Here is a 131,234-nt window from a genome sequence, read left to right as displayed (position 1 = left end):
TGGATTTATGAAGATTCCTAAATCTCGGAATTCTCGGAATTTTTTTATTAGAGTTTTAATAGTTCCGAGTTTTAGGTCTTGATTCGGAAATATCGTGGAACAAAATTCTGAGTTTTCGGCACAGACGAAAATTCGGAACAAAGAATGCCGATAAATCCGACTTTTCGTGTTTTGCATAGTCGATTTGTGTGGGATCGGGGAGTTTCTTTTCAAGTTTGAGCGTTTTAACCGTTCCTAAAGGAACAAGGCACACAGCTGAGTCCGGTTTTCGAAAATGTGTTCGAGAAGCTGCTGTGCTGCCCGTAATCTTTGCACGAAAGTATAGCTAGGTGATGTGAATCCGATACACTTTTAGATGTTTCACCAAAAGCGAAGTCACTCAAATTTTGTGTAGGGGTGGGGTTATATATTTTCTGAACGTCACTTTAATGGTTGTTTGTAGTCAACTATATGCGGGGGAGTTATTTATAAATTATAAACCTGTAACGGTAAATCTCTTTGATCTTTGGGGTATATTCTATGCCCGGAATAACTTGCGGTCTGAAAGTCGAGGGCGGTTATGGATATATACAGGGAGATTTGGGGTTATTCTTCTGAAAGTTTCTCTTTAAACCTGTAACGGGTTATTCTTCCAGGGTAGGTTTTTTTCCCCCATAAGAAAACATGATATAAGGTTTTTCTTGTGGGAATTCGGGGATATTCTCATTTTGCGTACATGTAAACATAGACGGTTTATAAACAAGATAAAGTCCTCGACTTCAGTTGTGCTGGAGAAGAAAAACTACAGAAAAAACCCTCGACAGAAAAGCCTCGGCCTACCGGCCTCGGGTTTTCTTTCTCTCGGGTTATTTTCTTCAGTCTTTCTTTCCCCAGCATAACCTCAGTCTCGTGCTTTATCCTACACATAAAATATGACTGGTCGCAGCAATGTAATACTAGTGACATTATTGTGTATTTTTAAAGCGTGATCTTCTTGCTATCAAGGGGGGGGGGGGTGTCACGGTGGCTAATTAAGTGGGTAAGACGCTGGCTCGCTAGCCTGGAGTTCGGGTGTTCGATCCCTGCATCGGCCGAGAAAGTTCATCCAGATTTTCCGGCGTGGTTCCCCCTTGTCAGTGATGCAAAACGGAGGGTCTGACAAGGACAACTGTCTAGTCGTTCGGATGGGACGAAAAACCGAGGTTCCGTGTACACATTGGCGTGCACGTAAAAGATCCCTTGACAGTTGGAATTCGATATAAGAGTAGACCGTAGTGCCGCTGTCCGGGTAAAATTTCCGTCATAGCACACTATATGGCGTATGCCCGTCTTCATAAGCCCATTTCGGAGCAGAACAGTAGGACGTTAAACCCCATTTCATTTCATGCTATCAAATTTACGGACCAAGAATATATCACAGACAATACAAAACGTGCGTCAACCCACCACAATTAAACATTACTCTATTAAACTATACTATGAATTAACTAACACTTGAGTTTGGAATTAAATGAAACATAATATTCGAAAGAAGCTTATATGCTAAAGTGTTTATGAATTAATCTACGGCATCGATAATATCGATTTAATTGCTTATGCAGAATAAATAAAAACATGCAAAACTATAGCAACATTCGAACGGGAATGTAATAATAAATCTTATCTAAAACAATATAAAGGCAAATAATTAGAGATCAGTGAACACATAAAAGTCAGTAGTTTAAATCAGTTCATACAAAATTAAATTTTTTTTAAATAATACAACATAACACTTTAATGAATAATTCCCTGGGGGTAATGCGTGTTTGATACTCCGAACGAATACTGGGTCTCTTTAGCAATAATGTCCCAGTCCTCTAGGTCAAATCGACTATAAACGTCTCACTCATTCGCACCTGGACTCTGCCTTTCCACATTTAACTGTAATTTTCCAGATTTTTTTATTAATTTCCATTCGGGTAAATCCCGCTAATGTCAAACTTGATTTAGCTGGATATGTCCACATGCCTCTCGGGAAGACCTTAAGCTCTTCCTGATTCCGTTTATGTTGATTTATCAACGTTTCTACAAACCACTGCTCTGGGCCACCAATTTTATTCGGATAGTTACATGTAGCTATAAAGGAAACAGCTTTGTGGTCCAACTATTGTAGTAGAGTAAAATATCTACGAACCTACAACTTACTTTTAATTATAAAAATACTATTTTAGACGTTTAATTAGAAACGTATCGTTTTAATTCCTAGCCAGATAACTATGAGCACAGAAAAAGGATTAGGAGATTAAGAGATTTAAGCTTTACCCGCGAAGCAACAAAGGTTGGATAATACCATCGCCGGCGTACGACAAAATCATGACGCTATATTGTTCGCTACAAATAATATGCAGTCAACGATTAGGGGTGTTGAAGAAACATTTATCACTATGTCTCACCTCGTGACTGATCAAATTGAACAGTCAATTTTAATTGTGTCTTTTTTAGATGATCTCAAATTGTCACCTTTAATTGTATCACCGCAAATTTTAGAACGGACAATTCACAAAATGCAAGCAATTTTAAATAAGCAGTACCATAACTTTCAGGTGCTCCAAACAGACACGCAATTTTATTACGCCCACGCAAATTTGTTTGCTCCCATCGTGAGTCATGCAAATCATTGGTCACATAAAAAGCACTTCTGATTGTGTATGGTCTTTTATTTTATATTTAAAGATACAGATACACGACAAGACACGGTTAAGTTTTTCAAATCTAAACAGAAAACGTTTTTTATAGGCCAAATACTGTTGCCGTCCTTTTCACTCACGTCTGGTATGATATGCTACATGGAATTTGGACTCGGTACAAATTTTTGACTTGATATATTATTATGTTTACATGACTATGTGACAACCCAGTGTCATCAAACATAATGAGTAGAATTAAATGTTGGTCTATCATGGACAAAGTTGGTAATGATTCAATAGGAAAATGAGATTTCCGCAATAAGGTTATTGAGAGAAATGATTTAATAAGAAGAAAAGAGCCAAATGATATTTTTTTTATATATTCTTATTTGCCAAACAAGTGCAAATATTTTATATATAAAACGTTCGGTATGGAGACAAGCGCCGTTATTATTATACACTGTAAAAAATATCCATTTTTGATGTGGCCGAATTCCGTAGTTAAACACCTTTTTTCTGTTAATCGAAGGATTTTTTGGTAAAATTGTGTTAAAAGCATGAATTATTTCTTCAAATTACGTGTTTTATATATTTCTGTGGAATATTCAGTATTTAACAGGAACTTTCCGTGAAATTTAGGGATAAAATGTTTTATTTCCTTCTATAATTGACTTAATCCTGTTATTTTACGGAATATACGGTGGAATGACAAAGAAGTTCCGTGAAATTTAGGGATAAAATGTTTTATTCCGTTCTGTAATGGACTTAATTCTGTTATTTTATGGGATAAGCGGTACAACGATAAGTAATCGTATACATATATAATCATTTATAATAATGAGCATGTTATAGTATTCATTTCAATGGATTAACCATAATATGAAGAATCATATATTGTAACGTTTGGTATATTAATTGAAATGTATATCTAATTTCCATTATTTATAAGATCTATAAAGTGTATTGTTATTCATCATACGGAAATCAGATTGTAAGTATTTTCATAAATATGTAAAAATATGTTTTAATACCTCGTGTGGAAATGTTGTAATATCTGGTAATCAAGCAGGCTTAAATCTAGATAGTACAACCCGTTGGCCAGTGTAAGTCAGTTTGTCTCTATAGCAGAGTCAACCACTGAAATCCTCCAACCACTGACGAGTGGCGGGTTGTGATACCTTGCTCTCGATTCATATATTAGCGAAAAGAGGTTATGTTTAAAGATTATCTGCGATATCACTTCGGTGGAAGCGGACGTTAGATAAAGCTATTTGACGCACGGGTATAAAGTCAATGGTTAATTCAATGAAATTTTTATCATCTTCATGCTCAGGAAAGAAAATTTACCAGGATTTTTTTTTCTGAATTTGAAAATGGAATTTATGTTAATTGAAGGAATTTCTGTAAATTACAGGAAAAACAAATACGGATAAAAGTTTCCTGGTAATTTTTGTTTCCGGAATTTTTTACGTTTTTTCACGGAAATTTTTGTTACAGTGTAGACATCAATTAAAGGGGCTGTTAAAGTCGAGCGGTTGAGGAACTCTTGATTAGAATGTCAAGGATGTAAATCACGGCGTGTTCCGAAATGAGCCTACGGGATTCTTCAAAACCGATCCACATTTGACAGAAGTAACGTCTGTGGCACTGACAACGAAAGTGTGACTAGTCGTTCAGATGGGAACAACAATCGACGTTCACCGGTGTACACATTGGCGTGCACGTAGATGAACCCTTGAAAATTGGAATCGGAAGATGAATAGATGTCCGGGCTTAATTCCGCACCCCCGCATGCACGTGCTACCATAGCAAATAAATATAACCATGTGTTAGTCTCAAAATAACCCGTTGAAAGTGACGACGATATGTTTAACAACCCATTTGTAACAATAGATATACATTGACTTGTAACAATAGATATGATTTGATTCAGATGTACATTGTTACAACAGATATGGGTTGATTCAGATATACATTGTTACAATAGATAACGGGTTGATTCAGATATGCATTGACTTTAAATAAAGATTTATGTTTAGACTACAATGTTTTGTAATGTGTAAGGATACTAGAAGGAGCAAATCTCAGTATTTATCTCCATCGAATTTACTCCGTGTCAGTCAACTTTCCCGGTGAAAGACATCACGGCTGATATACCACACAGGACAGTCATCAAGGTTTTAACTCAGATATACCATACGGAACAACCATCAAGGTTTTAACTCTGATATATCACACAGTCTACAGATACATGACAACCATCAAGGTTTTAATATACCATACAGATACAGAACAACCATCGGGGTTTTAACTCAGATATACCATACGGAACAACCATCAAGGTTTTAACTATGATATTCCATACAGTCTACTGATACACGATAACCATCAAGTTTTTAATATACCATACAGATACATGACAACCATCAAGACTTTAACTCTGATATACCATACAGATATATGACAACCATAAGGTTAATTTACTCGAGTTAATAAACTTTCTTGGTGAAAGTCATCACAGCCAAAAACAATCCATGTTCCTACTTCGGTATGCTTCCATCGTCCTTAGTGAGTTGACTTCATTCTTGCACTGAATGCAATGTGCTATCTTCTGGTGTGCCTTCTCTCTGATCATCTGATTCTATAGCTTGGTTATTAAGGTTATAACAACTTACAGGTAATAGTTAAAACACACAAGACGATAATTCTATCATAGAACTAGCTAGTTCTATGATTCTACAAACCTTCCTTCTATGAGATAAACTAGTGACAAGGTAATATTTGATGTATGCTGTTCAGCTATTGGCTGCCAACTGCCAGTCATAATATATATCTTGCCAGGTACTGAAGAGTCAGGAATCGGCCTAGTGTGCAATAACAAGGAACCGACTTGTATAGTAGACAAGAAACATATACGATGTGCGCACATCTGGCGAAGAAAGGTCACTAGTTCATCTCTTAGACGTAAACTAAACATACATTTGTTAAAATAATCAAATTGGATACATTTTAGCGCTAGTTTAAGCTGTAAATAATTTGATATTGTCCCAAAAATGCAAACGACTTTTGGCTGTCAATACATATCTGAATAAAATCATACCTACTGCGTTAAGTGGCATGATTAACGTCCAGCTTAAATTTTACCAGATAATTTTGAAACTAACACAAGGTTACTTTTATATTTATTATGGTTAAGTGTGAAATGTAGAGAATTGAAATTTGGCCCAAGAGACGGTGTTTCCTCTCCTCGTCTTTGAATAGTAATCTTCAAGGGTTTTTTACGTACCTGTCCATGTGACATTGATGGACCTTGGTTTTCATCCCACCCAAACGACTAGAAACAGAGGTTACTTTAAACAAGTGGGGACCGGGCGTGAGAAACCCAGAAGTTTCTAATTCTTGGCTCCCACGAAGATTCGAAACCGGGACATTCTAATCCAGAGTAGGCCTACTGTTCCCTGAAATGAAATGAAATGGAGTTTAACGTCCTACTGTTCTGCTCCTAACCTGGGCTAATGAAGACGGGTATACGCCATACAGTGTGCTGTGAGGGAAATTTTGCCCGGACAGCGGCACTACGGCCTACTCTTATATCGAATTCCAACTGCCAAGGGATCTTTTACGTGCACGCCAATTTGTACACGGGACCTCGGTTTTTCGTCCCATCCGAACGACTAGACAGCTTTCCTTGTCAGCCCCTCCGTCCTGCATCACTGACAAGGGAGAACCACGCCGGAAAATCTGGAATAACTTAGAAAATAATCGGCAATCTCCGTACTCCTTCGTTGAGTCGGCCAATTGGCCAATCAAATCCCTCGTTACATATAGCGGTGTTTTACCTTTCATGGCGGCTATTGTAAACATAAAATGACGAGAATAAGTTTTATGCATGTTTTAGTTATCCTAGCGTCAATTTACTTTGCTAAGGTCACCGCTCCCCCTCCACCCACCGACCGGGGTAGTTCTTTTCACAATTTTTTGCGAGTTTGCCGAAATATCGTGTCGGATGTTGTGCGGCACGCGTGGGCCCAAGCCCTTGAAGACAACATACCCTCATCCTGACCATGGTCATCTTCTGCAGGAAGATTAGTGCGTCCGAATTCCATTAAAGGAAAAAATGCACGAATAAAATGATGTAGGCCCTATGACACCGACGCACACAACTCGAAAACCGCGGACGGGAGTGGGAGGGGCTTGCCATTCAGTAAGACGACCTGTGATTGGCTGGCCGAAGCATCATCGGGAATTTCCGGGCAGATGTACGAACTTTCCCGAATATTTAGTTCGTTAGATAATTCATTTATAAGACTTAGAAAATAGATTTATATAGCTACCATATTATTTACAAGACTTTATAAATCATTTATCAAGCTATGAAAATAATATTCAATTCAGTCACACGCTTCGAGGGGTTTCAGCGTTCGCACGTGCCTAAGTAAGTAATTAATTATAAAGCTTTATAAATGGAATTAGTAAGTCATATAAATGGAATTAGTAAGTCATATAAATGGCCCATTGTGACCGCATCCGCCCGTCATAGTGGGCCTTGTATAGTTTGCAAACTCACTAAAAAGTGGATTTGTGGTTTACTAAAAAAAACAATGAACTGACCAGTCCCTGATTGGAAATAGCTCGGTTTGATAAGCTCGCTCACGGTGATCTTTCGTCATAAAAGGTTAGATCTAATTATTAAGGCCACCTGCAGATTTGGTCAAGGTCGCCGAGAGTTAGGGCACGTGCTTCTTGACGAGACTGTGGGGAAGGGTTAGGGTAAGGATTAGAGCTGTAGGTAAAGGGGTAAGGTTAGGTTTAAGAATCGTTAGAGCTATAGCCCTGTTTACATCTCGTGACCTTTGACCAAATCTGCGGGGGGTTAGATGGCTGAATGGTTAGCACGTGCGCGCTGTATCATAAAGTCTGTCATTGAGTCAACTGGCGTGGCTTCGATTCCCCGGTTGTACGTGACAAGGAGTAGGGTCGCCTGTCCAACCTCGTTAGTTTTCTCCGGGTCCCCCGGTTTCCTCCCACTGCTAAAGACCCCTATAACGCGCAAGCGAATCATGGAAATAAAATTGAACCATATATTAGTCCCGAAATGACCTAGTTTGTGTCGAATGGACGTTAAACCCCAACTCTCTCTCTCTCTCTCTCTCTCTCTCTCTCTTTGACCAAATCTGCAGGTGGTCTTAATAAAACACTTCGGACGAGTGTGTTATTTGATTAACCTTCTTTTTATTTCCGTAGTTGTGGTGTAGGGGACAAAACCCTAATAAGCCACAGACTTCTATGAATTAGGGGCTCCAATTTAATCGATTGTAAAAGTATAAAAACTTTATTTTTGAAAAGAGGGGTTACAAATCTAAAAGGCAGGCCGTGGAACATAAAAGTGATGTCCAAAAATAATGGACACCAGTAACATTTATTGGAACATCTACTTCAATAACTAGCATTTTTCTTCGCGTGTGACATGGGAGACTACTCTTGGTGGAAACTTCTGTAACTGATCATGTGAACGCATAAACACCTACCTGCTGAAAGACCAGTTAAGCCATAGAGGGAATACATTTTGTGAATTCGCAGAATTTTCACTGGGTAATACGACTAGAATACTTCGACGACTCTAAATTTGGATATAGTTCCCACCAGACCTGATATTTCTTATAAAAAAAGAGCTGTAATCGGCCAGGGCTGGTGGAAGCAATTCTTGATTGGGGGGGGGGGGCTACCATTCTAAGTCCTTAGGCGAGGGTCCAGGGGCCGCCTAGGCCCCGGAAGCCCCCCGGGGTCTAGATCGTTGGAGACGCTTTCTGAGCGATTTCTGGCTAATAAAATTACTCAGCAATGAAGTGAAATTTTATTTCTTTTTCTAACTACCTTACCATGATCTATGGTGGTTTAATCCCTGCGATACTGAACTTGACATATATATGCATAATAATACCAAGGTTGTGAACACTCTAGAGGTCACGGTTTTTATCCGATTTTGATGAAACTTACAATGTATGTTTATTGCCAAAAGATCTCGGTTCCTTTCGATATTGACACATATGGGACCGTCACTTCCTGGGATGTGGCCCCTGATTGTACGAACAAATCCCATTTTAGTTTATGGTCCTTGTAGAAGTAACAGTTTTCATTTGATTGTAAAAGCCGTTCAATTATATCAGGACACAATTTTTATCCGATCTATCTCCCAAAGGTCTCGTTTCCTTTCGAAACTTGCATGTATCAAATCTATACGAAAATCAGGTTTTTAGCTTATGGACACTCTAGAGGTCACAATTTTCATCAAACTTTGATGAAACTCGAAATGTATGTTTGGTTCCTTTCCATATTCGTGCATATCGGATTGTAACTTCCTGGATTATAGCCCCTGATAGTACGAAAAATCTCGTTTAGCTTGTGGTTCCTCTAGAGGTTACAATTTTTTTCACGAGATGTAAGCAGGGCTAGCGCCAACCCTAACTCAAGGTCTAACCCTTACCCTAACCCACAATCTTCGGCAAGTTCACGAGATGTAAGCAGGGCTAGCGCCAACCCTAACTCAAGATCTAGCCCTTACCCTAACCCACAATCTTCGGCAACAATCACGTGCCCTAACCCTGTTTACATCTCGTGGCCTTGACGAAATCTGCCTGTGGCTTTAATATTTAAATCTGATCGTAATACCCAGGTTGTAGACCATCCAGCGGTTTGAATTTTTTTATCCAATTTTGATGAAACTTAAAATATATATTTATATCCGAAAAATCTAGGTTCCTTTCGATATTGGCGTGTATTGGACCGTAACTTTCTGGATTATGACCCCCTGATTGTACGAAATATCACGTTTTTAGCTAATGGGCCCTCTATAGGTGACAATTTGTATCTTATTTTCAAAACTGTTCAAATATACCACCGTTACGCCATAATTATTTCCTAAAAGTCAGACCAAAACTTCCCCGTCAAATAGCCACTCCCCTTTACGAAAATATTATAATAAAAGCATGTAATACCCAGGTTGTGGACCATCTAGAGATCACAGTTTTATCCGATTTAGATGAAACTTAAAACGAGTACCACCAGTTCTTGGGTGAGTTCAATTTTCTTACGCATCTGCCCCTGCCTTTTACACAAAATGTGAATCATGAATGAAGTTCTTGGATGAGTTCGACTTTGGTAGCATCAGACCTCACATTCTAGAGCTATAGCCCCTGCTTTTCACGCAAAATTTGAAATAGGTACGGATTTTGAGGCCCTCCAGGGGTGCTAACATTGTTGTCAAAATCTGATGAAACTTAAAGTAGCTAAGTCCGTAACTCAAAATCATCCAAAATTTTCGACATTGAAATCACGAATTTTTTTGCAATTTAAATCAGCGTTGGTGTTGTGGTTTTACCTGGAAAAGTTGGGCTTCTTATATCCAATATTTAAGACAAAATAAACATTTTACCATTGGTACACGAATCGTGTACCATAATGCATTTCAGCGCCATTTGTAACAAGGTGCTCAAAGAATGAGGCTAGACATATTCCATAAGTCATGTCAAACGGTGATATCATATTCTTATTTGGAGAGCATGCGCAATAAATAATATCGGTGTTGACTGGAATAACCAGACGCTAGAAACTGACTTGCGGTTGAGACTTCTGGTGTATTTCGCCGAACATAACTGATGACAATTCACAGTAAAACGGACACGATTGAATGTAAAACAGTTTATATAAATTCATAGTACATTATTATATGTGTTGCGACCCATTTGTACCAATTTCTAGGTCCAAAATATTAGCGATTTAGCTCCTTTAAATATATTACGGATCAAATTAAGGTCTTGGATGTGAGGATAACCCGTATTGATTTTACCTCTTCCCCATCCATTTCTTGTAAAATGTGGGCATATCTTGCATGGCAACCGCTTGTTTTAACTGATCATAACTGATAGCAGTGAATTATTTGATGGATTCGGGACACAAGGAAAGAGTATAAAAAAAAACTCTATCCCGTCGTTTTTCTAATTACTTATAAACATGTGACGGTAAATCTCTTTGATCTTTGGGGTATGTTCTATGCCCGGAATTACTTGAGGTCTGAAAGTCGGGGGCAGTTTTGGATACATACAGGGGAATTTGGGGTTATTCTTCTGAAAGTTTTTCTTTAAACCTGTAACAGGTTATTCTTCCAGGGTAGGGGGTTTTTTTCCATGAGAAAACATAATCTAAGGTTATTCTTATGGGAATTCTGGGATATTCTCATCTTGCGTACATGTAAACATAGACGGTTTATAAGCAAGATAAAGTCCTCGACTTTGGTTATGCTGGGGAAGAAAAACTTCAGAAAAAAACCCTCGACAGAAAAACATGGGCTTGTCGGCCTCGATTTTTCTTTTTCTCGGGTTATTTTTTTCAGTCTTTCTTTCCCCAGCATAACCTCAGTCTAGTGCTTTATCCTACACCTAATATGTCAATATGTCATAGATACAATGGGCGGGAGATGGACTTGAAATACAGATCGGCTGTTCAGTTATCTAATCGCGACTCTCGCAACCATGGATCGGTAAAGAGCATAGCAGGGTTTTCTTCTTTTTGAAAGTCTACGTTGTAGAGGTCTTACTTCTACTCACTTCTATATCTTAAAATCAAGCCTCTTTGTTTTTAATAGAATATAGTTACTTGCGTGTAATAACCTGGAGTACTTACGGTCAAATTATTGGGTAATAACCTGGAGAAAAGAGTACTTGCTGTCGAATTATTGGGTAAGTCCCCCCCCCCCCCAACCACTCCGCCAGGCCTGGTAATCGTTTATGTATTTTACATGGTAGAGACTAAAATTATCTGACCGCAAGACCATTTATAGGATTTCGGAGAATTGGGTAATAACTTCAAATAAAATCAATGCGGGGATCTGAATTTTGACGGGGTTAGTTTTTGTACTGTTACAACTCGTTTTATATTCATTGTCCATTCGTCCCAAACTATTTGTTTTAGAGAGTTTATGAAGTTTTTCGCTAATTTTCCGGACCTATGGAATTCAGTGGGTATATTTCCCCCAATAAGCTTCAGAAATAGTCTATTCGATTGTATGTTTGCACATATGGGAATGAGTGATCGTCGAAACACATTATGTAAGATACGATACCACGAAAATAATCAACAGACAGAGGGAAGTAATCACCTCGCACGCATCTGCGTTTATACAGGCGCGGGGTGATTGTTACTGTTAGTTAAGAAGCTCGTTTTTAACTTTACCTGATCGCTTGAGGAAAACTTCAGATAGTTTTACCACTTTAATTCACTGACATAGGCCCTATATGAGATTTACACTTCTAAAACGATTCCATCGTCTTAAAATAATTTTAAATTCTGAGCTGAGCTATGAAGAGAAATAACAGATATAAGCTAAAATTGTTTTGCTTTTTCTATTTGTTGAGGCAAGAAAATAAACCGACGACTGGCTTTTAATTCCATTATTATATATATACCAACCTTTGTTATCCTTTAGTTGAATACAAGGCATGTATAGGCTGGTAAGATTTCGAGCTGGAGACCTTTTATCAAACATAACAAGATGACATTACTCAATAGCTTTTACCCTAAACAGCCAGAGACGTGTTCGTGTAGAAAAGCACAAATCTTTAATACGCTTCTTTTTCTATGATAATCTGTTACCAGACACCGTCAACTGATATCCAAATGTCGACAAATTACAGGCGTCGTTGGTCATGATTCATTTACCCTATGCGGACGTTAACGATTCTAACGAAGGCTGTAAAAGACCACTGAGATACAAGAATTCCCCCTCGATAATTACCATCAATTTCAGATCATCACTAATTAATATCACGAAATCATTCGGGGTTCGTTCCAACACAGCGGACGGAACAACAAGCGAGAGCAATCGAAGTCACGACATGCTAGACTATGTCGAAGTGTGTAAAACAAAATTAAAGCCATATACGGTATAATAAACATAACCAAATCAGGCTCGTTTCTTAAGAGACCAATTCTGTAAAAATCAATGCAATTATAATTATTGAAATTTTTAACTGAGATTGGGTGTAGTATAATAATAACATAATTATAGTATTGGTAAATAATATCGAAAACATTCGCCAAAACAATTTGGTTATACAAATTAATTGTTTTTAAGAAAACCAAAACCCAATCACGATAGATAATTTGAAAATTGAACCTATGGGAATGTTTCTGGTGCATACATCGTTTTCTTAACGATATAGTTAGTTTTTGTTTGCACAAGTGTATATACATTATTTGATAAATACTCCTGCAAATTGATTATATTAAGTCTTGCCAATCACCTTGCGAACCCTGTTTTAACAGACATTAGACAGTTAATTTAAGATACGACGAAGATTTGTGAAAGATTTCGAGACGGGCTGAAGATAGGATACCCGACCATTGCTGCGTGTCTCTTGTTTTGAGTTGATTAGAAGAGGTCTTGGAGAAATCTATAAAGATTGAGACTTTAATTGACCGTTTCTCCAACCAGAAATAGAAAATATCCAATCCCGTTAAAATACTTAAGCTACAAGCATACGGTTAAGCTTCCGCCGGAAGTCAAGGGACGTCTGTTCTTTGATGGTTAATAGATTGTGTGCCATTCACTTTCACAAAAACTCGATGGAAGAATTCTTCTCGATTTATGTACGCCAAGAACGGCTTTAAAACAAAGCACATTGAGTTACTCTTCAAGATTGCGAAAAAAAGTAGGGGAAAAATCTATACGGATTCGAATGGGGTCCCAAACTTAGAAGTTGCAGCTGAGAGATTGTTTCAGAAAGTTTTATCCAAGATAAATATTAATAAATCGAAAAGACAATACCCAGCTTCTAATAGTCCGTAAAACCCAACCTTCTTAAACATGACTATTAAAAGGAAAGAAGAAAATTGCATTTGACTTAAACCCTACTGCAAGATGTTTTCCGAAATAAACATCGTTGATAGTGATCATCGCACAGTGTGCAGTTCTCTCTTCATTGGTTTTATATAGATTTATAAGATAAAATAGTTAGAAAAAAATCCGTCTGTTTTACGAAGATTACTGTAGAAGTGATCATCGCACAGTGTGCAGTTCTCTCTTCATTGGTTTTATATAGATTTATAAGATAAAATAGTTAGAAAAAAATCCGTCTGTTTTACGAAGATTACTGTAGAAGTCTTTGTTTAAACCACCATCTTATCAATATCACTTTTCCATTTCTTCGTTTCCTTCACCCGCCAAATAAAATATTTTTCTCAGTATTAAGTCAGGGATGGACTACTGACCCTCTATATAATTATTCCATTACCTACAGTTTTATAAGCTATGGTACAGAATGACATCCAGGAGATTCAGATTATTTCGAGTTAATCAGATTTGGAAGGAAAGTGATAGAACTGGAATTAAGATAAGAGAAAATGGCGTAAAACAGTGATTAAGATATTACTGATTAAATATCAATATCAATTCCCCAATCTCTATCTTGGCTGTAGAACACCAGAATAACACAGGCTAAAACCAATAAGCTAGTTACTAGTGCAGGCCTTGGTTTTTCTTTTTTAAATATACATTTTATAAGATCATCACTAAAGGGGCATTAGGTAAGATTAGATAAAGAGCTGACAGTTCTGGCTATAATAGTTAAAATAGATAATCAAAACAAAATATGCTGAACTTTTCTGTCAAATTTGCTTCACTCTGAACCGAGACATTAGCCATTGAATTTTGTGCTAGTCTCTGTCGTCATTACTGACGTTGGTATGATAACAAAGTCTCGATATTAACGTTAAATTATCCATCACAAAATATATTCAAATCCAGTAAATTTCGCAGGCAAACGATGGCACCGAGAATTGATTATGGTCTGAATATGTTAATTAATGTCAAATTAATAATTTAGATAACATTTCAGGTCCAAAGAAAGATCTGCAATAGGCAGATTTAGCTCTACTTGCATAATGTATGTTTAATATTTTATTTAAACCCGCATTTAATTGAAAATAAATTAAAACTCGAAGGTCTAGTTTATTTAGAATGCCGTAGACAGAGTTAAGAAGATGAATTAAAACATATAGAATATTTAGTTAAGAAGAAAATTATAACATACATGTATTATAGCTTACATATAATGTAGAGCCCAGAACATGAATTAAAAAAACGTCTATCGTATAGCATGTAGAATTTTGTTGTTTTAGATACATATACGAGCGTACTTCAGTTATAGGTCTTGTAGGTGAAAAAAAGACAAACGAAACGAACCGCAAATGGCGAACGAACTCTTTTGTCGCCTTGATGAATGTCAGATACATTTTCTTTTGATCTGTCTGGCTTGAACAAAACGAAATGAACAAACAATAACATTTATTTGACAAACAACTTAAACATACATTATGCAAGAGCTAAATCTACCTATTGAAAGTCTTACTTTAGACCTGAAATGTTATCTAAATTATTAATTAGACATTAATTAACTTATCCAGACCATAAGCACCTCGTTAGCCTGCGATGTTTAGTGGATTTGAATACATTTTGTGATGGATTTTAACGTAAAAATGGATAATCGAGACTTTGTATATTATAATACCAATGTTAGTAAAGACGATCGAGGCTAGCCTAAACTTAAATCGCTAATATCTCGGTTCAAAGTGAAGCAATTTGACTGTAATTGTCAGCATATTCTTTTTTCATTATCTATTTTATAACTATTATATCGAGAACTGTCAGCTCTTTATCTAATTTTACCCAATGCCCATTTAAGTTTCAATACTGTTTTATACGATACCTAACCGCAACGGTTTAGCTTAGAAAAACACATTTGAATTGAATCTATTAATGTCCGGTACAGTAATTAACATCGGTAAGTTGCCTGTAAATCTATTGCAATGTTTATCAAACGTATCCTGTAACATTAGCAAGGTGTGACAATAATTGAAATGGCTGTTTAAAAGGTGTGAATCAATGTATCATATTATACACATAAAAATAATTATTACCATAATAATCATCATTGTGTTATATGTCTTCCTTGTCGTTTGTGCTGTAGTCATCGACAGTTCCACTGCGCATTGTCGATTAAGTTCGTCATGCAACTCAACGTTGGTTTTGGGATTTTTATTATTAATTCCGTTGAACACAGTTAGTGCAGAAATTTGCTATATTTTGCAATAGAAAAATGCCATTGAGACAATCGCAAAATGTTGAATCTAACACTTTATTTTACTTTGCAGCGTTGAATAATACTATTTGTGGCGTCTGGTTTCTGACTTGGCTTGCGTGTAGAATAATTATAACACTACGTAACTGTGAAAACATTTGTGATAAGATTTCATGGCAATTAGCATAATGGCGAATTGTATGATTTGTGTATGTCAGACGAAACAGCTCTTTATTCAATGTTCTTAAAGGACAATATTGGTGCCAGTCATTATCACATATGTGATAGAACTGGTTAAACACGTTCCAAATATTATTTTATCACAGAGATCATTTCTACGATAGATGAGTAATCAATGTTTCAACAATACGAAGTGACGAAGGCAAAAGGAAAACACGAGTTATCCCTTTATATAACTGAATGAAGTGACGGGTGATAACAGATACATGGGCGAATTTCTGCTCACTAATAATTCCTTCGAAGACCAAAAATTGTTGTATGGGACTGTGAAAGGATATCTGATAATTCATAAACAAAATTGACTCTCACTAGATAAGAGAACATGAAAGAAAAATAGAAAAAGTCCGTGAATTACCATGTTTTTATAAGTATAGAATGAATAAACACCCGTGAATGTACGGACTGTTTCTATTTTTCTCGTGTTCTCTTATCTAATGACATGCAATTACTTTTTTGAATTGTCAGATATACTCTTACAGTCCCATGTATCTGTTATCACCCGTCACTTCAGCCAGTTATATTGAGGGATAGCTCGTGTTTTCCTTTTGTGTTCGTCACTTCCTATTGTTGAAACATTGATTAATCATCTATCGTAGCAATGATCTGTGTGATAAAATAATATTTGGAACGTGTTTAACCAGTTCTATCACATATGTGATAATGATTGGCACCAATATTGTCCTTTAAACATACATTATGCAAAACCTCAATCTGCCTATTGCAAGTCTTTCTTAAAGTTCTGAAATGTTAACTAAATTATTAATTAGACATTAGTTAACTTATCCAGACCATAATCAACTCTCGGTGTCATCGCTAGTCTGCGATGTTTATTGGATTAGGTTCCGATTTGCTGTTCGACATCCATTCATGATTTAATCATGAAATGGATAATCCAGACTGTTTATTATCGTACCGACTTTAGTAATGATGATTGAGGCCAGGCCGAAAATTCAATCGCTAAAAGATCGGTTCAGAGTTCATCAATTAGACTGAAATTTTCAGCAAATCAACTTTACATTATCTAGTTTTCAATTATTATAGTGAAAAATGCTAGCTCTTTATCTAATCTCCCACAATGTATCTTTAAAATACAGTTAAATTAAACAAAAATACAATTTACAAATCTGACATGAAAGTTGTCTAACTTAAAAAAAATAATATTGATTTTAAAAAAATTAGTCGGTCGCAAAATAAATGCAGTCGATCTCAAAATAAGTACTTACTGAATTCATGAGGTGAACAAACACTGCCAAAATAGAAGGAAAAATCACAAATTTTATGTGTTTGCGTGAATCCGTGCACCTAAATTGCATACGTCACGCTACTCACCCAAGACTTTAGTATAAAATAACCTTGTCAACTTATCATGTTTGAAATTAGTCGGTCTCAAAATAAGTGCAGTCACTGCAGTCGGTCTCAATATTATGCATCGGTGACTGACGAAATGAATTAATGACGTAAACAAACAATGCCAGAATAGAAGAGAAAAATCTCAAATACTTAATATACGTGCACCTAAATTTCTTACGTCACATAGTCGGTCTCAAAAAAAGTGCTCACTGCAATCGGTCTCAGACTAAATGAATTAATGAGGTAAACAATGCCAAAATAGAAGGGAAACATTTTGTGTGAATCCGTGCACCTAAATTACGACGGTATGGTATACAATATTATAGTCAACTTGTCATGTTTGAAAACAAAAATCCCTGTTTTGAGTATGTTGGTCTAAGAAATTGAGAGAGCTTGTTACGTAGATTTTGATAACATTAGTCGAACAGTTGGTAAGAAGTTATCGGAAGCATAGTTTGTTTCAGAAATACGTAAAAAATCTTTAAATTATGAAATGTTAAGGCGATCTATTGAAAAAAAATTTTTTACTTGTTGCATATTTAATCCATGTAGAAATTAAAACGTATTTTACTCATGTTGTAAGTATTTTCTGACCATCAGAATTCTACAAAACCTTTTCCCACACCCCAAAATCCAGTAAATGGCATTTCAGAGACAAAGTATAAGCGCCCTCGTGAGACAAGTCCCCTCAGGCCCAGTCCCAAAAATTAAAAGCTCAGTTACATAATTTAATTTTTTTCGCGCCTACGGCGCCCATGTCTATCATGTCATTATTCTTCAACTCCCGTGTCTTATACAATCTCATCACTATTATATTCACAGCTACAATGAATCGCACAGTTAGTAGTACCACTAGTGAGTGAGGTGACAGACTGTAGAATTGTTATTTCTACTCTCAAAAAACAGGCGAAATTGACGGACGGGCCTAAAAATTCAGTACCATTTCTTATCCCCTCGTTAAAGAGAATTTGATCCCATTTGTCATGACATTGACTAAAACTTTTCAGGCCCAGTCCCCAAAAATTAAAAGGTCAGTTACATATCTGAAATATTTTCGCGCCTGCGCCGGTAGATTTCATTATGACATCATTCTTCAACTCCTCTGTGGTCTTATACTGCCTCAGCACTATCATACTCACGGTTATAGTGAACTGCCCAGTTAGTAGTACCGCTGGTGCGTGGGTCGTGCGGCGTCAGACTGTACAAATGTTCTGACAACTCTTGCAAAACAGGCGGAATTGACAGGGACAGATTTCGAGATTCTGTCCCATTGACTCCTATTTCTGGTTCTCTTGTTCACAAGAATTTGCTCCCAGCAATGACCTCAAATGCCAGGATATTGATTCAAGTTTTCAAAATTTTCTCAGGTTGCTCAGTGTTATAGCCACTGCCCCTAAGGTTTACATAAATTTAATAATAAAATCAATAACAATCATCATATATGACAAACTTTATGCCAACTTGAATAAAACTGCTTTCCGACGAGATAACGATCGTCGAACAGCTATATAGGCAATACGATCTATGTTCTACCTGGACGCCCAGTGTTATAGCCAATATTTTGTTGACATTCATTGTGGGGTGTGATTGTGGATGGCGCCATAAATTTGGAACCACCTCACCCCCTATTCCCAGCTTCCAGATCAGCTACTGGCCCCTAGAAAACTATCATTCATGTTACATTATTATATACGTTGCGACCCATTTGTGTTCATTTCTAGGTGCCAAAGAATAGAGATTTAGCTCCTTTAATTTAGGTTATAGTCAAGTCAGTAAAATGAAGAATATATTGAAATATATATTGAGACATTAATCAAGCATTGCAAAACATCCACTCGGGCTGTTTGTATCTATAGGCCCCCTCCATCAAGAACAAACAAACTGACATGTGGTCAATTCCATGACGATTTATCTACATTTCTAGGTTCCTTAAGTGTCAAAAAGGGGAAACTGCTCCTTCTGGGTGATTTGAATACCCACTATGATGAACAGCATCAACCATATGACAAAAAGATTCTTAGTCTTTTAAATACTCATAAGCTTATCCAGCACGTAAACACAGCCACTCATAAAAATGGACACATCATTGACTGGGTTGTTTCTCGACAATCTGATTCAGTAGTTCAGTCAGTCTCTGTTAAAGATCATCAAATGTCTGATCATTTTATGATCAAAATATCCTTGAACTGTTCTAAACCACCAAACCCAAAGCAGGTGATAGATTGCAGAAACATTAAGTGTATCTCAAAGACAGATTTTGAAAAGGATTTGTTAGATTCAAGCCTCTTTAAAAATACACCTGAAAAGGTTGACTAACTCGTTGACCTGTACAATTCAACCCTTACCTCCCTTTTGGACAAACACGATCCATGTAAATCCAAAGTTGTTCGTGTCAAATCCCATGCCCCGTGGTACACTGATGAAATTGCTGTATTGAAAGGTAAGCGTCGGGTAGCTGAGCGAAGATGGCGGAAGACAAGACTTGAAGTACACAGACAAATTTTCTGTCAAGCCAGATCAGATGTGAACAATAAACTCCGACAGGTGAAAACTCATTATTACAATAACCAAATCTTAACAAATTCCGGAAATTCTAAGGCTTTATTCACTCATCTGTTTGATTTATTAGGACAAAGAATATCGTCCCCACTTCCAGCAGCTCAGGATTATACCACCCTGGCAAATGACTTTGCAAGTTTTTTCAAAGGGAAGATTGATAAAATCCGAGATGACTTGATTAAATCAGTAAGGAATGAAACTACATATACATCACAACACACATCCAGGCCTTCTCCACCATCTCTTTGTTTCTTCAAACCTTCTACGGAAGATCAAGTATTGAAAATAATAAAAGATTCTAAGCTTACAAGTTGTGAGTTAGACCCTGTTCCAACTAAATTCCTCTTGGATTATGTGAGTGTGCTTCTCCCAGTCATTACGTGTATCATTAATAAAAGATTAGAATGTGGCGTTGTTCCCCAAAGTCTCAAAGAAGCAGTGGTTAAGCCCCTGTTAAAGAAACCTCATCTTGAAGTTTCCTCCCTATCAAACTACCGCCCTGTCTCCAATTTATCCTTTCTTTCCAAGATACTAGAGAAGGCTGTCAAATCTCAACTTATGGACCATCTGATTCATCATGATCTTATGGATGAATTCCAATCTACATATCGTGTTGGACACAGCACTGAAACTGGACTGTTAAGAGTGGCAAATGATATTCGAATGTCTGTGGATGCTGGAAGTATCTCCCTATTGGTCCTCTTGGACTTATCCGCAGCTTTCGACATAATCAATCACGACAGGCTGCTTGGGTGTCTTAAACATGACTTTGGTCTAGATGGTGTCATATTAAATTGGTTTGATTCATACCTTACTAATAGACGCCAATCTGTTCTAGTAGATAAAGTGAAATCAGACAAGATTCCGTTAAACTGTGGAGTTCCACAAGGATCAGTCCTAGGACCTATCCTTTTTGTGATGTATACTAAGAATTTAGGACAACTAATCGATAAACATGGTCTAGGACGACATTCTTATGCAGATGACACACAGCTGACTGCAAATTACTCCATTTCAAAAACTGTTCCATCTCAAACTTTTTTTGACATCAAATTGTGTACACGTGACATTAAAGACTGGATGACAAGAAACATGTTGAAATTGAATGACAGTAAAACAGAATGTATCTTCTTTGGTCCAAATACTCGTCTGAAAAATCCAGGTTCAAATGGTGTGGTTGTAGGAGATGCAATAATTGCACCATCAGACACTGTGAAGAACTTAGGTGTCCTCTTAGAGCCTAATCTAAGCATGGACAGTCACATTCGCGAAATTTGTCGAAAATGCTATTTTCAGCTCAGAAACATTAGCCATATAAGACACCTGATTAGCCAGGAAGCAGCTGCCACACTTGTGTGTTCTCTGGTTTTCTCAAGGATTGACTACTGTAACAGCTTGTTAGCAGAAACATCTATTGCCAATATTAAAAAACTTCAACTTGTACAAAATACTGCAGCTCCAATTGTTAACAGATCATCAAAATACTCTCATATAACTCCTGTTCTGAAATCACTCCATTGGCTGCCAATAAATGAAAGAATCATCTTCAAAATCCTGTCCTTGACTTATCAGTGTGTAAATGGCTTAGCTCCAAAATACTTATCCGACCTTATGCAAATACATGTTCCCTCACGTAACCTCCGATCAAACAGACTTCATCAGTTGTGTTGCCCAAGGTGGAAGCTAAAATCATTCGGATACATATCATTCGCAGTTAATGCACCTAAAGAGTGGAACAATCTACCAGAAAACATTAAATCATCTTCAACTCTCTCTTGTTTTAAATCAAGACTTAAAACCCATCTTTTCGAGAAATGTTATCATGATTAATCGAATTAATTAACTGTATGCGCTGTGAGCATGCCTCTGTGCATGGAGTACTAGCGCCATATAAATGTACATATTATTATTATTATTAAATAAATATACTCTTCAAAAAAAGTAGGGGACATTCAGAAACAATACAAAACTGCGGAAATGCACTGCTGTTTTTTTTATTAGAGGTGACCAGTGTATGTTAAAGGACAACAATGGTGCCAGTCATTATCACACGTGATAGAGCTGGTTAAACACATTCCAAATATAATTTTAACACAGAGATCATTGCTACGATAGCTGAGTAATACAGGTTTCCTGAGTCGGAAGTGACGATCGCCAAAGGAAAACACGAGGCATCTCTCTATATAACTGACTGATGTGACGAGTGATAACGGATACACGGCCGAATTTCTGCTCACTAATAATTCCTTCGAAGACCAAAAGTTGATATATGGGACTGTAAGAGAATACCCGACAATTCAATAAAGTAATTGAATTTCATTGTAGCACATTTTATATGTGTATAGGGGTCATGTCAAATGCATCTAAATCGACCATTTGCCGGGAAGCAACCGACCAATTTATAACGTACTTCGCATACCAACATTGTTTTTATGACGCTAGAGAGCATCGTACTCTCAGTTTACCAGTCACAATATGCTTACGTAAGGACGGTCTTGAGAAATTTCTAGAGGCGGTATTTTATAAAGTTTCTTACATAAGAAAAAGTGAAGCATGATTTTGTGCTTACTTTAAGTATTTTCTAGGAACCGGGCCTGCAGAACTTCCGATATCCAACAGAAGCTAACTTGCTCCGAGACAACATCGAATATTCCACGAATTACTAAGGGTTATCCGTGTCCGAATTCTGAAGTTTTAGGAAAATACAGGTTTTGGTATTATAATCCCTTTCATTTGAAGTAAATGTAACTTGGTTTAAAGGAGCTAAATCGCTAACATTTGGGACCTAGAAATTGACAAGAGTAGGTCGCAACACATATAATACTGTAGTATGAATGTATATAAACTGATTTACATTCAATGGTTTCCGTTTTTACTCCAATTTCAAATCAGTTATGTTCGGCGAAATAAGCCAGCAGTGTCAAGCGAGTGCAAATTTCTAGCGTCTGGTTATTCCAGTCTACATACGCCGTTTGATTTGGTGCAATATGTCTAGCCTCGTTCCTCGAGTCTCTTGCTAAAATGTTTATTTTGTCTTAAATATTGGATATCAAAAGCCCATCTTTTTCCGGTAAGATCACAACATGAATGTTGATTTAATTTGACAAATAAATCGTGTTTTCAATGTTGAAGATTTTGAATGCTTTGAGAGTATGTTCACAGAAGAAGAACTTATCGCCCCAATAGAACACCTGAGCTGCACATGCGACACGCAATAGCGCCATACACGTGGGAAGGGTTCATTGTCAAATTTGACACTTCAACGAAGGTATGATGAAAACTGCCGCATGCTGCTGGTTTATCTATCCATGTTTGCTTTCCTATCGGTTCTTGCATAAGATTTACTGTTTATCGTATCATTGCTTTAGTATGTTACGTTTAATTTGATTGGGAGACGTGTTCGTCGACGTCAACGTCAACCGACAACACTGCAAGAATTGACCGTGGCACTGCAAGAGGAGTGCGTCAGGATGCCACGACGAATTGCTGAATGTCTGAGAATTGGTGGAGCAATTAATCATTATTAAAGGAGCTAAGTCTCTAACTCAATATCATCAAAAATCTTCAACATTGAAAACACGATTTATTTGTCAAATTAAATCAACATTGATGTTGTGATCTTACCGGAAACAGATGGGCTTTTGATATCCAATATTTAAGACAAAATAAACATTTTACCATTGGTACACGAATCGTGTACCATAATGCGCTTCAGTCCCAGTTGTATCAAAAGACTCGAGGGACGAGGCTAGACACATTGCACCAAATCAAACGGCCTATGTAGACTGGAATAACCAGACGCTAGAAATTTTCACTCGCTTCTATTTTTCTCGTGTTCTCTTATCTAATGACATTCAATTACTTTTTTGAATTGTCAGATATACTCTTACAGTCTCATATAACAACTTTTGGTCTTCGAAGGAATTTTTAGTGAGCAAAAATTCGCCCATGTATCTATTATCACCCGTCACTTCAGCCAGTTATATAGAGGGATAACTCGTGTTTTCCTTTTGCGTTCGTCACTTCCTGTTGTTGAAACATTGATTATTCATCTATCGTAGCAATGATCTCTATGATGAAATAATATTTGGAACGTGTTTAACCAGTTCTATCACATATGCGATAATGACTGGCACCAATATTGTCCTTTAAGGTTGGTAAGCAAGTCGCATAGCCTACCTTGCTTGGGACTTGTGCTTAGATTGACAATGTTTAAGAACGAATTTGTGCTTAAGTTTTTTCTTGGAACACATTATAACGTGCTTGTGCTTACACTGAAGTCTACTTAAAACCTTAGCACAAAAACGTTCCTAAGAATTTTCTGGGAACACAAAATAAGATGTTTACTTAAATGTAAAGTCTACTTAAAATCTAAGCACAAGAACGTGCTTAAGAATTTTCTAGGAATTGGGTCCACTGCTTTACAACCATGTATGTCCTCACTGAAAATCCATAATATGTTGTCAGTTTTAAAATATTTAAAACAAGACAATCTCAGTTGAAAGATTTTTAGGCTTTTTTGGTTGTAGATACCATCGATACGGCGGACCCCTGCCAATCATCATAGTCTTTTTAGAACCCCCATAAATTCATGTATCCTGCATTATAGATCAATGTGGTTTTAAATATTGCATCTTCTTTGCAGTATCTTTTTTTCTATTTTCCAGTAAACTTGTGAACAGACATCCAGACTGTCTTGTGATATTCTATTTGATGATGATCCGTGTTACCCACACCATTTCAACTAACACAACATGGAATCATTCCAATACCATTATTTATAATTGATTAAAGTTTTCAATCCCACAAAACGGTCTGTTTAGTGAAATGAAACAGTATCAATTTCAATACCGATGGAAGAAGTGGTAGTATACACTGGTTAGATATGGGTTGAGTCGCAGACGATCTCGACCATTTGATAATATAACGTCTGCTCTCCCGGGTTTGTTTGTCTCTTTCCATTGATGTAGTTTAAATGGAATTTATACAAACTATATAAAAACCAAAATTACATGGAGGTCATCTATGGTATTACTGAATATTGTTTTAAATTTAAAATCCATTCCTGTTTTGCTTATTTGCTTTCCTGCTCCAAAGGGGGATTTCTTGAAGAACCAATTTTAGATTTTTTTCAACGGTTGTAAGTGAAACTGAGAAATTGATTATTTGATTTTCTGCCAGTTTATGAAATATATGACATGATCATCATCCGTGTCTTTCTCTTAAAACAATTCATTTACATGACGTATAGTTACTTCAAAGAACTCGCGCATTTCTAAGGCGGAACTGCGGCGCTGAAAAGGGGTCAAAATTAGTTGTCAGAGGGAGCAATTATTGTAATACATATCACGGAATGCATATTTTTTATATTTTATCATACAAATTATGTTTTACCGTTATTATTATGTAATATAAATTATGTTTTACCGTTATTATTATACAATAAATTGCTTAAGTTAATAAAGGTGGGGAATTATTTTACATTTTGATTATGTTATGAACGATTTTATGATTGAAGAGTGTCTAAAATACAGCCTTATTATCAATATAAGTAATTTATAAAACATTGTGCCTAGATCTCACAACTCCTTTTGGAAATCATGCCAACGCCACTGGTGTGTTTGGGCGATATATCCCGTTGGCTCTCAGGAGCCCTTTGGAAAACCATGACGGGCACCTATAGTAAATGAAAAGTATTTGGGCCGTTACATTCCAGATTTCTAACCTATTTTTTTTTCGATTGCGACAAGAAATTATGACATTAAGAGTAAAACGGTTGTAAATAGTTGTATTCGGATTCTCGATATAGATTTATATCCACCTTTGCTACTTTTCCTGCAGATATGTTCCAAACGGCTGATTCGGTGATGCTTAAGCTAGATCGTGGCGCACGAAGATCTCAACTTTACTATTTTTCAGGCCTTTATAAATAAGGGAATGAAATTGTCCCCAATTACCAAGTCGTCCCTATAAAAGAATAACCTCGAGCCTAGAGAAGTGTAAAATCTCAATAAATGGTTTTCAGGGACCATTTTACAGGATAAAACAAATGACCACCAGTCAAGCTATGAAGTTGTGTGTATTTGTAAGGCTATTTCTTCCCGTGTAAGAAAAATGTATTTTAATAAATTCTCTCCACGAAAATCGAACACGAATGAGTGAATATATTGTAGAATCATTGGTATCCCATGCTTAACCCTGGCCACCATATAAAGTGAAGAATGTTGTTTGTTTATTGATTGTTTCAATGGTGATCGGTTTGCCTGATGAGTTAATCACACTCAATCCATCGAGACGAATCATCAAAACTGCTCACTCGAGACATGAGTCTTCGTTTACTTTCTCCTTATATTTTTGAGATATGTAATATTTATCACTGCATGGATAAGACATAGATACTTATAGTGAATGCATAAACATCCGATTATGCTTTCTTAATTTATATTCTCTTTCAAAAATAAGTTAAATTTTGAGATGTAGAATAAATCTTTTAAAGGGGAATTATACCTTACTTTACTTGCACAATTTGAGATAGAGCTGTAAATCAATTTGAGATACGGCTGTGTTACCATTGCGTACGAGTTGGACGTTTAAGAACCCGTAGCAGTGATTCTCAACCAGTGATCCGCGAAATTTTTACGGCACACTAAGAAAATGCGAAAAACCACGTGATCCCAATTGAGTATTCACTGGTGTCTACTGGTAACTTCATAGCTGTGTTTTTCTTTATTTAGTTCGAGTCGAGTCGTTCTATGTGTCTGTGACTAGTCTTTCTTCTCTGTCTACGGTTGTATGACGCCTTACTTACCATATTTTTATTTTGCAAAATTCAAATATTGTTCATATATATTTAGGTGTGCCGCTATTTTTTCATGTGTTCCACGATGTGCCGTTTGCAAAAGAAAAGGTTGAGAAACACTGGCCCATAGTAATTTTCAAAATTTCAGTGGGCGCTCGTGGAAAGTGCTTGATAAAAGTTGCCATTTCTTGGATATTCGATAATTAGCCGAGTATATACCCTTCAAAAAAGTAGGGGATATTGAAATGCAAATACCTATGCAGGTCGTGATATGATAAATAGTCATGGATACTTGACATGCTTTGAGAGTATGTTCACAGATAGAGAACTTATCGCCCCAACAGAACCACTGAGCTGCACATGCAACACGCAATAGCGCCATACACGTGGGAGGGGTTCATTGTCAAATTTGACACTTCATGGAAGGGTTGATGAAAACTACCGCGTGCTGGTTTATCCTATCCATGTTTGCTTTCCTATCGGTTCTTGCATAAGATATACTGTTTAGCGTATCTTTGCTTTAGTGTGTTACGTTTAATTTGCAATGAGACGTCTTTAACATGATGAACGTCTACGTGCTTTTGACATGCTTGCTTGAAATGGGTTCTACACACGCCTAATGTATCACAGTCTGTGATCAGCAGACTGTGGAACCGGTACCAACAAACACACAATGCTGATGATAGACCTCGTTCAGGTCGTCCTAGAGTCACTACACAAGCCGAGGATCGATACATTCGTATACAGGTCCTGCGAAATCGAGGACAAACGGCCAATCAGCTTTTTGTAAACTTGGACTAAGTTACAGGAATTCGAGTTACACCCCAAACGATTAGAAATCAGCTACATGCAGCCCATTTGCATGCGTGACGACCGCTGGTTGTCCCTCCATTAATTCGCCAGCACATGGCAAACAAGCGTCAATGGTGTAGGCAGCGTAGAAAATGGGGTAATCGTCGATGGGCGCGTGTAATGTTCTCAGATGAGTCCAGATTCTCTCTGGATTTTATCGATAGGCGTTCTCGCGTTTGGGGGCGTGTAAATAAGCGTCATGCTAACGTTAACGTCTGACAGCATGACAGATTCGGGCGTGGGTCTGTTATCGTGTGGGGAGGAAGCACCATGACTAGCAGAACGGACTTGCATATTGTTCATGCAAGGGTCACTGGAGTGTACTACCGTGACCACATCCTGGCACCGATAGTCCTGACCTTTGTTCAACGTGCAGGTCGACTTTTCATCTTTCAAGATGATAATGCCCGTGCCCACCGCGTTTGTGTCCTGAATGACTACCTCCAGCGTCACCATATTGTCCACATGCCTTAGCCAGCCATGAGTCCTGACCTTTCCCCTATAGAGCATGTCAGGGACATGATCGGGAGACGTGTTCGTCGACGTCAACGCCAACCGATAACACTGCAAGAATTGGCCGTGGCACTGCAAGAGAAGTGGGTCAGATTGCCCCAAATCGTGATTGGACGGTTGATTAGGAGCATGCCACGACGAATTGTTGAATGTCTGAGGATTGGTGGAGCAATTACTCATATTAAGACAAAAATCAAAAACGTCCATTTTCACTTTTGATAGTGCATCTCTTTGCGAGTGAAATGGGGCAGTCAGATAAACCGCCAATATGAACTGTTTATGTTCATGTGTAGGCAATTGGCCTGTTTATTAACATACACTGGTTACCTCTAATAAAAACAGCAGTGCATTTCCGCAGTTTTGTATTGTTTCTGAATATCCCCTACTTTTTTTGAAGAGTATATTATATTATATGTGTTCTTGGATATTCGATAATTAGCCGAGTTCGATTGGGTTATTTTGAACACGACATTATATGAATTTAATTACATCTATTTTCTGGTTAAATTCCCCTTTAAATCTTTTTCCTTAGATAAATAGAATTCTGAAAAGAATAGTATGGATTTAAAAAAAAGAGTTAATCTTAATGCTCTAAAATCAGTAAAAAGTTCCGAATGATAAACTGTTTCGATACCATCAAGCCGTTTCCAAACACGTGGCCAGGCTCAAAACATTAACTTGCTTTGATCTTTAGATAATGTTTCGGTTCTTCGTGCAACCCACAAAAATTAGAATACTCTGTTTCTATACGATTAACAAGATCGAAGCCAGATATATATCAAGTAATCAGTGGATTGCAGTTTGTGGAAAACATAAGTGGTCAATTTAATATATAGCCGGTCTATGGAGAAAACACGACGGGAATCTTTTATCTCACTTAGCGTACTGTTTCTCAAAGAATAGTGACCATGTTTTGACCCCCTTCTTATATAAGTTGCTTTATTTGGACAATGGAAGTATCGGGCCCCGCAAAAGGGGCAACTGTCCACTAATGACTAGCCATTATTTTATTATGTACATATGTAATTCCACTACGTTGAAGCGGCGTTGGAAATGCAGAAGAAGGGTTATGTGTAGTGCTCACTCGGAGTTCCATTTTTTCCACCAACTTTTTTTTTCTGTATACATGTACATGTACATGTATATACATATTTTTTTTATCGAAATTGGCGGAACTGCTGACCTACGTTATAGATCGAGTTTTAGATATTTGTATTTTTGCTTCGCGGCAAAACTTGTCCTGAACTTGTCATGTCGATTTTGGCGTCCCGAACTTATACCGAATTTGGTAATATAAAAATCAACAAATACACATGTACGTAAACACAATCCATATATAACAACAGGTATAGACTAGATGTTGGCTGGCTCTGGCCTGGCTACTATTGCATCTTTCTTCTTGTAGGACTTCACCATTGTGTTTTTTTACGATACCGACTCAAATAAGTAACAGGAACAACGATGGTTTATTTTTTGCTATACGTTATGTCACAACAGTTACACAATAGCCCGCATTACAATATTTAAAATTAACATCTCCTTCTCTCAACCCCACTCCTGTAAAAGTCTAACCAGCGTGGCTGGACTCAGGAATCCACTACATCGTGAAATGTTCGTCTAAAGAACCCAATGCGTGTCTGTCTGTTCCAGCCCTCACCCCTCTTATTTATAGGTGCCTATTCTTTTGTCTGTGGTGTAGGCTAATTCGAAATGTTCCACTCACGTGTATTTCAAACAATAACAATTTATCCTTGAAAAATGCAAATGACCAACATGTTTACTAAACTATAGCTGTGTTAACGTATCTAAATGACCAGCATACTTTCTATATTTTTGGTTATGGACTTAGAATCATCATAAATCATCATATAATCATCATAAATAACCTTTTTGGAACGGCCTACATTTTATCCAGTAGGCCTACCAACAGTAACCCCTAGAAAATAATAAAATGTACAGTGCCACTAAAGACTAAAAAACGGTTAAAATGTATTTACGACAAGTAGAATTATAATTGTTATAATACAAACCATACAATACAGATCGTATCTTTACAGTAAATATCGTATCTATACAATACAGATCGTATCTTTACATAACAGATCGTATCTATACAATACACATCGCATCTATACAATACACATCGTACCTATATACACATCGTTACAGTAAACATCACATCTATACAATACACATCACATCTATACAATACACATAGTATCTATACATTACAAATAGTATCTATACATTACAAATAGTATCTATATACAAATAGTATCTATACAATACAGGTCCTACCTATACAGTACACATCGTATCTATATAACATACGTCGTACCGATACAGTACACAATACACACTGTGTCTATACAATAGACATATGATCTATACAATACATACCTTAGCTACACAATACACGTCGTATACATAAGATCTATACAATACACGTTGTATCTATTCAGTACACGTCGTACCTATACAATACACATTATACCTATACAATACACACCGTAGCTATACCGTACACATATACCATACACATCGCATATATACAGTAAACATCCTATCTATAGGCCTACAAAACAGATCGTATACATGTAATACACATCATATCTATACAATACACACAATAGAGTACACATCGTATTTATCCAGTAAAAATTGTATTTATACAGTAAACATCGTATCTATACAGCAAATATCGTATCTATACAGTAAACATTGTATTTATACACTATACACCGTATCTATACAGTATAGTACGCATCGTATCTATACAATACACATCCCATATATACAATACACACTCCATCTCTATAATATACAGGTTAGTAAATATCGTAATCTATACAATACACATCATATATTGTGCAGTACACATCGTATCTATACAATAGACATTGTATGTACTAAACGTCACCATGGAAACAATAATCTAAAAAATGCTGAATGTACATTTAAATACTAATCCCAAAATTTTGTAAGAGAAGAGTACCTTTGCCTCGAATATTGTTTTTCTACACATCTGTTAATATTTCCCCAGTTAGATTCTCGTGGATCTTTGTGTGGGTTTATTATCTTTTCCATTCCAATTTTTTCGCATATAAAGTGTAACTATTTTGTAGTTTGTGTAATTGACATTTACCAACTCTCAGAAATAATGGTATACCATAAAGTATTTCAGGTCCAACTATTGGATTAATGTTGTGGATCTGTGACCTCCTCTATTCCTAGGGGGTTGGATGGCCGAATGGTTAGCATGCGCGCGCTGTATCATAAGGTCTGCCATTGAGTCAACTGGCGTGGTTTCGATTCTCCGGTTGTACGTGACAAGGATTAGGGTCGTCTGTCCAAACTCGTGGGTTTTCTCCGGGTCCTCCGGTTTCCTTCCACTGTTAAAGACCCCTACGCGCAAGCGAATTGTTGGAATATAATTGAACCATATGTTAGTCCCGAAATGACCTAGTTTGTGTTGAGTGGACGTTAAACCCCATTTCTCTCTCTCTCTCTCTCCCCTTCTCTCTCCCTCTATTCCTAATATTAAGCCGATTGCTATTGCTTTTAAAGGTTATAAGGTGAAGAGAACTAACAACGCATCTATCTTTCTGCACCTTATAAACCCGCTATATGGCACATCATAGTGGCCTGGGTAAATAGAATTAATAGATAGTAGTTTTAGAATAATCTATTCTACCCCCTCTATTTACTGTAAATATAAACTTCATTAATGCCGCCAAACGGTAAGTATTGACGCTTTAATTTCAGTTATAACTTCTGACTTTCCCTGCAGGACTGGCGATTTACGTGGAATGAATCGTTTCAACTTGGGGCTTAATTTGTCTGATCGTTTTGCGAGGATCTTTTTATACGTTACTGGCAATGTTTAAGTGATTTACGCCCCAATAAACTCACAAGAGACTTCCGTAAATTGATAGAATTGATTGTGTGTAGTACTGAACACGTCCAATGATGTTCGACCGCCAGTTGCGGTTAAAATCTTCACCGTCCCTTCAGCCACTTTGATGCTCTTATTTTCAAATTTGAAGGGATAAAAGCATATTGTCAACCAAATTACGTCTTTTCTTTTGATTGATTTGTGGATGTGATTTGCAAATATTTAGCTTTCTCTAATTAGTAACTATTGTCTCGTAATAATATCTAATTCAGTTAAGTCGAGGGCCCACAAAAAAGCAATAACGACGATCGAAAATTTAAGTTTTTCCCCTGTCCTTATTTCTTTAGGAAGTTCTTTAATTAATTCTAGTTCCAATAAAAACTGCACTGAAATAGCATGTACAGACGCCATTAATATGTAAAGCACCTCTTATTACGCACTGCAATCCTTTTTGCAGATGCAAAAATATGAATAAAACGCGTGAATAAAACTTGATTCTTGTCAGTTATAGATATACCATTTATAATTATTCTAAAGAAAAAAACGAATAAAACTTTTCTGTATTTCGTTTCTTTTCATTTTGTTGGAAATTGTTTTGTAGAAGCCAGGAAAAATAGAATGTCTTTCAAGTATTTGAGCAGAATTTGACTTTAAAATCATGGAAACTTAAAATTTAATATGTAGTCTCCAAAGGCCCTATACTCGATTATCCAGTAGACCGTTTGTCAAGAATGTTTATATTAAACATGATGTATCTTTAACCTTTGAAATTTGTGTAGCTATACCCAAATCATTGTATCCGTCAATTATAATTGATTGATATGAAAATCTTTTGTTATTGATGAAAAAGGGATGAAAGATGCGACATGGCTATAGTCTTCTTCCATAAATGATCACTTACTCTGACAAAACAATTTATCGTTGATGTTTTTTTCAGTCACTGATTTACATTTACCTGTAGTCCGATTGCCGACCTGGTCTGGTTGTTCACAAATATTGGTTAAAACGAGTGTCTCCTGTAACCTGTAAACACTCCACAAAAAGACTTTGTGGTGTTCTTGTTAATGCTTGTATCTCAATTCACTGGGACAACGTGGCCATCCAAACTGCTGGTGCGAGATAATTTTCGTTTTTTTTTATTTCTCAGAAGAGTAAAAATAAAAACAAATTATAAATCATTCATATTTATTTCGTAGTAAGTGTCACAAATAACTGGTGTATATTGTTATTATTTCCACAATAACCGATTCTTACTTTTGGCATAGTTTGGCAACAGCTAATTATGTCTTCTTTGAGCGGCATTTAGCAATTGCACACGTAATAATAAACACAAAAATATAATATGGAATCCGGTTACTATTTTAATTAAAGCGACGTTTCGTTGAGGGTTCTCTCAACGTTTGCAAGCAAATGATGATGAAAATAGTGTTGTTGTTCTCAGTGTTTAAGGTGATATCGCAGACAAGTGTTATTATCTTAGCGCACGCGCAGGGGTCTTTCCTGTTCCTGTGGGAGGAAACCGGAGTACCTGGAGTAAACCCACGAGGTTGAGAATGCGCCCCTATCTCCAAGCCACATACGCTCACATATGCCGAAAGGCATAGGTAACCGGCCAGCTAGAGATCGAAGGGCGGCACTCTAGACCCCCCCCCCCTTTATGAAAATAATATACAGATGGTTTATATACAAAAACAAGTAATATCTAATTATCCATAATCAAGGAAACCATTTAAATATATTAAGTAAAAGCACCAACCAAAGAAATAAAATCCGTCCAAACTGCTGGTGCTAGAGATTTTTCGTTTTTTTATTTCTCAGAAGAGTAAAAATAAAAAACAAAATATAAATCATTGATGTTTATTCGTATTAAGTAATGTCACAAATAATTGGTGTGGCATTAGTTTGGCCACAGCTAATTATGTCCTCTTTCAGCGGCATTTGGCAATTAACACAGCGATTTTATAAGTGTGCTTTAAATTGACTTTTTAATATACAGGGGCTTTTTATTTTGTGTTTTTACCAATTTTAAGGAGACTTTTGATATACACGGACCTTTGTATTGTATGTTTTTACCAGACTGGAATAGAAATACCTATTCTTCTTCTATTAGTTTTCAACGTCTACTTCCATCGAGGGTGATACCGCGGGCAAGTTGTCTTATGTTTAGCGCACGCAGTTGTCTTTTTTTTGGGGGGGGGGGGCAAAAGCGGAAAACCCGGGATTGAAACCATGACAGCAAACCAGAGGTGACCGGCTAGCTAGAGTTCGATCCGCAGGAGCGTACATAAAGATTTTGTTGTTTTGTTTGGGGGGGGGGGGTGTTTAGCAAAAATGCGACCGACTGATGCACATGTTCTTAATACGAGTGACGCAGTCAGGGGCCGAGCACCACAGATGATAGTTTTCTAGGGGCCAGTAGCTGATCTGGAAGCTGGGAATAGGGGGTGGGGGGGCGGTTCCAAATCTAGGACGCCATTTACAATCACACCCCACAATGAATGTCAACAAAATACTGGCTATAACACTGGGCGTCCCGGTAGAACATAGATCGTATTGCCTTGATTTTGATTGATTTTGTCATTAAATTTATGTGAACCTTAGGGGCAGTGACTATAACACTGGGCAACCTGAGAAAATTTGAAAAATTGAATCAATATCCTGGCATTTAAGGTCATTGGTGGGAGCAAATGCTTGTGAACAAAAGAACCAGAAATAGGAGTCAATGGGACAGAATCTCGAAATCTTCCTCTGACAATTCCGCCTGTTTTGCAAGAGTTGTCAGAACATTTGTACAGTCTGACGCCGCACGACCCACGCACCAGCGGTACTACTAACTGGGCAATTCACTATAACCGTGAATATGATAGTGCTGAGGCAGTATAAGACCACAGAGGAGTGGAAGAATGATGTCATAATGAAATCTAGCGGCGCAGGCGTGAACAAATTTCAGATATGTAACTGACCTTTTAATTTTTGGGGACTGGGTCTGAAAAGTTTGATTCAATGTCATTACAAATGGGATCAAATTTTCCTTAACAAGGGGATAAAAAATGGGACTGAATCTTTAGGCCCGTCCGTCAATTTCTCCTGTTTTGTGAGAGTAGAAATAACAATTCTACAGTCACCCACTCAACTGCGCGATGCACTGTAGCTGTGAATATGATAGTGATGAGATTGTATAAAACAGAGAAGTTGAAGAATAATGACATGATAGAATTGAGCGCTGTAGGCGCGAAAAAAATTAAATTAGGTAACTGAGATTTTAATTTTTGGGACTGGGTCTGAGGGGACTTTGTCTCACGAGGGCGGTTACTTGGTCTCTGAAATGCCATTTACTGGACTTTGGGGTCTGGGAAAAGGTTTTGCAGAATTCTGATGGTCAGAAAATACTTATAACATGAGTAAAATACGTTTTAATTTCTACTGGGATTAAATATGCAACAAGTAAAAATTCTTAAGCTCAATAGATCGCCTTAACATTTCATAATTTAAAGATTTTTTACGTATTTCTGAAACAAACTATGCTTCCGATAACTTCTTACCAACTGTTCGACTAATGTTATTCGTATGACAATTAATAATATAATTTAAGTTATCAAAATCTTCGTAACAAGCTCTCTCAATTTCTTAGACCAACATACTCAAAACAGGGATTTTTTTTTAAAACATGATAAGTTGACTATATTTTATACTATACCGTTGTAATGTAGGTGCACGGATTCACACAAAATTTTTCCCTTCTATTTTGGCATTGTTTACCTCATTAATTCATTTAGTGTGAGACCGACTGCAGTGAGCACTTATTTTGAGACCGACTATGTGACGTAAGAAATTTAGGTGCACGTATATTAAAGTTGGGTTCCCAGAAAAGTATTTATCGGGTGGTTATTTCCGATAAAAGTATGGTATATATGGAAAGTAGAGATACCCAATCTTACTAGAAAAATACTGGATTCTCAGAAAAACACTCATGGGGTGTATACAGGACAAAAATGTAAGGTTCCCCTAATCAACAGCCAGACTATTAGGAATTTCTGCACGCGTGATGTCAAAGGTCACATGCGAACATTGAGCGCTTGATGTACAAGTTGATAAATTTTATGAAGAGTTAGACGTACAACACTTTCTGAGATAAAAATGACGGAAAAAGACTCGGGTAGTGGATAATACGTGAATTTAATCAGGATTCGATATTTGTAATAAATAGTAAGCGATTAAAGACAACATCGTCTTATTTATGCAATGAATTCTCCTCTGACTTCCAAGAGAGGTAAGTCACGTGACGTAAACATGACCTGGTTTGATCGAATTTTTATAGCAGGACATTCCTTCGCAATTACAATGTTTGAGAAGGATTTGAAGTTAAGTTATGACAAATTAATTAGTTTGAATATGTTTTTAGTCCATATATACCATTAAATCACCCAGTTTGTACGCGGGAACCCATCTTTAAGTATTTGAGATTTTTCCCTTCTATTCTGGCATTGTTTGTTTACGTCATTAACTCATTTCGTCAGTACCACCCACCTCCCCCACATTTATGCCCCTGTCAAAGGGCGACACTCTAGATCACTATAGGCCATTTCAACCCTGGATCGTCCTAGAGTAATTGGTCTATAGATTCAGATTATTTAAAATCATCACATTAAATATTTTATTTTTTACTTTTCTATTAGTGTTTGAATGCTTTCTGATCGTTGTAAATATTTCAAGCTGTTTCGGGGATCATACGGTGGCTAAGTGGGTAAGACGCTGGCTCGCTAGCCCCAGTGTTGCAGGCGTTCACGTAAAATATCCCTTGTCAGTTGGAATTCGATATAAGAGTAGGCCGTAGTGCCGCTGTCCGGGCAAAATTTCCCTTATAGCACACTGTATGGCGTATGCCCGTCTTCATTAGCCCAGTTCATTTCAAGCTGTTTCATTTTGTTTTATGTTCCAACATTTCAGTCAACCTAACGGTATTTTGAATGTGCCCCATCTCTGAAAGTAAGAAGTCGCTGATTGGATGACATTATGAAGTTGACAGTGACCACCCTTATTATAGCGTTCGTTCTTCATTCCTGGTAGTTCTTTGCTCCTCCGTTTTATAATATCTACATGTATACCCACCCTAAATGTGGGAACATGAGTCATTATCACTGTACAGTGAAACACATCTTGATTGAGTGCAAACATCTCAAGAACATTAGATCTAAATATTACCGTTGCCAGTCAGTACGTCAGCTATTTGCTCAACCGGAGCTATATGACAAAGTGCTAACATTTTTAAAAGAGACAAACTTTTATAATCAATTTTAATTGTATATATTTAATCATGTATATCGTTTTAAATATTTATATATGTAAAAGATTTGTTATATTTATTTTTAATTAATATATTTTCTGTGATATTTGTTTTTATTTACATATATAAATTCATTTATGTGATATTGTTTTAATTTGTCTCAGATTCACCATGTGTTTGGCGCAATATAGCCCGGTTGGAGCTGACGTGCCATAAAACCATATTTCATTCATTCATTCATTATCACTGTCCACCCGCCCGTTCACAAACTGCTGGAAGTTATATACTGATTTGGATCAAATTTGTTGTTTTCTAGTATTACGTTATATTTTGAAATCTTAAAATATTTTCGAGGTTATCGCCTATGCCTTAAATACCCCGTTCAAATATTCTATAGACAACCAAGTGACAAGGAGTGTTTGGCTGAATTGAACAAAACTTGCAAATTTTAGAATATTGACAGTAGCGGATCTAGAAGCTGTGAATAGGGGGATCCAAATCTAGGGCGCTATCCAAAATCCCACCCCACCATGAATGTCAACAAAATACGTAATAAAATCTATAAAATAAGACTGAGCGGCCCGGTAGAATATAGATCGTATTGCCGATCGTTGTCTCACCGTAAAGCAGTTTTATTCAAGATAACATAAAGTTCATGTAATATTATAATTGTTATTGATTCTATCTGTATAAAACCTGTACATATCCCAATATGCATACGGCAACCGGGCCCGTATCAACAGGGGGGCGCGGGGGGGGGGGGGAATGCCCCCCCCCCCTCAGAAATTGCTAACAATCATTAAAGTATACACAGTTCCTTATATTAACCTAAAAAAACTACGCTTCCCTAAGCAGGAGGAGGTATAATTCAGGCGACTATGCGCATGTACGGTATCTCATTACTTTTTAAACCATTTTTTTGTACTAATCTAAAATAGTTTTAAATAAATTTTAAAAATCACGATTTTTTTTGGTTTGAATACTTATTTTAAAATGCTTATTAGACGCCTAGGTAACTACATAGCATGAAGATTACAACAGTCTGTTCGCCCCCCTACCGAAAGGTAATGCCCCCCCGCTTAATGGTGTCTAGATACGGGCCCGACGGCAACCCCTGACTTAAACATGATAAACATTGTATTGGTTTTGTGATGTTTTAGTTTAACCCCGTCACAGATTGTCAACATTTTATATAATTTCATTTGCGGACCCCCCCCCCCCCCCATATATATTTCACGGCTACGCCTCTGGCTTTCTGGTCTATTTCTTTATTCGTACAAGCTAAATCTAGTAAATACACGATTTATTATCCCAAAATGAAACTAGATTAAAGGAATTTTATATATCCCACAACAAGACTGTGGTAAGCTGTGCGTGGGACAAGTAACTTTATCGCAGTGTATACAGCATATTGTTACAGAAAATTGTTTACACTCACTGATTGGTTTAAACAGGAATTAATTTAAATGAACCTAGATTCTGTGATTATACAGATCTATATATCCCCTTGAGTTGGTGATTATAGATACAACGGTTAACGCCAATTCGGGGGATCCTATTTCGATTTCTAAAAATAATTGACCTGAACCAGATACTAAATGTGGAACAGCACAACAAATAAAACGGATTTAGTGTTTATGTTGTTAATTTCCCGTTTAAATGCAGTAAGATAATATATAAATATCCAAATCACCAGTTTACATCTCTCAGGGAAACCTCTAAGCTAGAGGTCGGAAGGACGGAAGAACAGTCAGAAGACAGGAAATACAATACATGTATTAACATCAGTTTGACCTACATAACCAAATTATCAATGTCTCTAAAATTACATAATTATTTATAATTCACGGCACGGTCTAATATCACGAGCTTTTATTTAGAATTTTCTCCATTCAATATAAAAGGGAATTAAGTGTAATTTTGGTCATTGAGATATTGACAACGGTGCTTTTGGAAACATCAGACCATTCTGTTTTCTCACAATCCTCAAGCAATGGTTACGAACGGCATCAGCTTATTTAACACCATTACGAATTAAAAACACAGCAGGGTCTGTACGAATTAAAAACACAAAGGGGTTATCAACTATTTGATTAGTCGCAAACCAAATGTGGCAGACCATTGAAAACAGTCGCCCATAATAATGAACTGTTTACTGATGTAGCAATAGTGAATATGATGGTGTGGCTTGTAGTCATTGCTTCGCTATTTTCCCATATCGGCAGTAATATACTCTAAACACATTTTATGGGGATTTTCTTATCTCCGAAAGACTATATATAAGTTTGAATGACGTCGTGGATCGGTAATCGGTTGGTACTACATTTTATTTATACTGTGCTATAATATGTTATGTAAAATGTCTCTTTTTTTATAAAATGGGCCAGTGTCAACATATTTGTTTTCTAGACGGTAGCGTCCTTTGCTTATACGTACACATTGTTCAGACGTAAAGAGATAAGAAAGCAGCCAGCTATTTGTGGACTCACATCAGTTCCGTCCTGGTGTCTAAATGGCTTAGTTACGCCATTTAGTGGGAAACAATAAAGTGAGACGGCAAGGTGAGGAAAACTTTACAATAAAGAACAGTCTCAGCTGGATAAACGAGGACCTTTACAACTTAATGAGCAATTATTACTGTTGTGTATTCTCTTCACATACACAAGTTCTCTAAATAACCAGTCTAATTATGTTTATCTGTACAGGTTTACAGACAAATTCATTTGTTACCTTTTTACACCATTAAAATAAAAATTACCTATGCGTCATAATATTATAAGAAATGGCACTAGCCATTATTTCCTGCTTTAGAGATGCTTAATTATAGAAGGCACTGGTACAAATTATACGCAGTCCATAGTGCGTTTCATATAGAGCGAAGCCGCCAGAAGAATATTCCATCTGGAATAGAAACAGAAATTCACTTTTTAATCGAATGTCAAAAAGATGACTCCACGGGACTAGGTACTCTTCTTCCCGTTTTCACTACAAATAGTCTATTGTTAACATGATTTGAAAACTTGTTCAATCTAAAGCTCAGTCTGTAGCCATGTGCTAGAGATGTTTCTATGCACAGGATGCTTTTAAATCGGGAAGCCGGATATAATAGCGTGCAGTGGTGGATTACGATCCGATGCACCCGGAGAGGGACCCTCCACTGGTAAATGCAGGAGAACCACACCACACGATAACAGCCAAACATAAACCCATAAAACGAACCCGCAACCAGAGCAAGATTGTCAGCCTATGTAGTGGTATTAAGAATAAGAAGAATGTAAGAAACAACAATGGACACAAACACACACACACACCGCACTGCTGACATATTGTTGACCTGACTCTTCTGGTCTAACAGATATGGAATATATTTTACAATCACAAACACGGAATCTGTAATTAATAAATAATAAAAGACCATCAAATCAAGTGAATGAATGGGTCCGATGTCTGGTCTTTATATCTGCGATGTAAATTAACGGATCTGTAGTGATACAGAACATGAAACCAACTTACCCCAGGGGAGGCAACCCAAAAAACGCAGACTACAAAAGGGGGAGCATTTGTTGTTGGTACCCCCTTCCCGCATGTCTGCAAAATATAACAAATCAACCCGAAAGATTTATAGCACTTTGTCTCATTTTCGAGATTATTTAAAAGACAGGTGGGGCACGAGGGCCAGTGATTTCAAATTCACTAGACGGTTTAAAAAGATTCTATAAAGTAAAAGCATTTACGAAATATCTGGTCAGCTAGAAGGGGGTATAGTCCCCATTGCACATCCCTGATTTGTGCGCTACCCAGCTTGTTCTTGTTCTTGAGGCGACCAAAGGCTTCACTAAATACGAACGACATGAAAATTGGCATACGTGTCCCTTGGACAATTTTTTGATATGCCAATTCCAAGGTGGCGGTGATGACGCCATGTTCGTTTCCTGGTTCATATAGTACGCACGCATATAGTACGCACGTACTTGTTCATTTCTAATTTAGACAAATTGTCTCATCCGTTTATCCGCCTCCTATTTACTTAAACTTAACTATATCCAAACTACAGTGACAATTATAATTTTTGGTGAAAAATACATATCTCGTCTTAAAACTTTAAAGTAACTAAGTCTCTAACTCAATATCATCCAAAGTCTTACACGTTGAAAATACGAATTATTTGTCAATTCAAATCAACATTGATGTTGTGATCTTAGCAAGAAAAGGCAGGCTTCTGATATCCAATATTTAAGACAAAATAAACATTTTACCATTGGTACACGAATCGTGTACCATAGTGCGTTTTAGCGTCATTTTCGACAAGTGACCAAAAAGAACGAGGCTAGACATATTCAACTGGAGAGCCTGCTTAATAGACTGGAATAACCAGACGCTAGAAATTGCTATAGGGTTGAGACACATGCTGTATTTCGCTGGACATAACTGATTTGAAATTAGAGTAAAAAAGGAAACAATTGAATGTAAATCAGTTTATATACAATCAGATTACATTATTATATGCGTTTCGACCCATTTTGGTCAATTTCTAGGTCCCAAATATTAGCGATTTAGCTCCTTTAAGATAGACATCTTCAAAATAAACCTTAAATTGGGGGGAACCACGGTGACTCGGTGGGCGCTTACTCACTAACCAGAAGATTCGGGATTCGATCCCAATGTTGGCTGAGAAAGTTACCCGGGATTTTCCAGCGTAGTTTCCCCTCGGAGTGCTGCAGGGTGGGGGGCCTATTCGTACGGATGCCCTGTGTTCACTTAAAAATGTCCCTCATACAGTGGCGGCGCCAGGGGTGGGACGGCAAGGGGGGGGGGCATGGTCTGCCTCCTGTTTCCCCCCCCCCCCAATTATTTTAGAAAATAAAAAAAAGTATTTGTGATACGTTTCGGTAATCAATACCTTCTACGGTGAATAAATGGCTGAATGGTTAGCGTGCGCGCGCTGTATCATAAATCTGTCATTGAGTCGACTGACGTGGTTTCGAATCCCCGGTTGTACGTGGCAAGGAGTAGGGTCGCCTGTCCAACCTCGTGGGTTTTCTCCGGGAACCTCCGGTTTCCTCCCACTGCTAAAGACCCCTATACGCGCAAGCGAATTATGTAAATTAAATTAAACCATATGTTAGTCCCGAAATGACCTAGTTTGTGTCGAGTGGACGTTAAACCCCATTTCTCTCTCTCCCTCTCTCTCTCTCTCTCTCTCACATCCCCACTCAGTCATAAACTTGCATGTTGTAGAGCATTTCTATTTTTCAAAATTTTCTTGGCGAGGTCCCAAATGGACTCGCCACTTTGGCGCTCACAAGGGGAATTCGTTAATTCGTTGAGGTTCGCAAGTCCATTCGTTTGACATTTTGTTCTCTAGTCGGATATAAACTAGTGATCAGGCGACGAACAGTATCTGGGAAGATCTATTTATCTCGACGATCGGTGCCTGACAGAATACTGTAAGACAACATTTCCGGCAGTCTATTTTTCAAAATTTTCTGGGGGATGACTCCCTACTTTGACGCTCGTGAGTGGGCTTCGTCGTGATTCGCAAGTCCGTTCGTTTGACACTTTACCTCATCGATCAGTGCCTGAAATACTGCCAGGCTGCATTTCCGGCAATCTGTTTTTCAAAATTTTCTGGGGGAGGCCCCCTACCCCTAGTTGAAGCTCGTGCCTTTGCCCCCTTAACCTTGGACTTTGCCCCAGCTTTGCCCCTCTAATCACCGACGGCTGGCGCCGCCACTGCCCTCATAGCACATTGCATGGCGTATTCCCCGTCTTTATTAGACCTGTTGGGACAAAAAAGTAGGAAGTTAAAACTCATTTCATGCATTTAAAGATACATTATTCAAAGCTAAATTTGTCTATTACAGGTCTTTCGTTAGGCCTTAAATGTTATATGAATTATGAATTAGACATTTATTACCATTACAAGACTAAAATCAACTCTCGGTGCCATCGGATGCTCGAGATATTAACTAGATTAGAACGGTTCGGCCGTTTAATGATTTAATTTAATGGAGCAGTGAGTTTAAGTCTCAAATATACCCGTGCCGTAATCACGATAATAAACGATCAATACACACATCTTGTCAAAACTACAAACAATGATAACTTGGCTCAGAATAAAGTAATTTAAATGGAATTTTCAATATATTCATTTTGAATTATCTATTTTTGAACTATTATAGCAAGAACGGCCAGCTCTTTATCTAAATCTTGCATGATATATCTTTAAAATTAAATTGATAAAACATATAGTGAAGCGTCATAATATTTTAAGCAAGGTTTTTAAAGATTAGCTATCAATTTAAAAATTGATTTTTAAATCAAAGGTTTTTAAAGATTAGCTATCAATTTAAAAATTGATAGCTAATCTTAAAATTGATAGCTTATCTTTAAAAACCTTGCTTAAAATCCTCTGAAATGAGAGACGAATAGCATATCGCCTCGTGGTCATTGGTCATTTAAAGTTACAATTTCATATTTTCTAAGAAAGTCAAAACATAATTATTTCTATGTCTTTTGCTCAATAGGTTTTTAACTCACTATTATACGATCATAGGTGTCATTCGCAAACTTAAAACTCATTTACACCGGAAATAATAACACAATTACCTCCCTTGTTTTCTATTCTCCACCATTGAGTAGCTATCTTCAAACGTTTGAATTTGAAGAAGAAAATGATATTTTTGCCAATTTCTCAACTGGCAATAGTGAATTATAGGATTAATAGGATTATTCTTTAACAAGGTAGGACTGTTTATAGATACCATCTATTTTGAGGCTTTATTTTAATAAATTTTAAAAATATAACTGAAAAATATGAAATTGCAACTTTAAAATGTACAAAATCATATTCGTAAATCGTGATAGATTATTTCTTTTGCAGGCCATTTCAAAGAACCATATAATTCTAACGATCAGTCTATACACGTGTTCCATGAACATTAATATACGCGATACCCTAACATATTTACAATCTAATATAATTAGCGTAATTGGATGTCTTCTGACAGTCAGGACTATTCCTCCAGAGAAATTTATCTGTTCCGATGTCTGTCTTATTAAAGCTTATATTGTCTACAGGCTGTCAATACAACCATATATTAAAAATATATATATACATAATGTTGAACTTCGTGCGTGTACTTACGGGCGTACAAGGCATTTGAAGGGATTGAAACAAAGATTGGTTATTATGACATGTATTCTTTAAAAACATAAATATGTAATAATGAAATAATTTAATGCAACACTTCGTCAGCCATGTACCAGAAGTAGTTGTACGATCGAGCATCATCAGATCTGATATTAAATAATACTCTTTGCCGTTGCTTTGAAAAGAAGCCGATATGTTCGCTGTGATAGCTTCGGGGATATCGGTACGTACTTATTTAAAATCAGAAATATCAACCCGACTTAATATTATTATGATCAATTTCTACGAATTATCGGCTATATAAAACAAACTAAAGTCCGACAAATTGTCGTAGACTTACGTATTAGGAAAAATGAAACATACAAGCTGCCTTACAAAATTCAGTGTCCCGTTTGATCGTACACACCGTTAGGATATTATAATATCCGTTACATTATGATATAATTTTGCCAGGGCAGCAGGGCGGCGACCTTTCTTCTTGTTTTTTTTTATATTATCTTTAACACTGCTTTCTTTTGCCGTTGAACAAACATTTAATACTAATATAGAATAATTTAAAACAATATAATCCTTATGATAATTTAATCAAAAGTTTGTTAAATAATAAGAATTATCGGGTTTAAAACAACATGGTTTATATCACACAGCGGAATAAATAATATTGATAGTTTTAGCTATTAACTTCCTGCTTAGCTTAGTTATGATCATGTAATTTTGACAGGCGCTGTCAGTAATTCTCCCACAAAAATTACATTTGAGTATATCTCGTATTTTCTGTCACCTTGTTAGAAAAGCGGCCAACCTTTTCCCTTCTGTCACTGCCCTCTTTATATTTAGGCCTAACTATTTAAAATATTTTTGATTCCATCTTAATCAATAACTCCAATATTTTTTTTAAAGTAATTTCCATTTTGGCTAATTTTCATTAAACTAATCCGTGAACTTCAACCTCGCTGATGATTGGCTTGTGTTGTGGAGCGAAGTGGACTGGTTAGAATGGCTGAAGTGAGTGAGTTAGTTTGGCTATGTACAGACCGTTTCTTTCCGACTAGCAGCAATCGATAGACGCTAGTAAGACCGAAAGTATGTGAAATATCCACCCGACTTTCTCGTAGAACTTGTCTGTCTCACTTTTAAATCCGGTCACAGATGCTGTGAATGTTTTGCAAATTGGAAAAATACCAACTTATTGTTGGTAGTTTAAGTTAGTGGCGCTCTCTTCTTTGACCTTACTGTGGTCAACGGTGAAAGTTTCTGACATCAAAGTTATGGTATTATGCACGTGAGTTGTGTTCAAGAGCAACGGTCAGTGATTTCTACTCTGTGTCCAACTGAAGTTTGTTTTTGACATGTTTAATTATTACAACACGAAATGATGTTCCAACTTTTGATTTACTTTACGAGTCTTTTATTAACAGGTAAGTTTTCTTTTTATTCTTCTCCGTGATTTCGCGCTCAACCAATTCCGTTAAACTACCTTTAAGGCGTTGTACAGTTATAATGCACAATATTAGCTGAGGCAAACTGAAAAGTTTCAAAACATTTACAAGCATAATTATTGCAATTGTAGCAAACACTAAATGATTTGTTATATCTTTGAATGTTGTTTTGTTATTATCTTTAAATGATTAAATTATATTTTTTGACGTTTATGTATATAGTTATGGAATTTGCAAGTCCAAGGAATCAATTTTCAGCATTATACATTGACCCCCGCCCCCAACATAAAACATAGAATTTTGTTGTTCTTGTTGATATGCATGAAATTCAGCCCCTCAATATGATACCTAGCTTTTATTATATTTATATCTGTATTAAAAAAAAAGGTGTATCCGTGTAAAGTATTCAGTTTTCCAGTGAAAATTATACCCAAACAACCAGCAAACTTATATGCAAAATAACTTTATGTTTAGCTTTAACAAATGACTGGAAACTGGTAAATTTTTATTTAGCATTCTGCAGATAGCATATATTATATTATACATGAACCAAATTGTCACATTTACAGAAGTATGTGTGTGTATATATTATTATGTTATTGCACATATGCATTCTTAACTTTCAACAGTGCAGTTCAGATGTATATTATAGAATAATACATTTATAGCTAGGTATCGGTGTAATATTATATATTTTATGTATATAATAGAAATGTTTGTTCAGTATAAATATTATTATATCTGTCACAGTAACCTTGTTTTAATTAGCTAATGGATAATACATAATCAGTGGGGAGTATTAGATATAATTACATAGGTAGGTATATAAATGTTAAATGCCTACTTTTTTTAATACAGTTTATATGGTAGAACAGGACATAAAAAAAACACCAAACCAGCTTGATAAAATATGAAACTATGATAAATATGAAGTTATTTCCTCCTTTTAAAGTTCATTTTAAAACCAGCTTGATAAATTTTGAAACAGTGATACATATGTAGGTATTTTCTTGCTTTGAAAGTACATTTTAAACTTTGAATAGATAAATACATTGTGTACTTACTATGGGTGTACAAAAACACATAATGAAACATTTTGATAAAGTTGCTTTGAAAATGTTATATTGTGTATTAAATATCTATTGTATTAGAAACACACCCAAATAATAATCATAATTATGGTTAATGAAGATGCAATGCTATGATTAACTCATAATATTAAAGTTCGGAATTTAGCTTTATTTTTATACGCTCACATGGAAATATGGTTGTATATTGCCGTCGCCCCCGTCCGGCGTCTTTCGGTCCTTCAGGCGTCTACAATTTCTTGTAAACACTCTACAGACTGCATTTATCATCTGATTGTTTTTAAATTGATATATGTTGTTTACATTAGTGAGATGAAGAATCCTATTGATTTCAACAAAATCCGTTAATTATGTCTAGAGTTATGGTCCTTGTTTCACTTTGTTGAACATTGTGATCGCTCTAACGACAAAAGTTATCATCTGATCTGTATGAAATTTATATGCATCATTTGAATTAGTGAAACGAAGAAGCCTATTGAATTTCAGCAATCTCCATTAATTTGTAGAGTTACATGTATGGCCTTTGTTTCACTTTGTTGAACCCCGTGAACGCTCTAATGACAAGTTATCATCCGATCTGTATATGAATCATTTAAATTTGTGAAATGAAGAATTCTATTGAATTTCAGCAATTTATGTTAATTTCTTCTGAAGTTATCACCCTTGTTTAACTTTGTTGAACCTTGTGAATGCTCGAATGATGAAAGTTATCATCCAATCTGTATGAAATTTATATGCATCATTTAAATTAGTGAAACGAAGAAGCCTATTCAATTTCAGCAATTTCCAATAATTGTTTTGGAGTTATGGCCCTTGTTTCACTTTGTTGAACCTAATGACCTCGAATGACCAAAGTTATCATCCATATGTATAAAGTGTATGAAGCCTATTGAATTCCACCAATTTCCGTCAATTACTTCTTGAGTTATGGCCCTTGTTTTACTTGTTAATACTACATGCTTAAAGAGTGTATGGCTCTATTCTTTGAAATCTTAAAATTGACAAAAATAGGTTAATTACAAATGGCATCCAAAACCATAAATGTCTTAAATATTTGATATTTGGATCCCATATTTTCATGGTAAGGTAACAACATCAATATTTATTGAAATTGATCAATATTGCATTCTAATTCGTGTTTAATTTTGAATATTATGGAAAATATTGAGTTAGATTTTTAGCTTCTTTAATTTGTGGTTACGAATGCTGATTTTAGGGCCTGAATATTTGATTTAATGTTATCATTTTTTTAAAATTATGATTCTTTCAAACCAATATATTTTTCTTTATCTGTTTATTTAGTTTGGAATATTAACTCGATTTAATTGAATTAATAATATATCAAATATTTCCTATGAAACCCCCTGATAAAATTCCTCCAGTTTTATGTAATATACATGAAATAACGAATACCAAAAATGAATTCAAAATTTCAAATAGCCTTTAGAAACTATTTGAATGCAAATATTAGTGAATACATGTAGGAATAAAATTACTTTAGTTTTAATATAGGTGGAAAAACTCATAACAAAAATTGGCTCAAATAGCCTTTAAAAACTATATTTGAATGCAAATATTAGTGAAATACTGCATATGTATATTATATGAATAAAGGGTTTTGCAGTTATCATTGTACACTCTGTCCATAGATATTTATTAGGTATTGTATATTACCACCTACAAGTTGTTTCTCTTGACGATTATTGGTATTAATTATTTATAAATGCTAGGTGCTAATTTAATTTAATAACACTAAAACTATACAATATAATTATCTGTTAACTATCCAATCATAATAGCTTATTAATACAGAAAATCATATTACAGGAAATTTGATAAAATGTTTTTCCATTGCATTTACTAATTTACTTAACTGCCTTGTTTAGTTTGTCCTTGGTTCAAATGATATAGAAAATAACCAAAAACATTCAGTGTTATATTTTTATCCAACACTGAACAAATTAATTGTTGTATATCTCTAATGATTGACCAATCTCGATTATGTGGAAGATTTGACAAACTTGTATTAGGCTGTGTTTGATGGAAACAAATGTGAATCTGTTGTTTATTTTCTTTCCAATCCAAACCCAATGCTACACCCTATGATTATAAAAAATACCAACACTCTCACACAAATCATCTTGAATAGCCAGATTTAAATACCGCCTATCCAACATGCCTGAAAATCAAATTTATATTGTAGTGTATTTACACACGCCCGTCCGAAAGAAATTTATATTGGGAGTGGGGGTGAGCTGTCTGCAAATGGGGTTCTGGGGGCATATTAAACTAATAAACGCATATTTGCAAATTATTGGAGGGATGGCCCTGTTGCAAAGAAAAATGAGTATGTAGTTCTCTCAAACCACTTACTGCTGGCATGATATATCGTTGAATCAATGTAATTTTTTTTATTACATGCTGTAAGATGTCTAGCCTATATAAGCATAATTTTCTTCTTGTACCCCCTTTAATGGCCCACTAGGAGTTTCATAACATACAACTCTAAATTCCACATACAGTATCAACTAATATCAAATTAACTTGGTTGTTAATAAGTTGGCATAGTCCTGCAAACTCTTCATTTTCCATGGTGACATTAAACTCTTGTGATGGAGAATATTTGGAGGTGAAAGAAATTAACAGCCACACATTATTTAATAATATAAATAGATCATTAAAAGATGTATTTCCATATCAGGTAGATGTATTGAAATACTTGTGATTATTTTCGCGATTATTAAAATACAAACAATTCCTACAATGTTCAGCTAGAGGTAATGAATGATATTATAACTATAGTTCAAGTCCCAGTTCATTGCATGTCAGTTAATGGTTAAAATTGGTTTCATATGTTTGTTTTATATTTGTAATTCATGATTTGATGGAATACAATATATTGGCCTCATTATTTTTAGGACCCCAAAATGCCATTTGGATTAGTTGAACTTTCCGAAGACACATTTATGCAGAATATGGCAGTAAATTACTTGGCTTATTGCCACTTTTTAAAAAAACAAACAAAGGAATTTCCTTTTTGAGGGTGGGTTATGGTGGACTTAACCACACTTTAGGAAGTAAAAAACCTGTAAATAGGCGAACAGCCTTCCCAGATTTCTCTCAGCTACTAGTTTCGTTCTTATTCGAACTCTTCAGGCTTAAATGAGGATGTGTGGTGGCCCTCTATATATAGTGTCGGTGGGCACCGGAGCACATGTGATGTCACAGATGGACCGGAGTCGATCTTTGGCACCGGAGTCGATTATTCCAAAAAGTGTGCAAAGATATTCGGCTAAGAATTTGCCGTCATGATTATGCTTATTTGCATTGACTCAAGGCTCCTAACCCTTTTGATCTCCAAGTTTAAAGTTTCCTAAACTAAGGAGGGCTTAAAAATAACTCGATTAGGTTATGGGCGTGTATGCACTAATTTTTTATTAGTTTTCTGACCCAGATAACGGCAAAAACGATGCCGTAAGGAAAGCCAATGAATTCAAATGGATTCACACTTTAAGAACATTCGCACCGGATGGCATTAACGATAAGATGTAGTCCTGAGGGGTCCCCCACTTTATTGTTCACACTTTAGGAATATACACAGCAAAGCTTTGGGTTGCTGTTGTCAAATTGAAATGTCACATTCTAATAGTAAGAGATCAATTCTATTTGGCTATCTGTAATTAAATATATTCAACTTAAGCCTGGCGCACACTACGCGACAACTTAGGCGACGACTTTGGCGACAAATATCGCCGCAATTTAAATTGAGGTAGCACACTATAGGACGACTTTGGCGATCACACAAACAACAAAGATCAGAGAATCAATAAAGCCAGGAGAGCGATTGGCTGTCACCCTCTGCTTTCTTGCTTCAGGTATGGGAAAAAACAAATCTATGAATCCTAGGACTATATTATTATTGAGTATATTGCAATGTAGACGGAACAGTCCACTGGGCCTACCGTATGTATTCAACATGTTTCATAGACCTGAGGCTCAGTGCGGGGGGGGGGGTGGAGGGCCATCAAATGGGCACAAATCAGTCCACCGTTAGGGCATTTTCGAGATATTATGTTACCGGGGGAAAGTTTGGCAGGCTTTGTGACGCAACCTGCATCATGAAACTATTCAAATGTTTTTTCGGACAGCTAGTTTCATTATGTATAGCAATCGTTGTGAAACTAAATCAGAGAGATTTTGATTTGACAGTTTTTACGTATTTTTGAAACAGGTTTCGAAGTGTTTTGGTTCTGTTATGTAAGATCTTTTTCGACTTTCCAAAGTAAAACTTCGGCACTAAGACTACTTTGGTGCTAAGATAAATTTTAAATGTTACTATTATTAATTAGAGCAGGTTTCGCGTTAGTTTTTATATTTTATGCTGAAATTTATTGCTTTAAATCTTCCTAGTGCAAAAACGGAAAATTTGACCTTTTGATCTCCGGGGTCACAAAGAACAAAGGTGAATTTAGCAAGTTTACATTTTTATTGAAAGGGTGATTACTTTCGATCATTTTCAGCATGTTTTCATGATACAAGAATGGCTGTGCATTCAATTTCAGTGCAAATGACCTCATATGACCTTTGACTCTGATTACCTCTAGACATCATATTCTACCCAAATTTTTACTCTAAAAAAGTTGGGTCTTCGGTGCAAAGACCACTTCGGTGCTAAGATAAATTTTAAATGTTATTATTATTAATTAGAACAGGTTTCACTTTAGTCTTTATATTTTATGCTGACATTTATTGCTATAAATCTTCCTAGTGCAAAAACAGAAAATTTAACCTTTTGATCTCAGCATGTTTTCATGATACAAGAATGGCTGTCATTCAATTTCAGTGCAAATGACCTCATTTGACCTTTGACCCCAAATATTTCGAAAACGCCCCAATGGTGGACTCTGATTACCACTAGGCATCATATTCTACGCAAAATTATACTCTAGAAATGTTGTGTCTTCAATGCTAAGACCACTTCGGTGCTAAGATAAATTTTAAATGTTACTGTTATTAATTAGAACAGGTTTCGCTCTAGTTTTTATATTTTATGCTGACTTTTATGGCTTTAAATCTTCCCAGTGCAAAAATGGAAAATTTGACCTTTTGATCTCCGTGGTCACAAAGAACAAAGGTGAATTTAGCAAGTTTACATTCTTATTGAAAGGGTGATTACTTTCGATCATTTTCAGCATGTTTTCATGATACAAGAATGGCTGTGCATTCAATTTGAGTGCAAATGACCTCATTTGATCTTTGACCCCATATATCTCGAAAACACCCCAATGGCTGACTCTGATTACCACTGGGCATCATATTCTACGCAAAATTTTACTCCAGAAAAGTTGGGTATGGTTTTGGGCCCATTTGATGGACCCCTGCACTGAGCCTACAGACTATCATCTTTACTTAAGATAATCTAACAAAATAAAATTTACAGTTCACACATTTAATTGTTGTCAAAATCACAAACTTAATTTCAATAAGTAAGTTAGGCCTAATCTAAATTACCCAAGCCACTTATACATGCAGCAGAAAAAACTTCAGAGAAACCTTGTGTTTGGTTATGTTGCATGAGAAAAATAACCAAAATTGATTGGTTTAATAGGGGATTTTATTTCCTTGATTATCGCATAATATGACACCAAGGTGAGCACATTACACGACTTTAACGATCATATGAAACACGCAGATATCCGCTATCATCGCCGCGTTGTTGCTGCTGACGAAAAAAGGCTAGCAGCTGGGTGTCAATTTTTTTATTTTTAATCATCGCCAACCGAAATTGCCTATGTTGTTGCATAGTGTGCGCCAGGTTCAAAACATAACCTTGTCATTCGTGACACCCATCGCTACTTTCAGCTATGAAGCCAAAAATAGCCATAGTTTATGGAGGCAACAGTTCTTCAACAAAATTAACAATGTACATGTATATTAGTATAACTATAGAAGGATAGTAAAGTATACATTTAAAAGACAAAACACAAAGTTTGTACTCTGCAAGTCACTTGACTCAGACAGTGAAGCATCAAAAACAAAGAACACCATAGACAATTTAAAATGTAAAACTGAATGCAAAGCCCCTCTCATCAACACCCCCTCCCCCACCAAGAATTCTAAAATACTCCAAAATGTCTTCTTAAAATTCTTTTTTTCACCAATTTTTTTCTAAAAAAACTAAATCTGCAGTAAAGAAATTGAATATTAAATTTAAATCATTTCTATTCAGATGAAACTACCTGAAACAAAATGCAGCTTCTCAATATTTAATACAATGGTAGGAAGATAATCTGTGAATTTATTGCTGTTATAGACAGAGTAATCTGTTGGCTCTACTTGTGGTTCTTTTAACTTTCTTCAAGTCTTCACTATAGAATGAGAACACACCATACTGTAGCTTGTCTTCCAGTAACTGACTTAATTACAGTTATTTAGCTGTCCTATCTGTCTATTTAAAGACATAGTGATTTCTCTATAAACCACAAATTCAAATAATAGATAAATCCAATATATACTGTGAAAGTACGATGTTTTTTTTTACATCAATATATTTGATCATTACACATATAAGTTACAGAATCATTGGAGATCAGGAGTTCGGGTGAGTGGGTACTGGGTGGGTATATGATTCTCCAAAGATATATGTGCCTGTTACTGTTCACAAATGATAGAAAGTAACTTTAATATATATTTATGGGTGTGGGGGGTAAATATGAAAAATAAAATAGCACACACCACTAATTACCTATATGCATACATAGTAAATAAAATAGTATTCAACATATCATTATATTGGAAGGTTAAAACTATCAGAAAGATTTGTTTCTATTCAGTGAATTTAAAACATCATATATTTATAAGTGTTTACTTATAGTGACATGCAAATTAAGTGTCTACTTATAGTAATAATAGGGTAATAATAATTGTAAGCTTAAGTTAGTTGTAATTATGGAAATGAAAGGTTTTTCAGCCTTTCCGTTCTGAATGTATTATGTGTCCTGTGTTGACATTGATTGTCATACATCTTTACACATTATACGATTTCAACAATTGTAAGGTATCAGTAATTATCTACATGTTCTTTACAGAAGTCACAATATTTTTTTGTCCATTCGAATTTATAAAATAAATTTTTTAAAAACCTACACACTGGTAAATGTATTAAAATTTCGGTAAATTCACCACACATAAGAGTGTCCAATATGGAGCATTAGACCATATTCTTTAAATGGCATTTAGTAATTGGAACATAAATAATGTGTTATTTGAGCATTAGACCATGCTCAATCCAAAATAATATTTCTAGAAAAGCTTATGCAGATGCATCATTACCAAAGTTAAATTATGTATATTTCTATTGCTTTCATGGTGCCATATTGAATGTCGTGGTTTATAAAAATAATTAGCCATTATTTATACGGCACATAGTTTGATTTGCTCAGATTTAAGACACAAAGAAGCTTGTTAACCACTACAAAATAAAAAAGAAATTGAAAGTTAAAACAGTGTACATGTAACTCAAATTTTGCATTCAGCCTAATTGTAAATGCCCAATAAATTGTTCGTCAAATCAAACAATTTCTTTTTTAACCCACCTCTAAAACAAAAATGTCTCATTAACGAAAAATATATATATTTTTTAATGACAAAAATCAATTTTTCTTTGTCTATAGAAATTTATTGCGATTTATGCTCACTTTAATTGAAAAAATGATTGAATATTCTCCTACGTAGCATAGCCAAAAATTTATTGTCAGTTATTGACTATTTCAATTATTCAAAAAATATGTCTGCACAAAGTAATGTAATTTAAATTAATATCTGTAATAAATATATGAGGTGACAGTTTTGGGTTAAGACTTCACTGTCACACTTATAAATGAAACCAAATGAATTAACATGGCTTCAATTCAGCAAACCAGTTACTCGTTATCAGCTTTTTTCAGTGCTTGAATTCAATAAAGGGCATAATTACGTGGACTTGCATTGAAAGAAGTAGTTACGTTAATTAGGATATGGACGAGTTGAATTAAGGGTTAGCTCCATTGCAGCAATCACCAGATATAAATTAGCATCTCTAAAAAAAGACTTGCCGTCATAGTTTAACTACTATAAAATCGTAATGTGTCTTGTTGACTTGGCCAGTGACACTGGGGTAAAAATCATGGCTTAAGCAGATCATATTTTAGGAATTTGGGTTTATAAATTGGATAAAAATGAAGCAAAATAAAAATAAATCTGATTTGCGTCTTTATATCGCCTGGCTGCAGAAATTTAGTGAGAAAACAATGTCTCTAACTGAGTTTGTAGGTATGGGATATGGGATAGATCATTTTTGGTTTATCTAGATACAGACCCTAAAATTGCACATTTATTGCTGCATTGGGAAGATTTTATTGCAGTTTAATCTCTGACCACAGAAAATATACGATAATCTTATTGCTGGCTGCTTAAAATGAGTCCCACATTGTGTATGGGGAGTCTTCAAACTCTTAAGCTATCATTTTATTTTTAAGAAAATTAATAGTAAATTTACATGAACATTGCAACATTTTATGTATATTGGTATATAAATGAAAGAGTATTGTTATACTACATACACACACATACATACATATATGAAGTGTTAATTAAATTATAAATTAGATAGCTAGAAGATGGTAGATTTCCTCACTTCCAATAATAACTAAATTTCGGGAGTTAATAAGATGCAGAGAAGGTTTAATCCTATTTTTTATGGAATTGGGTATGATTGCATCGACTGGTACAGTAAAAGTCAATACATAAGTACTCTAATCATAGTTCACTTGACTCGTAATTTGGACCATAGAATAAGGAGCAAGCAATGATGACTAATACCTTCAGAGTAAAGATCTGTATGAAAATAAATTAAAAGTGCATTGTCTAATAATAGACTAAATTAAATCAGTCTAATAGAGTTAAATATAATGTTTTTGTGACTAATATTTAATAGTGATTTGATTTTCAGGTAAAATAGGTTGCTAAGAGTAAGAACAACCATTATTGTAATCTAGCTCTTATGTCACACCTTCATCTTCAGATGGTTTAACATAACAGATTAGCTTGTGCTGACGTGATTGATATTAGCCGCATGTATTACTATATTGTTCATTAGAAAATGATGCAAAGGCATACCCTTGTTATTTTATTGCTTAAACAGCATTGGTGTACAATAAATGACATCTTTAAAGGGATACAGCTTTTAGAACACCTCCTTGAACAACTTTGCGATTTACAAAATTTCCAACTTGTTACTTAATGTTATTCTCATAGCGATATTTTATGAGTATTTATTTGTATTTTTGGTACAGATAGCAGTGTTTTAATACCAACACACAAACAAGCTGAGGGTAAGTTTGTGATTGAGGTGTTGACCCACCTTCTTGTTAAGGTCATTGTATGATTCATCTGTAACATCTTGATTGATAATGTATTGAAGCTTTTACATGTTTAATTTTACGAATGTAGCTTAAATTTTGTGTTTTTCGCTTTTTCCAAGTTTTTGTGTAGTTTCAGTTATTTCTGATATTAATTTTTTAAAAACTTCATGTGTGTGAGCAAATTTTCATATTTGTAAAATAAAGATGGTGGAATTGTGAAATTTATTTTTATTTTATCAGAATATGTTTCTTTTCCAGATTTGTGGGATAGAAGTTTGTGTTGGGATGACTTCTTAACTCGTGACTCTATCTCTCTATTTCAACTTTCTCGGAATGAACTGATATGCAATTTGTTGTCTCAGATGGTACTAATAATAACTACTAATAATATACTAACATAAATACTACCACAATACTAATAGTTTGTGCATGACACTCTCATATTTTAGAAAATTATCTCATGATTCTCTCTTTTGAATGATCTTCTTTCATTTCTTTTAGAAAATTATAATTATTATAGAATAGATAAAATTAAAGAATCCCCGCCAAAGAAAACCAGCAACAGACTTGTAGATTTAAAAGATCTTTATATCAATCCAACGTTTCGGGTGCAATACCCTTTAAAGGGTATTGCACCCGAAACGTTGGATATAAGGGTATTGCACCCGAAACGTTGGATTGATATAAAGATCTTTTAAATCTACAAGTCTGTTGCTGGTTTTCTTTGGCGGGGATTCTTTAATTTTATCTATTCTACTACTCCGCCCCGCCGGCATCATTTTTTGATCCAGATCCTACGCAGATGTACTAGCCTGTCCAGCTTTTCTACTTATTCAAGGGAGTGTTGCCGTACCCCTCCTCGTTTTCCAGTTATTATAGAATAATTTAAGATTACTCATTAAAGGGAAGGAAAGTTTTTTCCCAAAAACTTCATATAGATAAATATAGTTTGTACTTTGGTTATTAAATATTTGGTGATACAAAACTGATCAATGACATATTTTCTTGTACAGTAATTAACAAATCTATTGAAGAATCTGGACAAAGGACCTGCCAATATTCTGCATTGTGGTATGGATTAAAACCAGATTGGATATGTCTTGCCTCATTATTTTTAATGAATTAATTAATAATATGATACCAGGTTGTATTAAATTCCCATATTTTATGTTGCAAATTGTTTCCCTTTTTAAAAAATTGAACAACTTGTATGACCACATTCTACATGCTTTATGAACATTCTAGGTAAATCCTCTAAGAAAATATCAGATGAACACTGACAAGTATCATAATCATGTTAATAAACATGATGTTCTTTAAAAGAAAATATAACTGCGTAGACAAAACTGACCGAATTATCATTAAGTTTTTTGTATAGATTTGATCTTCAGCTGAGAATTGACCCATGATTCGCTGATTGTTCACTTGAGTATATGACTGAACATGGATTTTATTTATTGAAGGCCTGTTGGAAGATACTTATAGAGTTGTTCTAATGATTCTTCTTACTATATAATCATGTCTGTGAATTTACCATAAAAAGATGTTGGTGTGATTTGTTTGAAACTAAATGAATAATGTCACATTAAACTAGAATCCTCTTTAAACAAACAATGAAAATAGCCAGAAGCTAGTAAAAGCTGATGGCATTGACAGAATTATCTGTTGTTAGGCTGGAAGCACTTTTAAGTGGTATTTGCTATTGTTCAGGAATTAGCACAATTAAATCTCTTGTGGCATGGTATCACTGGATGGTACTGTCTATTTTCTCATTCATTACCTGAGGAAACAATCCTACTCGCTTGTTCTTTCTCCTCGTAGATGAGAAAACTACTCGACATTTATCCGAGTCTAAGATGTATCTGATCCTCTTGTTTCTTGATTAGTTCAATTTTACCTGTTGTTATTTTTGACCAGTGTTGGCATGTATTCTTGTGGACATCATTCATTGCTCAAAGCTGTTATTAATATGACCTCAATTTGTAACCCGATCTATAAAGACTTTATCAATTCCATTTTATATTTTGGTATCTGATGTTTTTTACCCATGCTGCGATGATTGGAAAAGCATAGCTTGCAGCATCAAGCATTAAATGATATTTTTTTTTTATCAGCAAGTAATTTATTTTTCATCTAAAAAGATTTCAATGAAGCCCACTTGATGTAATGTTTTTGTTTGGCATTTTTTACAGGAAATATTTCATTTACATTAAAAAGTTCTAACAGCCCATTGAATTGCTTTGGAAAATAATTAATTTGAATTTTGGATTTGAATTGTGTGGTAATGAAAATTAGTAAACAATTAGTAAATGGATTTTTGTCGCAAACTATGTGGTAGAGTGATTTTATTTAATTTATAGGTATTTTAATATGGTCACAATGCTAATTTAATCTTAGATAATATGTCACACATCACTGCCTCTTTAAACTATCCTGTTCTATACACTCTTCCTAAAGGTTTCCAGTGAGTTCCAGTTCACCCAGCTCACTGGTAGTTTATTTGAACTTTGACCTGAAGCTTTCTTAGTTTGGTAACACCATTTATACTATGGTCACTCTTTGTATTGATTTAATGAAGACCAGCGGATATTTCCATTCTCTGTCCTTCATAAGTTTAGTCAACATTTAGTTTGATAGTTTTTTTATGGTTGAAACTTCTTCAATTTAATATAATTGTGTAGTTATTGATAGGTTTTCAGTAAAGTTTGGAAATCTTACGTTGCACCGCTGATTCATGCCTTCAATTCTCCGTATGAGCTAATGTTTGGTAGGAAGCCAACATTAGCTGTTGATGTTATGCTTGGACTCCTATGGGATAAAGAGGCCCCTGAAGGAGAGACTGGAACATGCGTATTTAACCGCCTCAGCCCTTGTGGATATTACCCACCAGAACCAACGAGATAAATACAACTTGAGAGCCAGAACAAACACCCTAGAGCATGGCGATACAGTTCTGGTGCAGAGATTAGCTTTCAAGGAAGGAAGACACAAGTTAGCAGATAAATGGGAGGATAAACCATATAAGATTGTCAGACAACTCAACAAAGGAATTCCAGTGTATGACTTGATGGAAGTAGGGGGAAATAGAAAAAGGACTTTACATCGTAACCATTTATTACCGATCAGCAGTCTTCCTGAAGTAGAATCCATCAGCAATCGACCAACACCTAAACCATGGAGAGTCCAACTACCATCGAAGATGACAGAAGTTAGAGAACCGGAAGAGACAGAAAGTGAAGAAGATGAGCCTGTTTATCTGATAGAAAGCGCAGATTTCCTGCGCCCAGCTAGCCCAAAACACAGGATAGAGAGGATGTAATGGAACCTGAGCTTGATAGTTTACATCAAGATGGTGCAAATACGCCTCAAGCATCAGCCTCAGATTTAGACACATCAGATGAACCACTTTTGTCAGAAAGCCCCGCTCCAAGAAGATCAGGGAGAGAGACGAAACCACCAACCCGGTATGTAGACTACGTCATGTCGCAGCAGCAGGAATTAATTTCTACTCAACAGTTTCGAGCTGATAGTTTTTTTTATTATTGAAACTTCTTCAATTTAATATAATTGTGTAGTTATTGGTAGGGTTTCTGTAAAGTTCCAGTGATAGAAGTTACAGGTATCTGTTAACTTTTAGATGTTTTATATTTCCATTTGTCTTTGTTAAAGTGGCGGCCATGTTAGTTTTATTAGTAAAGTTTTAATAGAAGTTTAAGTTCATCTGGTTTTTGTTTAATGCATTCTGCAAATACATCTCATATATACATATAGTCAAAAATAGTAACGCTATTTAAAGCATTTCGCTTTAAATATACATTTTTCTACCCGTCACCGAAGTCCACTCGGGGTCAAACTTACACCGTAATATTTTCAGAATTTTCTTGCCAAAAATGGCTGCCGGCTGCCATTTTTTCCAAAATTGAGACTATTTTCTGGATTTTCGGACGTTTTGAGCTTGACGGCAGCCATTTTTTCCAAAATTGAGACTATTTTCTGGATTTTCGGACGTTTTGAGCTTGACAGATCACTTAGAAAGGTCAGGTATGGCTTGTAATGTGTCTATTTTATGCTTTTCAGGTATGTAAAGTCCATTCCCACTATCTTAAATGAGATTGTCAGAATCCATGATGGTGGAAATCCAAGATGGCGCCCCAAATCTTCTATTTTCGTGACATGGAAAAGCATTTTTCAAAGACTATGTCATTCTGAACATCATTTTGGCCCTGATAATAAATTTTTCACTCATAAAATTCATTATCAGGGCCAAAATGATGTTCAGAATGACACGGATCTACCTTTGGTTGAAAATGGCTGAAGGTAATGACTGAAGGTGAAGTTCCGATGGAGTATTCTCACCACACTATTATTCTGGCAGAACTATGACCGAACCTGGAAATTGTTTACAAAGTTTTTTTTTATGATTGATTTTAGTAGCCTAAAGTGTCCTCTTTCAGAATGTGCCAGGTGAACCTCGGTAACCCTTGAGCGTTTTGAGAAATTCAAGATGGCATCCAAGATGGCCGGCATTTCTCTAAATACACTAAAATCGTTCATTATGTTGTGGGGTGATCAGATGATAGTAAAATCCAATATGGCCCTTTAACTCGTTAGCGGCGGTTGGGGACAAACTACATTTCTGGACATAGGAGCATATGAGTGATACAATAACATACATACAAGCCTATCAGGAGCTCCAGGGCCACATGACAGACTCTGGAGCATGTTGGCCGGTTGTAATATTCTCAATTTAGTAAACTTCACCCAGCAAAACAGTTCCGGATCAAGTTCCTTGCAAAAGCATCATTCGTTGAGCAAGACTACATGGTTTGGGTGGGGGGGGATGCTGACCATACATTTTAGTTTTGGATGTCCAATTGTGCATACCCTCCAGCGTGTTTCAGACATCGATTTGCTAGAACTTTGTCCATAACCAGCTGACATGTACAGTGGCCTATGCAAGCAGAGATTCTATTAGAGCGTCTAGAGAGGGAATACAACCAAGCTCTCACCACTTTCAAAGCTGTTCCTTTCTCCACGACGTAACAGCAAGTAACCCTGTCACATCCAGTAAGAGCATGAGCTGGCAGAATTTCAATGGTACTGGACATATGTTTCTCAGAAGTTGAACCAATGGCAACGGTTGTTCTTTCCTCGATTGGTGATTCCATTGTAAGAAGCTTGTTATAGACAGAGCTATTGCAAATCGCTGCCTGAAACACGTTGGAGGGTATAGGCATCTAAAACGGGAAATCTGTCGTCATCATCCCACCTAAACCATGTAGTCTTGCTCCAAAGAATGATGCATGTGTAGGGAACGTAAAAAGATGTCATCACCAAGCTATTGTGTGGCGTTGACTGGAAGATCGTAATCCGCAGGAACTATATTGCTGGGTTAAGGACACTAAATTGAGAACATTACAACCAGTCAAAGTGCTCCGGAGTCTGTTACGTGGCTCATCAGATGTGTATGCAAGAGTGACATGTAGTACGCGTGCTTGTAGCTACACTAGGGATGGCTTAGATTATACAGTGTTTTGCAGAAACATGACTAGACGATTAAACTGAATATTACCTAGTTATTTTCGTGATAGGCATGTATGTAGTGTTATTGTATCACTCATATGCTCCTATATCCAGAAATATATAATTTGTCTCTAGATGTAGTTTGGCTTGGTGAAATAATCGCCCCCCAACCACCACTGACGTGTTAAAGGGTCATATTATCTGGCATTTTGGATTTTACTATCATCTAATCACCCCACAACATAATGAACGATCTCAGTGTATTTAGTGAAATGCCGGCCGTCTTGGATGCCATCTTGAATTTCTCAGAACGCTCAAGGGTTACCGAGGTTCACCCGGCACATTCTGAAAGAGGACACCTTAGGCTACTAAAGTCAATCATAAAAAAAAACTTAGTAAACAATTTCCAGGTTCAGTCATAGTTCTGCCAGATTAATAGTGTGGTGAATATACTTCACTTTCAGTCATTACCTTCCGCCATTTTCAACCAAAGGTAGATCAGTGTCATTCTGAACATCATTTTGGCCCTGATAATGAATTTTATGAGTGCAAAATTTATTATCAGGGCCAAAATGATGTTCAGAATGACATAGTCTTTGAAAAATGCTTTTCCATGTCACGAAAATAGAAGATATGGAGTGCCATCTTGGATTTCCACCATCTTGGATTCTGACAATCTCATTTAAGATAGTGGGAATGGACTCTACATACCTGAAAAGCATAAAATAGACACATTACAAGCCATACCTGACCTTTCTAAGTGATATGTCAAGCTCAAAACGTCCGAAAATCCAGAAAATAGTCTCAATTTTGGAAAAAATGGCCGCCGGCAGCCATTTTTGGCAAGAAAATTCTGAAAATATTACGGTGTAAGTTTGACCCCGAGTGGACTTCGGTGACGGGTAGAAACTTTAGAAATTCCAAAAAAAGTGAAAAGTGAAACACCCTATTGTATATTTTATTAAAGACTTTATAAGGTATACCTTACTTCACCTTCTTACAAGTCTGGTTAGCCAGCAAAACCCCTTTTCAGGATAAGATGTTATAGTATTTTATTAATTAGCTTTATAATAATTAAGAACCTACAAGTTTCTGTATATTTCATATAGGTTATTGAGAAGTTGTTTATCATAAATTGACATAATCATTATAACAGTTTACTAGCTTTTAAATTTAATATGTAATATAGGTCTATTATTTTAAATCATAACTATGATTGTATGCTTTTATATTACTTGTATAACCTTGTTACTCACTGTTTGTATTTGTATATTTTCATGGTTTTTTTTCTTATACCATCATTGAATAAATCATTAGAACTGAACCCTTGTGTGGTCGTTTTATCACAATAATTTGACCCCCTATAACTCTATGAAGACAAAGCAATGTCAGCTATATATTGTATAGGGGCTTGTTTAAGGCTAAAATAATGTCTACCATGGCAAAACATACAATCTTAATTAAAATATTCCCGCTTTCAGAATGCAATGAGAAAGTTTATTTTTGAAAAAGCAGGATTTCAACCACTCACTGATCAGTAGATTCTTCTTCAACTTTTAGCTGCTATGACCAGTAGGCAAAGGCACTGACAATGATGATTCTGGCTGAATTAACCTAAGACTTGAACCCAGACTTCAAAGTTCAGAAGGCCACCTGAATGAGCCAAAAAGAGCTCTTAAGTTATATTAAGAGTTGAGAAGAAATGCTAGCCACATACTAGCACATTCATGTTCTCAAATGAAGACAAATACAAGACCACATTGATCAAGTAGTAAAAACTACAGGGTATTACATGGTTTTAAAATATTCATTTACTTGAAATTTTAACAATTTATCGTCACCCCTGTCTGCCTGTTCACAAGTTTTTGTCAACACTCTATACAGCTTAATGTTTTGAAATTTTCTTTTCAACTGTTGGTGATTGTTTGGCTTATTGAAATTCAAAATCGAACATTGATTTTATGTGAATTTGTTGATGGGATTGTTGGCTGGCTATACAGATCGTCAGATAAACCATATTGATAAAAGGGTTCTTAATGAATATTATTGCCTCCTGTCACCAAAACCTTGTAGTTTTTGAGATTTTTAAAAAAAAAAAAAACGTGATGGGATTGTTCAAGGGATTGAGTTTTGCATCAATTATATATTGTCCATTTTACTGAAACCTTGTAAATACTCTACATATTGGAATTTTCACAATTTTTTCAATCTTGCTGTGATTGTGCATAAATATTGCATGTACCCTATTGAAATTCAGAATTGCACATAATTCATACATGGAGTTACTGTCAACAAAATCTTTTAAATGCTGTACAGCTTACAATTTTTATACACCCACACTGAAATGTGATACCCTTCATCGGTTCGGTTCGTCATTCACTCTGTTTAAGGGCATGAGACTAGGAAACCGATTGATTTTCAATGGTTTCCGATATTACTGCCAGAGTTATATCACTTGTAAAAATCTTGTGGATGTTTTAGAGACCAAAGTTATCACAGTATTTATGTTCATGAACGAAGAGGCCTATGGTTTACAACAATTTCCAATAATTACTGCCAGAGTTAACACTTTCAAAATATTGTTGAAGAATTTCTGATAATTACTTTATGGCCCTTCATCACTTTGAAAAATCTTATGAACATTCTAGACTCGAGGCTAAATGTTATCTAAATTATTAATTAGACATTAATTAACTTATCCAGACCATAATCAACTCTCGATGGCATTGCTAGCCTGCGATGTTTATTGGATTGGTTTCTGATTTCCTGTTCGACTTCCATTCATAATTTAACCATTAAATGGATAATCGAGACTATGTTTTTTATTGTACTGACTTTAGTAATGATGATCGAGGCTAGCCCCAATATTCAATAGATAAAACCTCAGTTCAGAGTGGATCAATTTGACTGAAATTTTCAGCAAATTCCCTTTACATTATCTATTTTTTAGCTATTATAGTGAGAACTGCCAACTCTTTATCTAATCTCCCATAATGTATCTTTAACTTATTGTTAATCTTAACAAATTTTTAGTGTTTTTTAAAAACTTTCATTATTGACAAAAGAAAAAATGTGTGACAACCTTGTGGACTGCATGGACAGTGTAAATCGGTTGTGTTTACATTAGCTGGGGGGGTTGATGGCCGAATGGTTAGCATGTGCGCGCTGTATCATAAGGCCTGTCATTGAGTCAACTGGCGTGGTTTTGATTCCCCGGTTGTACATGACAAGGGTTAGGGTCGCCTGTCCAACCTCGTGGGTTTTCTCCGGGTCCTCCAGTTTCCTCCCACCGGTAAAAGACCTCTATGCACAAGCGAATTGTTGAAATAAAATTGTGTTAGTCCCGAAATGACCTAGTTTGTGTCGAGTGGACGTTAAACCCTATTTCTCTCTCTCTCACATTAGCTGAATATTTTTCGAATCAGGAAAGGGATATAAGTCATTCTCACTAACCTTGTGGTCCTGGGTTCGATCCCAGTGTTGGACTAGAAAATTGTTCAGGTTTTTCCTGCATGGTTTCCCCCTTGTCAAGGCCTGGCAAGAGAGAGCATTTAGTTGTTTGGATGGGAGAAAAAAATATTAGGTCCTGTGTACAACTTGGTATTCATGTAAAAGAACCCTTGATAGATGGAATTCAATTGCTGTCTGGGCACAGTTTCCCTCATAACACACTGCATGGACAACTGTATTTTTGCTTACTCTTTTTCGAATTCCAAGGGGCAAGGGTTGTTTCACGTGTACAAAGTAAATTGAAAGTTGATGCAAAAACCAAATTTATAGGAATTAACAGTTAAAAACATTCTAGGCATTTGTTTGATTGGATCACAATTTCTGGCCACAAATGATCATGGTTTTAACGCATCGAGTACACATTCTTAACAAGTTAAAATGTTTTCATTTACAGTCCCAGATTTCACAGGACACATTTAAATGTGACTGTATAACCCCTTTACTACCTTGTGTGAAAATTCAAATCAAATAATCAAGCAGTTCACAAATGGTCATAAGATTTGCTTTATGGGTTAGCAAAACACATGTAAGGAATTTAATTCAATTGTACAACTGACTTAATAAATGAAACGATCGCTTGGGCAAGTAGTAAAGGAGCTAAATCGCTAACATTTGGGACCTAGAAATTGACAAAAGTGGGTCGCAACGCATATAATACTGTAATATGAATGTATATAAACTGATTTACATTCAATGGTTTCCGTTTTTACTCCAAGTTCAAATCAGTAATGTTCGGCGAAATAAGCCAGCAATCTCAAGCGAGTGCAAATTTATATAGCGTATGGTTATTCCAGTCTACATACGCCGTTTGATTTGGTGGAATGTGTCTAGCCTCGTCCCTCGAGTCTCTTGATACAACTGGGGCTGAAGCGCATTTTGGTACACGATTCGTATACCAATGGTAAAATGTTTATTTTGTCTTAAATATTGGATATCAAAAGCCCATCTTTTTCCGGTAAGATCACAACATGAATGTTGATTTAATTTGACAAATAATTCGTGTTTTCAATGTTGAAGATTTTGGATGATATTAAGTTAGAGACCTAGCTACTTTAAAAGAGACATGGCTATCCTTTCAATTACACATTTAGGAACTTATTGCAAACTCCACATAGAAACTGAAAGTTTATCTTTCATCTAAGTAACCATTTTTATTCATGGGACTGTTCTTTAACCTAGAGAAAGAAACGGTTTGATGAATGAAAGAAGAAATTATAAAAGATAACATAAGTTGTTTGTTTGAATATTGATATTTGATATGATATAAATTGTCTATAATATATTAGTTTCTTGTCCTGCTGTCAGCTTTGTAGAATCAGCTGGCTCTACTCTTTAATACATCAACCTCCTTTTATCAATATGCTAGCTTGATTGTCCATCATACAAAGATTATCGATATCGCATTTCATATAAACATCACATTCACATCATGTCCAGACATAAATTGTTCGCTTATTACATCTTGAAGAATTTTCTCTTAACCTCTTGATTATAAAGCTCACTAATATGTACAAATAACATAATTCTAGGCTATCTCTCGTGTTTCCTACTTTAGTTTATCACATCATTAATATTAAAATTTGTGTAGGAGGAATCAAATATTTGATTAAAATATTGATTTTCTCTTCGATGACTTGGAGACAGATGTGGTAGCATTTAGTAAAGCGCTGTTGACTGTAAATTTTTGGCCAAAAACTTGCTTTAAGTCTGGTAATTCTGGGCAAGCATGTAACCAGAATAATGTTCAGCATTTTTACTCTGCTTGCTCAGTCACTTTTGCCGTACATGACTTTGAGTTAGTTTTACCAACACATAATAAATTTTTATTAAGGATCACAAGCTACACGACTGGATAACTTGTTGTTCTTTTAGGTTGATATATCTATAGCCACCATTATTTCCAATTTTTCATGTGGACGTATATTGTCGTCGCCCCTGTCCGTCCACAATTTGTTTGTGGACACTCTACAGGTCCCAATTCTTATCTGATTTTGACGAAACTTGACATATATATATATCCAAATAATCTTGGTTCCTTTTTTTATTGGTATGTATCGGATCATAACTTCATGGATTATGGCAGCTTGTGGTCCCTCTAGAGCTGACAATTTTTATCTGATTTAAAAAAACGTTTGAATACATCACTGTTACACCTTAATGATGGTTGAGTTCGAATTTTGTTCTCTATCCGCCTCTTGCAAAATGTGGGCGTATCTTGCCTGGCAACTGCAGGTCCTTCAGTTTATTACCAACAATCATGATAAATTGGACGTCTATATGTATATAGTTTCATTGGATCTTTGAGTTTCTTTTTAAGTTCATGATCCTTTCCCATTTGTGTATGCAAGTCAAACTATTTCTTCTAATGCTTGTACTATACAGAGTATGGATGCCTTCACAGATTGTTTCTAGGTATTCCTGATTTCTCTGACTTCTAAAGCATTTACACTTTGCTAGCCCCTTATTTTTGAAAGTCTCAAAACTCTGAAACCCTTTTTTTACAATGATGTTATCTTTCCAGTGTAAATTTATATTATTGTTATTTCCCCAATAATCCAAAAAATCAAGATCACAATTTCCTGGTTTGGGTTGGTATGGATTAAAATGTGTGCGCCTGTCTGTCTGTCACACTTTTGGGGACACAATATATGTAACAACTCAACTTCTAACTGAGCTAGAATGATCAAACTTGGTATAGGTGTTTATTAGGTGAATACCTTAACTGAGTTCGATGATGAGCAATTGGCGATATGATAGGTCAGGTCAGTAAAGATGCTATACTGTAAATGAAACATAACTACGTCATCAGCAACTTCCCAAAAGATATGTAACGTGATGAGTGTCTCTCCTCCCAAGGTTTCCTTAGTGATCCTTCTGGTAGTTATCTCCAAGATTTTCTTTTCATTTATAATTTTAAAAACTGTTTTATATACAGTCTCCAGATTGATTGGTTTAAACCACAAATTGATTATATACTTTAACCACTCCAATCAATATTTTATAGTTGATGCGATTTCATTGAATGATATTGAGTTGGCTATTAGTCCGTAATAGACCAATAATGACATAAACAGCCTACTCATATGACTGAATGTACAGGCAAGGATTATACAGTGCAATGAGTATGATTTATACAGGAGAAAATACGCTTTTATCCCCCTATATTGACAGCAAGACGCAACACAACACTACAAAACTTTCTATCCTTCCTTCATCAAAACTCAAGTGCTCTTAGAAGCGTATTGGTACACAGGAAAATACCACCAAATTGGAAATCCGCGACACGCAGGATAATTGAAATTTGCAGTGAATGTTCCTGAAGATGGTTCTTAGTATAAGATGTTTGCCGAGCGGTACTCGACCCGATGTCGAGGACTAACCATCTGTTCACTAGCCACAAATACTGTGATTTATTCATTTCTTCCTAAATTGATTTTTAATTGTGTTATTTGGCTATTTTCTAAGCTTCATTACATTACTTGATTATATTACTTTATTTTATCAGTCATCCTTGAACATAGCTAAATTTACTCATGTTGTTTTTTCTTCCATCTTTGATCTCTCTGTTTTCGTCATCAGTTAACAGACTGTGATATCATCCAATCAACTGCTATTACCCCATCCTTATGTACATATAGCACTGTTAAAGTGATAGTGCCAAATTTTGAATTTATGAGAAATTTATGTAGACCCAATCACTGAACGGAATGCAAGAGAAATTCAAAGATCATATTTGAAAGCCCAAAAATAAGGAAATGCCAAGTTCTTGGAAGTCGTGTCATCTCTAGTTGAAGTATAATTACAACTGTATTCCAAATTTTTACATGAACTGTCTCTACACTTTCACTATCAAGTCATACAACCATACACACATTCATCTCAGCACTTCAGCCACTACCCCTATTAAATAAGAAACACTCTTAGGCTACTATTCAAACTTGAGTCTTTATTTTTATATTCTGATACGACATTTCAGCTGCGCCAATGAATTCTGGTATGAGTTTGTGTTCTTCTTCCAGTAGTTCAAATCAAAGCAGCATCTTTCTAATTCAAGACTGGTTTATATTTACACATAGGAACTAACTGCTCATTGTATTTCTGGCAGGGAAAAGTCATTCTCAGAGTCTGCTACAGGATGTAAGTCTCAGAGTCAGCAGATGTGAGGATACATCTCACAGTAAATAGCATCTCATTCTTCAATTTACTAATTTCAGCAGTTTGGATTGCACTTGTGAACAAAATATGAATGGATCAGATAAAAAAAGGTGTTTTTTTATTTTACCAGGGCTTAGGCTCCATTATAGCTAAAACCATTCTGCCCACCTCATTTTTTTCTAATTGAAAATATTTGGAACACTCTGGAAGGTAAGGGTAACACATTTTAGCATGCTGGAACATTTTAAAAAGACAAAGTTTTAATAAGAAGGAAATGTGAATTGTAAGTGTAAGGATAATGTGATGTTTTGATGCCATGAATTTATTACCTCATTTTTTTCTAATTGAAAATATTTGGAACACTCTGGAAGGTAAGGGTAACACATTTTAGCATGCTGGAACATTTTAAAAAGACAAAGTTTTAATAAGAAGGAAATGTGAATTGTAAGTGTAATGTGATGTTTTGATGCCATGAATTTATTACCAAATCATGATATGTCTGATGCCTAGTGGCCATTTTACCTTCAAAAGTCAATAGTTTTTTCTTGTAGTCAATTAACACATGTCATCAAGAGGTTTGATGAAGCAATAGTGACCTGTCTGTCTGAAGCCAGAACAAAGAAATTTGATTGGTAATTCTTAATTCAATTACTTTAACCATTTATATACACTCACACATCGTGGGTAGACCTTACATGGACATGAATTGTTACTTCAGCATTTAAAGTATTTTCTTGTCAATATAAAGTTTCTGCACCACAGAATACATGTACAGCCGTAAAGGTGTATGTAATGGATTACAATTCCATGCACCAGACGATGTTTTCCTTAATTTCATAAGAAAATAACATGGTGGCGAAACCCTGTGGTATTGTTCTATTATTTCATGATCAGATGGATCCTAACAAAATCATTTTCTAAGTGGTTAGTCTGGTTTCAGGAGCCTTTGCTCGGTGATAAAACTTTGCACAATTTTCGTAGTTCATTGAATCTCTTGCTTTGATTTTGACAGTCTATAAAAGCGGCTCAATAAATTCATAAATGGGTGATCAAGCTAGAAAGAGGCATCCTCTAAACTAATTGGGAAATAAGAGAACTAGAGACAACCATTGATCAGTACAGTCAATATATGATACAGGTTTATAAAAAGACTTGTCATATATCAGATGCTTTGTGACTACCCCATAACGAATATTTTCACAGAGTTACAAATTTTCTAAGCTAACAACAATATGCTAGAATAAAAATCAAAATAAAATTAGTTAAGAACATCTAACTGATGATTCCAATTGCTATTGATTAACTAAGCTTGGTTAAGCCCAAAACGTAATTTACCTCAAGTAATTGAATCCAATTATAGTCACTATGTGCAGTCGGCCATAGGCTTGATGAAATTTGGAGGGAAAGAATCATTGATTCCAGGAAAAGATTGCAATAAAGATAGGCACTGATGGAGTTTAGATTTTTCGGCCCAGGTTTGATTAAGATTTCTCCGTCTGTAGTTTTTATTACTTTGAAGGAGCAGCAGCAAACATTTTCTTCAGGCAATTTATTTAATTTTTATACTGAACCAAAACAGAATTGAGAATTAAATGGCTTCGTTTAGAATTATATTGTCACAAGATTGTTTTCAAAATACCTCAACCAACATATTTTTAACAATGTAAATATTAAGTAAATTTTTTCCTCTCCATGCTTTGACAATTTACCATTCTTGTCTTCTTGACTTAAAAGGAAAATGTGGAGTAGCAATATTATTAAATGCATAGGGACAACTACTGTTCAACAATATCTTCCCTATCTTTTATTGCCGTCTAAATAAAATATTCCAATAAATATGCACATTTCTGCCTAAGCTGTGTATCTCTACGCCAATTAGAACTGTTCTGGGTATCATGTGTCCAAATGATGTATCTTGATTTGTGGAAATTTTGAAATGCAAAATCTTAATCTTTAGAAATTCTTAGATACACCCTTTTGACACTTAACCGACGATATATATATTCCTTTAGTTATGATTGCTGTAAAATACAAAGAAACATTTTGTATGTTCACATGATTAAAATTCAAATAACCCATTTTATAAGCGCCCATTGAAATTTGGTTGTATATTATTGCCACCCCAGCACGTCGTCCACACTCCACAAAAATTTGCCTGTGTACCCTCTAGCTAGAGGCTAAAGTTATCACCTGAATGACTTAACCGGTACTTAAAATTTATACACAGTTTTTATGTTTATGAGACAATGAAGCCCTTTAATTTCTAATAATTCAAACAGCTAAAGTTACCTTCTGATTACCGGTACATGTTTTGTTTAATAAATGTTAGCACTACGTAGTGAAATAATGGGTTGTAACTCTTGGTCAGTGTTTAAAATGTCTTGTGAGTGTTTCAATGCCTGACAAACTATCTTAATCCACAGCTAAACATCCATATTTGAGAAGGGCAGATAGACCTTTTCCGCAGTTATTAATTGTTATATGAGTGTAGGCATAGAAAAGAATAAAATTCACTCGCTTTGTTCAGCAGTGAAAATTGTTGTGTTTTCTACATCTGTCCCTTCGTAGCAAAATCCAGGATCCACGCTTGCTGCATCGATTTGTTTTATCCCACTACAAAGGAAGGTAGTCTAACAGACTTACTTTCATCATCTTCAAGAAGGTTGATGATAGACCATGTTTCTAGAAAATATAATTTAAGAGAGAATATTAGTTACAGGTGTTAGTGTATTGGATATTAATGTCTTATTAATCACTATAGTAACTCTTTAAAATGGTTCGTTCTGTAATTACCATTATATCATCATCATTATTATACTTCTTCATTCAGAGTAAAGGACAAAATTAGTTTACATCTACAACATTGCTGTTAGACATATTCTGGTTAAGGAGAATTTCTTCAATTCATAAATGACTGAAATTGAGGTTAATCAAGACATTGATTTATTCCCATTTTATATTCATCTAATTTTACAAATCTAGAATTTTCTACATGTTTTCAACATTTGAAGGTGAAGTGGTGTTCCATTTTACTATTCATAAAACTCTTATAATTTAGGGGATTTTAGTTTACAAATTCAGTTCTTTGCCAGAATATATTTGCTTCAAATGTGATCTGAAAGGATCCCCTGTCTTTCCATCTATCAACAATTTCTAGAGATTATAGTCATAATCCAACTGAATTGAAATTTATACATTTATGATTAGGAGACAAAAATGTCTATTGATTTTCAATGATTTCTGATAGTTATGGCCCTTGACCAGTTTGAAAGTATTTCTCTGATTAACTTGAAATCGATACACAGTTAAGTTCATTAGACTAAGAATCCTATTGATTGTCAACAATTTCTGATAATAACTGTCAGAGTTATGGTCCTTGATCAACATTTTTCTATAACTTGAACAGCTAAAGCTATCAACTGGTTACTGGTGCAAGTTTTGTATAATGAATATTAGGACAATGAAGAGGTAGAGAAGTCATTATGAAGAAGTAGAGAACCCAAATAAATTTTGATTAGTTGTTACTCTTGATCAGTTTTTAATGCCATGTAAATGCATCCATTACATTCAAAAGAACATCCTTTGTCGACAACTGTGGGCGCATGTTTCACTGAAACATTGGCATCACATTCTTAGATCCACATGTCTTAGGGGCCACGGTGGCTAAGTGGGTAAGACGCTGGCTTGGAGGTCAGGTGTTCAATCCGTGCATTGGCCGAGAAAGTTCATCCAGATTTTCCGGCGTGGCTCCCCCTTGTCAGTGATGCAGGAAGGAGGGCCTGACAAGGACGTTAAAACCCATTTCATTTCATTTCAGCTTTGTCTTAAGTGTCAACAATAGGGAGAATTTGACCAATGCAATAGAATTGAATTCTATGTCTTTGGGATTTCTCTGTGATAAGACACAGAAAAGATTGTTTGAAACCTTATATCAATTAGGATACTTTTCTTTTCCAGTTTTATACGAAATTTTCATCTTGAATAACTCAACAAACTTATGTTTTTAATACATTCACATAATTATTTTTATATTTTTTTTAATATTTCTGAAATAAATACAGATATATAGCATTGATCTTAGAAGTTTCAATTTGTATTTAATTATTCCAATATCGCACAATGCTGTCCGTATGACAGTTAAGGTTTTATTGTTTGTGTGAGTTTCTGTCTGCTATAAATATTCTCCCTCTCATAAAGATGTCACAATACATTTGTGTCACAAATTTCTTTTTTCATTCAAGATGTTCGAAAGAATTAGATAATTTAGATATCTTAAAGACAAGGGAATTGTTTAAGACTTGTGCCAGTTTAACTTTTTGTTTTTTTGTGATTAGATCAAATGTTTTTCTAATAGAGAGTGATTTTTTTTTGGGTTGTGTAGGTTGATAGTGTTAAAATGAATATGACAATGAATTGAAATGTATGACTCAAGTAGAAAAAGTGATGTAAAAGTTGAGATATTTTTTTTTTTTAAAGAAAAGGACGTTAGTTAAATATCCTCAATTATACTAAGACACATGTCACTTAGATTCCCTCTAAAAGACTAAAATCAGAACAGCTGAGGAATTAAAATGTATGGCTCAAGTAGAAAAGGTGATTTTAAAGTTCCACGATTCTATTGGCAACAGTCTTTTTAAGGAAAGGAATTTAATAAAATAACATCAACAATTCTAAGATACACTCACTTATAATTCCTCTTAAGTGTTAAAATCAGAACAGCTAATAAGGAATCAGTATAAGACCTGGAGTGCTTATTTATTTCTAAAGAATTCCTGGATGCAACCTGTTTTTTTTTTAAAAACATTTGAATAGTGACAAACTAACAACCTCTCTACTAAAGAGAGTGGATGATTTAGCTATTGGTAGAAGTATGTTTCTTTGCTTGGCAACCTGTCTTCTAATCCACATGAATCTGAATTCATGTTAAAAAGAAATGTTTTAAATACTGGCAAGTTCCTGTTTAGTGTAGCTGAGAAATTTTCGACTGTGTTTTAAAAATATCATGCCTGTATTTATAGGAAAGATATTGAGAAAAAAGATGATTCCGACCTGATTTCAGGAATTAAATCTTTTATTAAATGGAAGAAACTTATCAGATTTCAGCTGGATAACTATACTGGTAACTTTAATCTCCTTAAGCCAGTAGAAGGGATAAACTAAGAAAAGGGAAGAAACTTCAAAGAAAGCGAAAAACAATTACTGGTTATAATTAGCATTACATATGGCAGACGGATTCATATATTGACAACCGACAAATTGGCTTCAGATTCCCGTCCACTTCTCCGAAGATAAATATTACCGCTATCGATGAGCACACATCAAAGATTCTGTTAACATCGTTATCATTTAGAGTCGTTCTTCATACCAAGTAATCTAATATTTGTGCTGGTGAAGGAGGCAGTCGTTTTCCCTTAAAGCATTTGTTGAAGCTGTAGTCGAGCCTGGGGTATTTCAAACTAGTATTAATTTAGTAACCGTATTTTATGTCAATTGCTACACTGCCTTCTCATGCAAGGAAGCCATATGTCTCGCTGAAGATGTTTGTCTTCTTAATCAAATTTCCCATGCATTGATTGGCTAATTTAGAGTCAATAATATTGATGATATAATATTATTGTATCAGTGGTGAGGAAGAAATATGGCGTTCCTCACTCTAATCATTATTAAATAAGACAGGACACCCATTTTGTTAACATATGGCAAGTTGTTCATGGTGAAAGAAAAGATTTATAATGTCTTGAAAATGTCAGATTTGACAGAATACTGAATACATAATAACTCATAATTTGAATATCTTCACTAAGTCCTGCTGGTAATTCCTTACAGGTTTTGGAGAATTGTCCATTAATAAAAACTTTCTACTCTTTACTTTTCACAAAATAGCCAACCCTGAATTAATTATTTTAAGCAGTTAATTTCCTTACATGCAAAAAGATTTTGTCTTATACTTGTGTTACTTTACAATTTTTTATACGCCCACACGGAAATGTGGTAGTATATACATCATTTAGATTAGTAAAACGAGGAAGCCTACTGAATTTCAGCAATTTGCTTTAATTACTTCTGGAGTTTTGGCCCTTGTTTCACTTTGTTAACCCTTGTGAACGTTCGAATGACAAAAGTTATCATCCAATCTGTATGAAATTTATGTGCGTCAGTTAAATTAGTGAAGCGAAGGAGCCAATTGAATTTCAGCTATTTCTGTTAATTTCTTCTTAGGTTATGGCCCTTGTTTCACTTCATTGGACCTTCTAAACTCTTGAATAACAAAAGTTATTTTCCAATCTCTATGAAATTTATATGCATTACTTAAATTAGTAAAACGAAAAAGCCTGTTGAATTTCAACAATTTCTGTAAATTACTGCCAGTGTTAAGGCCCTTGTTTCAATTTGTGAACCCTCAAACAATGAAATTATAATCTGATCTGTATATCAAATTGTCTTGTAAATGCCGCCCATTACCTAAAAAAGAATAAATATGTAACAACCCTTGTCCACCGCTCGGATGATTTAGCTGCTGTCTGCGTATGTTTTGTTGCCTGGCAACCTGTCTTAAGTTAATTAATTGTAATCGTTTGTCATTTGATATGAAAACAGGGTCATATAAATTTCATTGTTATATGTGTAGTGAAGGAGCACATTTTGCCAAGGCAGAATCTGTGTACAGATCTTTTACATGTACTGTGTAATGTAAATGTAATTGTATTTTTTGGGGCTACTATCTTAATGACTTGACATTCATAGTGTACTAGAATTATTATATCATGAAGATTTTTTGATCCACTTTGAATCTTACCATGTCGGTGGCCGAATCAAATTTTGGGGTGTAGAGGAGCTTCCAGTGGATCAAGTCCTTCCAAAATGAAAAATATTAAGGTCCCTTTCTATTCAAATATTTTAAAAGTGAAAGTAAAGGAAGCCAAAATGATCAAAATAGTTACTGAAAGACAGTGATATAGATGAACAAATGAACCTTTTCCAAAATGAGTTTTTATGCGCTCACATTTCCATGTGGGCGTATTATGCCGTCGCCCCTGTCAGTCCGGACATCTGTTCGTCCACAATTTGTTTGTGAACACTCTGCAGGTCACAATTTTTATCTGATTTTGACGAAACCTGAAATATAGGTCTATCCCCAAAGATCTTGGTTAATTTCGATATTGGCATGTATCAGACAATAACTTCATGGACTATATGGTCCCTGATTGTACGAAAAATCACGTTTTTAGCTTGTGGACACTCTCAAGGTCACAATTTTCATCCGATTTTGATGAAACTTGAATTGCATGTTTATAACCCAAAGATCTTGGATCATTTCGATATTCGTGCATATCGAATCGTAACTTTCTGAATTATGGCCCCTGACTGTAGGAAAAATCGTGTTTTTAGCTTGTGGTCCCTCTAGAGGTCACAATTATTGTCCGATTTTAAAAAACGTTCGAATATATCACTGTTACACCCTAATGTGTGCTGAGTTCGAAGTTTGTGAAAATTGAACCAAAACTGCCGGACCAAATGGCTGCTCCTTGTATGCAAATAGTGTAAACATATAGTATATCAAGATCGTGGAGCATTTATAGGTCACAATTTTGATCCGATTTTGATGAAACTTGAAAAACATGTTTATAACCCAAAGATCTTGGATCCTTTCGATATTCGCACATACTGGATCATGACTTCCTGAATTATGGCCCTTGATTGTACGAAAAATTGCATTTTTAGATTGTGGTCTCTCTAGAGGTCACATTTTTTATCCGATTTAAAAAAACGTTCGAATATATCACTGTTACACCCAATGTGGGTTGAATTCGAATTTCGTGAAAATCAGACCAAAACTGCCACACAAAATGGCTGCCCATCGTATGCAAATAGTGTAAAAATATGGTATATCAAGGTTGTGGATCCTCTAGAGGCCACAGTTGTTTTCCGATTTTGATGAAACTTTAAATGTGTTTTTATATCACAAAGTTCTTGGTTTCTTTTGATAATCGCGCATATCCAAACAAAACTTCTTGGATTATGGCCCCTGATTGTTCGAAAAATCGCATTTTTAGCTTGTGGACACGCTAAAATTACAATTTGTATTCAATTTTAAAAAAACGTTTTAATATATCACCATTACACATCAATGAAAGTTGAATTCGAATTTCATTAATATCTGACCGAAACTGCCACACAAAACGACCACGCCTTGTACCCTGATTGTTCGAAAAATCGCATTTTTAGCTTGTGGACACGCTAAAATTACAATTTGTATTCAATTTTAAAAAACGTTTTAATATATCACCATTACACATCAATGAAAGTTGAATTCGAATTTCATTAATATCTGACCGAAACTGCCACACAAAACGACCACTCCTTGTACGTAAATAGTGTAAAATTATGTAATACCAAGATTGTGGACACTCTAGTCACAATTTTTATCCGGTTTTGATGAAACTTGAAATGTATGTTTATAATCCAAAGATCGTGGTTCCTTTTGATATTTGCGCATTTCAGACCATAACTTTCTGGATTATGGCCCCTGATTGTACGAAATCAGTAAACAGCCCTGGGCCCGATTCCTAGAAAATTCTTAAGCACGTTCTTGTGCTTAGATTTTAAGTAGACTTTGCATTTAAGTAAACTTATCTTATTTTGTGTTCCTAGAAAATTCTTCAGAACGTTCTTGTGCTTAGATTTTAAGTAGACTTCAGTGTAAGCACAAGCACGTTATTATGTGTTTCAAGAAAAAACTTAAGCACAACTTCGTTCTTAAACATTGTCAATCCAAGCACAAGTTCCAAGCAAGGTATACGGCTTGCTTACCAACCTTAAGGCTGATGGCTGACCGTAGAGTTATTCAACGGCATTGCCTACATCTTTTGATACCAAAGAAACAATTGAAAGACAGAGAAAATCCTTTAGAAACATATTCTCGAGAAGAATGCTATAGAAAATTTTGCTTCTACCCTAAAACCATTTTATTTATAAATTAGTAAACAACACAAACACGGTCTACTGTCTATTTTGTTTAGCTTGTGGCACATTTTATATGTGTATGGGGGACATGTCAAATGCATCTAAATCGACCATTTGCCGGGAAGTTAATGTCATTGATCTATTTATATCTCTATGCAGACGACCAATTTATGACGTAATTCGCATACCAAAATTGTTACAGAGCATCGTAGTCTCAGTTTACCAGTCACAATGTGCTTAGACTCATACTTGACTTGTGCTTACGCAAAAACAGTCTTGAGAATTTTCTAGAGACAATATATAATAAAGTTTCTTACGTAAGAAAAAGTGAAGCATGATTTTGTGCTTACTTTAAGAATTTTCTAGGAACCGGCCTCAGGAGTAAGCAAAATCAGCACAGCTTAGTCATTAAGAGTTTTTTTCGCCACTACCTGATTAGACATGGTGTGAATAGTACAGCTGAAAAAGGGCCCACAAAGAGAAATCCCACAATAATTAATTACAATAAAGGCAAGTTGAAAAACTTGATCTGTAGTTGAAAGAATTATTCAGGATTTATCAGAAAATCTCTCTCTCTAAAAAAAGAGCTGTTTCAATTTCTGCATACATGTAAATTTTCTTTCATTTCAAATGTTAAATATTTATTTTGGGGTTAAGTATCATTTTTATACGCCCACATTGAAATGTGGTTGTATATTGTCGTCGCCCCCGTCCGGCGGTCCGGCGTCCACAATTGCTTGTGGACGCTCTAGAGGCTAAAGTTAATATCCGATTGACTTCAAATTTATACACAGTGTTTAAGGTCATGAGACGAAGAAGCCTAGTGATTTTCAGCGATTTCCGATAATTACTGCCAGAGTTATGGCCCTTGAACGCTTCAAAAAATCTTGTGGACGCTCTAGAGGTCAGAGTTAATATCCGATTGACTTTAAATTTATACACAGTGTTTAAGGTCATGAGACGAAGAAGCCTATTGATTTTCAGCAATTTCCGATAATTACTTCCAGAGTTATGGCCCTTGATCACTTCAAAAAATCTTATGGATGCTCTAGAGGTCAAAGTTAATATCCGATTGACTTTAAATTTATACACAGTGTTTAAGGTCATGAGACGAAGAAGCCTATTGATTTTCAGCGATTTCCGATAATTACTGCCAGAGTTATGGCCCTTGATCACTTTGAAAAATCTTGTGGACGCTCTAGAGGCTAAAGTTAATATCCGATTGAGTTTAAATTTATACACAGTGTTTAAGGTCATGAGACGAAGAAGTTTATTCATTTTCAGCGATTTTCGATAATTACTGCCAGAGTTATGGCCCTTGATCACTTTGAAAAATCTTCTAAAAGCTCTAGAGGCTAAAGTTAATATCCGATTGACTTTAGATTTATACACATTGTTTAAGGTCATTAGACGAAGAAGCCTATTGATTTTCAGCGATTCCCGATAATTACTGCCAGAGTTATGGCCCTTGATCACTTTGAAAAAACTTGTGAACGCTCTAGAGGCTAAAGTTAATATCCGATTGAGTTTAAATTTATACACAGTGTTTAAGGTCATGAGACGAAGAAGTTTATTCATTTTCAGCGATTTTCGATAATTACTGCCAGAGTTATGGCCCTTGATCACTTTGAAAAAATCTTGTAAAGGCTCTAGAGGCTAAAGTTAATATCCGATTGACTTTAAATTTATACACAGTGTTTAAGGTCATTAGACGAAGAAGCCTATCGAGGCTAAAGTTAATATCCGATTGAGTTTAAATTAATACACAGTGTTAAAGGTCATGAGACGAAGATTTTCGATAATTACTGCCAGAGTTATGGCCCTTGATCACTTCAAAAAATCTTGTAAATGCTCTAGAGGCTAAAGTTAATATCCATTTAAATTGATACAGAGTGTTTGAGGTCATGAGACGAAGAATCATATTGATTTTCAACGATTTCCGATAATTACTGCCAAAGTTATGGCCCTTGATCACTTTTAAAAACATTGTGACCCTCTAGAAGCTAAAGTTATCATCTGATTGACTTCAGATTCATACAGAGAGTTTAAGGTCTTGAGACAAACAAGTATATTGATTTGCAATGAATTTTTATGACTTGAACAGCTAAATCCATGATGTTAAAAATTTCCTATACTCAACGTTAGCATGGGGCAAAACTTTATACAAACCAAACCAATTCTAATGGTTTTCTGATAATTACTTAATGAGTTGTTACTCTTAATCAGATTTTAATGTATTATAAATGTTTCATTACCGAAAAAGTAAAAATATGTGACAATTCTTGTTGACTGCCCGGACAATTTAGCTGCTGTGGGCGTATGTTTTGTTGCCTGGCAACCTATCTTTATTTATATATGTGAGATCTATTATCTTTTGAGTGCTTAACCTTTAGTTTCTCTATTACACATGTGACCACAGAAAAAGACAAGAATTGCACTTGACTAGTATATCGCTGGTCTTTACTTGTTAAGTTATTTGTCTGCTCAGGGGCTGACAAATAAATTGTACCCTTTGTGGTTCAGAATAAGGTTTACACGTATACACATTGGCCTGCTCATAAAAGAACCCTTGACAGAATTTGATGGAGGGTAAACAGAAACACTGCTGTCTGGGAAAAATTCTCCTCCCTAGCATTGCACACATGACCTTAGGAAAAACCTAACTGTATGTTACTCTCAAAATTGTGCTGACAATACACTAAACTCCATTCCATTCCACTCCACTCCACTCCACTCCATTCCCGTGTCAGTGATCCATTTTTTTTTACCTTGTTTTAAGTAGGCGCTCTTTTCGTCCATTTCCACTTTAGGTGATATCGCAGACACCACATTTTAACCCACTCTGATAGGACTTTATAGCCGATACCAGATTAATTGGTCTTTGTAAAAATAGTGTTTTATGGTCATGTTTTACTGTAATACTCTTATCAATTCTGATTAATTGCTGTCAGCGTTTGTAGTCCTTAGCATCAATAATCACCATAGATTAAAAGCACATTCCTAGTTTTCTATATTGGACGTTGGTCAAAAGATGTTTTCATGCTCAACAGTATCTCTTTGTTTTGTGGCAGTTGATAATTTAAATCACATGGTCAATATTTACTTGAAGGTTGGGAGGGAGGGGTCCACATGACTTTCGACAATCCACATGACTTTTGAGTTTGGCATTCAGCTTGTCTTAATTTCCTGTGACAATATTTGTCTGGGTCTGTAAATTTTGGTTTCTAGTGTTGGTATTTACAATATTGATGAAAACCAAATCTGTTAAACATGTGATGTTAGAATCGCTCTGTAAGCTTTATCATTAGAACTAATTAGTACCAGCACTTGTAAATGGTCATTGAACACAAGTCTCACCTAAAAATATTTCACTCTTATATGTCAGCCCAAATGAGTCTCAAAGTTAGGTGGGGGGCATTGTAGTATGGTGAATATAAATGTTGGGTCTAAGCGCTGTACACCTTTTCTCTTGTCTTCTCCTCTTTTTGTGGACAGTTCATTTGTGACCGAAATCAACCATTTCATCACTGCAACTTGACAAAGCTTGCTGGAAACAATGAATGAACTTTTTATAATAATAGTTAAATATGTCAGTCTCCAAGGCAGATAAATCAGGAGGAAACATTAAAAGACTTTATCAATATGATGTATGATATTAAGTTCACAAACATAAGAATTGGCCTTATATTCAGACTGACCATTTCCTATCAGCTTAGGGCTTTGTAATTCAATATTTAATATTAAACCTCAATGGGGCAGGTCTAAGTACCTGTATCTGTTTGTAAGAATTGGTTTGTCTATTTGTACTAAGTGCTTGAAGCAGTAATATTCTGATATAGACATATAGACGAGTGTCAGACATGATTGAGACTAATATTGATGAATGCATATCATGGAATTACTCATTGACGATTATATCTTTCTTGAGATATCATTTATTATCATATTTATTGCATTTTGATATGTAATTGTCTGTTGCCTCTATTTCATGCTATTTTTCATTTTATGTTTCTATTGGTTCATGTTGGTTTGAAATTATTTAAAATAAAAAAAGAAATATGTGAACCAGTCTTTAAAGGACCATGATCTACTAGCCAGGATAGAAGACAATAATATGTTCTAAAGCTACATGTGGCACAGTAATTGCTCAATCCCGGTGTTGGCAGAGAAAGTTCCTCTGGATTTTCTGACATGTTTTCACCTTGTCAGTAGTGCATGATAGAGGGCCTGGCAATGAACAGGGTTGCCTTCAGTAATGTACAAGTTGTGATTGGTCGACACTAGATCAACCTACCAAATGAAAACCTGCGTTACAGACAATTATTATCCAGACATTTGATTGGCTGCATTGAAGTTTAAATTTATATTCATGGTTGTATAATTTTAAATTTAAGTGCCATTGCCTTTAACTTCAAACAAAAAAAGGAGACCAGTATATTTAATTTACCCTCACTGTCATTCCAAATTTAATTTTGTGACTAGTTTTATAAATAACTGCTGAGTAAATGGAATACTCTAGTATTAAACACTAGATCACATGGAAAAAACGACCTATGAATGGAGAAATAATAATTGGAACTTTTTAAATCACACATAAATTTGTAAAGCAAAATAAAATGCCCTTAAGGTGTTGATAAGCCATGTAAATAGCTTATAGTTAACTCTATTTCTATTCATTTTCAATTGAAAGATTTTTTTTTCTGGACAATGTATCTTTAGACTATTACAAATTGGCACCACTTACAAATAAAGTTATCTGATAAATCAATCAGTCTGAACATTCACAGTGTAAAAAATATCTGGTTGTAATAGATGGACTATTTCAGTGGATTGTAGCATTCTTTCATTAGTCTATGTATCATTGGAGTCATGCATGTAATCATTTCTTAAAAGTTGTGAGCCACCAGATTGACTTGGTTTCGTATTTGATATTGTCAACGTGACTACAGGGTGCGAGTAGATGAATATTGGTTAAAATTGCTGGGATTGAAGTGTGGGGACACTTATATCAATAACACCAAAATAATTACCCTTTTACGCCCTTATTTGTCAATCGCTCCAATTCTGTCCCGAAATACAACTCTTACAAACATTTAATTTCGGCTCAGGCATCATGTAGTGTTCAAGTCCTAATCAATCAAAACTGATAGCTTTAGCGAGAAAATGTCGTTGAAGAACTATATTGCCAAGCCGTTTGGGCAGACAAGTTGTAATTATATATCATATCTTAAAAATTGATTCACGTTATGTTATTGATCTGAGAGGTACATTTACGACTGTAATGAGCAACCTTCTAGCGATTGAGCCACAAAAGACAAATTTCTCGGGCCTGCTTTGCTGACTAAATGAGCCAGTTATGATTTGCGATTTGGCATTGTATAAAAATCAATGTAATAGCTCTTATCTGGTTTTAGGTAATTCCTGTTTCCCGAAAACACTTGATACGTTGATCTTACCATCTGCTGGTATTAGCTTTACAATAAGCACCAAATCTCTCCTTTAATGCAGAGAAACTCAGTTATTCAAATTCCACTTGATAATTTTCATCAATATTATTATGGTTTTCATGAAGGAATACTTGTATATCCAAGAACGTGTGATTATAAACAAGATAAGGTTATGACTAGCTTTCTATTCAACGTGTATTCAGGGTACTATGTTATAGCTAAATTGTAGCAGGGGATCATCAGTTGTTTTGTTGGAATATCAAAAATTCATGCAAAACCACTGCATCAATAGACAAAAAATCAACCCCAACCAGATTTGAATAGACTCAAGATGCTTTACACTTGTTACAATTCATAGTGAGAAAAAATATGATGAGTCAAAAATGAGTCTACTTTATCCAAATTATTCAATAAAAGCTAATTATCTAAATGGAAAGCTTGTATCGATATCGTTGAATTGGAATATTAATGAATGACTAACACGTTATAATTGTTAGTGCAACTAATGTCTTTTGTAACTTGGTTAGCTGTCGGCCTCATGGAAGGCTACAAGTCTGCTTTTATGAATTCATAAATAGTTTCTCTCTAGAAAGTTTTATCACCTATCCAGTTTCCTCTGATGTCTGTGGAGACTAGTTTATTGTTGAACACGATTATGACATTCATTTTTCAATTCACATTTGACCTTATCAACAAATGCTTGCCATTGTCTTAAACTTGGCATATGCCATTATGTTGAAACCTTAGATGGAAACATGTTGTTTTTTTGCCAGTGTATTGAAAAATAATTCAGAATGTGTCGGAGAGAAATCTATTTAAAATATGATAGCTCTCTATTAAAAATAACAAACAGGTTGAATGTCATTGTTTAAAGGACCACAAGCTAGGTACATGTGTTATTGGAAAATGTAGAATCATATAGAATCCACAGGAGATATTTTGACTAATATTTATTTAAGGAACTTTTATTTGAGAAAAATGACCAATGAATTTGATCTGTTCTTATTACATGAATCTACTACTTTGTTTGTAATAATTCTGTAAAACCAATTAATTCTGTACATTTAATGCAACTTACGGCGATTCACATTAATAATATCAGTATGTGAGCAGGAAAGCAGTGGGATTATCAAACATGCTCAAAACAATTCATTGATCAACGATGATTAATTAAATGGTAAGCTAATCAAAGTCGCTGGAAATTAATCAATGATGTCCTTATCCGGTTTGTGGTGTCTAAACTTCAGTGTTAAAATTACAACTGCCACCTAGCTATTCTAGACAAGTGTAGGGTATATGGCAGGTCACATTAATTTCCATATGGTTTTGTTTCATGCCAGAATAAAGGTTGCATACACTATCAAAAATACTTATATTAAAATAAATCGAGGTCCAAAAGTGATTTAAATTGTTCACTTATATCTTGACCATTTGAATTTTACATAAGTTTCAGACCACCATCATTTTTCATTTTTGTTTTTTAATACTCACAGCAACAGCCTTTACATAAAAATAGTAAATACTTTTCACTTTTGAGACATATTTGAAGGATCTGGCATGTTGTGCCATTATAGATGTGTAAGCATAGATTTTGGTATGGTTTTCTCAAAAATGTTTAGAATAAGTCAATTCAAGGAATTATTCTTTTGGCAACAAATACCCTTGTCGATAATGATAATTATTTGTTCAATTCATGTGGGGGGGTTAGTTTTTATTCTCTAAGGCCCAATTTACATTTAATCTGTGCCAAAGTAAATTGAAGATAGTTTAAGTTGAATTATGAGGGAAAAATGCTAATGTTGGTGTAATTGGTTTGTAAGTTTTACCACTGGAAAGAGAAACTGTTTGACAATAAACATAATGAACATGGTAGCTTGTCAATTGTAAGTCAAGGTAAATAGATGGAAAATAACACTTCTTTTTACACATACTTTGTTTTCTATGAGCTGTTCAGGATGAACAAATTAATCGCTAGAGAAATCCTCAAGCAGAGAGGGTCAGAGGGAATTCATTAAGTATGAACGTAATTTGCTAGACTTGACGTTTAAAGATATAATGATGGAGGAGTAGGGAATTTTAGCTGGAGAGTAATGTGAACAATTAAATTGATTGATTATGGATGATGGCCGATGGGTCAAAATCTTCGATACTTTCATCAGTTATGGGGAAATTTTGCTTCATTTCAGTTCTAATGACTTCCCCTACATGGATGCCTGCACATGATTACAACATACTCATGATGCCTTCTCCCTTGCTCATGATTGGTTATTTGTGACGTGGTCCAATATTTGATGGTGTCTGAAGAATACTGTAATATTGTTAGCCTATCTCGTATTTGATTAGAGAACTTTGTGATCTGCAGTAGTTTATCATCTTTTAATGAGATTTTGATGCCTTCCTCACCATTCTGTTGACATATTCAAATCAATCCAGTTTTTCTTTTTGTTTTCAAATGGTAAACTATAGTATTGTCTGATCCGTTCAAAAGTCTAGAGATCTGAGATTAATCAGAAGTAAATGTTTTCTGAAAATTAATTTTGTGGTTTCAATAATATAAACAAATTACATTATATGGGTATCAATAGTTGACTGTCTGTTATAAATGTGAAGCAATGTTATGTGTCTGTGTCAAAGCACACTTTTGAAATCGAAAATCAGCTCAAAACCAATCATCTACAGAATTACAAGAATACTGGGACCTCTGATGCACTTGCCTATGCACAGCTAGCTCATGTTGGATCATTTTTAGCCTTTCGTTGAATCTTCTGACCTGTATAAACATTTTACATGAAGAAATTCAGTACTCAGGAAGCAAATCCAGGGCACTTTAAAAGGAATCTAATTTCAAAAATGCTCTTCAATTTTGCATTTGATATGCCAAAAACAATGGTAATGCAGCTTTTTAAATATTGAGCTTAACATAAAATGGGATTGAAATTGTTATGGCTTTATGATATTTTACAGTTTTTTGAAGAAATTATCATAGTTAACAGTTATCTTTCCTCAAGTATACAATGACGACCTTCTAAAAGTAATATTAATATGTACATAAATAAAATTGTACACATTAAACATACATTATGCAAGAGCCAAATCTGCCTATTGCAGGTCTTTCTTTAGACCTGAAATGTTATACAGTAAACTTTGCATTAGTTGGATCTAAGTGGACTGACCAATTTTATCCGAGTTAAGCGAAGACCTAAATTCAATCCTAGCTCGATTAGAAATAAACTGCAAGAGCCGGATAATAATTGATTCAAATGCACATTTCAAGCTTTTGTTTGTATGTGCGAGTAGATAACTTCCGTTTTTGTTGCTATCTTTGTATAATGTCCTGAATTCTATCAATGCGTTGCGTCAAATGGGCTGATTTGATTCAAAATGATGGAAGAAAGTATTTTGGGGCTCTGTGCATGGAATACCTAACCGCGTTTCAGACCATTGGGACAAAACTGACAGTGAAATTCTGAACATTCTGCTGATCTGACTTAAGCAAAGGAAAAAAGCTGGAATTATATCAAATGGACCAAACATTTTGATCCGAGCTGAGCAAAGATCTGACTTAGGAAATCCTACTTACGCGCAGAAATTTAATAAGAAAAACGTGCAGGATCAAAGGGTCCAAACGATTTTATCCGAGTTGAGTGAAGATCCGACTTCCACGAATCCGACTTATGCGAGGTTTACCGTATAAATTATTAATTAGATATTAATGAACTTAGCAAGACCATAATCAACTCTCGATATCATTGTATGGCTCCAGTATTTAGTAGATTTGAATATGTTTTGTGGTTGATGAAATAACCGTAAAAATGGATAATTAAGACTTTGTTTATTATCGTAACAACGGTAGTAATGACAATCGAGGCAGGGCCATAATTTGGTTTTATCACTACATGTATTATCTAGGCTCAGTGTGAAGTAATTTGACTTAATGAATTGTTGTCCCCCGCCTTTCGAAGAAAGCAGGGGACTATTAAAATGGGTTCGTCTGTCTGTCTGTCTGTCTGTCTGTCTGTCTGTCTGTCTGTCTGTCTGTCTGTCTGTCTGTCTGTCTGTCTGTCTGTCTGTCTGTCTGTCTGTCTGTCTGTCCGTCCGTCCGTCCGTCCGTCCGTCCGTCCGTCCGTCCGTCCGTCTGTCCGTCACACTTTTTGGGACACAATAACTCTCTTCCTAATTGAGCTAGAATGTTCAAACTTGGTGTATGTGTTGATTAGGTCAATGCCTTGATGGAGTTCGAAGATGAGCATTTTCCGCTTAGGGTAAGCAGAGATAAGCAATTTGATTGGTTGATGCTTTGGGACACGATAACTTTTAATTGAGCTAGAATGTTCAAACTTGGTGTATGTGTTTATTAGGTCAATGCCTTGTTCTAATTACGTGAGAGTGATGAAACTTGGTGTATAGTTTCATTACATCAATACCTTGACTAAGTTCGATAATGAACATTTTCTGCTCAGAGTAAGCAGAGCGATAAGCAATTTGATTGGCCGAGACGTTGGAACACAATACTCTCCTTCTAATTGAGCTTGAATGTTCAAACTTGGTGTAGGTGTTTATTAGGTCAGTGCCTTGATGTAGTGTGAGGATGAGCATTTTCTGCTTAGGGTAAGCAGAGATAAGCAAATTGATTGGTTGATGCTTTGGGACATGATAACTTTAGTTCTAATTAAGTGAGAGTGATGAAACTTGGTGTATAGTTTCATTACATCAATACCTTGACTAAGTTCGATGATGAGAATTTTCTGTTAGGCTATGGAGCAATAAGCATTTTGATTGGTAAAGACTTTGGAACATAACAACTCTTCTTCTAATTGAGGTAGATGTTCGTCTTGACTTAGTTCAATGATTAACATATCAAGCTAAAGCTATAAGCAGAGATAAGCAATTTCCTTGGTCGATGCTTTGGGACAAGATAACTTTGATTCTATCTGATAGAGAGTGATGAAACTTAGTGTATAGTTTATAATCAGTTTGATTGCTTGATACTTTTGAAAAAAATAGATGTGCGATTAATTAATTAATATGTGTCATCTATTTATTTGGGGATTTCGGCGGGGGACATCAGCCTCACTGTTGGCTTGTTGATTCATTATTTATGCACATTATTTTACTAAGAGAAAGAGGAATTTAAACCAAAGAAATAATTCTAGACAATTCTTTATCAAACTCCTCTGAGGAAGTCTGAAATATATAACCTGGTTAACCACAGACATCAGTCCAATCATTTATTTAGTTGTTTTAAACATCCATTATAATACCCTTACCGGTAATTCCCATATTACACCACTGTAGTTTCCAACTGACAAGAGCAGACAGTGTGTTTAACTTTTATTGGACATTTTACTCGTTTGTTTTTTTGTTTCAATGGATGACCTTACAAATAGCAGTATAGTTAAAGTAGTATTTTGATAAACTAAATTATTTGGGTGCAGGCTGATAACCTGGCTGTTTCGTACATAGTTCATTCGTACCTCAAATTGATTTGTACCGTTTCCTATATTGTTGAAATCAGTTGAAAGAAATTGAATATGCCGAACCAGAATTAGAATATGCACGAGATTTGTACCTCAAATTGATTAGTTCCTTTTCCTAAATCCAACGGCTGCGCTAAATTTATAAAAATGGCTGCCGAACGAGAATTAGAATACATACATGATTTGTACCTCAAATTGATTCATACCTTTTCCTATATGTTGTTGAAATAAATTGAAAGAAATTAAAATAAATCTATATGTTGTTGAAGGAAATTGAAATAATAAACGATTTGTGAGTTGTGATTATTGATGATAATTGATTGGTGATTTTATAAATTCAATTTCTTTTAACTGATTTCAACAACATAGGAAAAGGTACGAATCAATTTGAGGTACGAAGTGAAGTATGAAACGGCTCATGTGAGGTACGATTGAACTAAGTACGAAACAGCCAGGTTACGAAACAGCTGACATCCAATTATTTGGTGTTCTCTTATATAAATGTGCCTATTTGGGTACCATTACAAGGCCAAGTACATTAGTTGTTTGGTAAACAAATAAGAAAAACTTGACCTGTGATGCAGCATGGACAGGTTTCAATTATAACCTTTAAATGGCATCACTTCCTGTACCAATGAAATTGTTTAACAGATATCCATACAAGAAAGACATAAGTTTTAAAAACAATGGACAGCAAATACCACAGATCCAGTCATATTAACATCTGAGAACCTCAAAAGGTGAACCATTCTAAATTTGATATTTATTGGCGAAGGATGAGGTTAGAAACCATTCTGTGACATCTGCTTGATTGTACATGTATATTGCAATTCTATTTGTCAAATGAAGGTAAAAAATACTATTCTTAAAGAGTAACTAATAACACTCATTTGAAAATAAAAAGTATGTTTTAAAAGTTAAAAATACTGTTTTTGGCAATATTATTTCACTTTTGGTAACAATGGAAAGTTCTGATTGATTGTATGTAATGACAATCTGTATTAGGTATCAAATTCTGAAAAGTTTATTTAATTGAAATGTGGTCTTTATTGACGTCACCCTTGTCAGTCCATGAGCCATAATTGCTTGAAGACGCTCCAGATGCAAAAGTTAAAATCTGATTGCCTTTACATTTATACACAGTGTTTATGTTCATCAGACGAAGAAGCAGATTAACTCTGCAGTTACAATATGTCCCTTGTTGATCTTGTGAACACTTGGGAGGCTAAATGTATCCAATGTATTCCTACATTCTGTGCACAATTATAAATGCTTTCAAAAAATATATAAAATACATTAACATAAACAGAATTAGCCCTTGGCACCACAAAACCTATGAAATTGATATTTGACAAATTGCAGTGACTGTAAACCCTAATAAACCATCAAAGAAGGGAATTCCAATTGGGTGTGATACCTTCTGGAATGGTTGACTAAGTTACCCACACATGCACATCCTACTCGATCAATAAAAGTCGAAAGGTTTTTGTTTACAGAACAAGTGCTCCAGGTTTTCGTTTACAGAACAAGTGCTCCAGGTTTTCGTTTACAGAATAAGTACTCCTGTCAGTTGTATTTTGTAGTGTTAACTGCGTGTGCACTATGTAGAAACATCACACCCCCAAATGCATCTGGAATTAGTCATGGGGTATCAAATGATTACCTAAAGTCAAATAAATTTTTAATGAATTTAAAAATTAAAATGAACTAAACACTACCAACGGAGCCAATGAAATGGACAGTTTCAGGTGCCTTTAAAGGACTTGCATTTAACTCACCATGTATAAAATATTGAAGTGTTTATTATTTTGTTCAAAATTCTGATTGAAAAGACTCCTCACAGTGCAATCTAGTTTTTTAGATTTCTTGAATAATGTTCTTTGCAGTAATGCTATCCTCTCTAGGGACGGTGTATTGGAAATGAACTTCATGTTGTGCCATTGATTAATATTCCAGAAAAACTTTTGCTGACTAATTAAGTGTGCTTAGGCCCATTTTTTAGCGTGTGTTTTTCATGTAATGATACATATATACAATAAGTAATGTGTGAATTTCAGACCAACAAAACAAGTAGTATTTAATATCTGGAAAACTTGGATTAGAAACTGAATTTTCTTTCTGTCATCAGATATAGAAAATTTGTATTTGTTAATGTTTGCAAACTGTGGTTAAAACAGAATGTGAAATGAAGTGGGTGAATTTCACACAGAAACTGGATATGTATATCTGTTTGACAACATTACTATTATTTGTTTCAGTGTTTGGATTAGAACCAAGATTTAATGTGGTAACTCGTAATGTGACGATAATTAGCGGCCAGACAGCAGTCCTTCCATGTTCCGTTGATTTCCTTGGAGAATACAAGGTTGGTGAATTTTAAAAGTCAAAGATTGCAAATTAGTCACAATAATGGGAGCATCTGTCAATTTTAGTTACAAAACTTTTTTTTCAATTTGATGTACATGACAAGCATATAAGAAATGAGAAGATTTTAATTAAATACTTCTGCAGACAGAATTAGTGTAGATGTATACTGTTCTTTTTTTATATGCCCACATCACATTTTCATGTGGACATAATGTCACTGCCCCTGTCCATCATGGATTATGGCCCCAGATTGTATGTAGCTTGTGGACACTCTAGAGGTCACAATTTTTATCTGATTTTAAAATGTATGTTTATAACCCAAAGATCTTGGTTCCTTTCATTATTGGCACATATATCGGACTAAGTTCCTGGATTATCGTCCCTGATTGTACGAAAAATCACATATTTAGATTAGGGATCCTCTAGAGGTCACAATTTTCTTTTTTATACGTCCACATTCACAATGTGAACATATTATGCCGTCGCCCTCATCTGTGTATGTGCCTGTGGGTCATCTACGGGGTTCAATTCTTAATGGATTGTCTTGAAACTTTGTATACTTATTCCTTATACCATAAAGATGATCCCTATTGTTTTTGGTGCATGCGCAACTCCCAGGGGCAGAGCCACGCCCATTTTTTGTATTTGTTTGTTTGTCATATACAGGATGCAAAACGAATCATCTTGAAATTTTGCATACTTATATCCTAAGGATCACCCCTATTGTTTTTGGTGCATACCCAACCCCCAGGGGCAGATCCACGCTCACTTTCTCTTTGTGAGTCTGTGTGTCGCCTACAGGTGGAAATTCTTAATGGATCGTCTTGGTGCATGTCCCGACTCCTAGGGGCAGAGCAGCATCCAATTTTTGTGTTTATTTTATACTGGCCGTAATTCTGAATGGATCATCTTCAATCTTGGCATATGCATTCCTTATAGCCTAAGGGCGGCAACTATTGATTTTGGTGCATGTCCCGACCCCAGGGGCAGAGCCACGCCCATTTTGTTGTGTTTAGTGTCTGAAGGCCACAATACTGAATGGATTATCTTGGAACTTAGTATACTTATTCCTTATACCCCAGCAACTATTGATTATGGTACATGGCCTACCCCCCTTGGGCGGTGCCACACCCACTTTGTTAATATTTTGTCTGTAAATAATCTACAGGTTGCCATTAACATATTTGGATCCAATTCATTATGGTCCATCATAGAGTTGTACCTATATATATTGGTCCATGTCCAACCCCCAGGGGCAGAGCCACGCCCAATTTTGCATTTTTTGTCTACAGGCTGGAATTCTAAATCTGAATGGATCATCTTGGAACTTGGCATATTTATTTATACTAGAAGAATGCCCGGCTTCGCTCGGGGGTCGTAACCCCGAAACCGGAAGTGGTAGACTAACGCCACCTGGCCTATGTTACTCCCCGGTCCGAGCTACCCCTATACCCCAATTTTCAGACTCGGGGCAGACCTAGTGTAGCCGCAAACCCCGAACAGACAGACAAATGACAGTCACAAATATTAGTATAGATACCGTAAGAATAGCTACTATTGGTGCATGTCCCGTCTGTAAATTTGGCGAAAAAAACCCAACGCCTAGCCTTCATTATTTTAAAAAGTACCATATATTGCAGTGATAGCGATGCTCTCGTTATTTTAAAACCATTCAAGTATATCACCATTACGCGTCCTGTATCTGACTGAAATTACCCGAAAAAAAAGGTAACTGTAAACAAATAGTGTAAAAGTATGTAATACCATGGTTATAGACCGTCGAATCTAGATGTTACAATTTTTATACGCCCACATTTTCATGTGGACATATATTGCCGTCGCCCTGTCCGTCCACAATTGTTTGTGTACACTCTACAGGTCACAATTCTTATTCGATTTTGACGAAACTTGAAATATGGGTTTATCTCTAAAAGATCTTGGCTGCTTTCGATATTGGCATGTATTGGATCGAAACTTCATGGATTATGGCCCCTGTTTGTATGAAAAATCACATTTTTAGCTTAAGGAATGGTCACAATTTTTATTTGATTTTAAAAACCGTTCACACCATAATTATGGTTGAGTTTGAAATTCGTGAAAATCAGGCCGAGACTGTCTGACAAAATGACTGCTCCTCTTTACGAAAATAGTATAATAAGCATGTAGTAACATGGTTGTGGAACCTCAAGAGGTCACAATTTTTATCCGATTTTAACAAAACTTAAAAATATGTTTATATCCCAATATTGTGTCCTTTTTCGATATTGGCTCATGTGGGGTCGTAACATCCTGGATTATGGCCCCTGATTGTATGAAAAATCGCTGTTTTAGCTTGTTCTCTGTCCATTTCTTGCAAAATGTGGGCACATCTTACATGGCAACCGCTTGTTTTACATCCTTAGAATATCTACTGGGACAAAATAACAGATAAAAGTGAGCAATTCTCTGTATCAAAATAAATATGTGTCCTAATTGTAATGTTTTGTCACTTTTATTTTGGTAATCCCTGTTTTTATTGATGATTATCAATAGGATAATGTAAGGGACAATTGATGTTCCATGTAGTATAAAAAAATTATAAAAATATATACAAATGTTAATGAAAAATAACCTTAATCAGGCTTCCATAAATTATATAACATTACATGCTTACAAGTACATTTACATACATAAACATTTTTCTTTCATTCCATCATTCATTCTTCGTGTTCCTTACCTGTTTTTCAGAGATCTTCATCGAGAAACAAGAAAATATAAACTAAAATATTTTAAGAATATAACCGTTTCATTGGCTGTTAGCCAATATATTTGAATTATGCTATGATTTGCACTTGAATTTGAATAAACGATTTGTGAAAACTTAATGAACATGGTAAAATAGTTGTTGGTGTATGGCCACATGTAGGTGTTTGTAGCTGTAGTTGTACTAAAAATGTTGTATCAATTAATTCATAAACCCACAGATGTTCTGGTATTAGATTAAATTATGAAATTCCCTGAACTAGAAACTAGCAGCAACGTATTTACTACAGATAGAAATGATGGCACCTGTGGGAATTATAATGAAAGAAAATGTATCTTTTGATGAATCTTGTGCTTAACTCCTATCTTTGTTTTTAACTGATGATCAATGTGCAACTTTTTGTACCCACGGAACTCCAATTAGATTTAATCTTTTTAAAGAGATTTAGAAAAAAGCAAAAACAAGACATGATATTCATGTTACATTTAACGCAAATAAAATTTTCCAATTCTGTTAATAGAGAATAGAGAATGAAATTAATTAATTGCATTATTACATTTTAATAGAAATGTAGTTGAAAAAAACCAAGTAGAACCTACATATATGGTATATAGTGTTGTTAGCGGCCATAGTCTAGCCAGTAGAGAAAGCTTAAAATATTTTAGTTTACATTTTCTGAAAAACATAACTGCCTGCAGGAACTTTATTTGACCCTAAAATAATGAAGTAAGTCTGAATGGAATTTTAGATATTTGAGGGTGGATTTAGCCAGTTGGACATCAAGCTTAGTTTTGAATTTTTACTGTTATCCCAAAAAATTGGAAATCAGAAATGCCCGAAAGAAATGTAAAATTGACAGTCAATTGAAATCACATATGTATATATATTTATATTTTACTTTAAGGCCCCAACATTCGAGAATGAAGGTTGAATAGAGTTGAAGACCATACAAGATCAAAAATACTTTTATTAAAAAACAGTTTATTCTAAAATTATTCAGCTTGTTCATTTCTAAATTAATGGTGGCTATTTAGTGTCTACATTGCTTTCTATTGATTTTACTCTATCATTTTATGTAGAAGTCAGCCCTTTCTTATAATTATAATTAACAACAGTTTTTACATTAAAATAGTACATATTATTTTGTGTTTTAAAATATTTATATTTGTAGTTTCATCTTTGTAAATACTCATGACAATTAGTGTATAAATTAAGATAATTGGCTATATATCTGGAAGAAACAAAATATTCAAGCCCCATTTTATTACTATAATTTTTGTTAGCAACAGTACCTTTTTTTATTATAAAAACTATTGTGCATATTTGTACCAAAAAAAAACCCAACCGTCAGAGGGACGTGTGTGAATTTGATTAGTTGGTTCATCCTATTGATGACAAGAGAGTATAGATAGACACTTTAATACCCATTAGAATTATGTCTTGTCATCTCTTTCAATTATAGCTATTTCTTGAAGGTAGTGTAAATCTCACGGGACACTCTCTGCTCCATAATCATGAATTCATTGTCGGTAAACGTTTCGAGAGAAGCATGATAATACTGCTAGTTGTCGTTAACTCTCAAATAAAATCATCGAACATACATGCCTAGCTTTCCAATATTTACTCAGTAAATCCAATTAGATGAATTATACTCCTTTAAGCCCTGATTGTTTGTAAATTCTTCAGACGTTACCATTTGCCGTACATAATGGCTTCTTACAAACATATAAGTTACAGCCCTACATTGATTTTCTCATTTCTAGTGGCAACATGGTGCTTATGTGTAACCAATTTCTTCCTAATGCTTGACTATCATAATTAGCTCTGATTCATGAGTTTTTGAGAGGTGTAATAGTTAAGTACCCAACACCGGATAAGCGATAATACCCAGCTTTTTACCCAAACTAACAATTTACACTAAAATCTTCATTCATATTCTCAGTTTGATTACTTAAAAAGTTTCACGAGGTATCATTACGACTTCCGCAAACTTGCAGAAGGAGCCTTTCAGTGAAATTCCATTCCTTCCAATGTTGACACCTTCTTAAACTCCAGCTGTTCTTCTGCATTACAAATTTATATTAGTGGAAAATTGATTGGTTTTAACTTGAATTATCTGGCCATTTGCATTTCAGTTTTATTTGAGATTTATTCCATTGATTTGCTGGCATTATGGCTGGTCACTATGTGTTAATATAGAAAATGCAGATGATTTGATTGCTGTGATAGAGTCTGCATCTGTTAATAAATGATGTCAGACTACTGCTTATAAATGATTAACACATTGAGTTTGGTACTGGATTTTTAAAATAAAATTAATAGATAAATAAATCAGATAATACATATTAAATAGTTCCCAGTAACTCTAGAGGCTAAAGTTATCATCATGTTGACATGGATATGAGACGAAGAAGCATACTGATTTTCAGCTTTTTCCGATTATTACTTCCGGAGTTATGGCTCCATGATTACTTTGAAAAATCTTGTGGACACCCTAGAGGCTAAAGCAACCCTTGTGGAGTGCATGGACAACTAACTGTGGGCATCGGTACTCTATTTATGTTCTGGTACAATAAACTATGTTTAAAACAACTGCTGTGGGCATATGTTTCGTTACCTGGCAACCAACCTATCTTTTGCCTACTTGTAGCATATTAATTGCTACACTTTGAAAAGAATACCAGGTCAAAATTCTACCGGTTATTATAAAATGATGTAGTAACATATATGGATGGTGTGTGGAAAAATTAGTGAGGAATAAGAATGTTTTATACTAGTGGTTTGCGAATATGTAAAGAAATGTGATTTAAAGTCTCACCAACACAATATTTTGGTCATTTTGAGACTAATATATGTTAATTCTCATTTCTATAGTTACATGTGCAATGTAAGGAGAATACCAATTGCCAAGGCTTCCTTTATGTGCATGCCAATGTATACATGAGTAGACCACAGTTTTTTGTTCAATCTGAACAACTAAGTTTCCTTGTCTGCCCTGCAGTTGCCAGAACTGAGCTTGAATAATCCTGAAGGTTCTTCTCGACCCACACCAGGATTTGTACCCAGGACAGTCTAATCGAGAGGCTAGTGCCCTTCCACATTCTCCTTGGGAATATGGTATATTCTGAAAAATGTTGATTGGCAGGGTGAAACAAAGGGAAAGGGTTGGCAAGTCCTAGATTGAATTGTTTTTGTACAGCATAGCACATACAGTCAAGACCCTTTCACTCCTCACCCAATCAAACTTAACTGCCCACCCAATAAACAAAACAAAAGGACCCTCCTCACCAAAAAAAAAAATCCCCAACATACTCATAAATCCCTTTGAAACAAAACAAATCAATAGAAAGGACTTTCATTGCTGCTGGTGTGAGTTATTTGTTTAGAGTTATAACAAGAACTGATTAATTATTAACTGTCAGTTCGTATTAGTTATTTGTGATGAGTGTAAAAACTTGTAAGGATTGTAATCTGGTGTCCTCATATGTTATCTCTATGACAATAAGATTAAGTAATTGTTACAGTTTGTGTCAGTTGCTAATGAATTTTATCACATGTACAGCTAGTAAAAAAGACAGTGGGTCCCAGAAGATATGATGTATGAATAATTCCTATAGGACACTTAATGTCACTTATTATATCTATGAAACAAGAAAAGGAAAGGACTAGCATTGAATATCTCGTCAGCACAATGCTTCTTAATTTTGAGATTTAACATAATTGTTATTCTTGTTTCTATGGCCACGTGCAATGCTAGGAAGGAGAATTTTGTCTGAACAACAACATATTTCTGTCTACTCATTATTGAATTCCAACTGCCATGGATTCTATTATCTGCTCGTTGACCATGATTTGACATAATGGGAACTAAAATTGATTTCACCTTCCTCTATTGCAAAAAATGAATCTATCAAATTAAAATTATTTTTTGAGAATTGGTTCTAGAGTTATTGCCCTTGATTATGTTGTAGAATCTGGTCAATTCTCTAATGATATTTGAATTCAACAATCTTCATGGACTGCTTGGATAGGTTTATTCTAATAATAAACAGTTGGACTTGTTTCAAAGCACTCGAGCAGAGAGATAAATAATAAAAATGAACAGGGTATGAAAAACAGTAAAGAAAGATAGGTTTAGTGTCATACGACTGATAAACTGTTGGGGTATCAATAGTGCTGACCATATATACTATTCAAAAAAAGTAGGGGATATTTGATTTAAGGGGCATAATACTAAAATATGCAAATGACTACGAAAAAAGTCACTATAGAACCTAACAGAAGAAACATTTCCAGTTACATGTGACGCCCAAACGCACCAATAGCTACCGCATGGAATGCAGGTGATGCTTGGGATCATCATGGGGGTCCAACCCAAGATTTGCACGACTCTGACTTTGAATGTTACAGTCATTGTGGCATTGAATTCCAGGGTGGAAACATCAGTTTAATTGTTTTAGTGACCAGAAAACAAATTTTGATATGCGTCGGCTTACCCAAAATGAAAGGTTACGTGCCCTTGGCATGCTACAGATCGGCACAACACAGGCGATTGTGGCGCGGACGATGAATGTTTCTCAGTCTGTCATAAGCAGGCTATGGTCCAGATACCGTGATACACAATCTGTACAGGACAGACCACGCTCAGGTCGACCAAGGGCGACAACTCAAGCCCAGGATCGATTTATCCGTACCTTGGCCTTGAGAAATCGTGTCATCACAGGAAATCAGATCAGCGCTCGTCTTCAAACAGACACTGGTGTGAGAGTGAGTGGCCAGACGATTCGGAATCGACTGCATAGGGGTCACCTTCGCGCCCGACGTCCTCGTGTGATCCCTTGTTTGAGAGATCATCACATTCAGGCAAGACGTCGTTGGTGTAGGGATCGTCAACACTGGGATAATCGACGCTGGAGCAATGTGATGTTTTCAGATGAGTCAAGGTTCACTGTTGATTTTTTGGACAGACGTAGGAGGGTGTGGCGTCGTCGAAACGAGCGCTTCCAAGACGTTAACGTCATCAGACATGATCGATTTGGGGGTGGTTCTGTTATGGTGTGGGGAGGCATCACTGTTGCTGGAAGAACGGCTTTACATGTTGTTGCAGGGCGTGTTACAGGCCAATACTACCGGGACAACATCTTGGCAGTCCATATTGTGCCGTTCGCACGACGTCATGGCCGCCGTTTCATCTTCCAGGATGACAACGCAAGATGTCACAGGGCCAGGATCGTTACAGGTTACCTCCAACAACAGAACATCACCACATTACCTTGGCCAGCACTGAGTCCCGACCTCTCCCCCATCGAGCATGTCTGGGACATGCTTGGACAGAGGTTACGTCAACGTCAACAACGTCCTGCCAATGTCCAAGAACTTGCTGCTGCGTTGCAACAGGAATGGGACAATCTGGACCAAAATGACCTTAGACGTCTCATTAGGAGTATGCCACGTCGGATCAATGCTTGTTTGGCAAACAGAGGAGGATTTACCCGTTACTGACTTGGTTGTGATGCTGTGGTAACTTTGCTGTTTGACCCCGGGTATCATTTTACCCTTATAATGGTCAGTCTGTGCCTTACTTAGTCTAACGATCATTTGGAATAAATCGATGAATGTGAACTTCATTTCATTTTGTCATTTGTTTCTTCGTCAGTTTCATTAGGTGACTTTAATAACACTTAAAAATCAAATATCCCCTACTTTTTTTGAATAGTATATATAAGTAATTAATTTTATATCGCTCACATGGAACTGAGGCAAACCACCTATGGTACCAAATCAACAGCTACAACAGGTTCAATATAAGATAAGATAATAATATATGTAACATGTAATTTTTGAATTGATAATTAATAAATGCTGTGCTAATCCATTAACTCCTATTTGTGTGTAAGTATGAAATGGATTTGATATGTTACTTAGCTTGGACTTGGTAAATTAGTATTGTGACTATAGTAGGGATGTTTATCCATCCCACTCTAATGTCTTAATATGATTGGTTTAAACAAAATGGTTAACCCTAAATGGGCATTACATTCAGATCAACCAGTTGATGTACTGACAACTCAGCGCCAAGCAAATCAGAAAAAAAGAGAATAGGCAAGTTGTTATGGCTAATAAAGATGCTTTATCTTATCATAATAGGAATCTAACATCCTTTTTGTTGGAATGTTTTCTTTAGTGTGACTATGTTGCCTGCGCACAGAATTTCAAACATTTGTCGTCTGCAAACAGCCTATTTATTAAACCTATTCTCCATGATGGAGCATTGATAAATAAACTATTAGTATGCACAGATAACATCAAAGTTCAGACATTTTGGAATTATCTATTTACTTTAGTGATTGAATCTGTTCATACATCACTGTAACTACTGCTCCATGGAGACTCCATGGACTAGACTTAAAAATACTCTTAAATCTTCCAACAAAATCCATTTTTGAATTCTCAATATACAATCAAATAGATGATGTAGAAAAATAGGATTCAATTTCTAATGAAACTCGGTTAACAGTAGAACATTGTATTCCTTGAGGCAAACCTGGGTCATATTTGAAATTTGATATGTATATCAGTACAATCCATTTCTTGTAATAAAATATAACATTATTTTATATTCAAAGATGGTGACAAAAAGAAGGATCTGGATTACACAAAATATTATGCATAATAAGATTTATTTTTTAAGACTACCTCACAATTAATCTATTTGGTTCTTGATCAACCCACCTCTGTAGAGTAATTGTAATCGTAATGGAAATATACAAGAGCATCAAAAATAGATGTTGAACCAATAACCATTCACATATTACACAAGATCAAAGTAGAACAACAACCAGCACGACTCAGTTTAAGATATAGATCTAAATTCTTTCAAAAGTAACATCAAACAAATAAAGAAATAAATAAATCAATCATTAAATGAAGAATATGTGTGGAAATTATCGCCAATGCAAAGGATGAACATAAAAATTGATTGTTGCTTTATTAATTATATTCATGTAATTACTGGCAATTGCTTTGTAGATAAGTTGGCAAGAGAACAATTTGGTTTTATGGCGGTCCTATTTGCCTGCCCTTCTGAGAATTTTGCCATAATTCAAGATTCTGTGGTTTTTTCCTATTGATTTATTAGCCATTTAAAGTCATGTGTATGAGTTTCTCATTTTGTAGCCCAGTGATCTGAATCATGACTACTTGATGCACAATTCTAATCTGTCCAAGTTGATATGTTTGCGGTAATATGTACCCTACCATGGGACTCATGTCAATACCAGTGGGTATCCTATGAAATTGTTGGCACCGTAAGAGACAAATTGCTTTAATTACTTCATTGTTCCTCAATTTATGTGCCATCAATATGATGGTGGGTAGGAATGTAACATTGGAATTCCCCCGAGCTGTCACCAGTCTTTTCTGAACAGGTCTGAATATTGATAAATGTGACCTAATGACAGAGACAAGCTTATTAATATCTCTACGCTGTTGTTAAATTTTATTAATTTATTGTAGAAGTTATAAATGATATTTAATCAATTTATTATTATATTATTATAGCAGTTGTAAATTATATATATTTTTTTAAATTGACTATTACAATTAGAAGTTATAAATTATTTTTAAAGGAGAAGTCCCGGATTTCTGTGGGTCTCTCAAAAAAGGGTTTTTGCCTGAAAGGTTCACCTCAAAATATTGAGTTGCTTGGAAATGATTCCCGCAACAGTTTTTAGTTACGTAACTTTTTTAAAGCACTTCTATTTTTCATTGAGTGAGCTGATAGGTATAACTATTTGATAGCACATGTAGTTCTAAACTTTGTCAGTTATAAAGTTGATAGCACATGTAGTTCTAAACTTTAAAGTAGCAACAATCTTGCTGGAAAACAAAAATATGAAAACCAGAATTTGTCACTGATATATAAGATATGGTTTGTCATCCATGTCATCAGATCATGATACCTATGTACAATGGTTTAAGAAAATGTAAGTGTCCTTGTGACCATTATTATATAATATTAACTTTATATTCAACATTATGACAAGAGTATTTCTAAGGAAATGATGAACAGTAATTCAATTTTAGTATCTGACTATTCAGTAAATATGTGAAAACTGTTAAGAGTAGTGTTCTGGCTTGAACCCTTCCCCAGGGGTTTGTAATTGACTTGTGATCTAAGTTAATTGGAATGGTTGCTGAATTCTAATTATTTTGCAAGTTTGTAATTTATCAAATTAGGTCTTCCTCAGTTTTGGTTTCTTTAGGATGTGAAAAATATGGTCAAGTTGAACTTTTGCTTTGCTTGTATTAGTCATACTTTATTACATCATGAAAATAATGAACATTATACATCAGGAAATTATTTTCATATTTTACAGTTTATTATATTTTTATGATCTGAACAAATCTTTGGATACTTATTGACATATGTGATATAAAATATTGATTAATATCCAGTTCATTACATACCGGTAGTAAAATTACACAATCTCGAGACCTTGCAAAAACGATGCACGCTTCATTTCACCTTGGGTACTGTACATAGCCATTTTTCTTTAGAGATACACTGCTTGTAGATATGTTAATTTGGCCTTAACAGTATTTATTATGTAAAAGTTATGGTGCAGACAAAATTTCATGTAGCATCTCATATGTATTCATGGTGTTGATGAAGGTAGATCATTTTAGCTGGTTTTCCCCCTGTGGCAGGAGTTGCAAAATTTGGTAACCGTGAGATACTTCACTATTTTCAATTCTGCCACCCACTTTTGAAAGTAAATATTTGCGGGGTAATGGGGACTGAATTTACGTGGATCATAGGGTTATTAGATATACTTACTAGGACCAATTCACATGCCGAAATTGCTTCAGAGAGTGGTTTGCTATATGAATAAGGATAAAAAATCTACAAATACCATGTTGTTATGAGTTGTACTTTTGTCATTGACCACTTTTAGAATTAGCTTTGTCTGCAGGACATATTGCAGTGTAAAACACATCTTTAATATCTTGCAAAATAAGTTCTAAAAATTATTTCAATTTCATTTAGCAAATTTTTGGGTTCCATTTCTGTTTGTGATAGACCATATTTAGATGGTTCCCATCATACAAAGAGAGAGAAATTGGTTTAAAGCCCACTCAACACTAACTAGGTCATTTTGGGACCAACACATGGTTCAATTTTATTTCAATAATTTGCATATGCGTAGGGGTCTTTAGCAGTGAGAGGAAACCAGAGGACTAGGACAAAACCCATGAGGTTGGACAGGCGACCCTACTCCTTGTCACGTGCAATTGGGGAATCTAAACCATGCCACTTGACTCAATGACAGACCTTCTGATTCAACGCTCACATCATACAAGGAGTTATAGTAAAATGGGTAATCAGAAACAGGAATGTTTCAGGGAGACTGTTTCTGGACAGCTTCTTTGTCTATGAAATAGTGAAAGTGGATATAAATAAAGCTATTTTCCACACAGAATTGGCTATTCTTGAAAAATTGCTCCAACATTGCAGATTAGAATACAGAAGAACACGACAGCAGTTTATTTTGTATAATAGATTAACATGCCTGTTTTCTCTTTTGCTTTAACAGGTTGTCTGGTTAAACCACAGATCAAAAGTACTTACGCTTGAAGATCGGAGAATTATTACAGATGAAAGAATCAGTATTGAACGTCCGTATGTCAAGGAATGGAATTTATATATACGACAGGTTAAACCATCGGACCAAGGCATTTATACATGTCAGATAAATACAGACCCCGTCCAAGTTCGACCTGTCTGGCTACAAGTACAAGGTAATGTGTATTTAATCTTTATACACTCCATGTATCAAAGAAAGAAATAATACATGTAAGGAAAGGCAAAAGATAAATGCCATCAAGTTTTGAATAGGCGGTTGCATAAAGAAATAGAGGAGGTAAATGTTTTGAATAATTACAATTGATAGGGTAGTAATTTAAAAGTGAAATCACAGATATATACTCTTCAAGATTTCAAAGAAATATCAATGTCCAGTTATCAGCTGGAGTTAAAGACAAGTCTTTTGACTAGCAATCACCTTGTGTCTGGAGAAACCTATTACTCAGACAAGTCATCAGTGACATCTTCCTGCTATACCATGGTATCGTTAGTCAGGTCACTCCATATAAACAATTTTAAGTGAGTACTCTAAAAGCGTTACCTAACCAGTAGAAATTGCTTTGACAATCAGTTCCAAACAGCTCAATATCTTGATCAGAAATTTTCAGACAAGATAAATAGGATAATTTTCAACATTTTACAGTTTCCTTTGCATATTTAAACAAACTTTTTTTTTCGGAGACCAAGTGAAAACTGGGACTGCTCCTGAAAAATAATAATGAGTCAGATTAATAGAGATTCTAACATATGAAGCATCCTTACATGCAATCCTCTTACTTTGTCCACTGTATTCATGTTCAAGTGCCATTTTTGGGGTGCCAACAAATTTAAGAAATTGAGGTTTCAAATGCAGCATTTGAGGAATGTTCAGGGTTTGTAGGATACAGTAAGCTATAATAAAGATGACTATAATAATATGGTATATGGTTATTTCATGCAAAGATGGACATGAATTGCTTTATGAATTAAAGGACAATATTGTTGTCAGTCATTATCAATTATGTGATAGAACTGGTTAAACACATTCCAAATATGATTTTAGCACAGAGATCATTGCTACAATAGATGTGTAATGAAGATTTCAAGAAACGGAAGTGGCGAAAGCAAAAGGAAAACTCGAGTTACCTTCTATATAACTGACTGAAGTGACAAGTGATAACAGATATAGTACACGGGCAAATTTCTGCTCACGAATAATTCCTTTGAAGACCAAAAGTTGTTATATGAGACTGGGAGGATATCTGACAATTCAAAAAAACTAATTGACTGTCACTAGATAAGAAAAAATGAAAAAAAATAGAATATGTCCGTGCATTACCATCTTTTTTATTAAGTGTAGGATGAATAAAAACAAGGGAAAGTACAGACTATTTCTATTTTCCTTTAATAACAATATTGCTGCCCATAATGGGGCAACAAGCTGAATTGTTTTCAAATATTTCAAAAGTTAAAAATTATATGAATTATTTTTAGAGATTTCAAAAGTTAAAAATTATATGCGGTTATAATATGATTAGTTACATCATACAAAACCCTACATAAAGAATGGGATGGTCATGTGTGGAAAAGTTAGCAAAATTATGATTTTCTCAGATCCATAAAGGTGGCAACGTCAAGTTAATAGAAACATATGCGAACTTCAAATAGACATAATTTAAGTTAGAATTGATTGATTTGAATAATTCTTGGACTGATATTTAGGCACTATGCATTTTAGTATTAATAACATCTTTTAATTTGCACCTTCTCTCCCACCCCAAAACACCTGTGGAACCACCCCTGTATTTTGATGGTAATAAAGATATTTATGTTCATATTAAACAGTTACCAGTATCTGTATAAAAATTGCAGAAAGAGACTGAAATATATTATGTCGGCTTCATCGAGAAAAATCATATAATTCTGAAAATGAATTACAAGAAAATCATAAGTGAAAAATTAAACTGTATGATTAATGTTCTTTCTCTAACCCTCCATTATAAAAAGATAGAAATAAATGGAGCAGAATGGAGGAAGATTTCTTCGATGTTATTCTGTTTATGGATTCTTTTATTGCCTGAAATGGTTAATCACAGTGCACGATAGGCGAGAGGGAGAAATTTGTTCTAACTATTACAAGAAATGGCCATCCAGGGATGAAAATAATTACCCCTCCCTATCTCATCATAGGGCAATAAGTTAGAATATCAATATAGAAAGATTTAAGACCAATGTCAACATTGAATGAAAATTAGCATTCGTCAATTGGACGCCAGCTTGACGTCCAGAAAACTGGGCATTGACAGAGTAATCAGATAGGATGGGCTTAAGACTATCAAAATATAAATTGGTTTACACACAAAACTTTCTTAGATCAATAGAATCATCTTTTCTATTTACCCTAATTCACATTCAATGAACTTTGTGGAACTCATTTTTATACCAAGCGCTTTGAATTGTAGCTACACCAACTCACACTTATTTGAAGTTAAACATGGTGCAGTACATAGTCGGTCAACTATCAAAAGAACCAGCAATTGACTTTTGCTGAAACTTGTCCATTTTTATTTTCGCTCTCTGGCAGCCTTTGGTATTGTATAAAACAAGACTCCCTGTCCAATAATTTATAGGCACAAACTAACCTAATCTCTCATTTATATCTTATGAGGAGGGGAAATTGCTTTGACCTCATAAAGGATGACTTGTTGATTTCCTGATAGTTTACATTTCTAATAATCTTTGCTTGATGTGATTTTAAAAAGATGAGTTCGCTTTGTGTGTTTTTCTGGTTAAATCTTTACATGTTTACGATTGGTAATAAGTCACATTTAGTGGATTGTTTAAAATGGTGGAGATACATTGTTTTTATACAAAAGAAAAGCCACAAAATGTTTTTAGGACAAAAAGTTTAGTCATATCAACTCATAACCAAATCATGTGAAAAACTGGTGATTATTCAGTAAATATTGATGCTGCTTAAATTCCAATCTTAGCGTGACAAATTTCACATATGAAACAATGAAAAGCTTTTAGAAAACATGCCACCAAAGTAATGACTGCCTATTCCATTTTACGCTGAGTTAAAATATTAGCTAACACCCTAGAGGCCAACTAGTGCATGTATGATGTTCAAGTGATAATAAGTTTTCAAAGATCTAGTAATAGATGGAGATTGTAATTGAAAAACCAAATATTGAAAATCATCCATCATATTTGCTCGAAGAAATAGCCTATTTTTGGCCGTGAAATTGGATCATTTATGAATAAAATTATAGTTATAATTTACAATTTCGAAGATTTGTTAGCAGTGTGACCAAATTGATGATTATAGGATCTTATAGTTTGCACAAATCTATACTTAGTAATTACTTTCATTTTTTTAAAAAAATAAATGCCAACATTAATATAGAATTTTTTTGTACTGATATTAGTGATATTAATATATGGTCAGCTGAGGTAGCCAGTTTATATATAAAACTTAGAAATGCATTATATTTTTCTTTTAGGCGGCCTACTTGGAAGAATAGAGTACTATCGGTATTATTATAATTATAATGACCTTGACGATGCATTTTTAGAGGTCTTTTGTCCACTATATTGAAACTTTATAACTTGAACTAAATACATGTCATAAGTCCAAGAACTTTTGGAAGGGATGACCAAATCTCATAAGGCTGACCTTAAAAATATCTTTGTTTCACCAAACCCGACCCACAATCGAGGAGAAGGGTCGGTAGGTCGGGTTTTTTTCAGATTTTTTTTTTAAGAGCTAATTTGACAGCTTGATAATTTTCCGGGTGCAAACATTCGTCTTCTTTTATTGGCAAACAAATCAATGACATCGGCATCGGGATTTTTCTTGATGCACGACTCGCACACAAATTGCGACAAACTCACGTTTGAAACTCCCTCAACACGTTTTTAACGATCGTGCGGGTTGTGCCTTTATTTTTCTCGAAAACGGATATTGAAAATATCGTCGTCATGTTTAAAACGACGCCCCACAGACATAGAGGCAGGATCATTTCGTGGGAATGGACGTGCTTTCGTCTGCAACCATTTTGTTGAGAAGCGACACCTATGACGCTTTCGTCTTGATCAACCAGTTTCAATAATGAATCAAACCATAGCCATAATAAAGGGAAATAACTCTCGTGATATATTTCAGGTTGACACACAAAATAAAATAAAAAGATCGCGGAAAAGTGCAATAAAATAATTTAAGTCGGGGGTGGTTTTAGTTAGTCGGTCGCGTTAGGCGAAACAAAGATATTTTTAAGGTCAGCCTAAGAAAAAATTATTTTTGACAGGCCCCTTCTACATCATCCAAAATTCAGTTGAAAACAATCAATTTCCCTTTTATTGTCCCCCGCTTTTCAAAGAAAGCAGGGGACTATTAAAATGGGTTTGTCTGTCCGTCATACTTTTTGGGACACAATAACTCTCCTTCTAATTGAGCTAGAATGTTCAAACTTGGTGTTTATTAGATCAATGCCTTGATGGAATTCGAAGATAAGCATTTTCTGCTTAGGGTAAGCAGAGATAAGCAATTTGATTGGTTGATGCTTTGGGACATGATAACTTTAGTTCTGATTAAATGAGAGTGATGTAACTTGATGTATAATTTCATTACATCAATACCTTGACTAAGTTCGATAATGACCATTTTCTGCTCAGGGTAAGCAGAGCGATAAGCAATTTGATTGGTCGAGACTTTGGAACACAATAACTCTCCTTCTAATTGAGGTAGAATATTTAAACTTGATGTAGATGTTCATTAGGTGAATGCCTTGACTGAGCTCAAGCTAAGCAGAGCTAAGCAATTTCATTTGTCGCTGCTTTAGGACAAGATAACTTTGATTCGATCTCATAGAGAGTGATGAAACTTAGTGTATAGTTGAAAATCAATTTGATTGCTTGATACTTTTGAATAAAATAAATGTGTGATAAATTAATATGTGGCATCTATTTTTGGGGGGGACTTCAGCGGGGGACATAAGCCTCGCTGTTGGCTTGTTGATTGACAGATTTTTAAAAAAAAAAAATTTGTAATTTTTGGGGTTTAGTTACTTTTATACTATCTTTTGGTGGACACTTGTCTTGTAAATTTCCATAAATGAATTTAGGTAAATGATATTTGGAATAGAATTGATTTGTGAGTTAATGTCAAAACATTGTCAAACTGAATGTTATTGAATTGATTTATTATGGTGGATTGCTAATTGTTATGTCTATTTTACAATCTGCAACAGTCTACAGGTTAGGCCTACTCTTTCACATTTATTTTGTACAATTAATCTTAAATAGAAATGGTTTTAGATCAACTACATTTATAGACCATCTTGATCTGATCATTAATCTAGATTTAACTACCATCTATAGTATAGAAGAACCAAATCATGTCTTAAGAAAATCACCCTGAAGTGTATGTCAAGTGGGTTATATAGTCACATGATGCCATTGCTTGTAGAGTTAAAACAGACCAGACACACTCATCTCAGATATGATTATCAGAAAATAATTAATAAACAATGATGATGAAGGAGAAAAATATAAGGGAGCAAGTGTGGTAATTCGCTGACTTGTGTTCACTCCTCTGTGTAAATGATTCTATGCCGTATTGATTCACTAAAGGTTGAGCTCCATCAAATATGATTACGTTGTATCATTTTTGTCAAATACTCGTCACAGGAGATGGATGAAATTCATATAAAATTCATTGGAGGAAGGAAGCAGTGATTAATGAAGATTAATATTAGAAATATTGGTGTGATATGAAGAAGACTGAGTCAAGTTCCACACCTTTTCTTTCTGTTAATATTTTATAATCTTGCCAAATACTCATATACATGATAAGAAATCAGTGTGTCTGCTTTTATAGGAATATTAATATTAATGATTACTTTACATGGATAGCCGTCTGGCAAAATCAGAACCTACAATTTTTGAAACAAATAATCTCACTTTAATCAATCTGCACAAAATGGCGAGTAAAAATTGCTTTTCCGAGTCTAAGATTGATAAAATTTGTTTTCTGAAGAGACGGAAAATAGAATTCATCCATGAAAATTCAATTTATCAAATTCAACAATAAATGTTTCTGGGAATTGGATTGATCTGTATGATTGCTTACATTGTAAAAATTCATTTTTGGGTAGTCATTTTCTTATCAGTTTCATTTTATTTTTTCTCAATCAATAATCAGAAGGCGGGGAAAAATATAACTTATCTTATTTGATAAGCCTATCTACTTTTGATTTTAAAAATGATAATCTTAACAGATGAATGAGAAAAACAGAATCGACATTCCTGTTTTAAAGATTTTAAAGATGATTAAGGATTATCTGTACAGAAATTTATTGTTTAAAAGAAATCTGTCTGGTGCATGCAGGACTCCAATAGACACAATATCCAAGTCGTTAATTATTCTGCTTTGAGACTTTAAGCAGCGTTAAGATTGATGTCTGATAAATGACATTAACTCCAATCAGTGATATTCAACTTTAATTTCAATTCATGGCATGGAATGCTGAAAGGACACATTGGAGACACAAAAGAGTCAATTTGGATTCACTCAAATTTATTTCTAGTGTAATAAGGCATGATAGATGACATTAGAACGGGATTTTCACTGGGTGATTATGTGAAGAAATTCATCCTTTAACCTGTTGATCTTTCTTGTAAAGCTGTCTAGTAATTTAGACAGACTAAATCTAAATTTGCACAATTTATCTGAGGTAAAAGTTTGAAAATTTAGGGCAATATAACACATAATATTTTTATTGATGACAAGTAGAATATAAAGTTTATCAACCAATAAATTACATTTGTTCATGTGATCAAGTTGATCTGATCAATTACAATTGTACAATTGTTACAATCAGATGAATTTCCATGTAATTTATAATGGAAATAAATGTTAATTCGAGTTTCATGTTAAATTAAGTAATGCACTCTACATTAAGAATTGATTTTTGAGTTTTCCTGGTATAATGGGTCACAAAACTCAGTACCTCACACACCAAACATTATTGGCAGTGCCTGATTTAGATGAAAAGAGGCCCTAGGCCATTCCAAATATGAGGCCCCTTCCAATCCCCCTCAATCACGACTAGAGGAACAAGAAAGTGTGTTTTAAACACAATTCAGCACAGCCGAGGATGATGGTTGACATTTAAGACTACAGTGTGTGTAAGAAAGGCTTGTGACAATATCAAAAATAGTATGCATCTTGGCGCAAGACCCCCCCAGACCTTGAGGCCGAAGGCTTCAGCCTGCCAAGCCTGTAGGTAAATCTGGCACTGATTATTGTGGTATATGATGATATGACCCCAATATACATGGAACATACAGAATTCATCTCATAATTATCTGACATAATTTTCTTCAAAAAATTAAGAAGTAAAAGTCTTATGTCAAGATTCTAGCTGATCGTCATGTTGTGTATACATCAGACAATGACAAAATTTAGCTGTACTCTGTTCATTTTCTTATGTATGTTGTTGTTCACATATGTTAGGATGACCCATGTACTCACAGAAATACAGTCCACCGCTGATAGTTCGAGACTACCACTGAAGCGTGCACATTCGCCGTGCCGAGACCAACTTACTGACAGTGTGATACTATAAATAGCCATGGCACGTGCAATTCTCTACAAATCTATTAACTATTACAGCCGTAAAAAATTTATTGTTGACGATTTTGAATAGCAGTAAAATTAAGCTTCTTGGTTATTACAGCAGATTTAGAAATTACGTTCGTTTCATTTTTCAAATCGCTTTATCATTAACTGTACCGTTAAGAGCGGCATCTTTTGGTTTAGTACAAATAATATCTCTGAATCACTCGGGTTAGACAGGAACATGATACTAGCAGTAGTTTCATTTAACTTTTACAAGCTTCTTAAAACGATTGTTGAGCTACCTAACGTGCTTATTTCTAAATTCAATTTCTTGTTCTAGCTTTCTGTTATGTTTCGTAAAAAAGTAGTCTTGATTATCCCGACCTGTCAATCAGACGTAGAATGGTCGATAGACTGGTTAAGCGAGACTTATTTCAAAACAAGGGCACGTAACCTATCTTTTACTCAAAAGTGTCTGGATGTTATGGATGACTCTTGGAACCAGTTTTCAGTCTATTATTTATACATGATTAATGGTCATAGCTTATTAAGTACAACATGATTGTTTATTTAGTGACTATAATTGTGTGAAACTGATTTGAGGCTTGGCATATATATACATATTGTGGCGTAATTGTCGAGATATATGGAGATATTTATTTATGGTGGGTCACCCTACATATGTTAAACTTTTGTAGAATTTTTGCTCTTGAAATTAATGATGGCATTATATTGTATTAATTAATATCTTTGGCAAGTTATTAGATTCACAAATATGTAGAGTGTACTTAAATCAACTTAGTGAATGAATGACTGACATACTGGTATATAAAAAAGAGTTATAGAACCAAAACAGCTGGTTCTATATGTCAACAACATGTTACCAGATTATACGTGATTGGAAATTTACCTATTGCATCATTTGGTTTAAGGGACCAATCATATCAGTAATTGCACAGGTTCAGGGTCCTATAAAAGAAATCATGGCAAACTTTTAAGCCAGATTTCATTGAATTCCGGAGAGATTACCATCTGGGTTCCTAGACAGCAGACAAACTCTGGAAGGGAAAAGATGTAACAGTTTCTATCAGCAGACTCATGGGCGTGTCTGGCTGGATGAGGTTTGAGAGAATGGCATTGTTATTCCTGGAAGGACAAACGTCTTAAGAAAACAGTTAGAAGTAAATGCACAACGTGAAGGGGAAGCAAAGGCGACAGGTGATAATACTAGACGATCACAAGGCTACTAAGATATGTAGTAGTAAGAAAAGATGCATGGGTCGTATGTAGGATGTGGCGACCGGATTTGATGGTCCGCTCTCCACGTCTGACAAAAAGGTTGTCCATGGTACTACACATATTGCAAAAATTGGAGATCAATGATTGAAAACAAACTTATTAATAAGGATAAGTCAAAAAGGGATAATATGTCGAACTCAAAGGTGATCATTTTAAAAATAAAATAGTTTTAGACTCTAACTATGGTGTGTGAAGATCAAGTTAATGTCACCCAATTGAGGGCTTTAAAAAGTTTGCATTAATGTATCATTGCCCAGATATGGTACTTTTAATGAAACAAATCCAGATTATGCATTAAATGACCTTTTGGACACATTTAATTTGACTGCAGGCCTTACCAAATCCCTGTCTACTATGCCAGTGGTTTCATATGTAAGGAAATTGACTTCTGCTCAGTAACCTTTGTTGGACTTTTTTTTTTCAGAACCACCACAAATAATCGACTATTTATCTAGTGCTGATGTTATAGTACAGGAAGGGGAAACTGTTAGTTTAGTTTGTAATGTAACAGGTGTACCACCACCAACAGTAACATGGCATCGTATACCAACTGGTCTGAGAGAGGAAGGCGATATAGAAAAAGAAAGTAAGTGAATAATAATATAAATAATAATATTGAATAGTAAATTATCCAGTAAACAATCTGTGAAGACATGGGGTTGATGTGCGGTTAGCACCATGGACTGAAAATGAAAAGAACCTTTGGGCTTTTTCAAGTCTGGTTCTTATTTGTCCGGGGAGGGGGGGGGGGATTTGAAAAGGAAAGTGTCTTGTTAGGATGGCATGAAAGTTATTGGTACAAATGCGTAAAAGGTTCCGTTAGAAGTTGTAATTTGAAGAAGAGTAGACAGAAACACTGCTGTTTAGGCAAAATTCTACATGTAACAATAGAAATGATGTAAGTCTCAAAGTGACCTAAGTATAGTGTTGATGGGACTTAAGGCCTGGTCTGTGTCTACCAGTACGTGGTAACAGTGTTACACATTGTTTATTCAAACTTACTGGGAGAAACCCAGTCAAAATTGAGAGCTGTGCGCTGATTTTATGCAGAGTTATGGTCCTTGTTCGAACGTCTTCGATGTGGGCAAGTACCATTTGCCTGACAAACTACCTTTTATTTTTCAGGAATTGGAATAGAAGGAGAAGTTCTTGTGATACACAATGTCACCAGATACTGTGATGATCTATATGAGTGTTCTGCATCTAATGGGGTTCCACCTTCTGTTAACAAACATATTAGAGTGCTTGTTGAATGTAAGTAAAGCTGATAATAATAATAATAATATATACATTTATATCACAAACAGTTCATGCTAATCTGAATGCTCACAGCACTTTTAGGTCTAGTTAATAGGACAGTTCTTGAGTGAGTGACTGATAATGTTTGAGTCTATTTTAAAAGTTGATATATCAGATTTGGATACTGGGTGGTTTGATATATAATTATGTAACCTGTTTTTTCTTCAGTCAATTGGGCTACCTTTGAATTTGGAGAATTTAGAGATTAGTCGCTGAATCCATAAAGTATTGCTTCCAGTAGATTATGAACAAAATTTTAGATTAATGGAATATGGTTATCCGCCATGTTACTTTACAAAAGCCACACGCACCACCAAACATATTTGTCTCATACCCACAGCTGCTTCCTTTCCAACTTTAATCTGTTGCACAAAACATATCATTATCAGGTTAATAATAACCCTACTGAAAATCAGTGTATCACCATGGTTATTGAGGTATATTCGTTAATATTTTTGCTCTATATATACTCTTCCAAAAAAGTAGGGGATATTCAAAAACAATACAAAACTGCAGAAATGCACTGCTGATTTAATTAGAGGTAACCAGTGTATGTTAATAACAGGCCAATTGCCTACACATGAACATAAACAGTTCATATGGGCGGCTTATCTGACGGCCCCTTTTTACTCGCAAAGAGATACACCGTCAAAAGTGAAAATGGACATTTTTTCGACTTTTGTCTTAATAATGAGTAATTGCTCCACCAATCCTCAGACATTCATTAATTCGTCGTGGCATGCTCCTAATCAACTGTTCAATCACGATTTGGTACAATCTGACCCACTCCTCTTGCAGTGCCACGGCCAATTCTTGCAGTCTCCCGATCAAATTAAACGTAACACACTAAAGCAAAGATACACTAAACAGTAAATCTTATGCAAGAACCAATAGGAATGCTAACCTGGATAGATAAACCAGCACACAGCAGTTTTCATCAACCCTTCCTTGAAGTGTCAAATTTGACAATGAACCCCTCTTACTGTATGGCACTATAGTGTGTCGCATGTGAAGCTCAATGGTTCTGTTGTGGCGATAATTTCTTCATCTGTGAACATACTCTGAAAGCATGTCAAGTGTCCATGACTATTTATCATATCACAACCTGCATAGGTATTTGCATGTCAATATCCCCTACTTTTTTTGAAGAGTATATTACAGAGAAAAATTATTGAAAATAACTCCTTGAAAATCAAGAAAATACTTTTGGGATAAAGTATTACCTCCTTTTACCATTGTTCAATGATAATAAATTATTTCTGCTACATTTGGTCCTATGTTTATTGATATCAGATTCCACACTATGCTACCAGGCATACTTTTTTCCTTTTCTTTTAAAAGATCTGCAACTTGATCCTCCCCATGCTTTCTTCAGCTCCTGGTATTTAGTTAATGGTCTCTATAGTAAAAACTGGAGAATGTTCAGCAGTGGAATGACACATAATCTAATTATAGATAAATTGTCCAGATTGTGTGACTTGATATTCTTTCTAAACAATTAATTCCTGTAAATACTGATGTCAAGCGTTTTGTGTTTCTGTCTTGTTAAAATACTTTAAAATTTTTTGAACCGGGTGTGGGGTTGGGTGATCAATTATTTTGCAATTATGAAGTGTCAATATTTAGGTTCAATTTAGTTTAGTTTGATATTATTGGCTGCATAGATTTGACACTCATCTGCTTATGTTACTTGGTAAGACACTCAGTCTGGATTGGCATATAATTATTCAAAATGCATTTTCAGTTCCACCAAGAAAAAAGAAAGCAATTATTTTAAATAATACCATATTCAAAATACCAGGCGTCACATTTTGCATAAGTATTCATTTCAAGTCCTAAAAATATGAATGACTTCATAAATTAAAATGTATGTATCTGAGCCATGGATTTTTTCAAATTTTATATACATTCTCACTTGAACATGGGGGGGGGGGGGGCGTTGCCTCATGAGGTCTGTCATTGAGTGAAGTGGCATGGTTTCGATGCCCTGGTTTTACATGACAAGGAGTAGGGTCGCTTGTCCAACCTTGTGGGTTTTCTCCGGTTTCCTTCCACTGCTAAAGACCCCAACGCACAAGCAAATTAATGAAATAAAATCGAACCATATGTTAGTCCTGAAATGACCTAGTTTGTGTCGAGTGGACATTAAACTCTCTCTCTCTCTCATTTGAACATTACTGTTAATTTAACTGTACAGACAAATGAAGTAAAATTCTTTTTTATTGACTGACAAAGATCTCTGAAGTACTGGTTCAAGTATATTAAATATTTTCTTGTGAAATGTATTAAACACGTATACATTGTTAAACTGATGATTATTATAATGCACATTAAACAAGCAAAGGAATGGAGTTTCACAGCTCATCAGCAATGTCATTTTGAAACTAACGTGTGGTTCATCTTTCTTCTTTATCCCTGGTATGATACGAGTAATAATAATTTTGCCAGGGTGGTATCATTTCCAAATGAACATCCGATGGACACGCAGCTGAACCTTGATTTTTCGTGTATTTCTGAATGAGTAGGTAATACTTTTGTTTGTCAGCCCCAATTGTATGAGCATTGGCAAGCGCTTGGTTCCTTGCACCAGGGACTCATAAGTGGAATGTCATTGGCTATGTATCTATTTGGTAATCCTTATTCAAACAGAATTTTTCTTTCAACGTAACTCTCTTTGAATGTCACATTTCAACAACCCCAACTGTTAATCGATTGATTTTCTTCTTTACTTATTATTAGGCCAGTTGTGAGAACCTTATTGTATATTATGTGAGCTAACCATTTTAATTGCAAAGTTTAGGTGACTTTTTTTTGCAACTAAAAAGGAGTAACCTACAGAACTTTCAATTTTTTTCTTTACTTATGAGGTCCACTGAGAACTCTGTTGTATACAATGGGTGATAACCATTTTAATTGCAAAAATATCAGTGTTTAGTTCACCTGTTTGTAACTAAGAGGACAGATACAAAATTTATAAAATTGCACAGTAACAGATGCTACAAACTATCTGTATTTTAAAGTGGTTAGAGTGGTTGTTAGAATAGGAACATCTTGATCCTGCATGTTTAACAATAGTAGGAAACTCCTGATTTTATAACAGTTCTAGCTGATTACTCTATTTGTTTTTCACTGATAAAGATCAAGTGTTTTCTCATTACACAGTTAGTCAATTTATGGTTGCTGTCTATTATTGGTAATTGATTAACAGAAATTATGAGATGCCTCTTTGGGAATAAGATAACACGACTTTTGTACAGCTGATAACATTTTGTTCTAGAGAATAGAACAATGGAGCCTTCATAAACCATATATCTAACAAAATATATTTTTATTATTAACATGATTTAGTTATAAAAATTATGGTAAAAGATAAATCATAATCATTTCAAGTAGATAGATTAACTTTGAAAAGTTCATCTTGCAACAGTATTGACAAAACTCTTATGAGAATTAGGCCACATAAGACTATTTACAAACTTCAAGTTAAAAATTCTGACACTTGTTATTACCTCTTTCTGGAACAGAGTGATCTAAGTGTTTTAAACCAAATGAAAAGAGATTATATCTGAATTAAACCAAAATACATTTACTTTTAATCCAAATATACTTTGAAGGTCCAAGTCCAATCTGATAGGAATAATAAGGCATTTTTGGATCTGAAAAGGAAAAAATATGACTTGAAAAAAAGAAAATTTTCATTGGTGACATTGGCTAACTGACCCTGTTTGCAATGTTTTTCAAAATAAGTTTAAAACAAAACTTCATAGTAACCTGGCACTACCTGTAATATAAATCCATTATTTACATAAAATCCACTGTGAAACATTATAGGAATTGGCTAGCAACATGTACACATTTGAAGTTCAAGTATTTCACTTCCACGCTTTTTCACATTGACGGCAACATTGTTGGTAATCAATTTGGATTGCTCTTCATTATCACTCTGAACAACGAATATGAATACAAATTTAGTTGAAAATATTTTAATGACCTAGATATGAATATAAGGAATGGGGTCTGCATAGGAGTTAAGGTTATTATCCCGCGCCGAATGAAGTTAGGGAGGGATATTGAAACAGGGTTCGTCCGTCCGTCCATCCGGTCTGATTTCGTTTCCGGAGCATATCTCATAAATCGTTCAAGATATCTTTCTGAAACTTTGCACACATATCAACCTATTACAGTAGTTGTGCCTTTTGCTATTTAGGAATTTCTGGGATTTATATTTTTTTGTGTTTCCATGGAAACAAATTTGACTTAGTTTTTGGTGTATAATTTTGTTTCCGGAGCATATCTCATAAACCATTCAAGATATCTTTTTGAAACTTTGTACAGACATCTACCCATTACAGTAGTTGTGCCTTTTGCTATTTAGGAATTTCTGAGATTTATATTTTTTGTGTTTCCATTTCCATGGAAACAAAAATGACTTAGTTTTTGGTGTACAATTTTGTTTCCAGAGCATATCTGATAAACTGTTCAAGATATCTTTCTAAAACTTTGCACACACATCAACCTATTACAGTAGTTGTTCCTTTAGCTATTTAGGAATTTTTGGGATTTATATTTTTTGTGTTTCCATGGAAACAAATTTGACTTAGTTTTTGGTGTATAATTTTGTTTCCGGAGCATATCTCATAAACCATTCAAGATATCTTTTTGAAACTTTGTATAGACATCTACCCATTACAGTAGTTGTGCCTTTTGCTATTTAGGAATTTATGGGATTGATATTTTGTGTGTTTCCATGGAAACAAATTAGACTTAGTTTTTGGTGTACAATTTTGTTTCCGGAGCATATCTCATAAACCATTCAAGATATTTTTCTGAAACTTTGTACACACATCAACCTATTACATTAGTTGTGCCTTATGCTATTTAGGAATTTCTGGAAACACATAAAATTATCAAATCTGAGAAATTCAAAATAAGAGGATGCAGAACTTACATTATGTGCACCTGTAATACCAATTTTTTTTCAGTTATAGTATATGATTCACTCATTATTTACTTTACGAAAGACTAACATGATCTTCATATTGTATTTTGTTAAGTTCACTTTTTTGTACATTTGTTACTTGAATATCTATATTTTGCCGCTTCATTGTTATGCTTTCATAAACCATTTTCTCATCAGTTTCTGGACATTCCTAAAGGAGAAGAGATGTTTGTAGTAAATCATTTACTCATAAAACTCATTTAAATACACATTCGACTATTCATCATTAATTTTAAAAACCTTGCTTGTATACATGTACATTTATTACTGTTACAGAGAGGAAGAAAGATGAATAAATGTGAGGATTGTACTAAATCATTTACATGCCAGTGTAAATGTCTGCAGTACAATCGTAATGATACATTGCATAAATTATAGGATATATGATTCCTGTTCTAGGTTATTTGGGTATTGGCAAATGTACTATTCTTTCATTGATTGGCTAAAAAATTTGTAACAATACAAACAGCTACATGTATACATTACCAATAGCATAAAGAAGTTATTTTTCCTTATTTCTTCCAAACAAGTGCAAGGGCGCCGTATGTTGATGACTAGTCATCTTGTTTTCAGTTCAGATTGGCATGAAACGTGTTTAGTAAATGGCAAATATGTTACAGTAGTTGTATATAATGATAAAATTTTAATCAGGTGTTGTCTTTAGGTAAAGTGCAAGTTTAAATGATAAGTTGAATAATTTATCAATTCTCCTATTTTGTAGTTCCTCCAGAAATCCGATTACCTAACAGAAAGATCGGCCAGGCAAAGGGAAAAGAGACCATCTTGGAATGTGTTATATCAGGTTATCCGCAGGGTGTAAATATATGGCGTAGAAATGGAGAAGAGATACAAAATAGTATGAAATATCGTATAGAGATTTATGATGAAGGAGAGAATACTGTGACATTAAGTTTACGTATTAGATCCATTGATAAAGATGATTATGGGGAATATGAGTGCGTGGCTAATAATGTGTTAGGAAGTGACTATGAGTTTATGACACTCCATGGTAAGATTAAATTAATTAAAAGTTAATTTTTTTTAAAAATATTTCTGACCATTACTTCTGATATTGTTTTCATAAAAACGATGAGCATGATTGTTGTCTTAAACAGGCATTATGTAAGAGCTAAATCTGCCTATTGCAGGTCTTTCTTTGGGCCTTACATGTTATATAAATTATTAGACATTTATTAACATGACAACTCTCGATGCCATTGGATGGCTCTGATTTTAAGTAGATTAGAACGGTTCGGCCATTTAATGATTTAATTAAAAAAATGGAGACGCGAGTGGCGAGTTGAAGACTTAAATGACCAGTATGGTGGATACGGTCAATGCACACATCTCATCAAAACTACAACTATTGATAACTTCTCTCAAAATATAGTAATTTGAATGAAATTTTCTTTATATTCATTTTGCATTATCTATTTTTGAAATATAGCAAGAACAGCCAGCTCTTTATATCAATCTTACATAATGCCCCTTTATGTCTCGATACTTCTGATCACATTTTCTTTGATGGCCGTCATATTTTTTGGACAAAGTTTAAGGTTAAAAGTTTAGATTCCATTGAACATGTCAGAGTGTCTGTTAGTTATGTGAATTCCTGAAAGAAGAAGAGGTATTAGTCTAGTGTTCAAAAAAGAGCAAGCATACACTATCTCGTGCACTAAGCAGTCATTATATATAGCTAAATGGAGTAGTTAACCTAAAAAATAAATTAATTCTGTTATCTAGAGTATCCTTTATTTGTATCAACAACGACATCGACAACTACACCTACATATACCAAGTTGGTGGCACCTAGTAAAATGTATCCTGAACCCCGACCTGTATATGTTCCTCGTACAGAAGTGAATCCTTTACCACCATATGAAGTAGATGCAGGTCGTAATGGTGGTAGACCACGTTATAACCACAGACCAGGTAATGGTAAATACATATTGATTTTTATTTTTATTTTTAAAAAGGAAATCAGGACTAGGTCTTTTAAGTGGTCAAAAGCAGAAGGTCAGTTTTATTTGACTATGATCTATTGTATTCAATTCAATCCCAGTCTTTGGCCTGTTAAAATTAATTGTTTTTTGAGATATTGGCATCTGAAAAGCTGTTTTGAAATTAAGCTATCTAATTTCATGTAGATGATAGTTTTAGTTCATTTTAGATGATAGTTTTAGTCCATTTTTTATGCTGGTCACTCCAGTAACATCTGCAGACATGTTTAAAGGAGCCCAACCGCTTTGAATTAAGTGCTTAATTAGGTGGATCTGATTGGTATTTGGATCAAATCGTGATTAAAAATATTAATTCAGTTTGTTTACTTTCATTTTTGGCATAAAAAAAGAGTTAGTCCTGTGATACCCATAATAAAACACATTATTATTATTTTTTACATTTTTGTATCATTTTCATGGACTCAGCTAATACTGCTTGCCACTTTGACATCATTATATATTAGTGCTGTAATTCAACGTCAAACCCCAAATAAGCAGTACCCCTTACTGAATGACTAATGGTTGTGGGAACATTCCATATAAGTACTTATAGAACAACTTGACAATTGTAAAAATACAATAAAAATGCAGGATTTCTCATTGACCTGTTATTGGGCAAGTATAAGTATGGGACAAGATGTCAAAATGACTTGTGTGCTAAATCAGCACAGACATTGAAATATGGTGAATTTGATATTGGCATTGATAGATTGTTTATTTTATATTATTATTCATTGTTTCTTAATATCCAGTTCATTATTAGAAGCATCAGATTTCTGGAGAAAATAATAATCATAACTTTTTTGTCCTTCCAGGTTCAAGTGGTCAAGTTTTTGACGACAAAAACAATTCTGCTCAAATACACATAAACATCTTTATGATTGGACTATTTCTCACTGTATCATTTTTGTGTACAAGAAGCTGATTGGATTATACTTTCAAATTGAAAATCATGTCAAGAAAAATAATTTAAAGAAGTGTGTTTCAATTATTGAAATAATTTGAAGTTATCTGTCGTAGCAAATTATTTGGATACAAAAACATCTGGTTTCGTCTTGCAACTGTGACAAATACTTAAAAGTATTGTGTTTTAAGAACAAAGTTTTTGTTCAAAGGAGAATACAAATTGATGCTGAAATTAATATTTTTATTTGGTGTCTGTTGTTGAAGGATGGCTAGAAACTTTGTTCTTATCTTGTGCCCTGAGTACTGGTAATCAATTCCAGACTCAATCTGCTTGCAAAGCTGCAGTATTTTACATTTACAAAAAACTTTTTCTTCATCATATGGTGCGAGAATATATGTACACCAAGTTTCAGGATAAAATGTAATTGATAATAATAATTGAACAAGACCAGTCATATCTTATCTTCACTTACAGGTGGTAAGAAGACTTAAATATCATCTAAACAATATTGCTGTGTCATCATATATGAATATATATATAAATATATCTTAAATCAAAACTTAAAGGATCAGTGCAACAATTAAGTGTCAGAGCATTTACTTAACCCCTATCGGTGTCAAGTTTTTAAAAAATTTTAACCTTACAGTGCCATTTGTTACATTTAACTCAGTGACGTGACTAACCTTGTCAATAGTCAATTAATATAAGAGGCTTATTAGTAAAATGATAGGTAGCCAAAGTGTATGTTTGTCTCCTTTTTCCGTCTTCATTAGCTCACTTGGTGCAGAAAAGTACATTTCATTTCATATGTTTGTTTCTTTACAAGAGATTGCATTAATTGCTGTCGATGCCTTAATCTGAATGTCACATTACAATGTACACAGATAATTATGTCAACATTTGAAAAATTGAGTTGACTCAATTCACAGAATTGTGACAAATATTTATTTAAATTTTAATGTTAGGCTGTAGAAATCAAGTTCATGTACAACATATCTCTTTATAGTTTTATTGAAACAAACATACTAGAAACTGGAAGATGACAGCAATCATGCCTGGCACTCTTGATGTTGTGTTAAAACATTCATGGCACTGAAATGGTTAATAGCAGAAAGAAGTTAGTAGTAATCAAGTACCAACAGTACTATTTACATATCAACAGTGTGAGATTAAGCAATGATCAATGGCAGTGTTTTCATTTTGAAAAAGTGTCAGTGTTCAAATCTCACAATGATGAACTTAAATGTAGACCTAAAGCGGGGCTTATGTATACTTTACAGCAACTGGCTTCAACTGAATGCAACTGAAAAAGATCGACCTGAGCACCTCTTACAACTCGAAGCAACAATTTCAGTCAGTTGAAGCCAGTTGCCCATGTTTAACTTTTGGCAACTCGCTTCAACTAGCGGCAACTAGTCGACATGAGCACTCTTACAAAACTTTGGTTAGGTGGAAATAACATTATGTAATACATTATGTAATATATATGAGAGAGAGAGAGAGAGAGAGAGAGAGAGAGAGAGAGAGAGAGGAGAACCTCGAGAAAACCTTACTCCTTGTCATGTACAAGCAGGGAATCGAAATCACGGCACTTGACTCAATGACAGACCTTATGATGCAACATGCATGCTTAACCATTCGGCCACCTCATGTGATTCATGTGACTTTATAAATAGGCAATATGGAAGCCAACGAAAACATCCACCTTTCAAATGTTGATGATGTCGACAATGTTGTAGTAATAGAAATGTGGCAAGACGGACCATGCCTTCTGGTTGTGTCTTCTAAGGTATTTGCCATTTTGTTGATCAGTGATGAATAAATTAAATGAATTCAGTTGCCCCCTGTTCTTGATTTGATCAAGCACATTTGCAACTGGTTGAAAGTAGTTGCTCCCAGTTCAATTACAAAGTTGATTAAGTTTCAAGTTTTTGCTGATGTTGTCACTGTAAAATATGTTTCATTAACCAAAAACACAATTGTAAACACTTAAAAACTGTATAGACACGAGCCTTTAATTTGTAAAATAATGTTATTGGGAATGCCCATGTATAAATTATTGTCACAGCTAGTATTGCACACAACAATATTCAGCTTATATAGAAAATACTATTGGTGACATGATATATTATTGTGTCATATATAATGTGCTAAATAGTGTTTTTGTGTATATTCCTCACTTGTTATTAGACATATTTTATTCACATCATTCAAATATAACAGACATCCATTTGATAAAGTCTATAAAGCCTTGATTATTCTCAACTCGTACAAATAGTAATCTGTTACATTTGAAACTAACTTTCACCATTTTAATTTAATCATGTGATAGCACCATAATCTAGTTGAGTTGCTGGTTGCGCATGATTTTAAGAATCACATTGAATTGTTAGGTGACATATGCCCGCCTTTAGTGTACATGTATATCAAAATTATTTATTTTAAGTTTAATGCACACAGAACTATTCGTCGGTAGGCAGACGAAGTGACTTATCTTCATACCATACCTATTGACGATAAGTCACTTCGTCTGCCTACCGACGTATTGGCAAGACAAATACACATGAAATGGATACTTAGAGATGAAAATAACTGTTTTTGTATTGAATGTGTATATTACTGTATATTGATTTAAATATTCCCTTATATTGATATTTTAAAATAATCTTGGCATAAAATGTTTAAATACACAGTTTTAACAGCTTATGTTGCTGACATGCTACATTTATCAATTTTATTTGTAATATGTATAAATTTTATCTAAAAGTTGTAAGTATTGTGGACAGGTGACCCAAAGCTTGCCATATATTTATTAGGTTAATTTTTTCCATATCTCATTGCTACAACATGTACATGTATAGCACTATATTAGAATCCTAAGAAATATATCAGACCCATATAATTCTAAGAAATATACCAGACCCTTAGAGTTCCATCAGAACCATCATCATTTGTGCTTGATAACGATAAGAGAATACTTGTCGAAACGTCGTGCTATACTTATAAACCAGTGATTGTATTTCCATATAAACTGTGTTGTGTTTTTAATGTGTTCAATCGCTAAATGCCACTCAAGGATTATATTTATATTTATTTTGAGAAGACATTTTGTATCATTTTGATCACAACTGAAAAATTCTGAGCAAACGATTTCTGTTGAAGCCAGGATTAAGAAAAATCAAATGTTCTTCCACCATTCAGCATTTTTGTGTCATTTGTTAATGATAGTGTTACTGTTTTTGTTCACAGATATGAAAGAATTAGATTTGTAAGAATTAGATGTGTAAGGATTATGAAAGTTTTACATGTGTATAATAACTATGTCTTATCGTAAGATGATTCTGAATGTAAAAATGAAGTAAGCTAGGCAACAGTGGCATAATCAGCTGTGGTTCATAACTAGCATGCATTTTAAGGCAAACCACGACACTATTATTACTATTAAAATATATTGAAGAAACAAAAACCTTCTGGAAACAATGACTTGAAAAATATATATATATATATATGTACTTTAGTTGTATGTAAGTTCTAGTGTAATTCAGCACTAATTTTTGACCAATATTAAAGAATGTGTAAAGTCTCAGGGAAAATAAGGTCTTAGGATAGAATTTTCTATAATGATTGACATCTGAAATGAATCTTTTATTTGATGTGACCTACCTATTCAAGCATGTGAGAAAAGACTATTTCCCTTAGAAATGACTTTAAATAGCATCTAGCATCCCAGCCACACCTTCTGTCAGTTATACAAAATCAAATGTCATGATTTCAACAAGATCAGGACAGTAAATCTCACCACTGCACAACAGAGGTACAGGCAATACCTGGGTATGGTAAAGTGAGAACTTCAAATGGACCCCCCCCCCCCACACACACACACACACACACAAAAACAAAAACAAAACAAAACAAAACAAAACAACCTAGTGGTTTATTTCTTTTTTTGGGGGGGTGGGGGTGTACATTAAGTGTGTCAAATATATATTATAAAATCTTCCAACATTTAGAATTACTGTTAATCTCGCAGGGTTTGGTTGTTTTTGATATTGTGTATATATTGGAATTTATGCTATATATGGTTAACAATAATTAGTGTTAATAAGTTAATTGTTATTGTTTTAGTTACAGCATTCCTGTTGATAATTTTGTAATGTTTCTCATGTTGATTACTCATTAGTTATATTTAGCATATATATAAATTGTTTCTAGTGTCATAAAATAGCTCACCCATATAAAAACATATTGCAGTGTACAATATATAAGTATTTTTACAGCTTGTGTGTGTGTAAATATCTATGGACTTCGTTTCCTAAAAATCTTGCATTTACTCACATGATGGGACTCATCCATTATTAATTTTTTTTTTTTATCAGAAGTTTACGAATCAAAATTGAAAATATTGATATTTTCTAGACTCGTTATATTTTCCAATGACATTTAAGAAGTATCAGATTTTTCTGTGTAACAGACCCTAATTTCCTTGGTATTTCTAATTGATAAGTTGCTATGGAAATGCGGCAATGGACCGAGAACTTACAGGAAGTATTTAAAGATAATAAAAGACTGTAGAGCACTTTATAATAACAAGTGTGGATGCGAAATAACAGGTTGTAATTCTATCAGCTGGTTGCTGCCAAATTGCAGACATACAGCGCATTATAGCTGTTGATCTCTCCATGAAAATAAGAGAGGATATTGAAAACAAAGTCACTTAATGGTATAAAGTGGGCTTTGGGGGGGGGGGGTCAAACCTCATTGATCCAGCTTAAAAAATACCATTGATATCTATTTTTTAAATTAATTTGCAATCTAAAAAACAATTTTCTTGGTGACAATACTGGTAATAGTTTTGTCAGTATAGAACTTCCTTGGGGATGGTGCCAGTTTCTCCTACATTTTTTTTTTTTTTTTGAAATGGGAATTGAAAAAGTAATATTTTCCTCAATACATTAGGCCTACCTGTGGCTCCTCATTCTATAAAAGAATTGATATTTACTCTATTTGAAATTTGTGTTAGTTTCATCTTGCTTCATTTTAGAATGGGTATGAAAATGTCAAAATATTTTCCTGGATGCAGTGTATATCATTTCAGTAGAGATTTCTGTTTATTTTACAATACCCAATGTAATGTAAACTTGAATAAAAAATAAAAATGTTTTCAACAATATTTGTGTGATGTAAACTTTCCCTTAGTTAGGGCATGTAAATATATTGCAGAAATGATGCTATTTAGCTTTTGTTTTTATATTTCTAATTGTAAACTGTTAATCACAAACCAAATGTACTTTCTGATAATTATACTGTTTGTTAAATGTTTCATTATAAAATCAGAAATAGAAATAAATATTATATAAAAATAAATTATTATTTAATTGACTTCTCTTTTGTTGAATTCCAGAGTAAGATAAAATTAATTCAGTGACGTGTTGTCTGTAAATGTACATGGACTAGACACTACATCCATGTAAAATAGTCCTTTATAGTGGTTCATACCGACAAGTGCCTTTAAAGTATTGCAAAAAGTGGCAGACAAGTCTCAAGAAAGATATAGCCTGGATGGTTCGGATACTTTGGGGTTTTTTCACATTTTTGCAACTAATAATGCACTTGTCTCTGAACTTAAGACTGGAAAATAGACTTTACTTTATTGGCTATATTCAATCAGTGATGCAGCTGTGTAGCTATAAAAGTCTTTGTGTTGGACCAATTTTTGGGGGGTTAGTAAAATGTCCGGATTTATCCCATTAGCTGGGAGACACTGGTCACCCCTGGGGGGATACTTTGGACAAATGGAGGAGGATTGGACAAAAGCAAATTGAAAATATTTCTTTCACAGTTTAGTTCTATTTCTTCAAAAAGTTCTGTTAGCAATAAAGTTAACACAGTAGTGATAAATTTAAAGCTGAATGTCATCTAACTGAGACATATTTTTAACATAGCTGGACGAAAAATAAATGAACCGATTCAAAAAGGAATTAACTGATAATTATAAAGCCTTAAAGCTTCTTGCTATTCTCTAGGTATGACATCAATCCATAATTTACATCGAAAGAGCTAACGATTGTTTATTCCCGCAAATGACGTACCAAATTTGTAGTAATAACTCATCCCCTTGTTGCTACTGGATAAGGGTTTCGGAATAATTGACAGAATTTGATTTAATGGAAGTAAAGCAGTACCCATAATTTCAGTAAACTTATTAGACCCGCAACTGCCAGTCATCATTCTTTTTTTTTTTTTTTTATCAAATCTGACTCTTGGAATTATTGAACAGTTTGATCCGAACACTTGTGGGGTAATTCCGGACAGTGTCCGGATGTACCCCAAACCCATAATTCTGTTATAAGTCGCCATTATGTTTATTTACAATTAAAATATGATAAATTTTCAATCTATTTCAATTAATTACCGAAGGAAGAAAGGTGACAGCCTACCCCTAACAGAAACTTGTTAATTTAAGCATTTAACTTTAGAAATTTTTTACATCAACTTTGTCAAAAATAGAAAAAAGCTTATCTGCATCTACATTTGAACGTTTATCTCTGCCATGTTACATGTTACAAGATGAGATCTTTAGTATTATTATAACCAATCAGAAAACGGATAGGATTGTAAAGATTAAAGCTATGGGGGGTGTCCGGACCATCCCACCGTCCGAACCATCCCCGCTCTCCCCCATATCATATCCAAAATTTAAATGTCGGTGATTAGTAGGACCGGGTATGGCCGAACTGCTCCATAACTGGTATGTGTGTGTGTTCTTAATTATTTCCTCAACAGATATTGGTTGAGTCAATTCTGTTCAGACTGGAAATTAGACGTCAACACAGACAAATCAAAAATAATTCATTTCTCAAATAAATAAGAACAAAATTAATAAAAGGTTCCATATTGGAATTCCTAACATGGAAAATGTAAATACGTATGTGTATCTGTATCTGGGTGTATGTATATCCAATAACAGGCCATGTCAGACTTAGGGAAAAGAGCGATAAAAGCTTGGTGTATCAGAAATAAGGTATGCTCGTCTGGCTATATATATTCCTAATGACGTCTTGTTCAAGGGGTCCAAAGCCCCCTCCCCCCTCCACACCCCCACCCCTCCACCGCTCATATTATGAACTTTGATTTTGAATCTTCTGATGAAGACTAAGAATAAACTAATATCTAAACATGTCTCTAATTTACTGTGTATTTTATGTACATTTCCTGATCTCTTGAAATGTACCATTATAATTTGATATTATTATTTGGAATGACGAAATTGGTACTGAACGAAAAAGCAATCTGATTATAATACAGATGTATATTTCGTTTCGTGTTTTTATACTTTCGATGGCCTACACTACATGACGATGTGACTAGTTGTACTGGGAGAAAACGTCATGGGTTATACGAGCGGCTTTTGACCCAGTTCCGTGCAGAACATGCCAAGAACTCGCCGTAACAGACCGTTTCATTGGCTAATTCCTCACATCAACTAGACCGCCTGTTATATACTCTTCAAAAAATGTAGGGATATTGAAATGCAAATACCTATGCAGGTTGCGATATGATAAATAGTCATGGACATTTGACATGCTTTGAGAGTATGTTCACAGATGAAGAACTTATCGCCCAAACAGACCCACTGAGATGCACATGCACATGGGAGGGGTTCATTGTCAAATTTGACACTTCAACGAAGGGTTGATGAAAACTGCCGCGTGCTGGTTTATCTGTCCATGTTTGCTTTCCTGTCGGTTCTTGCATAAGATTTTCTGTTTAGCGTATCTTTGCTTTAGTGTGTTACGTTTAATTTGATTGGGAGACGTGTTCGTCGACCTCAACGTCAACCGACAACACTGCAAGAATTGGCTGTGGCACTGCAAGAGGAGTGGGTCAGATTTCTCCAAATCGTGATTGGACGGTTGATTAGGAGGATACCACGACGAATTGCTAAATGTTTGAGAATTGGTAGAGCAATTACTCATTATTAAGACACAAATCCAAAACGTCCATTTTCACTTTTGACGGTGTATCTCTTTGCGAGTGAAATGGGGCCGTCAGATAAGCAATTGTGTAGGCAATTGGCCTGTTATTAAAATACACTGGTTACCTCTAATAAAAAAGCAGTGCATTTCCGCAGTTTTGTATTGTTTCTGAATATCCCCTGCTTTTTTGAAGAGTATATAACAAGCACGTGAACACGATAGAGATTAGATTTCTTGAAGAATGCTAGATCCTCATATAATTCATTAAACAACCAAGTTTTCCTTTCGAATAATTTGCTCTTGAGGCATAGATGCTGCTTGGGCGTATCTCCAAACTTGGTGTGGCTATCGTTCAAATTTCTTTTGAATCATTAGTGTCATAAGCAGAGGAACCCTATTTATTTTCGGCGGAACATTGAACCTTACTGATTTGCAGCGCTCCCTGGCGTTTTGTTATGGCGTTATTCCTATTTTCCTGTAAACCTTGTGAACGCGTTAGAGCCCAGAGTTTTTCAAGATTTTTGATTTAAAATCTACTCCGAAGCATTTGTGCCACAAGACAATAAACTCTGTGTCTAGCTTTATTTTAAAACAAAATATGGTCCGAAAACCATGCAAAAAATGACATTTTCTATTAAACGTCGCCCAAACATTAAATTGAAATAATTTAACAAGCATGTCTGTAATTCAAAGCTTCACACATTAAAGCTAACGTGGTAGGGTTTTGAATCTCAAATTTGGCGTGAAGTATTTGGGCCATAAGACGATGAACCCTATCGATTTTAATCATATTTCAAATTTAGTGTAAATCATGGCCACCCTATCGATGGTCCGTTTATTCTTTCATTAGTTAGCATTTTTCCTTTGTAACAAATGTTGGAGTATTTTTTTTTTTAAATTTTGTGCGAAATATTGGGCCAAAGAGGGTAACCTTCGAACAGTTGTTTGCGCTGTACTGAAAATCGAAA

The 131,234-nt window shown here is 34.9% G+C and overlaps 1 protein-coding gene across 3 annotated transcripts; it reads left to right on the top strand.

Moving 5' to 3' along the window:
• Window positions 1-45,393: 45,393 nt before the first annotated feature.
• Window positions 45,394-127,654, top strand: LOC126818803 (limbic system-associated membrane protein). Of its 3 annotated transcripts, none has more exons than XM_050546376.2 (9): window positions 45,394-45,841; window positions 56,283-56,321; window positions 91,686-91,792; window positions 104,134-104,338; window positions 113,510-113,671; window positions 114,211-114,339; window positions 120,105-120,392; window positions 121,127-121,321; window positions 122,199-127,654. In XM_050546376.2, exons 1-9 carry the CDS (start codon window positions 45,796-45,798, stop codon window positions 122,306-122,308), a joined length of 1,281 nt encoding a protein of 426 aa, XP_050402333.1. In that variant the 5' UTR covers window positions 45,394-45,795; the 3' UTR covers window positions 122,309-127,654. The 3 variants fall into 3 exon arrangements, with proteins under 3 accessions (XP_050402333.1, XP_050402334.1, XP_050402335.1); XM_050546377.2 differs by having other exon boundaries at window positions 45,395-45,841; window positions 121,127-121,315; XM_050546378.2 differs by lacking the exon at window positions 56,283-56,321 and having other exon boundaries at window positions 45,395-45,841.
• Window positions 127,655-131,234: the final 3,580 nt, after the last annotated feature.

The sequence above is a fragment of the Patella vulgata genome, chromosome 4 (assembly GCF_932274485.2).
Source record: "Patella vulgata chromosome 4, xgPatVulg1.2, whole genome shotgun sequence".
Classification (NCBI taxonomy): domain Eukaryota; kingdom Metazoa; phylum Mollusca; class Gastropoda; family Patellidae; genus Patella; species Patella vulgata.
The sequence above is the reverse complement of the archived record's forward strand: the minus strand, read 5'-3'. Positions and strand labels throughout refer to the sequence as shown.

What these genes read in the sequence shown, in the direction of transcription:
- LOC126818803 (XM_050546376.2), top strand. Translation starts at nt 45,796, where the DNA reads ATGATGTTCCAACTTTTGATTTACTTTACGAGTCTTTTATTAACAG. An exon ending in TGTCTGGCTACAAGTACAAG is followed by an intron (nt 104,339 to 113,509) that starts GTAATGTGTATT and finishes TTTTTTTTTCAG; the next exon opens with AACCACCACAAATAATCGAC. An exon ending in TGAGTTTATGACACTCCATG is followed by an intron (nt 120,393 to 121,126) that starts GTAAGATTAAAT and finishes TCTGTTATCTAG; the next exon opens with AGTATCCTTTATTTGTATCA.